This window comes from Trachurus japonicus, chromosome 3 (assembly GCF_045865225.1).
Source record: "Trachurus japonicus isolate A0001 chromosome 3, Traja_1.0".
Lineage (NCBI taxonomy): Eukaryota > Metazoa > Chordata > Actinopteri > Carangiformes > Carangidae > Trachurus > Trachurus japonicus.
Window position 1 is genome coordinate 35,395,294 of NC_140909.1, and position 144,179 is coordinate 35,539,472.

General features: G+C 42.6%; 3 protein-coding genes across 7 annotated transcripts; 1 reads left to right on the forward strand and 2 right to left on the reverse strand.

Annotated features, from left to right (window-relative positions):
* Positions 1–4,213: 4,213 nt before the first annotated feature.
* On the forward strand, positions 4,214–23,510 carry lmnl3 (lamin L3). Of its 2 annotated transcripts, XM_085771418.1 has the most exons (12): positions 4,214–4,928; positions 7,680–7,836; positions 9,271–9,396; positions 9,491–9,661; positions 10,652–10,777; positions 12,317–12,537; positions 14,769–14,988; positions 16,413–16,520; positions 17,897–18,013; positions 20,906–21,016; positions 21,118–21,167; positions 23,170–23,510. In XM_085771418.1, the coding sequence occupies exons 1-11, from the start codon at positions 4,534–4,536 to the stop codon at positions 21,148–21,150; spliced, it is 1,785 nt and encodes a 594-aa protein (XP_085627544.1). In that variant the 5' UTR covers positions 4,214–4,533; the 3' UTR covers positions 21,151–21,167; positions 23,170–23,510. The 2 variants fall into 2 exon arrangements, with proteins under 2 accessions (XP_085627544.1, XP_085627534.1); XM_085771408.1 differs by lacking the exon at positions 21,118–21,167 and having other exon boundaries at positions 23,170–23,484.
* An 8,409-nt stretch (positions 23,511–31,919) lies between these two features.
* On the reverse strand, positions 31,920–57,810 carry sh3gl3a (SH3-domain GRB2-like 3a). Of its 3 annotated transcripts, XM_085771453.1 has the most exons (11): positions 57,622–57,810; positions 41,781–41,849; positions 40,455–40,527; positions 40,207–40,347; positions 38,373–38,506; positions 38,092–38,250; positions 36,827–36,930; positions 35,911–36,035; positions 35,743–35,775; positions 33,944–34,006; positions 31,920–32,364 (listed from the first exon to the last, which is right to left on the reverse strand). In XM_085771453.1, the coding sequence occupies exons 1-11, from the start codon at positions 57,664–57,666 to the stop codon at positions 32,162–32,164; spliced, it is 1,149 nt and encodes a 382-aa protein (XP_085627579.1). In that variant the 5' UTR covers positions 57,667–57,810; the 3' UTR covers positions 31,920–32,161. The 3 variants fall into 3 exon arrangements, with proteins under 3 accessions (XP_085627579.1, XP_085627558.1, XP_085627569.1); XM_085771432.1 differs by lacking the exon at positions 33,944–34,006 and having other exon boundaries at positions 31,924–32,364; XM_085771443.1 differs by lacking the exons at positions 33,944–34,006; positions 35,743–35,775 and having other exon boundaries at positions 31,925–32,364.
* A 14,075-nt stretch (positions 57,811–71,885) lies between these two features.
* Positions 71,886–90,483, reverse strand: bnc1 (basonuclin zinc finger protein 1). Of its 2 annotated transcripts, none has more exons than XM_085771466.1 (5): positions 90,298–90,483; positions 81,921–82,023; positions 78,975–79,210; positions 74,083–76,100; positions 71,886–72,743 (listed from the first exon to the last, which is right to left on the reverse strand). In XM_085771466.1, the coding sequence occupies exons 1-5, from the start codon at positions 90,310–90,312 to the stop codon at positions 71,942–71,944; spliced, it is 3,174 nt and encodes a 1,057-aa protein (XP_085627592.1). In that variant the 5' UTR covers positions 90,313–90,483; the 3' UTR covers positions 71,886–71,941. The 2 variants fall into 2 exon arrangements, with proteins under 2 accessions (XP_085627592.1, XP_085627601.1); XM_085771475.1 differs by lacking the exon at positions 90,298–90,483 and adding an exon at positions 87,721–87,838.
* Positions 90,484–144,179: the final 53,696 nt, after the last annotated feature.

The following is a 144,179-nucleotide window of genomic DNA, read 5'->3' on the forward strand; positions in this document are numbered from 1 at the left end:
TTTTAAAGGTTTTGACACAAAACGTTTTTTTTGCAACTTGTTTGGTAAATTGGGACAGTAGGTTTGGTAATTTGGGACACAGGCTTGTGCAATGGGATATTGCATGGAGCTGCAATTACATTAAAAAAGACAAGAATAGATTGCTTATTTATGTATATTAGGCCTATAGTCTATTATTTTTATGTTGTGTATTGTTTATAATCTCGTGATTTGTAACCAAATCAACCAAATATACGAGTCATTTCAACAAACAGCCGATTTAATAGCCTAAAACATATGTGAGCAGACTATTGACCTCGGGAGAAGCAAGCATGTTTTTAAAAATACATTTCTTTTTATATTTAGTTAAATATAAATATATAAAATAAAGATAACTCATGACATAATAAGAGATAAAACAATTTGACCTATTTTTGAACATCACTTCACATATTCCACATTAACCGCTGATTTGATAATGAAATGATGATGAAATGTACAAAGGTACCTGTTTTCCCTATATGTGTAAGAATTTCTCACTTTTAAGCATGTAAGATATGACTACACTATAGTAATATTTCAATATAAACCCAGAAACACTGTCCCAAATAACCTGAACATGCTGTCCCAAATTATCCTCACAAACCAATGTTTGTTTATTTTAGTACACCAATGCATCACACATCTTAATATAACTTCCATACCTACAGTAAATTAGTCATACAAATGTAATAGCCTTATATTAAATTCCAACAAAAGCACATGCCGTTTTGCTTACCTCCTGATATTTGGGGTCAGCGTCCTGTTTGATGCTGACCACACCCCCCTGTGTGATGTCACCCAAAACATTTAATGTGACTTTTAATGTAGACATCCAAAGGAATGTATAAGCACCTTTAACTTTGCCATAGCCCATTCAAGGCAAGTGGAAGCATTGTTTTTCCTTATCTGTCCCAAATTACCTGATGTCCCAATATACCTGAATTCACCCTATATTAGGAGTATGTTCATCACCTTTAATTATCAGTGCATGTTGTTATGAGATCCGCGGAGCAGCTATGCGAGCTGCTCAGTGAACGGTAGCCTACAGCCTGGTCCCCTGTCCCTCAAAACTTAGCTATCAAATAACAATCCAACAACTCTAAAACACTCTCATGGACAAGACCTGCACATTCACCACGCTATGAAATAATCATAATAATGGAACATTACAAGAGGGAATTGTTTTTGAGGCAAATGCAGCCGGAACTACATTCCAGGCTACGGCTGCTGGGTGGAGTGATTTTAAAAGCGCAAGTAGTTCTGAGTATTTGCTTCAAGTGTTGTAATGTTACATAATTATACATGATTATTTCATAACATGGTGAATGTGCAGGTCACAACTTGTGTATGAAAATGTTGAACTATCCCTTTTAGCTTTTGAGATACCTGATTGTAGTCAAGACCACCTAACCCAAGACTGAGTCAGGGCCAAATGCGAGACCATTTTCCAAGACCATTACTGTATTTAGTACCAGTCCTCATAATAGTGTGGCTTGATATTTACATTATTCCTCCTCAGCTAAAAGGAAAAGATGATTTGATATAAAATCTAATTCTAAACCTTATTTAATGTAAACAAAGTTTGGATTGAACAGTAGAACACAGCAAGTCTCTACTTTAGTACTTTAGTAGAACTATTTACATTTTTAATTAGCCTATCTTAGTTACTGAACCTACATCACATAAACCAAGTGAGCAAGTGACCTTTCAGAGAGACCTTTCTGGTTTAAAAAAAGAAAAAGAAAAAAGATGTCACTGCAGCTGTGGTCTTGACCTTGAGAAAAAATCCTGAGGCCAGCTCGACAGAGACTGAGACAAGACCAAGACCTTAAATATGTCTTGAGACCGGTCTCAAGTAGGAACACTGATAATGAATAGTTCTGATGCCTCTCTGAGTATGTTTTTAACGGCGAATGTTAGTTTAGTCGTCTTTAATGCTGCTCTAGAACTTTTCTTTAGAGCACTAGAGGTGACTGTGATTAACCACGTGTGCACCTACCAGTTGGATATTTGTCTGTTGGGAAAACAATGAGGTCCAATGCACAGGGAAAAACAAGACACAAGTGGACCAATCACACACTGTGAGACCCACGAGGAAATCACAGAAGGAAGTGCAGAAGACAAGGAATTTCAAAATAAAACAGGGCATTTAAATCAGAAACAAAAACTGTCAGCCATACATGTCATGTAGCCTATCACGCTATAAATATTTGAGAGGTTGGGATGTCTGCTAGAAGACCAACAACACTAACAAGGATGTAATTATGTAGTAGGTAATCATAATCATTATGTAATTTGTGAACACACAACTTTGTGGCACAGGCCAATTAACTGACACACAGGTCTTTTTAAGTTTAAAAAAAAAACAAAGACTATTTCTCTTCTCTCCTCATGCACATTTTTGAACCATCATTATTATAGCCTTGGTGTCTCACTCTCTCTCTGTTTCCACAGATCTCTCCAGAGCTCCATCCCTCTGCACCAACCACAGCCTGCATCACCCCCTCTCCCCTGCTGGTAAACCGACCTGCCCTCCCTGCTCATGAACCAGTCCGCCATCCACTACTCCCATTAAGATGGCCTGCTCTCTCTGCTATGGCCCAGCCTGCCCACCAGATTATTTCATATTCCATGTTGTAAACTGTTTTCTTGTCTGTAGCCTATCTCTTGCCCGTCCTGGGTGAGGGTTCCCTTCCCTCCTCTGTCTGTCACCCTGAGGTTTCTCCTGTTTTTTTTGTTTGAGGGTCTATAAGGACGATTATATTGATAGAATTGTCAGCGCATGGGACTATATGGAAATTAGCTCTTGAGCTAAATCTGGCATATTTACAGCAATGTATTATTTTTTGTATATTCATGAATGTGCAGAGTCCCATTATAAATAAAGTAAACAAATAAATGCAAAAAAAAAAAGAAGAAAGAAATGAAATAGGACAGTAGAACTGCAAAAACCAGTAGGCTACACAGACCACGCACTAACTGGTCTGGACCAGCGAGGTGGACATAGGCCTAAACCCTCTTTGGTACCATGCTGAGTGGACAAAGCACTTTCCACAGCGATCAGTGGCACAAACACTGCGTTATATTAACGTTCATTTTAATTTTCATTCCAGAGCATGCGCTTCAACTGGCTCAGCAAAGTCTGGTAGCTCTGAGTTTTTACTCTACCTTTGCTTTAGGCTATACCTTTATTTTTGTTGTGTGTTTGTCATATTTTGTCAACTACTGATGGATACTTCTGTGGGGAGAGGAGCTCCTTTCATTGAAAATGGAGCAGACCTGGAGGACACCACCCTGTTCCAGCTGAGATGAAGAGGTGCTTTTGTGGTTGCCGTCCTGCTGGTGGTGCAAAGGTGAAGGCTTGGAAGTGGAGATGTAGGGAAATGTCAAGTCTCTGCCCAACAAGACTGATGAAGAGATATTTGGTGAAGACAGGCCTACATCACACAATGGCTACTGCTGAAGTTCCATGTGAATTCTCCATGAAGTCGTTGCTAGGATACAGACTAAACATCCTGAGGAGACTTCAGTCATGTTTACTGATGGATTCACTGGGGGATGCTGACAGACAAATTAATTTCCCGTTGGGGACCTACCTAGGGTAATTCGTATTTTAACATTCTCACACACATTCACAGGCCTAGCCTACACATAACTAAAAGAAAAAAAAGAAAAAAAGAACATAACTAAATGTGCTAACATCGCGAATTGTGTGGTTGTGTTTATTGTCAGGGGTGAAAAGCTGCGTTCAGACTTGGAAAAACGACCAGTTGGAGTCTGGTTTAGTGACATCAGCTGTTCGCTTTTAACTCTTGGCTTTGGCTGGTCATGCCTCTCAGCTGATGTCCCAGGAATTTCACTCAAGTCAAAACACAGTCAGTTGCGCATAAATTAACGGAAGTCCCGCATTTATTCGTTCAAAAATAAAATGGCAAGATATTGTTTAGTTTCGTTTTGTTCCTTGTAGGCCTACAAATGACCTGGGCTACCTACTTTAGAGCTATTGCTATGCCTAGTTTCTCATTAAAACTTATTACCACTTAATTGCCATTCTACCCAGCTGGTTTTTCACAACAACAAAAAAAAATCACACGGCAATACAATTTTATTTTGAAAATACTACCCGGAACTACATCGCGTCATTCCGGGTGTGTTGGCGGCGCCGGTCTGGTCTATCACTGCTCTCCTCTCAGTGCGTCACCTCGTCAATTTGGATTTATTTCAGCTGTGGTTATCTTTCATGTATGATGCCGTCCACCAGCAGGTTCTCCGGCGGTCCAAACACAGGTTGCTCCATGTGCAGCGGTGCTCGGTGAACTGTACAGCGGTGGTTTTTAATTATTTAAAGTATACTGGCATCCAGTGGGCTACCGGTGTTGGTTCGGATGGGTGCAAGGTGCTGCGGCCCGTAGTTTAGTAACTGTCTCTCGGATCGACTCATCTCAGTGCATCAGCCTATCTGTGGACCCTGATTAGCAGTGTCCCCCCCCCCCCCCCCCCCCCGCCTGCATCATGGCCTCTGCCGCCTCGACCCCCGCCCCCAGCGGCCGCTCCAGCCGCTCCGCAGCGCGCCGCAGCGCAGCCGCCGGCTTGTCTTCTGCATCCAGCAGCACCAGCCCGTCCTGCCTGGCCCGCAACCAGGAGAAAGATGAGCTCCGAAACCTCAACGACCGCCTGGCCAACTACATCCAGCGGGTCCAGGAGCTGGAGAGCGAGCGGTCTTCCATACTGCTGCAGCTGGAGGAGAAAGGTGAATCCAGGAGTCGGGAGATGGGCAACGTGCGGCGGCTGTACGAGGAGGAGTTGGCCGACGTCAGGAAGTCCCTGGACGGCCTGGCCGGGGAGAGAGCCCGCCTGCAGATCGAGTACGGCAGCCTCCGCGATGAATACAGGAAACTTCAAGCCAGGTAGGAGCGTTAGCTGGAGGATACATGGGCCGTCCGAGAAGTTAATGCACCAGACTCAAACATCTATAGCACTCTGACAATGTGACATAGTGACAGAGGATGACAGTTGTAAAGAAATATCTAGCCTACTTTGCCCCTATTCTTGAGACTATATGGAAAAAAAGTTTTCAGATTGTGATGTTTCTGACATTAGCAAAAATAAATAAATATAAAAAAGTGTTGGGTGGTGAAAAACAAATTGCAAAAAAAGAAAGAAAAGAAACAAAACTGTAGGCTACGGTTTTGAAGCTGATCTAGGCTACATGGAAAAACTAGAATTATTCAGTAAAGTACAGTATTATGCAATGGTGTTTTCATTTCTTTCTTCTCTTTTTTTATTAACTACACTAGTTTCCTTCTGGGATTTCATTAGCTATTTGATCTGAGTTGGTAGGCTTGTTCTCCTCCCATTTACATTTTTCATTGATAAATCATTAATTCATTTCAAGAATAAAATCATGGGATCTGTTTTCTGTAGAGCCAATCATTTTGTACTTGTTAAAAACCTTAAACCCCTACTTGTTGGTTTCGGCCAGGCCGATGGCACCTCTCAGCCTGTCTTTATCCACCTCATCTGGCTCCTCCTCATCTGAACTTTTACACTCTGTCTTTCCTTTGGCTCTCATCCTCTGATAAATCTGGATCTGAACCTATGGCTGTCCCAGTCTGCAAGGATTAGGAAGCCATCACTGTGATTTAATATGTCATTAATGCCACAGTCTTTGTGATTTGAGAACCTCATACTCAACTCTATAGGGCTTTGATCCAATTTGACTTCATATTGGCCAGCCTCGTTTTTACTCTCACTCCAATACATATTTGGCCAAAGTGTTTCATACTTTCTGTGTTTGTTAAGAATCCAACCCAGAACACATTCTTATGCAAATAGTGTTTAAATGGTAGTCCCCCCCTCCCCTTTTGGAAACAGGCAATGTCATGTTTTACACTGAAGCACTGATGCATTGATTGACGCAATCCACTTCATCCTTGGTCACAAGATGCTGGTGATGAATCTCTATTATGATTTTCAGTTTTGTTTAACAGTGTAGCCTACCTCTTGTGGCCCAGTGAATATTTATCCTTCACCATGAAAAATCAACCTGCTATCACCTCCGGCAGGCATCATCCAGACTGCCTTTGGTGCCATTTTACAGTGACACTCCCACTTATCCTACAGATGTTACATTGTGGTTTTTCAGATAAGGGTGTGCCTTCTGTGGCACCTCAATTTAAAAAAGGAAGTAGCTGCACATCCCTCAGTCTGTTGAATATTCCTCAAATTTCATGTTCATCTCACAGCGCCACCTACTGAAAACACTAAGTGACTCTGAACTGACGATGCTCTCCATTCCATCCCAATCCATTTTTATTCTGTGGTCTGACACATAGCAGATGTGCACATTGGGTTGTCTGTGGCTTCACCTTGTGCATTTAAATGTTATCCTCTGCCACATGTTGCAGGATGCAGGTCATGTTAATGCATGACTGAGTCTCTGGAGGTCATTACAGTAGCCCCGTTTCCACTAAGGAAGTTCCTGGTAAGATTTAAGAGGCAGGAACTTTAGAGGAACATCCTCTCACTCTCAGCCTCTGTTTGTCCACTGCAGAGTAGGACCCACTTGACTCTTAAAGGGATAGTTCAACATTTTGGCAAATTGGCCCATTGCCATAATCACTATAGTCATAGCAGTAGGTTTGTTACTTTAATTGTTGGTGCAAGCTATTTTAAGAATGTCCGAGCAGAGCCGTGAGCTGCTCAGAGCTACGCTACGGAGGCTAATGGGATTTCTTGGTGTCCCTCATCAAACTCATCAAATACACAATCCAACAACTCCAAAACGCTCTGGTGGACAAGTTGTGACCTGCACATTCACCACGCTATGAGATAATAACGGAACGTTACGATACAGAGTCGTTTTCGAGGTAAATTCATGCGCGTTCCTGTCAGGGGCAGTTTTCTGGCAAGCAGTCTCTATAAAACAACTCTGTCTCGTAACGTTGTGTTATTATCTCATAGCGTGGTGAATGTGCAGCTCACAACTTGTCCACCAGAGCGTTTTGGAGTTGTTGGATTGTGTATTTGATGAGTTTGATGAGGGAAACCAAGAAATCCCATTAGCCTCCGTAGCGTAGCTCTGAGCAGCTTGCGGCTTCTAAAATACACCGACAAATAAAGGTAACAAACCTACTGCTATGACTATATAGGTTATTATGGCAATGGGCCGATTTGCCAAAATGTTGAACTATCCCTTTATTTCAACATTTTGGCAAATTGGCCTGTTACCATAATCCCTATTGTCTTTCTTGGGAGTAGGTTCGTTACCTTTAATTGTCAGTTGCTGCTGCAAGCTGTTTTTAGATCGGCGGGGCAGAGACGTGAGCTCTGCATGGCGCTAGGTATTTTTTGCCTTTCCCTAATCAAACTCATCAAATACACAATCCAACAACTCCAAAATACTCTTCATGGACAAGTTGTGACCTGCACATTCACAAAAGTTCTGCCAGATTGTCCTTCAGCGGCAGTTCCTGCTCTGGAGACACGTACCAACGCCCCCCCCCCCCCCCCCCCCCCGGTGAAATGAACCCAGACTTCCTGCAGTGGAAATGGGGCTAATATGCAGCCCCTTTTTGAATGGTGCACTGCAAGCCACCCACAGGTCCTGTTTCATCGCTGCTTGCAGCTTTAACCGTCATTATGTTCTCCCTTTTCAGGCACCAGAAGAAGGAGAGTGATCTGGCTAACGCGTTGACCCAGTGGAGGAAAGTTGAGGCAACTCTGAACACTAAAGATGCTGAATACACCAAGTTGCTGTCTCAGAACAGGCAGCTCAAGGAAGACTTCAATGACCTGCAGGGTCAGCTGGAAAATGTATGTTCTAAGCCTCACCGGAGATGTTAATGTTGTTCATATTCTAGTTAAAGGTCCAGTGTGTAAAAGGGGGGGGGGGGGGCTCACTCACTCGCACTCACCCCTCACCCCGCACAAAATTATAATTATTTAATCATTTTAAGAAGTCAACTCTGCTGACATCAGTCTTAGTTCAGGGATGGCAGATATAGGTTAAAACTACTCAGTGACCTTCTTAACATAGAAGAACAGCCCTGATGCCTGGGGTTGAAGTATTCAAAGTAATAAGAACATGATGTTCAATCTTCTCTGTCCAACTCAGAGGTTAAGGGTGTGAATAGCGCCCAGTGAAACTTACTATAGTATTTAACTAGTCCCTATCTTAGTTCAGGGATGGCAGATATAGACTTGAACTATTCAGTGACCTTCTTAACATAGAAGAAAGAACAGCTCTGACACCTGGGTTGAGATATTCAGAGGTTATAGAACGTAACTCAATAGTTAAAGAACACAATACTCAATCTTTTCTATTCCACTCAGAGGTTGTAAGTGTTCCAGTGAAACTTACCATATAATTAAAGACCTAATAGGTATCTGATAACACATCTTTAACTACTAGAATAAGAATCTCAACACAACACAACAATATTAGAAATTGAGTGGTTAACATCCCAGTTTATTGTGATGCACAAAGTGAACGAACTATAGCCAATAGTATCAATACTTAGGAAACAGATAATGCAACAGACTCAACGTGTGGGAGCTCTGGTAAGCAGATCAACTCAAAGTGAGGCTCTTGCTCTTTCCCTTAAATGTCCAACCAGAACAAAGACACTTTTAAATCGCATGTCAAATGGGAATGAGACAAAATTCACATCTGGAGAACTTTGATCATAGGGGGTCTTTTCACAAGACAATGAATGAACTACTTACCGGTAATTCTTTTTACTTTTCACACTGAGTCAAAGTCAAAAGTGTTTATTGTCATTTGTACAGTGGAAAGGTGAGTTTCCCTGACAATGAAATTCTTACTTTGCTGTCCACATCACAAAATGCCAGCAATTATAAAAACTAGGTATAAAAATAGACATTTAAAAAGCAACAATAATATAACAACAACAATGACAGCAACAATAGTAATAAAGAGATACAAGAAAAGAGAAGGAGGTATGATGTGTGTGTGCATGCAGCATTTGAAGGGGGAGTCAGGTAGACAGGAGGTATTAAGGAGACACTTTAGAGTGAGATACAGTCCCCAAATGGTGAGGTTTGAACCTAGGTGGTTGATTAATTTACAGATAATCAAAGGTATAATACACAAAGTGATTACATCCAGTCTGGGGGAAACCTCCCATTGTTTCAACATTTCAGGGTGGGGTCAGACTTTCTTACAATGGTCTGAGATGGGGGGCAATATACCCACATCCTGTTTGAAGAGTGTGTGTATGTCACCAGGTGGAGGGTGTCCTGTCAGACACCAAGAACCAGCTCAACGCTGAGATCCTGAGGAGAGTGGACATGGAGAACCAAGTGCAAACACTGGAAGAACAGCTGGAACTCCACAGAAATATCAGTGAGCAGGTAAAACACACACACACACACACACACACACAAACACACACTGTTTCTTTGTTAGCTCAGACTGATACTAAAGACCTGGCTCTGATCTTTGTAGGAGATCTTGGAGATTCGAAGTCGCCATGAGAGCCATCTAGTGGAGCTGGACTCAGGAAGACGGAGAGACTTTGACAGTAAACTGGCTGAGGCCATGCAGCGGCTCCGCGAGGACCATGAGTCTCAGGTGCAGCAGTACAAAGATGAAATTGACCGGACCTTCAGCTCAAAGGTGAAAACCTGGAACTTGAGATGAACTTAAAATGTCCAGAATCATTTCATGCTCAGTGTCTCGTGTTAAAGGACAATTCCAGGCGAATTCAACTCAGGGCTGTATTTTCATATCATTTTAGGTCTAAAAGAAGGAATCTGAAGATTTTCAGTTTAATGTCTCCTGTTTTGCGGTAGTTGCGTCTGTCCCTGCATCGCCACGGCAGCAATGAATGGGAGTGGATGTAAGTTCCGCTGTTTGCTGTTTACAGCCCTCAAAGCCGCAATTTTTTTCCACAGACAGCGTCAGATGGCTACTCAAACATGCACCGAGAAGTTTATTTTCTTCAAGCAAGCCGACATGTTTGTAAAACTAGATCTAATTCAAAGTCTCCCGGAGTCTCGCGCGAGCCCGAAGTTGCAGTGCTGGTGTATTCAGGCGCAGTGGGAGCTACCGCTTGTGTCATAAACACAGGAATATCAACTCTTTACTTGCTTGAAGTGTACATTTTTTTCCACAGACAGCGTCAGGTGGCTACTCAAAGATGCGCCGAGAAGTTTTTTTTACTTGAAGCAAGTAAAGAGTTGATATTCCTGTGTTTATGACACAAGCGGTAGCTTTTCCCACTGCATGTGAACACAACGCGCACGGCAACTGGGTCTCGCGCGAGACTCTGGGAGACTTTGAATTAGATCTAGTTTTACAAACATGTCGGCTTGCTTGAAGTAAATAAACTTCTCGGTGCATGTGTGAGTAGCCATCTGACGCTGTCTGTGGAAAAAAAATTGCGGCTTTGAGGGATGTAAACAGCCTAAACAGCGGAACTTACATCCACTCCCATTCATTGCTGCCGTGGCGATGCGGGGACAGACGCAACTACCGCAAAATAGGAGTGATTAAACTGAAAATCTTCAGATTCATTCTTTTAGACCTAAAATGATAGGAAAATACACCCCCGAGTTGAATTTGCCTGGAATTGTCCTTTAACATTAAACTGTCCTTGCTCCACAGCTACAGAATGCCCAGCAGGCTGTACTGGAAAAAAGTAACGCTGTGACCGCCACAAAAGACGAACTGGAAACCACCAAGTACAGAGTAGAGACCCTCGGCTCCCAGCTGCAGCAGTGCCAGAATGATGTAAGTTCTATGATGCATTCTGTATGTATGGTTCATAGATGGACAGAACTTCATGAACCTCCATTCAGTTTCTTTTTATTTTTTAAATATTTTATTTAGAGATTTTTCAATGTATAGGTACAAAGAGGAAAAAATAAATAAATATGAAAAGGTTCACAATGGAACAAAGGAGAGGTGCTGAAGAAGAATGAAAGCAAAATCAGACACAAAAAGCCTGCTCATGTACACAGTCAATACAACTGACATGATCAGCACCAGTCATTATGCAAATTCAAAAACAAAAGGTTGCAGAAGAATATAAGCAATGAATACTACTGTTAGGTCATTCTTGACAGAACCATAAGAATGGCTGCCGCAGCTCGTCAAAGGTTGCAGTTCTGAGAGAGACATTGTGTCGAACCCTCCATGTGCAATAAACCGGTGACTTCTGAAAGCCAGGTCTTAAAGGAAGGCATCTCATCATTCTTCCAGTGGGTTAAAATATTCCTTTTTGCAATGTTCATACTGTGTGGTGTTTTTTTTTCATACTGTCATTTCATATCGCTGAGTGTAGAAAGGTGTCGGGTGCCACCTAAAATTGCAGTGCAATGATCTGGAGGAATACTGTAGTTAGATTAACTGTCTATTGTTGACCATTTCCATGTCTTCCCATATTCTGTCTTGTATACAGACAGGAAAACAGTTTACAACATCTCTCCAAATGTTTCACTGTTAAAAGGGTTTTCCTGTGAGTTTTTCTTCAGTGGATGTGAGGGTCTAAGGACAGAGGATGTTGATGCCAACATCAGTCTCATTGACTGATACTGTCACTTGACCCAGACTGGTAGAAATATTCAGAGGGTTAATTAATTCTATAATTATATACTACTACTACTACTACAATAATGAGTATTATTATTAATATTGTGTTTGTTTTTTATAAGATTATGAAAACCAAACACAATATTAATAATAATACTCATTATTATTGAAGACACAATGTTATGTTGGTGTTGTAACATTGTGTCTTCTCAATGTGGTGATGTTGTCAATAGTTTTCTGTCTTTTAAAGCAGTACTTAAAGAACTTTCAATTTTGGTTGAGTTTGGCGGCGCCAGTGGCCCAAAGCGGTAGTGTTTTGCCTGAAGGAAGACTCCATTTCCCATGAGCACCAGCGCGTAGCGCCGTAAACATCCTGATCTCCCGGTGCATGGAAATTAACAGAAGACGTCCAAACTAAGTTTCTGTTACCACCGGATCATTTCACAGTAAACACACATACACAATCCGATGGAAAGGTGCCGCGTTGCTGCTCCCTCCTTGTCGTGACTCGTGAAAGTGAAAGTGAAACTTAAGTGAGAGCCGGGTTCCTACCATGCTCCTCAAAGCTGCTTAGTGCCAGAGAAAGAGATACAGACCCCCTCAGGCCATGACAAAGGTGTCATTCAACCTGTTGTAAGTTGATGTACCATCACAAAAGTTATGAAAATATTATATGAAGGTTGAAAAGTTCCTTAGTGTTGGTTTAACTTTTGTCTTCATGTTTCTTCTCTGGGTCAGAAAATGGTGCTGGAGAGCCGCTACCAGGACCTGGAGAGGACACTGGACCGGGAGCGGGACGTTTGGCAGCAGAAACTGACTCAGAAGGAGCAGGAGCTGCTGAGCATGAGGAGCCAGATGTACAGTCAGCTGGAGGACTATGAGAACCTGCTGGACGTGAAGCTGGCTCTGGACATGGAGATCAACGCCTACAGGAAGATGCTGGAGGTGGAGGAAGAGAGGTACAGTACAGCTGTGATCGACAGAGCATTCAGAAAGTCTTCAACCCAGCAGCCTTCATCAGATCAGATGAACATTCTCCTTTTGTTTTGTCATTATGAAGGTTTGGTTTAAAGGGATACGCCAACATTTTTTTTTTTTTGCGTCTTGCCTCACTCCCGAGTCCATGACAAGTAGATAGACACCATCCTTTCGACTGTGCGTGCAGTAACAAGTGAGATAGAGCCGTATCACCCGTAATTAGCTTAGCTCAAACGCTGGAAGTGTATGGGTAGTGTTAGCCTGCCTCCACTTAAAGTCATCAGAGAAACTCTTCAGCAACTCTAAACGGAAACCGGCGGGCCGATCTTCGTCTCAGAGCTGACAAAACTCTCCGGTAAGGCATCTTGAGCGGTCAAATGCCGCTAACGGGACGAGATCGGTCAAAACGGAGGGTTCAAGCAAAGATGGTTTATTTTGGTTCAAGCTAGCTACATCGAGGGTAGGTTAGCTTCCTATTTCAAAGTAAAAGCACAAATTCTATCGTCATGGTTTTCTGTATGTAAAGGGCAAGGGGTGTTTTATTTTGTGAAAGTAACAGGAAGTGTGTTGGTCACAACAGCTAGCTTGAGTAGCGCCAAATTCGTCCAAACAAAATTGTAAACAGCTGGTATTTAGACAAATTAAAGGGGAACTATGCAAGACCGCTCGCTTTTCCGCTGTTTTGGTTACGCTCCTCTCACCCATGTACATTTGTTTGCAACGAAGCTGGTGAAAAATCAATAAATGGAGCGGTGGATAATGTTATATAACATATACAATGTTACGACACGTGTGTTTGTGTAGTCTTGACCGTCATAAACAAAATATTACGGGTTACAGAGCGTATTTGTGTTGTGGTGCCGCAGAGACGAGAGCTGGGACACCAGGGCGGCGGCCAGGTAGCTACTACACTGATGTTGCAAGGTTGGTTTTCAGCCTTGAGACGCCAGGTGGAAGGCAGACAGCCTCTGGTCTCACTGTAACAAGTCATGTAGTTAACTATCACAATTACTCCAAGGTTTTTAATTAAGGTAAAAATGTAGCATAGCCATGGGAGAAATCCTGCTTAGTTCCTCTTTAACGACACACTGCTGATCTAAACGGCTACTTTCTCGCCTAAAAATGTTTGAGATGTTGATAAAGTGATATATTTACAGACTTTTACATTTAGGCCCAATTCCAATCCGACCCCTCACGGACTCACTGACTTAGAGGCGCGTTCACGGGAAGTCCGTGAGTGTGTGAGGGCTGTTCCATTGTCAGATCATCAAGTCAGTGAGTCAGTGAATGAGCCCTTACTGCCCCCTTACCGTAAGTCAGCACCGATGCTGACTTTGGGTAGGGGAATTACCCACAGTTCATAGCGTTGTGAAGTCAAACCATAACACATGGGATGCCGTCGGAACGCAAGTGTTAAAAAAAAAAAGAAATTAACACACGTAGTCAGAGAGAGCTCCGCTGTCTCTTTATTGTTAATGGACAGGAGCCAAAAAAAAGGAATAAATAAAAAGAAAAGAAGCAGTTTACTGTCAGTATTAACGTGCAGTTTGTGATTATTGATGATGATTTGAGCAGATCTGATCCAGGAATATTTTGTTTTGAGTCCGTCCCACTCACACACCTTGTGCGTATTGAAAGTACAGTAAATTTATCGGTCCAAGGGCGGAGTTAAAAACATTTTGTTGTCAAGGTAACGTGTCGTGAGAGTGGGTAAGTGCTGTTCCATTCATGTTTACAGCATCTGGACCCTCACACACTCTCACACTCTGTCACTTGAGCTGACGTCACTTTAGTCAGTGAGGGTTCAGGGCCTGAGTCTTTAGGGAACGGATTGGAATTGGGGGTTACTAAAATGAAATCAGCTTCTGACTGCTGATTTCGGCTCGGGAAGGAGGCAGGCTAACACTACCCATACACTTCCAGCGTTTGAGCTAAGCTAATTATGGGCCTCCCTTGTTACTATACGCACAGTCAAAAGGATGGTGTCTATCTGCTGGTCATGGACTCGGGAGTGAGGCAGGACACGGAAATTTTTTTTGGCGTATCCCATTAAATTGAAGAGGAAATAATTATTATCATAAGGTTGTAGCTGCATAGCAACATGTGATAAAGAGCTCTGACTAATTCTAAATGCTCTGTACACATCACATAACAGTTAGGGAAAACATGATCCATTTAGCTGTCTGGTGTGGTACCTGGATGTGTCTCTCAGGTTGCAGCTGTCACCCAGCCCCTCACCACGTACAACTACCCCTGGGACACACGAACACAGCAGCCGCAGAATCAGAGGGAAGAAACGCAAACACGAAGGAGCCCAAGGCAGCTCGCCTGCCTGTAAAATGTCTAGTCGTTCAACAGACAGTGGGACCGTGAGCGTGGCGGAGGTCGACATCGATGGAAAATATGTCAGACTGAAGAACCACTCTGAGACGGTAAGACTGCACTGTGGCTGGATAGTGGGTTTGTTTCAGTTTTGACTTCATTTATAGTTGGTATCATGAATTAGTTAGAATTAAAACAAATTGTACATTTTTACTCAAAGACTAACGTTAATGAGGTGTTGCTGCAAACCAACCAAGCAGCTTGGTTTTACCAACTCCAGCCGACGGTGATCAGGAGAAGAGAAGACCTGCGTCTGTGCTGTGTTGTGAGCAATGGCAAAGAGTGTATTCTCTGCTAGAGAAATGTTAGTTAAAGCACAGTGGAGAACCTTAGAGGCACAAAGCTGTAACATGCATTATACTCAAACCCCTCTTTACTTTACGAGCTTTGTTAGTGGATGATAACAGAAAAGGCTTGGCACAGCGAACTGATTCAAAAGCTGCAGGTATTCTGTCATAGACTCAGTACTGAGTCCTGACAGACAAACCTGCCTGTTGCTGAAGCTGACGTCCGACTCAGCGAAAAACCAGTCACAGGTTCTTTTTCTAAAGGCTGAGTTAAAACGATGACGACAGAGAAGCAACGTCTAACAGCGTTTGTCTATGTTCAACATGGCGACCGCCAAAGAGCAGCTTTTGTTCAAATCAGCTGTAACATCTTTTTCTAGAACTTTTTATTTGAACATTTTAGTCATTTTACAGAAGATTTCCTGACGTGGCTTCATATGATAAATGTGACAGGCCGTATAGCTATATAAGTTACAATAAAAAAAAAAAATTAAATAACAAAATAAAATAGAAGTAGTAGTAGTAGTAGTAGTAGTAGTAGTAGTAGTAGTAGTAGTAGTAGTAGTAGTAGTAGTAGTAATAATAATAATAATAATAATAATAATAATAATAATAATAATAATAATAATAATAATAATAATAATAATAATAATAATAATAATAATAATTTTAAAAAAATATAAATAGATAAATAAAATTTAAAGAACTGAAAAAATAAAGATAAATTAAATAAATGAATTGGTTAATTAAATAAGTAAAATAAAAAAAATAAATATAGGCAATAAAACACACATTCATCCATACATAAACATACACACATGTGCATACACATACCTTCATGCACATATACACACACATACAGTTTATGCATTAATCATATTTACCTCCTTATCTTAAAGATAAAGTAGCTGAGTGAAAAGGCAAAATCAGTCTCTCAAAAAAAGCTGCAAAGTGAACGAAAAATACAACAGCTACATTTGTTAACACGTTTTCCATCATCACTCTGCAGCAGTTATGACAAAATTTCACATGTATTCATATTTTGATTGACTGTGGATAAACAAGGATGTCACCATGAAGCAGCAATTCTGGTTTGTCTCATTTTGTTGAGTTATTTCGTAGCTGCTTCTCACTGCTCAGTTTTACATGCAACATCATGTCGGTGTGTTCCTCTCATGTCACACCAGGACCAGCCGCTGGGGGGCTGGGTCATTCGGAGGATGTTTCAGAACTCTGGAGACATCTCCTTCCACATCCCCTCCTCCTGTGTCCTGGCTGCTGGGCAGACACTCACAGTGAGTAACTGGCTTTATGGTTTCACTGCGTTTCCCTCGGTCTTTGTAAGGATATTAAACCAGCACTAAACCCCCACAGAGAAGGAAACATCTCACCTCATTATCACTGGGGGGGAAATTAGATTTGTTAAAGTTTAAAGGGAGGGTGTCAAGCATGTTGGGCCTGACAAGTTTAAAAAAGGTTGTCTGAGGATCAAAGTTTGGAAGCAATCAGATGGTCAAAGTGCAGGTCAGGGGCCAGGGATTGAATTTGAGTTTAATCAGAATTTATTTATTTAGCACAAGTTTAAAAAAAAACACTGCAAGGAGGGAACGAAGCCCAAAGGGCTTGTACAGAGTTCCACTCCATCATCTACTGTAGTGAAGTCAAAACACAAGATAAACAATAATACGGTAGGTACAAACAAAGAAAAAGTATAAACATAAAAGAAAAGATGGATACATAATATGGATAACATTAAAGAAAATGACATAGAAGGTTATGACATGATAAGATGTTTTTTCAATAACTTTCTGAAGGATGTGAAAGATAACGTTGACCTCAGACACGTCCATGTCATTTTGGACCTCTAAATGTGATGTTAGATTGATGACTAGATGTTCGCCAGAAGGGTAAATGAAGGTTGTTCCTGTGCCTAGATGAGAATGGATGAAAGTCAGATGAGAAGAAAAAAAAAATTGAAAAGTGTCAGGAAGATCTTATTACCTGTTGATAAACACTGTTTGTGGACGTAAGTTTGTGAATGGGTAATATTGATTGTTTTTCATAAAAAGAGGTGCAGATGGTTTGTGTCTACTAGACGGAGAGATCGTTCTTAAGAATCTTTTCTGGATTATCAGTAATTTGTTGAGGTAAATTGCAGAACAGACAATATTGCAGTATTCATATGTGGAAATAGAAAACTATAATACCAAGTCAAGTGAGCAGAGGGATTGATCAGGGGACAAACCTTTTTCAGTATTCCAAGCATCTTCAATGATCTTTTACAAACTATTAATATGATTATTCCAATTTAGACCTTCACCCAAAACAACACCCAGAAATGTGGTGTGTGGTACTTGAAGGATTTCAGTTCCATTAATTAATATTTTGGCTTCTTCTTTTGCATAAGATTTATTTTAGTTGCATGAAGTTACATTTTTTTCCATTGAGAGTTAGCTTACTGATCTGGAACCAATTAGAAACAGTTGATAATTCATCATTTACACATGCAATGAGAGACTTGAAGTCATCATGAACAGCTACAGTATAAGACTGGTGTCTTAAGGGAATAATAAGGGGAGAAGGTTACCGCAAGTCATGAATGTACATTTAAAATAATGAGGGATAATGCATGTTATACAGTTGAAGTATACAGTCTGTGTGTGTCTGTCAGATCTGGGCTGCAGGTGCAGAGGCAGAGGCCAATTCTGGGGACCTGGTTCTGCAGGGCCACATGAACTGGGGCCACAGCTATGATATAAGGGTAGTCCTCTTAAACTCCAACAATGAGGTAGGTGAAACAAACTGCATCTCCAAAAATGCACACATGCACACACACACACAACCTTCTGCAGTCAACATTGGTATATTATGTATTTGAATACATTTAGATTTGTTTTCTTCTAATTGACCTTTAAATGTCCAATTGTGATTAGTTTTTTTTTTGCCAGTGGACAATATCAGTGATCAATCAGTAGAACAATCACCAAGTCCTGGTGCCTTTGCAGATGTCAAAATGATGTTTGACTTGTTTTCCCATGATTGTAGTAACTTATGATTTGTAATATTAAATTAACATGAATATGTCTGCCACTGGTCTAATAACCATGGTTAGTAGATGTGCACACATGAGCATGCAGCTGGGATTTATAGATGAGATGAAAAGACAGAACACATCATTTATCTGATTTTCTCCTGGTGGTAAATAGACCTTCTGGGCAGTCTGAGCAGAATAGGACACATTGGCTTTTTGGTCTCTTACCTTCATCAATACAATACAATAAGTATAATGGTGTAGGAGCACACCTTCTCTCTAGGAGATGATTAAAATATATACAGTTCAGATGACATGGATAATCAACTCTGCCTGTGACTACAAGATTTTGTAAAAAAGAAAATTCCAGCAGATCCATCAGAGCAAGCTCTAGGGGTTACTGTAAAGTACCATTCAGGAAAAGCGCAACATTCTCCTATTGTCCCTCTAAAACCTGGAGCCATATACCAATACAAGCACAATACGTGTACTACCAAACCATCACATCATTTTCCAAACATCTTAAAGGGACAACGAGGAGTTTCTATTTGGTTATAAAAAAGTCTCACGTTAATGTGGATGAATCTCCGCTACCCACACTTGTTAATGGGCCCATTTTCGATAAATATATCGTTTTGTCTCTATCATTATTTTGTTATTATTAGTGGTGGTGGAAATGCTGGGCGAGCCGACCAGCGTTTCTTTACTTTCGGTTTCGTGGCGAGTCATGAGAATAACGCTGCTGAATCTCCGTTTATGGTTGGAACTACGACGGTATCTGATCGTCTTCCAACCTGTGACTTTAATTCTTGATGAATGAAAACATGAGTCTGTCTTGCGCCGGTCGAAGAATTTCTCGGTGCGCGGAGGCTCATAAATGTAGTGTGAAAACACTTCGCTTTTCCAAAACTCCTTGTTGTCCCTTTAAAGCATGGCAATTGGAGAACCAGATATGTCAACACGATCATGTCTACATTCGTGACTTTAAAATCTTGTTTGTTTGTTGTATGCTTGTTGCTCTTCACACAATCTGCACTTATTAGCACTTTATCACGGGCAATATAATCCAGCACTGTACTGTACAATTTCAACATGTTGCTAATTGATTTTATGTGGTCTACAACTCAGGCCTTGTCCACACGAGCCCGGGTATTTTTGAAACCGGAGTTTTGCTCCGCGTCCACACCAGTGGTGTAATAAAAACACTCCATACACACGCAACCGTGGAATCCGCTACCAAGTGACGCAATGCACATGTGGAAGGCTGTTTTAACCAATCAAAATACAGTGGAAACCGCTTATGGATCAAAAGGCTTGGGACGGAATCATTTCTATACAAATGCTGTTTAAATAATTCGTTATCAAGAAATCCGCTTATAGTGTTCATTTTTGGTCATTTTATGGATGAAAACATGCGCAAAAACTATTTCAAAACTACGTGTAGCCTATTTATTTTATTTTCGGCGGTGTCCCTTTGACGTGCACTGCTGCAGCAGCCTGCACATGTTGCTGCGCTGTGTCTTGACTCTTGTGCTGTGTGTTGTTGTGTGCTGTGTTGTTGTGCTGTGTGCGTCACCTGGCTGCTGAGCTGTTGGTGTGGCGCAACTCTTTATCACTGGCTGTTGTGTTGTCTGTCAAAACATGGATGAATGAAACATATCCACTTTATATCGACCGCGGACGTCACGTATACATTTTCGGCTTTTGGCTCGTTCCTCATCTCCGCATAGGCTCTTTTTATCAGTGCGACCCCCCCCCCTCCCGTCGTACCCGGTCTGACAGTGACATAGGCTATTGCCTGTTCATTCATGAAAATCATCCCGAAAAACTACATAAAACAAGGTGGGGAATAAGAAACTGCGGCGCTACTGTAGTAGTTCTGTCATTTTAAAAACAGCTGATCTGTAGCGTCACTTGTTACTGTAAATGATGCTGTGTGGAAAACCAGCTGTGGTCTGTGATTGAGGGTGAGTTTGGAGCTGACAAGAGGATCGCCCTGACGACCGTTTCGTTATATTTTTCTCATCGAAAAACTATACAAATAGCATTTAGATGATGTAAAAAAAGAAAAGAAAAAAAAGTGAAATAATAAAAATCCACTTTGTCACCTCCATTTTTGCAAGCTCACGTCAACTTCTGCAAACATCTGCGAGCTGGCAGTGTTTACATCAGCACGTGTGCAGCTATGACGTAAACGAGAAAAACAATCACGGTTGCAGTGTCCACACGCACCCGGTGAAACCAACCCCGGCCGAAAACCCCACCCTGGACTCCGGTTTCAAAAAACCACGGTTTCAGGCTTCTAAAAGCACGGTTGTGTGTGGACAGGACATACAACTGGGAACATACGTTCAAGGTTTCAAAAATACCCGGGCTCGTGTGGACAAGGTCTCAGTCTGTGGTGTTGTGCTTTTCTATTTGTTGTTGTTCCCTTTCCTTCTCTTATTGGTAAAGCTTTGTAAGTCTTTAACACCTACCTAGAGATGGAAATTATGCATCTGGCTATAATCTCATTCATATTATTAATATGTACTGTCCCATTTCTTAGGTAAATACATAAATTCAAATGAAGACAACATGAGTGTATGAGCAGGACTTGTTGGCTCCACCTACAGTAGATGTAACTGTAGTTGCATTGATCCCTTCCAGGAGGTGGCTGAGCGCAGGGTGTATAAGCAGAGCAGAGGAGAGGAGGACGCTGAGCTGGAGTTTGATGAAGACTTTGTTGCAGGCAGCGACATCCACCACTTTCAGAGACAGGTACTCACACTGACGGCTAATCTTTGTTTTCTTTTTGTGTTTTATATGAAAAGTTGTACGTTTGAAACATGACTCCACTTTTCTTTCTAATGATATTGAAGCCAAAGAGGAAGAAGTGTTGTTCAGTGTCTTGATGGTTGCTGCACAGCAGGTGAGGAGAGTGATGCTGCCCCGCTCCGGCTTCCCTCCCCTGCTTGTGCTTTGTACCCAGTGGGTGTTGCTCTGCATCAGCCACTAAATGCACGGCTTGTTTAATGCATTTTGGATTTGCTGCATTGTTAAAGGGACATTGTGTAACTTCTCCTGTTATCTATTCACGAAAATCGATTATTTCGTTCAAAAGTCTGTTTTTCATTAATCAGTAATCACCCCCATCAACAAAGTGAAGTGTTCCTTTCAGCTCTGAATGAGCCGTTCATATCATTCATATCTCCATGGAGCGGGTAAGCTCGGTGCTGCTGCCATGTGGTGTCTCCATGTTTTTACCTTCAGTGGCAGCGTGACGGTAGGAAACCACGGAAACTCAGCGGAGACACCGGAGCTGTCGGCTCAGGTGGAGGTGGCGTCTGTGAAAAGTCACCGTGGTAACGCAGTGAGGAGGAATGGAGCGTTACACTGATGCTGCATTCACCTGCAGTCGGGCAGACGGCCGTCGCTAACAAACCAGATGTCATTTTAGTCACAGAAGTCCAGAGAAAGCCGGTAAAACGTGGGTCAGGTAAACAATACGACATCGTCATGACAACATACAGTATTGTCACGTGTATTGTTTTGCCTCGTGCTGACGGACCACTTGTTTACATAGAGGCTTGTTTATGCCGTTACGTGCAGCGGCTGTCGTCCGTCTGCTGTCTGCCCAATTTCACGTGAATGCAGCATGAAAAATACGAGTTGCTTGCGATATACTGTACAACCGCAACGCTAGATGGGAGTAATTCCTACACAATGTCCCTTTAATGTGTTATCTGTTCATGTTATGAGAAGCAGCAAGGAACAGAGTCCTCTGCTGCTGCTGCTGCTGTACCCACTTGAATGATCCAATTTCTAATCTTTGCAATTAATGCCTCCAGTAAAAACTTTCCTTTGGGACATTCTTAAAGGGATATTCCGGCGTAAGTTTAACCCATGGTCTAACACACCGTGACACCAAGTAAGACCCGCCCTCCAGACATCAAGTTTTCTGACCGCTAGCTTCTCTAGTTGTAGCAACTTGAGCAAAGACTGCACGATACCAATACACTGCTGTCAATTCCTCCACCAGCAAACCGCCATCCAAAAAGCCACTCATAGCCACAAATAATGCGTGTTAGACCATAGTTTAAACGTACGCCAAAATATCCCTTTAAGCCCAACTTTCCTGTAAATTGTTGGTCCTGGATGATTGATATCATGAAGCTGCCTATTTATTTAACTTGGGGGTTATTAGCAAAACCTTCCCCTCTCTGCATGTTCAGGTCTAACCAGACATTGTTGGTATTGTGAGATAGGAGTGTACTATCTGACAATCTTACCTTGGCACATAATCTACTTTTCAGATGAATCATGAACCGTACATATCACTTTAGTTGCATTTTATAGTTTTTTTCATTTGGAAAAATGAACTTGCTACTAACCCAGACCATGACCAGCTGTTCAAAACTGCTACCTGGCTGCTGCTAGTGTTGCTCTTCCATGTTCTGCTCTGCAGTGTGTGTGAGAGCTTGGTTTAGAGGAACATACACATGTCCACTCCACTGCAGCAGAACAACAACAGTGTGTGATCAGACGGTGGAGTTAGAGACCTGCCTACAGGTTAGCTGAGGCCAAGCAGTCAGCAGCAACTGGACCTTCAAATCAAACATTTCATGAACAAATCCCTGCACTGTCCAAAAGAAATCCTCCATATGAAATTGGCTGAAGTTGAGATTAGCTGTGACACAGTTTGTAAACATGAGACAGCTATCAGACGAGACTCAAAAGCAGCGTTCAAGCTGCATTAAGATATGAATCTTAACTTCTGGTTAGAGAAGAAACAAAATTTAGATTTAGATTAAAATCATGAATTGCAATGTGAGCCCTGCCATAGAGATTGTTTCATGATCTTGTTGCTAGATGGTCCTCGACTAAATGACCAGCATGTGTCCATTGATAATCACACTGCTCTCTCTCTCCAGGAACTGTCCAAAGAAGCAAACTGTGCCATCATGTGATTGTGTCCATCTCCTCCTGTCCTACACCAAGACTGGCTGTGGCCTCTTAACACAAACGTCTGCTGTCTGGTTCCAGTGTCTTCTCCTGTACTCTGATAAACTAGAGTATGACACTGACATGTCAGTTGGACTGTAGAACTTGGACGCCTTAAAGCAACATTATTAATCTCATTGTTTCCTTTTGCACTGCACAAGACGAGATCTGAGCTTCACCTGAATTTGATCTAATTTAAATGTATATGTGTGAAATAAATTTGTTGATATAATAAAGTTTTCAAAAACAAATAAACAAAGCAGTCATGTTTAAATGTACCAGTTGTCTGAAATGAGGAGGTGGCTGAGCTGGGAACAGACAAGTTGAAGGTGAAATGTGGTTGTTCTAACTGAACTGATTCTTGGTCAAAGCCAAGATGAGCCCACAATTTTAAATAGACAAGCAACATATCAAATAAAACTATATATGTCTAATTTCTCAAATAACGCAGGGTTCCCACGCATCCTGGAAAACCTAGTTGACCAATTATCCAGTCATGGAAAACACATGGAAATTGAGAAAAAGGGTAAAATGTCTTGGTAAAGCTTGAGTTGTCCTGGAAAATGATTTATCACATGGTGACATCAGCTACCAGAGCTCTATTTGACTTCTTCAGACACCACTAAGGATTTATTTTCCAAAGATGTGCCCAGTAAGAAAAGACAGCTGTTTTAGGTGTGGTTTAAAAACAAAAACATGTTTTTGCGTTCTATGATAAATTTGTCTTAATTTCTGAGCACGTAATTTATTTCATAAATAAGTTGGAGCCACAGGTTGCACATCTTTTAATCAAACTTCTGCGGGTGAGAGAAATGAAATAAATATAGAAACAAACTGGTTGAATGTAGAAAATAAAGTACAACTATCGAACTACAACTTCTCCAAAGCATGAATGGGACGGGGCGATGTGTAAGGCCTAATAACATGTCTGTCAGACTGTAGCAACTGAAAATGTCCTGGAAAATGATTTCAAGAAAAGAGTGTGAACACTGTAACGTTTGGAAAAACCAAATGTCAAAAAATGAATGAAATAGGAATTGTCGCCCCAAGTGAAGGAGTTCATCTTGGATTATACAGAGTAAATTGTGTGGATCATTTCATTTCATTTATTTGTAATGGGACTCTAATCCAAAACATCCTGGACCAACACCTGCTATGACAGCCTGGCCACATGGCAGCTACACCCACAGCTCCTGGATTGATGTTCCACCTGGAGAGCCACATGGGGGAGTCGTTTCCCACTACCTCTTTTTGCTCTTCATGACCACTTGGTATGCTGTGTTCAAAGACACGCTGGAAGTGGGAGATGCAGATGACATAGGGTTATCAAGAGCAATCCCTCTATCCTCTGTCCTTTCTAGTTTGCTCTGCTGTCTTCAAACAGCCAAAAAACAATGAATATTCAGGCTATGATTATAAAAGAAGAGCAACAATTTGACAGTGCAGTATAAAATTTCCATCCTGGTTATAGTAAATCATCTTATTTATTTTAAAACTAAGTTCTAGTGACTTTTATTATATTTATATTTTTTAGTAACCCTCTCCTCCTTAAGTCCACCTAGATTAATGTGGTAGATGACTGGCAGTGAGAGGAGTGTGGGATTGGACAGAGGGGAAAGTTAGGGCCAGGCCAGACAAATGGAAGTAACACGTAGCAGGAGCACCGCCTCACCACATCCTCTCTTCATCATGTCAGGAGGCTACTGAGCACTGAGCAGGCAGTGGATCAGCTGTTTCTATACTAGTGTGGGCTGGTTCGATCTGGAGCTGCATTTGTGGCAGCGAGGGAACTCAAGAAAATATTACAGTTATACTCACCTCTCAGGCGCTGTCATAGGCAGACAAAAAAAAATAGCTTGAATTTGCCACAGAAGGATGATGTGCGATTGTGCATCAACAACCCAGTGTAACTAAACACCGTTTTCCTCCCGTTTCACTGTTTTCCTCCAGATGATTAGTTTCTCCACACAGAAATACAAGGGACATATGTGTGTTTTCAAGTGATGCAGCATTACATTGTAGCCATGTCTTGGCTGTAAATGTAAAATATGGGTTGTTTTAGCTTTGGTGTTACCTCCTTAATTCGCTATTGAATTTGAGGCTGCTGTTGAAATTCATGGACATTTCATGGCTGAAATCAATGGAACCCTAAAGAAAACCTACAGTAGGGGGATAAAATCTTTGAGTTTCTGTTGAGCATGTGAAAGTTTCACTTGCTCACTTGTGCATGTTCAATTTTTGCAAGAAAAGTTGCTGGCCTGGTGCATATACATGAGGCCTTCACATGCACACTCAGATTAGCTGACACAGCATGTCTAGTTCTGTATGAAAATGTCTGCATGCACTCAGCATTTACAAAAGACAGTCATAAATCTATCACTCAAAATCTGGAATTGTGAATTTAACATAGGCTAGAAAAGATGGCTATGATTTAAATTTTTATGATTTTACTCATAAATGAACATAAATTGTCTCATCCTGTGGAGCCACTAGCTCTGTTGTAATCACTGAATGGAATATTCTTGATGTGGTTTTTTCCACATGGATGCAATCCAGAAAACTCAGGGCTACATGGTGAGGTGAGGTGAGTATTTGTATCTGGAGCAGAGGAAACCAGTTTAGAAAAGAAAACGGCATCTGACTCATTGTGTGATAAAACATGAAGTATGTGGAATAATAGGGACATGCTGTGGTTTTGAAATAACATGAACACATTACTCCTGAAGTACAGGCATAAACCTGCATCAGCCTCACATTACATGTATGTGAACAGGAGTGTCCACATTATTTTGGCTATAAAGTGAAATTTGCACCAAGACACACACACAAACTACACATGTAAACATGTCAATATTTGCTTATCATTTATTTACGCAATATATTTATTAATATATTCATTTACAACATCTATAAAACACCTTTTGCATAAATTATGCTACTGAAAAAATAAAGCACAGGACTACACAGCAGCTTTCCTGCCAAGAATGAATACTGAGGAGAGACTGCAAAGGCAAACAGAGGTACAGTGTTGACACATCTATGTTTTAAGTGTAGAAGTCATTCATATAGAGGCGGTTGTAAATAAACTTGAAAGAGGACAAACTTGCTTTGTGTCTGAAATCTCCTCACAAAATCACTTTGGAACATTTTTTTAGAGAGAGTTGCAGTCTTGTAAAGAACTTGTATCTGTGGTGGTTCTTCCTCCAGTGGTGGACTGGATATGGCCGTTTATCCATTTGAAAAAGTTGGGTTCATAAGGAAGCTGTATATAGCAGGGCTATATAGGTGGTCCTTCACTGTGGTCAGGACGCATTCAATTTGACACTCCAAAAGACAAGTGGACACATGGACCCTGACCACCTGAATTGGCTGAGTTGACACCTTTACTTAAAGCTGTCCACTTGCATCGGATCTCCAGAGACAGACAGACAGACAGACACCAGGTCAGAACAGGGCCAGTGTTGTGGTGAGACCAATCTTTAAAATAAAAATAAATATCATGCAACTTGTTAAAGGGATAGTTCGTTACCTTCGTTCGTTACCTTTATTTGTCGGTGCAAGCTATTTTTAGAATGGCGGAGCAGAGCCGCTAGCTGCTCAGAGCTATGCTACGGAGGCTAATGGGATTTCTCGGTTTCCCTCATCAAACTCATCAAATACACAATCCAACAACTCCACAACGCTCTGGTGGACAAGTTGTGACCTGCACATTCACCACGCTATGAGATAATGATGGCACGTTACGAGACAGAGTTGTTTCAGAGGCGAATTCATGTAAAACCGCTGATGCGTGTTGCCTTCAGGGACAGTTTTTCAGCAAGCAATCTCCTTATTTACCTCTAAAACAACTCTGTCTCGTAACGTTCCATTATTATCTCATAGCGTGGTGAATGTGCAGGTCACAACTTGTCCATGAGAGCGTTTTGGAGTTGTTGGATTGTGTATTTGATGAGTTTGATGAGGGAAACCAAGAAATCCCATTAGCCTCCGTAGCGTCCCATGGCTGCGCTCGGCCGTTCTAAAAACAGCTTGCACCGACAAATAAAGGTGACAAACTTGGGCCAATTTGCCAAAATGTTGAACTATCCCTTTAAACACTGAAGCAGCTGCAAGCTAACAGTAAGTATCCGGTACAATTGATTCATTTTCTCTCTAATGACTATCCAGTTGGTCCACTTATAATAGAAGATGAAACTATGATGTAGAATAACCTTTACTCTAACCAGGATCCAAACCTGAGTGCTGATCTTAGATCAGGTCTTTTCACATTGTAGGTAAATCTTTGTTGATAAAGCAAATCCAATATTCTAGAGCTTTAAATTATACATTAAAAGCTGCTATTAATTATTATGTCCACACAGGGACAAATCAGTAGAACAACAGAGAGATGTCAATCTCGACACTCAACACGGTTTTCATTCACTAATTAACCTCAGTCTCTTCTGACTCAGACTTTTGGGAACATGAGCCTTTCTTCAAACCTCTCAACCCCAAATCCTACCAGGAACATTATTATTACTGCAGATGGACAGGTGTGAGTGGATGGCACCATGCATCATGTACTATTGTTTTATACCCCCAATGGAAGAAAAATCATTTGAATGTTTTTTTTCCACATCTCTGTTCCTGAAAATCTGAAAACAAGTATTTTCATTAGAGAAAGGAGAGTGAAATTGTTCAACTCTGTGCTGTGATGTGGCTCGTCCAACTTTGAGTTTGTATTGACAGCAAACTAAAACGGGAGCAGGAAAGAAGAAAGCTTCTTACTGAAACATGACATTAGAAATAAACACATCTATATAAACCTGGGCCAGGCCTTTCTCCTCTTTTTACCTGATCACTGTGGCCCTGAGTGCTTAACAGTAACAGAACACAAACACATTCAGAAAACATTATTGAGTCCACAACACAACACGTGCTGCTGGTACTCACACTGACAACAAATACATGAACGGCACAATGTTTCCAGTCAAACAAAACAGGAATGGACCTGAAAGCTAACGGCACATTTCTGACATGACTAACATACTGATGTTCTAATAAAACACACAGCCTTGAACTCATCGTCCAACATCACTGATGACAGAGACAAGCTGTGTTGAAAAGACAGGGAGTCATTGAACAAAGTGTGTCTGAGCCAGGTCCGTCACTTGTTTGTGTCCCCTGGTAACGCGTCTGTTGTGTTGCGTGTATTAGCACCACAGTTGTTCATTTGTTTTTTCTTGTCATCACTTTAGAATTGATCTGTTTGCTTGTGTTTCCTTAGTTTGCAGTGCATCAGACTGTCATCAACTGCCATAGTGGGACTTCCTAAATAAATGGCTTTGCAGGCCTTCACATCATCTATAAGACATTTGGAATTTAGCCACTTTACAGCAGCGAGCCAGTGGAGTGACTATCTACCGCTCCGATTTCAAAACAATCTGATACAGTAGTGATTCTAACCCGCTACGAGCAACACAAAGTGCAACAAAACATCAACAACAAAAAAGGTGCATGTCCATAAACATTATGTGGTAGGAAGATTCTCAAGCTTCAGTGCAATACAGACGGCATATTAAAAAGCACTTTTATATGGTTTCATTGTGACGAGGCATCGGTCACAATCTGACGCAGTCCTCGCGTCGTCTCACATGAAGTCATTGCGTAAACAGAGAGAGAGGGACATTCAGAGAGATGGAGTTCACCTCAGTTCCTCACAGAACAAACATGTTGTGGTGACTCTTAAGAGCACAGCAGGCAAACAGGCAGAGTCCGTTTAGTTAGGAGAAATGATGAAAACAGAGGCCGACCTGAAGGAGCGATATGAAACATCACATACTGTGATCACTCACTGACAACTATGGCTTGTAATGTTCATAAAATCATGAAAGTGAGGAATATCCATTGTGCTACAGCCAACGTCTATCAAATGTTTCATTTCACATTTTCTTTTCCATCCTTTTACGCTATTGTCACCTAACTAACTGCTGAGGTGTGGGAATGTGGAAACGAGGAAACAGCTGCTGTAAGCGAGCAGACAGGACGTCCTGCTTATTTGAAGGTAAAACTGAAAGTGTGGTACAAAAAAATGATGCAAGTGGCTACAGCAAGAAAGTGTGATGGATGTTTACAACTGACAATTTGTCTTCATTTTCTCCTTCAAATATAACACTGAAGCAGAAAGTGCTGCTGATCCTGTAAAACCAAATCCACTGAGTTGAAATATGCTACAACACTTTATAGCGCTGGAGGAGAGCGCAGATGGTACTGTATATCTATGGGTGCACCACCACACACTAGTTATTTGAGTTGGACTTTGGCTTCCTGTTTTCTTTTAAAGGGATACGGCAACATTTTTTTTTTCGTGTCTTGCCTCACTCCCGAGTTCATGACAAGCAGATAGACATCATCCTTTCGACTGTGCGTGCAGTAACAAGGGAGATACGGGCAGAGCTGGCGCACCGCTAATTAGCTTAGCTCAAACGCTGGAAGTGTATAGGAAGGGATAGCTTGCCTCCTACCCGAGCCGAAATCAGCGGTCAGAAGCTCTAAACTCTGTAAATATATCACTTTATCAACATTTCAAACATTTAACCGTTTAGATCAGCAGTGTGTCGTTAATTTGTCTAAATACCAGCTGTTTACAATGTTGTTCGGACAAATTCGACGCTACTCAAGCTAACCGTTGTGACCAATGCACTTCCGGTTACTTTCACAAAATAAAACACCCCTTGCCCTTTACATACAGAAAACCATGACGATAGAATTTGTGCTTTTACTTTGAAATAGGAAGCTAACCTACCCTCGATGTAGCTAGCTTGAACCAAAATAAAGCGTCTTTGCTTGAACCCTCCGTTTTGACCGATCTCGTCCCGTTACCGGCATTTGACCGCTCAAGATGCCTTACCGGAGAGTTTTGTCAGCTCTGAGACGAAGATCGGCCCGCCGGTTTCCATTTAGAGTTGCTGAAAAGTTTCTCTGATGACTTTAGGTGGAGGCAGGCTAACACTACCTATACACTTCCAGCGTTTGAGCTAAGCTAATTAGTAGTGCGCCAGCTCTCCCTTGTTACTGCACGCACAGTCGAAAGGATGGTGTCTATCTGCTTGTCATGGACTCGGGAGTGAGGCAAGACACGAAAAAAAAAATGTTGGCGTATCCCTTTAAGTGAGGGCACCATGTTCCTGAGTTTAGCAGTGAACTTAGTGATAATCATTTAGTTAGCAAGTTAGAGGTTGTAAGATTGCTGGACCACTCTGAGACTCTTCTTCTTGGCCAGTGGATGAGTAATTGTGTTTGTTTTCTATAACAAACTGACTTCAACCCAGTCTGCTTCACTCAAATTAAAATAATCCTGTCGTCCTGGTCACTTGTGGCATTTCTATAATTGTCTTTGTTCAACGTTTTCAGCACCACGAATGGAATTCATTTGGGTGAACCAGCCCTGTAGACACCAGCACAATCATTCTTGATTGATTCATGTTGGTGAGATAATCTGTGCTCAGTGTAATGTGTAACAACTAATTGTGAAGCACACCTTCTTCAACATTGTGGTTAACTATAAGACAATTTAAGGCGATTAAACAGATCCTAGAATGCATAATGTTCCCTATGTGACTAGAATGCATATAAAAGCACGTCATTTGATTGTTGCGATCTAGCAATGCAGTCGAGATGTTCAGTGTTACACTTCTAACAAAGGTTGGAGCCTCAGTTGAAGAGGAAGAAGCCTCATCTGACTGACCAGAGGACACCGACGGTCCGACAAGGCAAGAGTCACACTTAATGGGCTCTAATTTCGTGGCGCAGTGGTAATTTCGTCCGGCGCAGATCGAGGGAGGGAGAGGAGTCGACAGATTCATCTTGGCGCAGTGACAGTTTCGTGCCAAAAGGCTGTGCCGAAGGAGCACTGAAAGTTCACCAGCTCCGACCTGGTCTACTTTCAGCGCAGCCGGTCTAGTGGTAGTTTGGCTGACCGGCGCAGTGTGCACACGTCACCAAAACCTCACAGACAGGTTTCCAGAATGACAGGCACATTTCAATGCAATAAATAATCACAACAACCACTATTCAATGCAACTATCTGAATCACCACATAGATTTATATCTATATAGATTGTCCCATCACATCTGATGGCAGTTGGCATGTGTAATGGAAACCCAACCTGACTGAATTACAGTAACACAGATGAAACTGTGATGCAAACTAATGAAAAACTAAAAACAAACTATCATCTCTCTCAGCCAACCACACACAGCCAGATTTGTTAGACGGGGTTTAAATATAGGTACTAAATGTGAGTTGGGTTTTTTTTACACTGGGCACCAGTTCTCAGTGTATCAGGGCAAACCTGATTAACGATATCAGTGACCTCCTCCCAGACTTCTGCTTCATCAGTCTGTGGAGGTGTGTTTGTGTTACCATATATTCGGCCACTGTGAGCTTGAACCTCCTGGACCAGAACATCAGTTTCCTCACTAGAAAATGTTTGGCTGTCTCCTTCGTCCATGTTGGAATATAAAATGACCAAATTGCAGTGCACCTCACTGCAGCGCATTTAAAGGTGAGGAGAGGAGCTCATTTGATTGGTGTGTTAAACCCACTCATACCTTCTCTCCTCCCTCTTTCCCACTTGTGCCGGTGGGAGGGACAGAGGAGTACTTGCCCCAGGATGCGCCGTGCACGAAACTTGCAAAATGTGCCTGGACACACCCCGTTGGCGCGGGGTCTACGAAATTAGAGCCCAATGGCTTGACATCTGCTCTTATGTCAGTATGGGGGCAATTCTACCTCTCTGGCTCGCTTTTAAAATCACAAGACAGAAGATTTGTTTCAGCTGCAGTCTGATCTGGCCCTGTGAACGTTCAGGCCCGCGAGGGGCCGAGGACACGGGCGGAATGTGATGAGGCAGGAGGGAGTCAGCGGTGGACCCGAGGTCTTCATTGAGGCAGGGGAACCATCACCTCTACGTAGTTGATGGGAAAGAAGCCAGATTCACCGTTGATCATGCCCTCGTACCAGTTCTCGTCTATCTGGTTGGTGAGGATGATGATGTCGCCCTCCTTAAAGCCCAGCTCGCCCTCGTTCTCGGGCTCAAAGTCGTAGAGGGAGCGGCAGCACGGCTGGTCCAACAGCTCCAGTTCTGCACCAAAAACACCGGGACATCATGGAGTCATTTCTGAGACATGGCATCTGCATCATGTTGCATGTTACTGATGGAAGCTGCTATTCTCTTCAGTGATGTGGTTCTTTTGAGCAGCTAGCATTAACAGCATGATGACATTAATAAGAGGACCTTGATGGATGGACTTTCACCAGTTGTGAGTACTCAATACAAATGATGTGAAATCACCATAACCATAAGGTCCTTGTAATAAGCATTAGTTAATAGATAATAAGGCCCTTATAAGTGATTACAAGATGCTTATTAACATTATTATGCGTTTATAAGACTATATATGTATTAATAGTGTCATTATAATATAGTTAATAGCAGACTATAAGAGATTTATAATAACTTATAATAAACTTAGTAACTGTTTGTTGATGCTTAAGAACATTAATAAAATCCTCATGAGTATCTTATAATTGTTCATAATAACATTACAAACACATATATTGAGTCAACTAGCCCAACGATGATGTCTTTGTCATGCCTTAATTCATCTTTTTTTGTTTGATTTATAAACATTAATATATACTTTATTGCTCATCTATTATAAGTTAACTATGCACTTGTTTACAGTTAACTGTGCTTTTTGCAGGTACCGGATCTAAAGCGAGAACAATGTCTTATTAAGCATCTTGTAATCAGTCAGTACGTTTACATGCAGAGCTTAATCGAGCTATGCTCAAAATTCGATTTTGGCGTCAAGTCGGACTTCTGTCCTTGTCTCAATATACATACAACTGAGAAAACCGAATAACTGACGGGGTCCGCCCCCTCATGCGGCGTCACCCGTTGTTTCAGCAGGTTAATACGCCTCCTGTCCTGTTGACTTTTCTGTCACCTCGTAAAAAACTGAATATAAACAAATTAGTAAGCTTAATAATAAATTCTCAACTGCAGTACCCGACTAGACGCGCCAGTCTGGGCTGGATGCGCGAAGAATAGGATACGGGCTTCCTTTTTCCTCCCTCTCTCTCTCCCTCTCTCTCTCTCTCACTTTTTTTTTTAATAAAACACTGGTGGCGCTGTGTGAAATGCATTGAATCGGCGTTGGGTTTTTTTTCTTTACTTTGCGGGATTCAGGCGGCTTCAGGCGGCTTCTCTGCTCCACAACCGTAGAGACGTTGGTGCCGTCTTTACTGTTGTGGAGCATGTGCACATGCATTGTCCAGCTTCAGTCCGACTAAGGTGTATACATGACGGAGAAAATCGAATTCCAATCGCATTATCTGGGTGTCTTAATCGGAGTTCTCAACTCCGATTTCAGTCGGACTAAGGTGTTTACATGCACTTCAGTTGTCCAGTTATAGTCAGATTAAGGCAATAATTTGGTTTTTTCAAGTGTCATGTAAACGTACTGACTTATAAGGGCCTTATTACCTATTAATTAACGCTTATTACAAGGACCTTAACATAAAGCGTTACCAATACATCCACTGATGAAGAATCTGAAAATTTGTCGGAATGACAGTAAGTTCACATCAAATCAAACTCAATCACACTCACACACACACATACACACACACACGGCATAGCCAGGATTGTTACTCACGGTGATTGCCATTGGTAGTGGGGCTCTCTGGCCATGACAGTGGGACGGGGGTGATATGATCAGCTAGGTGAGATGGAGGGACACATGGAGATGGAGTTGAGCACATGACAACAACACAAAAGTATAAACTCAGCACACAATGAAGAAATGATGCCTGATGTGATTGACAGCACTCCCCACCATTCTGCATGTTTGGCTGATATACATATCTGATTGATACCAGCAGAGGGAGGCAACATTTCCTGAGATACCGGACGGAGTGCATGTGATTCATGCTACAATGACTACAGTGGTCAAACAGCTACTTTATAATACAGGAGAGGCAGGCCTATGAAAGCCCAACAAAACTATTTAAGAGACCTGAACAAATAATGAATCCTAATCAGTGGGAGTGAAGGAGAGATTGAAAGAGGGGAACAGGTTTTCATAGTTAAAGGTAGAGTCTGGAGGTTTGTTCGTTGCAGTTTGCAAAACATTCAAACTGGGCCCCTCCTCTCGATACCCGGCCCTCACCGAACAGGAGCCTCGAGAATTTTGCTGCAACGAGTAGGAGGGCCGCTGTGGTGAGTTGGGAAGCGGACGCTAGCGGCAGATGCTAGTCGCCACCGCTAGGGGAAGTTAGCGTTGAGCTAGCGGGTGTTAGCGGTGGCTGATAGCATCCGCCGCTAGCACTTACTAGCATCTGGGACAGCTAGCAGCCCTGAGCCCTCCTACTCTGCTGCACGGAGCTTCAGCTGAGCTCTGTCATTGGCTGGAGAGAAAACACGACTCTCCACCTAGAAACTTCCCTGTGCACAACAAAACAAAGCAAAAGAACAAAATACGGGCGAGGGGAGGGGGCGCTGCAGACACAGCCACCACCACACAGGATCAGAAGCCCAGGTGATGATTAAGACGATTTCATTTGTATAAGTCTAATGTTTATTTTTGAGCAAAAACCTCCAGACTCTACCTTTATAGGAACAGACCTAGTTCCTCTAGTGCCACACACTACACCACATATCAGGTGTTTGAGTCAAGGTTACTTGGAGAGCGGTCAAATGGACCAGGAACAAACAACTACAGCTGTCCACACAGTTACAAGCGATCCAATGATAATGCAAGGATTTTTGATGACACTGAAGAAACGAGAACTTAAAGTAAATTATGAAATTAAATGGATGAAAATATAAAACTTGTAAGAGCTACATTACTTACCTTCTTACTAACTTACTTAGGCTACTCACTTACTGTATTATAAATAATTATTTTTTTTTAATTATTCTCGGAAATGATGATCATCAGCCTGATTGCAGTATTTTCAGTTATTAAAGAAATACAATACAATACGAAATTTACTTTTTAATCCCCAAAGGGAAATTCATTTTGAAGATTTATCAGGAGAATTCTTGTCTGAAGATTGGACTGAATTCCAGACTCACACACACTACTGTGCTCACACAGTATGTTAAAGGTTGAATATGGAGAATGAGCAGAATACCACCGTCTATTGATCAGAGATAAGAATTGCAACGACAGAAAAATTATTCCTACTAATACTTGTATTCTGCACCCTGTGGATGTATTATTTTTGATAAAATATAGCTTTTAATACGCCTTCTCCATATCCAACCTTTAAGTACACATTCTCAAGTCTTTACCTATACACTGACAACTCAAGTTTGATTTCTGCTCACTGAACAGGCATTGGTGCTGAGCTTACACATGACCCAGAATCATTACATCTGGAGACATCAATGCCAGTTGAGGAGGAGAAAACAAAAGCCTCAGACCTGACCCCTCTACAGAGGAATACCTACTTTTTGCAGTAATTGTGTCGTTGCTCTGGAAATCTGTGAGGGACAACAGAAAAAAAAAGTGTACATGCCAACTCAAAGCAAACAGTGAAGATGGTGCTGACAGGGAACATCACAGAAAAGAAGAGAGAACACAGATACGGGGGGGGGACAGATGTGTGGCAGCTGTACCGGTGGATTTGACTGAGGAGCTGTAGGACAGGCCGTTCTGCTGACTGTTGTCCAGAGTCTCCATGCTGCTTCTGATCGACTTTGGTTTGAACTCTCTCCTGGGTTGGCTGCTGGCTGTGGATATCCTGGGATGGAAAGAGCAGGTTGGCATCATGATTTAGACGAGGTGTTTCTTTAAATATACCAGGTTTTTCCAGTCGTTCACGAGGGCTTTCAACAGGATCAAAAAACTGCCTACTCCACTCAGAATAGTTTCAGGGCTTCAAGGTTATCCAGAAAATTAATCTTTTGTATGACATTTTGTCATAATTGTTTTGTGAGGTCACCCTGACCTTGACATACAAAAATGTGGAAATATTGGACACAAGGCCAAAACTCATCATAATCCTGCTCCTTAGACCTGTTTGGTTTCAAAAAATAATTTCTATGATTGTCTTGTTTCGACATGCCCGATCACTCCCGCTACGGCCTGGCCTACGCATTCTTAAAAATAAGATTTAATTTTAAAAAGTTAAATGAAATGACATGTGGAAATTGCCAATTTTAATAAAATTGAATTATGCTTAGAGGGAATATTTTCACCAGACATTTTGACCTGAAGGGTAAAAAGTACCGGACTTCGGCAGATTTTACCGGTCAAAGTCCGGTAATTACCAGATAACAGAAACCCAACTCCACATGAATGGTATGAATGCACACTCATATGTATACAGTATATACGTATACACCTCAAGACAACAATTGATACTTTGATGCTGTCATTATTAGGCACAGTTGTGAAATGGTGGACAGAACAAAGATTTGTGACGAGTCACATGCTGTGTTATTCACACAACACATTCAGCATGTAGACATACAGTACTGTGTTTACTGTTCTACCTTCTCCACATGAGCTGAACCCTGCACAGGGACTCACCGACTCTGCAGCCTCTGACTCAGCTCTTCCAGGATCTCACTCGACTGCCGGTGGTATTCTAAGGCTGCCTCGATCAGTGCTGACAGCTGGCTCACCTGCTCCACCTGTTGCCCATGTCCCCACACACACACACACACAATCCAAAGGTTGAGGTATCAACGTCTGTGGATCGTTTCTCATATTTCCCTAAAACAACAAAAAGCTAAGAAATGACCACTATGTTCTTATATATCAATAAATAATAATAATAAAATCTATTTTTTATGATTACAAAGGAATTAGTGTTAGCAGTGGGCCAGGCAATTTTGGACAAATTTAGGCAATAACACAAGACAAAATAGGAAGACAATAAGAACATCAGCATTACAATGTCCATTCAGCCTTGGCTAAGTCTTGAACTCACAACTTCTGACACCAAGAACCATCCTCTTAACTCATTAAGCTAAAGTCTGGAAGTGAGACCTGGTGTGTAGCTTCACGAATGGAGTCAGCGACCAGGCATCGGTTGTCAAAAATTGTTAATGTGTCAAAAAATTGTTAATATGTCAAAAATTCAGTTATCAAGACAAAAATCTGATAATACATATATTGCACATTGACAGCATGGAAATGTTGGTGATTTGTTTTTTAACGATACTTAGTTTTTGCTTCATAAGAGAAAATCGAATGTTTAAAAATGCCACTCTTCCATTGACTGCAGTTGAGAGCAGAATTCAAAATGTTGTAGAAAATCAGTTTTTTTTTAGATAAAATTCTGATATTTGCCAAACTTCATCAACCACGACTCCAGACAGTTTTTGAAAAAAAAAAAAAAACAGTGAGGGACTTCATAATTTGCACTCAGTTTAAGTGGACAAAAGTATTGGGGCTACATTTTGGTGAAAGCTGCAAAACTGTACAGTAGCACATACGGTTGTTTGGTGGGGATTTTCAAAGTTTTTAGATTTAAACACTTATTGTGCCTCCCACCCACATGAGGAATACTGACAGTTGAGTAAATCTGGCATTAGAATGGAGCATTGTTCAAAGTTTGGTGATTTTTCATGTATCGGAAATAGGATTTAAGAAGAAGAAGAAAATACAATAGCTTCCCGGCAGCTTACGCTGTCTGGCCCCTAATTAACAAATGAAATCTCATAACATATAATATATAACAAGATAAAAGAATAAATGAATGAATATATTCAACCTTCAGGTCAAACTATTTTGTTTCATTTGTCTGCTCTTGTAATAAGATGGTGTTTGTTTGGATCCTCGTCTCTTACATCGTTCTCCAGGAAGTTGAACATGCTCCTCTCAGCCAGCTCTTTGCTCTCCTCAAACTTCTCCACAGCCTGACGAATCTCCTCATCGGGGATTTTCCCCTGACGCTTCTTCTTGTAGTCAAAGTCTAACCGCCGGCCCTCCAGCTTCTTCAGGTGGTGCTGCAAACAGACACACACACACATCTATCTCACACACTGTCTGACATGCCCATCAGTCCAGAGGCGTCCTGCTCGGCTCACCATATCTTTTTGGTTACAGGGAACATGCTGCTATAAAGTACCATGATCTCTTTGAGGTCCTTATCCTGTAGAGTCTGCAGGGGGTCGATAAAGTTCTGTTTGACATTTATGTCCAAGGCGTCCTTCACATTTGCCATCTGCCTCATAGCCTCACCCATATCCACGAGAGCGCAGCCTGAGGGACAGAGACAAACCACTTGTGTTAAACTATGACAAATTGGGACATAGCATAGCTCACTGGGTAGAGCAGGTGATCTATAAACAGAGGCTGTAGTCCTCGCTGCAGTGGCCCGGGGTTCGATTACACCTGGCGGCCTTTTGCTGCGTGTCATTCCCCCCTCTCTCTCTTTCCATCTGTCCTGTAAATAAAGGCTTTAAAGACTTTAAAAAACTATGAGAGATTGTTTGACCATCACCATCTTTTCTAGGTTTTTCTGCTGCTGTTTATCTGTGGACCTTTTCAGACCTGGAGCAGCTAGAAGTATATCTATTCAGGGCCGTTGCTAGGAATTCTGGGCCCCCTGACAGAATACTAAAGTGGGCCCCTGACTTTTCCACTTTTTTCTTAGACTACTGTACGTATGTATTATCATTTTTTATTTAGCCTCTTAAAAGTTGGTTTGAACCAAGTATTGTAATGAATAAAGTCTGGGTTGCATTGTTTTACGATATTTGTCTGTTGGAAAACTCTACAGCCCAAGTTCATGGTGCAAAACTTGAGACATTAGCTATTTGGTCTCATGCTATTGCCTATATTACTGGGCTATTCTAATATATGGTTTATGTAAAATATTGTTTGGAGGTGTATATTTGTTCAGAATTATGCTTTTCTTTTTGCTGGCATTTGTTTGGGTGACCTTTACTTAATCACATACCCTGTTGGTCAATGACAATAGCCTAGCTGAATATTCTTTCGTTTTTTTTTGTTTTAGGGTGGAGTGTTGTTTTGTTGTTGTTGTTTTTGCGCCTAAACATGAATAAGTAGCCTATTTTAATTTTTTATTTATTTATTCTTCTTTAATGTATTTATCTATTTTTGGTTGTTGTTTGTCCATACCTCTGTTAAGGAGTTGTATGTCACATTTCTTCTTTTGCTTTCAAGGCAAAAGAAAAAAGAAGTATTTAGCCTACTTTGTTCTGATGCTAATGCAGCATTACTATGAGTATTAGTCAGGGTCTAAGCAGAATAATTCAGTCATACAAAGATTAGACTACTGGGTTTTTTGTGGGCCCTACTGGGCGCTGGGCCCCCTTTCACCTTTCTCCCCTATACAACGGCCCTGTATCTATTCACACCTGGCTTTAAAATGCATTTCCAGTGACACTGGAGAGAGAAAGAGAGAGGAGCTTTGAGGGGATGAGTGAATCAATGAGTGAATGGCTGCACTATGTAAAGCCTTCCATGATACTGAATTCAACACTGAATTAAATCTATTTATAAACAGCAGAGGATAAGATGCTGATAGGAGACTCTGCTTAGTGATTTTCCTCTCTCAGGTGTGAATCTAGGCCCACTGAGTGTCAGCTCTCAGTTACACAGTGAAACTTTACACCAAAGCGCTTGTCATCAGCAAGTGCTGGTAATGAGACAACACATTTAATATGAAACATCTGGAAATAAATACTTTGGTAATGTTGAATATGACAAGATTTGCTGTTATATGCAACGTGTTTCATGTGTTTTGTGGAGATGCACAGATCAGATCAGAAAAGTGGAGAACAAAGGCTTGTTTCTGGGATAAGCCTGCTCCAAAGGGACAGGTTCACAAGCAGCAGCATCAGTAAGACCGTAAGAGTTAAAGTCATCATAAGGAATTGTGTATAAAAGCCCCTTTCTGAGATTTCTGAGAGTCAGTGGTTTCTAAGAACAGGTACCAAAGACAGAGTCTCCCAGCTCTTGACCGTAGCGCAGCATGCAGTCTCCCAGCAGGCCTTCAGGCTGTGGATAGCCAGTGGCCTTCACCTGCCCTCGGATCTTTGACATTGTGTTCAGCATGTTGAGTTTAGCTCGAGAGGCTGTGGAGGAAAACCATGAATATAACACAATATTACTGATTCACATTATTGGATTCCTTTTGCAAACGGTGTAGTAACAAAGTATCATCAGATGTATGTTATCTCACCTGGATTAGGCTGGAGGTACTCTGTTGTTTTGGACATAAGGTCAAATACTGACTTATTGGTCACCTCAATTTTCTGTGGGAAGCAGGGCAAGAATGAAAAAACAGTGAAGAGGAGATGTTGCAGTTATGTTTGAAAAACAAAAGACATTTAAAACATTAAATTCAGTTTATAGTTCTGTGACTTGACAACATACAAACTCCAGCTCTGCATTGACACCAGAATTTTCCAATATGACTCTATATCAATTTAGGCTCAGTATAACACCTTTAACAGCCCCTCCTGATGTTTCCTGTGATGACACCTCTGATTTGAAGAAAAAAAAAAAAGTCATGTGGTCCTTGGTTATTACTCTGGATGGATGGATATAGTCACAAATTACATCATGATTAGAGAGAGGATAAAGACAGAAATGATCCAAAGAGAATGAGAAAACTGTAAGCTAAATTTGATTTGATTTGATGAGTGTCCAATGCTGAACGCAGGGAAGCAGCAGATGCTGTTTGGATGGTACTCAATTCACATCAGCTCTCATCAGTGACCTTAAAGGATCCATCACCAGGTGCGGGACGGTTCATTGTAAAACATGTATTTATTGATGTAAATGTGGTGATTTCTACAGAGCCACGAGGCAGCGCCGCTCCTCTGTCCAATACACACATGAAGCTTCTCTTTTCATTCAAACAAACTAATGCGACTGCCACAATTGTTAGATTTCATCAATGAGACCAACATTTATCTCCTAAAAAGAATTTAACCCGCCCGCGGTAAACCTCTAAAAACCTGCGGGTAAGTTAATTAACGATCGTTTTGTCCCCCAGGGTGACGACGGAGGTTGGCCGGCCGAGCAGCTCTGCAGCTCTGTGATGTTCCGGTCGCTTCTCCACAGGTGGAGCTTCACTTCTCCGAAAAACATCGGAGCAAACTTCTAAACAGCCGTCATTTGGATAAACCGACTGCACATTGGGGATCTAAACAATTACTTTCTCGCATGAAAAAATATTAAATTAAAATTTAATAAAGTGACGTAATAACAGCGCTACAGCAGGAAATAAAACAGCTGTTTGCCTGTTTCACAGCTACCAATGCCGGCTGCCGCGTACGCCGTGGGGGTGTTTTTCCCCCATGGCCCCTCCTCGGCTTCTTACTGACGTCTATGAGAAGCCCAATCAGAAATCGCGTTTTTTTCCTCTCCTGATGAATTCATGGGGGAGGAGGCGAGAGTGAAGTTCTTTGCCCGGAAAACATGTCAGCTAATTGTCAGTGACAGAGAAGATTGAGTTATACATGCAATAACCTGGAAAAAGTGTCAGTAGTCCTGGACTCACCCTCTCCATCTCCATGAAGTCTTCATCCAGCTTTGTCCCCTCAGCCCCACTGATCTTCTCACTGAGGAGCTGCACAAAGAGCAGAGAGGAGATCATGGAGGGATGTAGAGGGGCTACAGAGGGACAGCATTTGGTGAACGATGTTTTGTGGATAATTATTAAAGGCTAATATAATGTTAGACAGCGTTATGAGATTTATAGAGGGCAGTTACAGTGTATGTTGTGCAACCCTGCCACATGGCTGGAAGAGAGGGTGTTGTAGTTTTCTTAGTTTAGCTACTAACACTCGGACTCAGGGACGACATGAACAAGACAGCATTCAGCAGACAAGATGTCCAAACGGCGAACCACTTGACCCTTTAAAGCGATAGTTCACCCAAAATTCAAATTTCACTCATTATCTACTCACCCTCATGTCGACTAAGAGCTGTGAGAATTTTCAGAGTCCTCCGTTCCTTCTCTGAGTTACGGGGGGGTCCGCGCAGCAGTATTTGTCCATATAATGGTTGTCAACTTTCTTCGTCCAAAAAGACACACCAAAAAACATCCAAATACCTCCATACTGCTCGTATGTAATGTCCCTCTTGTATTGAAGCCCCGACATGAGAAATTGTTCCGAAAAAAATGAAATAAGTCTGTATTTTAAACTTGTTTGTAGCGGAAGCTCCCAGTATCTCGGTTCACTGCTCTTCCTGTGTCAGTGCAAATCATTTGCACTGACCGGCGGAACAATTATATGGACAAATACTGCTGCGCGGACGCCACCGTAACTCAGAGAAGGGATGGAGGACTCTGAAAATTCTCACAGCCCTTAGTCGACATGAGGGTGAGTAGATAATGAGTGAAATTTGAATTTTGGGTGAACTATCCCTTTAAAATCTCACCCACAGTAACTTATGTCCATATCAGAATGTTAAGAAATTCACACAACTAGAATTACCACCGGCTGAATAATGGAGGAGAGTTGGATCATTCAACTTTGAAGGTATTAGAAATATTAAAACCACTGTGTGTAAATGTTGGATTGTACCATTGTGAGGGAGGTTTAAAGATTGTAGCCTGGATTCTCTGTTTTGTAATGGCAGTGTGAGTCTGTTAGAACGCAGTCTCTAAAGTTCTCCCAAGACTTGAATAAAGAATGAAGCAGGAAACAGTCGACCCTTTTATGGCACTTTAATCCAGTGTAATCAGTGTACACTAACAGAGTAGTGTGTGTGTGTGTGTGTGTGAACCACAAACGGCGGATCAACCGGTCTTTTTCTCTCTCACAATCAGCAGGACTCTGAGTGGGCGCAGCAGTGCCCCTAGTGGATGGATCCACCCAATCACCTGCTCTCTGCAGAACAACCATCTTCTAAATGATTCTGACTTTTGGATGTTTTTATTGAGTAGACAGTAAGTGAGAATGGTGCAGCCTGTGAGTTTTTCAACCCATTCATAGGACTCATGAAGGAGAGGAGCGTTAAAAACAAACAAACAGTGCAGTTATAACAGTTTAGACAGAAAAAATCAAAAGTGGAGTGATCTGCACTTGTTTGTCCAAAAATGCATGTACCCAATCACAAAGTACAGGTGGATCTTAAGGAGTGCAATTATCCGGAGCAGTGAACTGAGAGTGAATAAAAAGTTCAGAGAGTAAAACAGACTCTCCAGAGAGCTTCAGTCTTCACAGACAGGATGTTAGCTTTTGTTTCAAGCCCCAGATGAAAGAAGCCAACAGGATTGTGCGTTCATTTACAGTTTGGATTGTGCAACTGTGTTGACAGATATGCAAGTTCCTTGTTCCTGCACTTTTAACACAAGTCTTTATAGTGCAAGTGTTTGTTTCCTTCTTTGTGAAGACACACACACACACACACACAGAGGAAAAGTAGGGATCAGCAAAAAATGCATTAGAGACAAATGTCTTAATCAGTAACTGAGTTAGGGAATGTGACAGGGAGCCTTTATGATACAATGACAAATGATGTTGGATGGATTTACTGTCTCCTCTCAGATTTAAATGCATCAGAGACAGGACACGTGCCTGGTAACATCACTGCAAGAAAGAGGTGTTTCCTCATTTTCATGCTTTTGCTTCCATCCATCCATCCATCCATCCATCCATCCATCCATCCATCCATCCATCCATCCATCCATCCATCCATCCATCCATCCATCCGCTATGCTGCTTATCCATGAAGGCTCATGGGGGGCTGGAGCCAGGCTTGGCAGGTTTGTGAGGCAAACCAACCCTGCTCAGCTGGGTTGGTTATGTGCTGTGGTGACATCATACAGCATTGGCATATTATTTGTGTGTCTGTGGGGCATGCAGGTAATGTATGTGGGTATATGCTGATCTGGCAGTTTGGCGAGATTTGGGTATAGACATTTGTCATTCAAAATATGAATCTTTGTTCATAAGCATTATTCACATCATCTGTATGCAATAGGTCTGCCCAAGTACAACGGAGTATTAGTGCCACATTGAGGGGAAAAAACATCCAGAAAGTCATAATATTACGAGAATAAAGTCATAATATTTTAACCTGTTGTTTTAGAGGAGGAAAGTTGTTAAAATGAGGGCGGTGGAGCATTTCGTTAAGTTGTACTTCAGTATAGGTTTCACAAACAAGGAGAGCATAGGGCTTCGACCTTAAAATAATGTTTCTTGAAGTGGTTCATCGCAGCTCCGCTAAGCTCCAGAGCCCGAGCTCAAGCCCTGTGTTGGGCCCATAGAGGTTGGGCCGCACGGCCGACAAGATTCCCCCCAGAGCTCAAGCTCTGGAGCTTTGCTTGGCACCACTACCGACAGTATCAGCACGGTACTGGCAACAGCAACAAATTAACGTAGGCTACTGTGCTCTGTGAGAACAAGGCAAACAGTTGCTCTTCTCAACCGGAGTACTACCAGTACCACAAATCCTACATACCGAAGCTTGGCACACCAGCACCACATTGTCATCAGTATCAGGACTTGGAAAAGAATATGCAAGAAAATGCATCTGTTCTGCAGAAAGAACCAGGCGGACTTGGAGGAAGTCGCGGCTTTTTTCTCATAAATTTGCCACTCAATTCCCATAATATTATGACTTTATTCTCGAAGTCTGTGATTTTTTTTTTCTCTAAATGTGGCCCTGATACTCCGTCGTAGCCCAAGCCCACTCTGTGGACAACATTGTCATTTAGCCCGAAGTAGCCCAACCCAAGAACTCTAGTGTGGGGCAACAGTGTAAACCACTGACCCACCACTGTGTATATTAAAGTGTCTAAAACATCGATTCAGTTTGATAATAAAAAATACAATCCTACTTTTGCCTGGAATCAAGGACCAATTGTTTCAAATATGAAGAGTCTCCTGGGTTAAATCTGCCACTGTTGCCATTGTAAACAGTATTGTGTGCAAAAAAATGGTCCCAGTACTAAAACAATAGCAGTCAGATGATCAGCCAGGTTGATAAAACCCCCCAATCCCCCAAACCCCCACCCAGGCCCCAGGTGAGTCAGACAAAGGAAAACAGATGGTGAAAGCTTGACTCAAACTGACAACATCTGTTGCCATGTAAAGCCCTTTGAGACAAACTGTTTGTAAAAACGGGCTATACAAATAAAATTGCCTTGCCTTGCCATACTGCTGTGGGTCTAAACAGAAAGGCTGTCCAAATGAGCAAAGAGTACATGAAAAGAGGTGAGAGATTGAACGTATGTTGAGCAGGCTGTTTGGCTGAAGCTACTGTATTACTGAGGCTGTTTGTTCTTCTTTAGGAGAAAATGTACTTTTCAGTTTGTTTAATACTGCAACGGCTAATTCTACAGACCTCTCCACATCGTCATCTTCTACACACAGTAAAGCCTAGTAATGTAGCGCTGTTCCTTCTCTGCCTGTCACTTTGAACAGTTGTTAGTAGACTTGGGCTGTGTTCGAAATCACCCACTCACTCACTCACTCCCTATCCACTACATCATGTATATGATATAGTGCACTACATCATGTACATGATGTAGGGAATGACGGGAGGAGAATTCGGACACTAGACGGTAATTTTCTGGACGTGGTTGCGTCAGCTGATGCGCCAGGTGTTGCTGTGACGGAAGCAGACGCGTTGAGAATCATGTAAACAAACCATGGATGTATGAAACAAACCGGACACATAAAAATATAATAAAAACCAGACCCTTGCGGGAACATTTTAGGATGTAATTCTGTGTGGTTGTGTTACTCGGACAATAAACTGTTGAAATGTCGGAAGTTTGGTTTGGTAAACTACTGTTGTGTGTCCCGGACGCAAAATTTTTTTTCCTGCTATGGCCAGGCAACTAGGCCTCTGATTGGCTTATCACGATGCCCTCGACTCTGACGGTTAGGTTTAGGCAAAGACGGTTGGTTTAGGCGTGTGAAGGGAGTGGTTAAGGTTAGGGTAAGATGCAGGGATAGGCTTAGCCTTGCAGAGGCAGCCAATCAGAGGCAGAGTAAGGCGGGTCTTGGCGCGGCCATAGGTGGCCATAGTAGGAAAAAAAATATCGCGTCCCGGACCGTGAGCCGTTAGCGGCTCTGTGGCTATTAGCTTAGCTCGTCAGATCGTATTTAAAGTGAAATTCCGGCGTAAGTGTAAACCATGGTCTAACACACCGTAACACCGAGTTAGACCCCCCCTCGAGAGATCAATTTGCCCGACCGCTACATTCACGAGATCCACCAACTTCAGCAAATACCGCAATATCGCCACACACGGCGCTGTCCGGATCCACTGTCTGACCGCAACCAAAACGCCACCATTTGCCCAAAATAATGCTCAGAACTGCACCAAATGTCATCAATAGTACACACAGGGTCCCAGCACGTAGTACGAGTTGTCAAACATCTGCTAGCTTTGCCTGTTTTCTTTAGCAAGGAGATGCAACTCAACTCACCTACTTCTCCTCCGGGAGCCGCTCGTTCGTGAGGAAGCCCTGACGAGTCGATCACCGAGTGCACCGGAGTTCCGCAGCTCTTAAAAATGCTCATTTGCGCCTATATCGTGGCCAGCACTCGATAATAATAGTTATAAAGTGATATGCAAGATATAAAAAAAACAAACTCTGATTGTATTTCCATGAGGTAATTGTTGATTGAGCTGCGGAACTCCGGTGCACTCTGTGATCGACTCGTCAGGGCTTCCTCACCAACAAGCGGCTCCCGGAGGAGAAGTAGGTGAGTTGAGTTGCATCTCCTTGCTAAAGAAAACAGGCAAAGCTAGCAGATGTTTGACAACTCGTACTACGTGCTGGGACCCTGTGTGTACTATTGATGACATTTGGTGCAGTTCTGAGCATTATTTTGGGCAAATGGTGGCGTTTTGGTTGCGGTCAGACAGTGGATCCGGACAGCGCCGTGTGTGGCGATATTGCGGTATTTGCTGAAGTTGGTGGATCTCGTGAATGTAGCGGTCGGGCAAATTGATCTCTCGAGGGGGGGTCTAACTCGGTGTTACGGTGTGTTTGACCATGGTTTACACTTACGCCGGAATTTCACTTTAATACATATTCTACTACAGTTTCTTTATTAGATTGATTTAATGCTGCCTGTTAATGTTGGGATGCTGCTGCCCAACTCCTGCTCCTCGGGCGAGGCAAACGGAGCGAAGGCAAATACGTCTGAGGAGTTTTTTTGGTAAATTGCCTGAATAAATCGTAGCTAACATGCTAATTAGCTTCCTCTTCTTCTCTGGCAAAACACGACCGCATTGCATTGTGGGATACGGAGTAGAAAGTAGTGTACATCGCTTGTTCACTCAATTTCGCGGTGCATTGTGGGTGTTTTGTCATCCACTACATAGTGGATGAAATTAATCGCGGAGAATTCGAACAACCCTACAAAATGGCGAAGACACTATATAGTGCACTACATCCGTGATAGGGGGTGATTTCGAACACAGCCTTGGAGTATTTGCAGACCAAGCCAGAAGGAGAGGACAACCTGCTGGGAAAGTAAATGATGTTTCCTTTTGACTGAAGGTGGCGCTGTGGCTGTATGTATAAGTGTGTATCCTGTTCCTAGTTAGCTGCAGTGTGACAATCAAGAATTCATCAAATCACAAAAATGTTCCTATTAAAGGCATAGTTCAACATTTGGCAAATATGCCTATTGCCATAATCGTTATAGTCTTAGGGTAGATTCATTAGCTACCTTTGATTGTCGGTGCAAGCTGTTTTTAGATCGGCGGAGCAGAGAAGTGAGTTGCTCACAAAACGGTTCTTTTGCCTATCCCTCAAAACTCATCAAATACACAATCCGTCAAAATGCTCTCGTGGACAAGTTAGGACCTGCACATTCACCACACTATGGAATAAAAACTACTTGCGTTTTTTAAATCAATCCGCCCGGAATGTAGTTCTGGCTACACATTTGCCTCGAAAACAACTCCATCTCGTAACATTACATTATTATTTCATAGCATGGTGAATGTGCAGGTCACAACTTGTCCATGAGAGGATTGTGTATTTGATGAGTTTGATGAAGGACAGCCAAACATTCTGCGTGCCTCCGTTGCGTTAGCTGAGCAGCTCGCATCTCTGCCCCGCAGATCTAAAAACAGCTTGCACCGACAGTAATTAACCTACCACTATGACTATAGGGATTATGGCAATAGGCCAGTTTGCCAAAATGTTGAACTATCCCTTTAAGAGGATATTTAATTGAACGCTGAGATAAAGTCAGTACAGAGACACTCATTAAACAGTTTGACTCGTACTGGACAAAGTTAAACCCTCATGGAGGAGATCTGACTTTAGATGTGAAGGTTAATAAGAAGGGTGTGGGCTTAACAGCAGTAGCCTAAGACTCTGGTTTTACTGTGTGTTAATATTGGTTCACACTAATTAATGTGATGCAGAGAAAAGTCTGAGGCTCTTTGCAAAGAGGGAATTCAGTCTGAACAAGTAATGAAACATTTCAGGTAGCAGACAGTGTGTCTGCAGGGAGCAGATGGAGGAGGATGAAGGACTTCACTGCAGACAGTTTTTATAAAGTGTGATGTGCCTGTTCACTCTGTCACAGGTCACACTCACAATCACTGTCGGTACGAGGGAAAATCTCATGAAGCACAACCACATAGGAACCACATGTTCATAGAGTTTAAAGTGGCTTCCCTTCAAAACAATGTGGTGGGCTTTTCAAAGAGCTGAATCACTGGGCTACAGGAAATCAGTTGTTTTTATAAACCTTACTGTTCTACTGTGCATTGTCTAGAGGGGGCGGGGCAGCACTGACTCCACTAATGCAATAACTACAAACATTTTAGGTAACACTTTACTTGAATAGGTATTCATAAGATCGACATAACACTGTCATAACCATGACATAACAGCCGTCATAAACATCAATGAATACTTATGACAACTGTCGTTAAGTGTCATTCGGTAAGTTATGTCACTTTTGATGCAAAGTTGACATTGTTTGAGATGTTTTTGTTCTGACATCCCTGACTAACCTTCTCCAACGTCACTCCCTTAGGGCCGCGATATACTTGCTGCTTGATCGAACGTACGAGTGTCTGTGCCGGTCTGTGCATATACTTGTTGTAGCACCACACAGCCAAAACGCACAATACTGGCGGTCTCCACTTGGGGCAGACAACAGAAATATAACCCGGAAATTGTGAAATGCTCCACCAATCTGTCACCATATCACAGCCCTTACCAGCCACCTCAGACCATCAGACCCCAGGACCAGGACCAGGACCAGGCAGCGCACCCTGGGGGACAGAGCACAACCCTCTGGAACTCCCTCCCTCCTAACGGGGTGTTCCCACCAAACGCGATGAACGCGATTGAATCGCGCGTCAAATGAAATCGCGTCGCGCTAGACGCTCCAGTTTTGACGCTGGTTCAATATGCAAAAAACGCCTCGTCGCGGCATCGCGTCGCGCGACGAGCCCGCCCAAACAACAACATTTCTCCCACTATTTCATTCTCTGGCAGAGATAACCACTATTGCTGCACTGTTCCTGTCCCTGTAGATGGGACAGGAACAGCGGTGTGGGTCTCTGGCTGCAGGAGGAGGAGGAGGAGACAGCTCCGTGAACTACTGTGTGACTGACCGCCTGTTGAGTGCTTTGGGACGGGGCGGCCGGCTCGCAGCGCCCGCTGGTTGAAAACAGCAGTGATAACGGGCTTTCAGGTCCGAATCTCCAAATCAGAAACGTTTGTAACAGCACCGGAAAAGCAACAGTGAAGAGCTGTGGCTTTGCAGCAGCTAATGGGGATCTGAATAATAAACTAAACTAAACCAGAAAACTTCTAATATTGTCAATAGACTCGCTCTGACTAAACTGCCAAGGGAACACCAGTACGTCCGTACGTCAGCACGTCGGTGACGATCTCAAAGCTGATTGGCTGTCGCGGCGCGTCTTCACGCGAATTCGCCGCAAAAGTTCAATTATTTCAACTCGAGCGATGAAGCGTCATCGCGCCGGGCGACGCGATGGAGGCGATTTTTCGCGGCCAACGCGTCCATCGCGCCGCGCTATCGCGTCCATCGCATCGCCCGGCGCGATGACGCGACTAATCGCGTGTTTGCATTGACTTTACATGTAATCTCGACGCGCGATGAAGCGTCATCGCGTTTGGTGGGAACACCCCGTAATATCCACAACTCAGACTCACTACACTCATTTAAAAATCAGCTCAAACCCACCTCTTCTGGAAACCATACGAGTCCTAACACTCACTCCATCTCAGTTTGATTTTTTTTATTTATTTGAGTACCTTTGACAATTGTTATACAAATCTAATTTTTTAAAAACATTTTTTAAGAGTTCAACACCATTATTGTTCACGTTCAATGTGATTACTCCTCAGTGTTTGTGCATTAAATAATTCAACTGAATGATCATGCAGCTGATGTGTTTTCATTGTCATTTCCAGAGGACAAAGGTGTTTTAGAGGTAAAGTCTGCCCTCAGTCCTATAGATGAACAGCTTCTTCCAGAGCTGCACTACAACCAAAGATATTCAATAAATGGAAAGATACTCCATGAGCGGCTGCTCCAATGATATGAAATGGTATACACTTCCTGTCTCTCTAAGTGGGCGTGGCCAACCGTCACCACCTCGTCTGTGATCGTGTGTGTGTGGATTTATACAATTTGTAGGTAGATGAAAGTGAGATATTTATATTTTCTTATGATAACATTAAATATTTACACTACTAACAGTAATATTTAGCATGCCAAAAATAATTTAAATCATTTTCACGGGAGTTCGCGGCCGTTTGTTTGACGTTGCCTAGGAGATCTGTGCCAAATCTCGCGAGAGTGTGTCGTAGAGACAGAGACAGGTCTTGAACAAAGTGGATTTTCTCCGGATCTCTCCGTCTGAAAATTACCATTTTGGTGTCAAACTGTTCAGAAGAGATGTGGCTTGTGAAAAATGAGTCCAAAATTTGCTTCAGTGACCGTGGGGAGAAAGGCCCGACCATAATCGGTGTTCACATTAAATTGTCCCATAGGAATCAATACACTCCAAGCTGCCTCTGGTCTCTCTACAGGGGCGTGGCCGTGCAGAAGCCCACGTGACATGCATACAGGAAGCTAACTCGTCATGAAAGGTCTTGGTTTATAAACCGTCTTTGCTACAACAGTTCCTGACTAGCATCACAGTTGGCTCTACAGTTGAAGGTATTAGTGCAATTCATGACACTATAACTGTAGTGTAGTGTTATTAGGACAGTTCAGCTTCAAGCTGAGCTGGTACAGACACACCTGTCCTAGGCTCAGAGTAGCAATCGAATCAAAAATGGTACCCATAAAAATGATTTAATTTCAGTTCTGCTTATCAGTTCATAGTCAGGCTACTGTTCATTCACACTACACATCAACACAGAGGAGAGAAAAGCCGTGAAAGGGGAAAGTGCAATACATGTGGGAAGCCAATCCGCTGCAGAGACAGGTTGTCCATCTAATCTGACCAAACACTGAAGACAACATGGCATGGATGTGTTGCTGTCACAGACACCAATCGTACCATCGTAACATATCCCTACCTTGTCCCATCCAACACAAATAGCAGAGTGGACAGACCAAGGGGGCAGTTGTCGGTCTGAGAAGTGAAGCTCACTTCCGCGTTCAAAAAATTGCAATCCCCTCGGATTCCTCTGGGGGCTGGTGTCAGAAGGGAGCATTCTCCATAGACCCCCATGTTAAAATCGCCGACTTTACATCCTCAATAAACATGTTAAAAGCCTGGTGTCAGAGCGTTTTTTCATCTCAATCGATAGTTTCTACCCCCGCACACACTCTGAGGGGGGTGATTTTTTTTTAACTCTACCGTTTTACTGTTATTAGGTTAAAACTCTGGCCAATAAGGGCGCGGAAACGTTGAGTGACAGGTCCGAGCAGCTCCGTGGACAGCTGCTTCGAGGCCAGTGGGCGGGTTCTCGGCCGGCCAATCCAACATGGCGCTGTTCAGGCCGCCATATTTGAGTCACAAAAACGACTCCCCAAAACCAATGGGTGACCTCGCGGACGCTACGTCCATTCTTTTTACAGTCTATGGGACAGACACAGGGTCCAGGTAGGAAAACTCAATCATTACCAGACAGAAGGACTGAAGACGAAACTGGAGCCACTATCAGTATAACACATCTGTACACATCTTTACTGCTGTTTCATAATAATTCATATTCAAATGATCATACCACTTGCAGTATTTTTCATTTCATTGTATTTTTTACATTTTACATTTTAGAGGAAGCAGAGATTCCCTTGCAGTCTTAGAGCAGTCACCAAGTCAGATATCACCTGCAGTCTGAACACGGCCTTAGTTTCCGATAAACTGCTTTTTTCCCCAAACAGTCCATGTACCATAAAAAGTTTGTATTTAGCGTACATGTAAGCTGGTGTATAATTTTGAGATGGGACTTGTTGTATGCAGAGAAAATACTCTGTTAGTTTGGGTCCATTCACAGCTGTTTATCTCCTGTGTCTCTGTCCAGCACTATGAGCTGGTATGGCTAACTGGGGGAGAGCAGAGAGCTGTCTACTTCATACAACCCCACTTAAAAATAAATAAATAACTGAACTATCCCTTTAATAACCACAATGTCTTCTGACATTACCACTAACTACATCAGTTAAAGACAGAGTGAGCTAGGACTGTAACATGATCGCAGGAGGTTAGAAGAGACGTGATCTTTTCTCATTGCACCTCTCAGCCTCTCTCCTCCGTGTGGGGAGAAAACCTCCTGCCACTCGCTGAGCACACAGATACAGAGAGAGGGCAGTGCTGGTGGTTGTTGCTAGATTTACCATTCATTTGACAACACACAGCTGTTAAAGCCTTATAACAGAAACTCTACAGCTTTTACAGTGTCAAGATACATTTCCAGTCCACTCAGGTGGATCAACGCTGATCCAATATAATTATATAATATTCCTCTGAAGATGACAGAAAACAGGATGCACCAGGATTCCAGGGAAATTACTAATTCATTATTGACATATTTTCTCTTAGATGAATGGAACACAGAGATTTTCTACTATCAAGACAAGTTGAATAGACATCAGCTAGCACCGCTGACCTGACCCACACAATAGTAGAAGCATCAGAGAGATTGATTTGGATTATAATGAATAAATTTAACCAGGTGACAATTTGCTCTGAACTACAACTTGTATCTGGTGTTTCAAGTGTCACTGACATGATCTGATGACACATTAAAGGGACATTGTGTAACTTCTCCTTCATGAAAATTGATTATTTCGTTCAAAGGTCTGTTTTTCATTAATCAGTAATCCCCCCCCATCAACAAAGTTAAGTGTTCCTTTCAGCTCTGAATTAACCGTTCATATCATTCATATCTCCATGGAGCGGGTAAGCTCGGTGCTGCTGCCATGTGGTGTCTCCATGTTTTTACGTTCAGTGGCAGCGTGACGGTAGGAAACCACGGAAACTCAGCGGAGACACCGGAGCTGTCGGCTCAGGTGGAGGTGGCGTCTGTGAAAAGTCACCGCGGTAACGCAGTGAGGAGGAACGGAGCGTTACACTGATGCTGCATTCACCTGCAGTCGGGCAGACGGCCGTCGGTAACAAACCAGGTGTCATTTTAGTCACAGAAGTGGAGAGAAAGCCAGTAAAACGTGGTTTTGCCTCGTGCTGACGGACCACTTGTTTACATAGAGGCTTGTTTATCGTGCAGCGGCTGTCGTCCGTCTGCCGTCTGCCCAATTTCACGTGAATGCAGCATGAAAAATACCATTGAGTTGCTTGCAATATACAGCCGCAACGCTAGATGGGAGTAATTCCTTCACAATGTCCCTTTAAGCACTGATTGGCCAGAGCGTCGTCACTGGAAGAGTCGCGAACACGACATCCCACACATGAATCAAATCTGCTCATTTCAAAAACACACCGACAGCAGCGGCCACTGATCTGTACTGTCTGAGACTGTTGTTGTTCTTTCACTTGAGTTAAATGACTGCTGAGTGGGAAACCACGCTGTGGTCCGTAATCGAGGTGCAGACGAGTGAGTTTGGAGCTGACGAGAGGAGAGAAAAAAGAGAGCGAGACTGTGATATGACAACCCTGCCCTGCCCACATACAAGAGGAACTATGAAGAACTCAGCTGTGATGGAAAAGGACCTGAACCGAGTCGAGCCGAGTAGAGCTGTAACTGTGTAGTGAAAAGGGCCATAAGATAAAACTGTCTGTCCCCAACTTGCTCAGAGTTGTTCTCAGCACCTTCCTGAATCTGTCCTAGCTAAGAGTTTTAAAGCTAAGTTAGGAGCTCTTGATATGAGAATGTTAGTGAATACAGTATGACCTGACCTCCATGTTATCTGATGGAACCGGCTGTGAAGAGCAGCACACATCAATCAGAGCAGAGAGGGGAGTGTGGGGCAGACAGACGCACAAACAGGAAGTGGCACGTTGACATTTACTGTAGCTCATGAGCATGGGAAACATTTCACAAGTAATCAGGTTGGATTAGATCCCTGCAGGAGGCAGCTGCACCACATGAGACGTGCCCTGCTGTGAGGACACAAGAGCATCATCCTCTCTATTACATATTGTTATGTGTGGATTTGTGATTCAGATTCTAGTCTAAGGTAAACACAGAGTCTAGTGTGAGGATTTCACCACATCAGGTACAAATGATTTAACGTTGTAGCAGAGCATTTTGAAGCAGCCTGTACCCTCCTGGTATGTTGATTTATTTTATTCCTCTACATAGCCAAGACAGGTATTCACTGCATTTTGCCATACTTGTCAGTGTGAACACGTAGGCTAAGTATTTGAATTGAGACACAGCATTGACACACAGCATAGGACTTTTTTGGAACAATGAATGTGCCTTGGACAGATGAGTCTAACAATGAATTATTTGGACACAGTAACAGAGGATTCAAACCAAAGACAGCATTTGTGCAAATAGAACCCCATAAACCCCAACTTCACCTACTATAATGAAGCATGGGGTGGGCTGCTTTGCTGCACCACAGCCTGGCCAGCCCACCATCACAGAATCCACTACCAAGTCTCCATTGGATCAGCAGGTGCTTGAGGACAATGTGAGACCATCTGTCCACAAACTGACACAAACGCTCCACACATTCTTCTGAATCAATTCACCATGGAACGGCCAAGTCAAAGCCCAGATCTGAATTCCACTGAGATGCTACGGGGGCTGTGCATGGCAGGGGATGCAAACATGATTACAAGTTGTTTTATTACTTTATGAACTTTTTCAGTGCATTTTGACAGTATCATGGCAAAAACCGGTACCCAGGCCCACCATGGTCTGTGATGCTATATCTGCACTGTGTCGTGTCTACTTCACAGTTACTCACACACAGCCACCCACCATGGTGCGTTTCAGGCCAATCATTACCCAGTGGTGTTTATAAGCTGCAGTGCTGTACTGACCTGCACTGGGTGCTCAGTAAGTAGGCTACAACCCCTCTGATTCAAAATGTTACAGTATTTATGGTCCAACATGTCTGGTGCATTTGAGACACTTGACTATACAGTAGGCCAGTGGTTCTCAACTGGTGGGCCGGGACCCAAAAGTGGGACGCGGACCCGTTCTGGATGGGTCGCAGACAGCTGGTCAAAAAAGTAAATAATATTTAATGCACATCTGATGTTGGACATGTCTTTTATTTTGAAAAACAACTTATGTGAACACATGCAGTTGTAATAGAGTGCCGAAGCGGAAGCAGGAAGTAACGGCCCCATGGGTCCTCAATTCGAAAAAAGGCTCCATAGAAATGAACGAGACTCCAAGATTTATTTCGTGATCCGTTTGAATTGCGCCATGACAAAGAAATATGACCTCTACCTGTTTAAAACATCACGTTTCATGCCGAGAAATCAGCAGTTTATCGTAAGACGGCAACAGAAGAATGTATTGTGTGTGACGACGCATACGGACTACAGATCTGTGTCCCACAAAAAATACGTCACCAACTGACACGGGAAAGGGCGGCATCTGGTGTGTGACGTCACCTACGCGACTTGTAGTCTTTCTGGTTACGGACTCTTCGGAATTTTATTTTACAATAGGTTTACAACAAACTGCTGATTTCTCGGCATGAAACGTGATGTTTTAAACAGGTAGAGGACATATTTTTTTGTCATGGCACAATTCAAACGGATCACAAAATAAATCTTGGAGTCTCGTTCATGGAGCCTTTTTTCGGGTTGAGGACCCATGGGGCCGTTACTTCCTGCTTCCGCTTCGGCACTCTATGGTCCTCCTCAGTTTCTTATTAATGTGGCCTGAATGCAGTGAATCTTGTTTTGTTTTGTGGGTCTTTATTTTGTGCAATTTGACATTTATTCACTTTTATGAATATGCTCTGAATGCAGAGATGCATTAGAAGTCAAATATATTGTTTTGTTGGTCTCCATTTTGTGCAGTTTGATATTTTTTTATTCACTTCCGTACATGCAGTTGTCATGGTCCCCCTCAGTTTCATTCATGTGCTCTGAAATGCACTTTGCTCAATAAAGAGCAAAATGAGTTTTTAAAGGCTTAAAAAAAAATCTTGGTTTGAATTCTATAAAAGTGGGTCGTGACTTAATGACCATGGGAAGATGTGTGTCCCAGAGTGAGACTAGTTGAGAACCCCTGCAGTAGGCTACACAGAGGACAGCTCCTCCCTCAACAAGCCAAGAAATATAGCGAGACCATCAGAGACGTTGGATGACGTCTGGACAGACCATGATCAGCTGTGTTCACTAGCTAATGAGTCCTACCTACGTGCCAGTAAAACAACGTGGTGTCAGATGGAGACTCAGAAACGGACATCATCTCTCCTTCAGAGATCACGATCCGTTAAACAACAATAAAACCTCCTGCCATGAAGCCTCTGGCCTGCAGCTCGGTCAAATTGCTGCTATTACTACTGTATTAAACAAACACCGTTATAATGCGATCACAGTTATTTCCCACCGATTCAAGCTTGGGAACAGGAACCAAGTAGAACATCTGAAACGGTATTAAAGCGGTGCGCTTTTATTTAAACAACTATAACAGCTCGATCACGGAACCGAATCAGCTTTTTTCGTAAATTACGTCAGATTACAAATGCGTGTTTCCCTGTTGAGTTTCTTTCATTTCGAACATTTTTCAGCGGAGCTCGGTGCGACGTTGTCCCCGCAGCGCAGCAACTTCTCTGGGTGAGAAAGTAGCGGTTCACGGAGACACAACACAACACAACACAACCTCGCAGTGTGTGAGCCACAGCTTCAAAGTTGGTTTACTCTGAATATTTTAACAACCACCTGAAACCTGGTTCGGTTCACCGTTATTAGCTGCGAACATGGTCCACCACATCACATCCAGTCAATTGTTGTTATGAGCGCTAATAGCAGGCGTCTACCTGACTGGCTTTGTGGAACTGCTTCTTCAGCCCGGCCACAGACATCCTGCCGCTGCCGCTTCTCCTCCCGGTGGACCGGTCCGTACAGCACCGAATAACCCGCTGATACGTGGAGACGAAGCACCGAGCGAGCGGGTCCACAACGCTCCGCTTATCAATCACTAACTACCGTTCAAGACAGCAGCAAGACCCGAGGCAGGTGGTTCACTCACACTGCGAAGGCTGGCAATACCGGAAATAGTTTGGTCACTTTCAAAATAAAAGCACCTCAACCCCAACACTGAAAATGTAAGTGCCTTTTAAATGTAATTGTTTTTCATACCATAAAACGACCATTGACAGTGGGTTAGTAAGGGTGTCATGTTATTGCAAAGTTTCACTATTAGGTAGGCTAAAGGCTACCTTAGTTCTTTATGTCAACCAGGGCCGGCCCCTGGCATAAACACTCTATGCGGTTGTTTAGGGCCACAGCCGTTAGGTGGGGGGCCACATGATCAGAAAGGTACCGGGGTTCATCAAGTCATTTAAACATCCTGAGGTCTGCACGTGCACGCTATGAGCTTTATATGTAATGTGAAGTCAATATTCAGCTTCTTGTATCTCACATTTGAGACATTTTGTGAAAATGGAACGGCAGAATGACAACATTTGTGCTCAAAAAGCAATCTTACAAAATTTCATTTTAGACTTGTTTTCTACACTTATCTACTGTATTCATATCCTATTTCAAGCACCAAAACAGTTCATTCTCATGACTGAAGGAGTGTTTTCACAAGGGATTTGAAATTTTTCAAAAAGCAGACCTCAAATTTCCAGCATTTGGCCTAAATTATTTCTTTATACAGTGTTCTAGGACAAATTGGCCTCAGTGTGCTTACAGCAGAGGTTCTAATATTTAGACATGAAACACTTGAGTATTGTTACATCTGCAAGTATCTTAAAAAGATACATTTAAGAAAATATGTAAAAGTCGAGAAAATGGCCTCAATAAAACATGTCTGTATTCAGTTTTAACCAGTGATTTGGTGTTTGCGCTTAGAGTGCAGGGCCACAAACAAAAATCTTGTTTAGGGCCGCCAAAATCCTAGGGCCGGCCCTGATGTCAACACCACTTTTGCTGTTATCAAAACGAGGTTGGGATCCCCCCCCCCCTATCTTCCCCACAACGTGACCAATAGTTTGCGCATATTTAGGCTAATATTGTTGTTTATAAATTTCATATAAAATCCGTGACATATAGCCTATTTACAGGCTACTAACGGAAGGGAATTTATCAAAAGCAATTCAAATTATAGGGTCTCATACACAATAATGGTGCAGAGTCCTACACATCCTAATTAAATATATTTGTGTAATTTACACAGGATGTTTTAAAAACTGAATAAATGAAGAAAAAAAGAAAAGAAAAAACACTAGCCCGTTTTAATTTTATTGTGAAACTAAAGACCGGAAATGTGATGTACGTAGTCTCGCTTGGTTTATCGAGTGGCGGAGGAGGAGAGGGTTTCCTGAATCGCAGAGATGTCGCCACTTCTTAAAGCCCATTGGCTGACAGCTGCTCGTGCGGAGGAAACCGCGGTGGAGAGAAAAGATGACTTCAAGAGCGTCGAAAGTATCTTGAGCAACAACATAATAAAAGTTACTGTTGTTAACATAAATAAATACAGTCTACTTGTCAGTTAATTTGGAGATTGGAGACATAAAACTTAACAAATTTAAAACTAGGCTATTTGTAGGTAGGAGTATAGATTAAGTCTTTCACAAGTTAATGACAGGCAATTTAAGAACTCCTGTCAGATGGAACAGCACAGCTTCAGAGTTATGCTGCAGACAACATAGCCTCAACATCCTCTGTACAATTTACTGTAGACCTATGTTGACCGTCATTCCTTGTCTATGGCAGGCCATTTTATCCTGTTATAGGCTACACGGTAAATAGAAAATGGATTTGCATTTACAAGGCACTGGATCTACCGTCAATCTTGTAGACAAGACCCCCTCTAATTCCTGCACCAGCTATCGTCCGGATGTGTTTCAGATTCATAATTCAGTTCTCGCAACTCAAAATGAACATTTCAGATATCCACAGTGACATTCTTCTAATTATCAACTGTCATCTCAGATATCCAAAGCTACATATTGTCAGCTTCCTTTCTCATGTGGGAATGCAAATACAAAGCAAATGAAACACTGTATGTAAATCATCTGCTCTTTGTGAAACAGATATAAACTGTATTTACTTTGCATAAAATTGACATTTCAACATGATTGTGTGGAACACGACAGGATGAGCACAAAACACATGACAAAAATAAAACCAATTAATTAGGTAAATAAATATGTAAAAAAATAATATAACCACTCAAACATGTTAAACTTGAAAACAGATTAGAGAAATTCAAAGACCAAGGTCAAAGGTCATTGTCAGAGCAAACTCACAAATTGTGGGTGTGGCCTTATGAATGCAAATTCTCCTCAGGATTTATTGTGCTGTTTGAACCTGCGTATTTTGTTCTCTTTATGTGAAAGTGTATTTAGAATGACAACACATGGACCTTGGACCTTGAAGACATGTGTGTTATAAGTACATTATCATTGCAGTTATCATCATCACTATTGTTTTGGTCATTTGTGACATAGAGAATAATTAATACTTCCAATGTGAGCGTGAAGAAAGTCCAGGTAACTTTTGAATGTAAGCACAATTTAAATTCTTTGAACCAATTATAAGTCAAGAAAAGGAATTTCCATTAAAGCACAAGTAAGCAGAATGTTTGTGTTAATATAAGTCTTAAATAGTTATATCTTCCGACGGCAACCACTTCTATAGAGTGTTTGGTCTGAAACACGGGTCTGTCAGTCACTCTGCTCTGCTGTAAGCCGAGGAGAAAACTTTCCTTGTATCCTACAACCTTTATCCAATGAGGAGAGAGAACGGCATAAAGGGGCGGTCCTCTCTGTGTGTGCAGCCAAGGGATGCGCGTGAATGTGGTGACGTAGGGACGAGGGCGGGGACTGCTAACTCCATCTGCTGACAGGAAGTTTTTTTATTTTTATTTATTTAGCACAAACAATATCATATAAATAAACAACATGAACAATCGACATTACTGGGATGTGCAAAGGGGAGGTATGAAACCCAAGAGGGCTTATATGAAAACCTCACCCAACATATTCAAAGATCAAATTTGGAACGGTTTAAAAACAAATAACATAGGAAAATAATTGAACAATAATGAAAAATAAGTAGAAAAGTAAGAGATTAAACAGTAAAATATAAGGAAATAAGGAAAAAAAAAAAAAAAAGTTAGCCAAAACAACCGGATCGCTTACTTCTGCTTTAAGGTCTTTGTGTAATAAAATGTAATGCTACCATCTAGTGTCATCAGTAAGAACATACAGTAGATGTTAATAGAATAGAATAGAATAGAACTTTATTGATCACCCGAGGGGGAAATTCACAGTGTCACAGCAACAACAGATACAAAAACAAGACACACAAAAAAGGTAACACATCAATGTTCCTGTGTATACAACATTCGCAATAATGCAGGCAGGGAACTGATGTCAGAAATGAGGATCATCAGTAAGCCTTTTTCACAGAAAACTACAAGCCACAGATGTAGCCTAAATAGTAGATGAATTGGAGAGGACCTCAGTCCTCAGAGAAGAGGACAGCTTGTCCACTGGTTTTTACTCATACATAGTAGCATGTTGACATATGGTTAGTGTGGTGTCTGTTAGCTGTGAGAACCACAGTGGAGGATACCTGCTCTCAAGGGTTATCTATCAGAATGAATATTGTCAGGTAATTGAGTTCACTACAAACAGCACAACACTACTCAACCTTACGAATACAATCAAGTCTCTGCAAGTCACTAAACATCTTTGTCTCTGCAGTGACAGTAACTGATATGAGCAGGTAGTTAGCTTAGCTTAGCAGAGAGACAGGGGGACACATTTTGCCTGGCTCTGTCCATCTGTAAAAAATGTAAATATGTTTCCAGTCTCAGTCAGTATCTTAAAATCAAGGAAGAAGCAGCACTAAACACTAACATTGCCTTCTAGACCAAATTCAGGGTAAAAACAAAAGGAAAAAAGATACAGTGCACATTCAGCTTTACTACCACAGAACTAAATAGCAGTTCCTGGCACTTACCCACTGTTGCATGTAAAGTGTTTATCCCTTTAGCTAAATGTTTCAGACATAGATAACATAAAGTTCCACTGGCATCTTATGGAAAGAAATGCTTACTTTGACCTTTGACCTCTAGGTTTAATTCAGCCAAAAGGGACAAGGACTTCATCTGTCATGAGACTCTGGCCTCATGTAGCCTGGCCTCCATGTAGCCTCTTCAGGCTACTCTTCAGGCTGTACCTGACCAGGCACCATGAGCCCCCTGTCCAGGCCTGGACCTCCTCCAGACAGGGAGACCTCTTCTGCTTTTCTCATGAGGTTTTCTTGAACCATTCTCAGTCTGGCCCCTCACCTGAGAACCAGTTGCCATGGGAGACCCTGCAGGAGCACATTGCTCCAGACAACACAGGCCTCAGGTTCACAGGGACACGCAAACCTCTCCACCATGATAAGGTGATGGTTCCTGGAGAGGTAAAAATATATAGTTGCTCTATAGTTTTTGTTTTTTTTTAGTTTTTAAAAAAATATATATATATATATATTTTTAAATAATTCCAAACATCAATACATCAGTGCTCTTATTTTGAAATTACAGATTAAAGCTCTTATTTTGAAAGTTCCTGAAATTACAGTTTTCAATTTTGAAATAAATCATCTAAAAATTAAAAAACCTCCAAGAGATCCTGAACACGCGGCCTGCAGCTAACAACTGCCAATATTTTTTTCAATCATTTTGTCTTAAGAGTAAATGTGTCAGTGTTCTGGTTTCTGCACTGACAAAATGGTCACTGACTGTTGAGATTCATTATATTCTGTTTTTATTTTTTGGTATACTGTGTGTGGGACATGTGCCAGATAGGTGTCAGAGAGGGCAGTAGTGGGTGTTCACTTTCAGAGAGTGAGAAGCACCAGGGTGATAAGGCTTGGGTGAACACCTGGGCAGCCTTCTGTCTGCCCTGGGTGCGGTTTGGATAGAAGAAGCACAGAGAAGCTATGGGTATGTAGCTAGCAAGGAAATACAGAAGAGGGAACTCTGTATGAAAATGCCAGTGTCTTATTGAAGAATTAAAGAAACATGTGGAAATAGGGAACTGGTTGAATTTTTAACCGGTGTGTATGTGAAACTGTCATAGCTCAGTTTCAAATGTCCCAGGCACATTAAAAAAAGTCACTTGAATGTGGCATCAAAAGCTCCACTTTCAAATTGTTGGTTTTTTGTTGTTGTTGTTGTTTTTACGTGAGGCACTGTCAAGGTGGAAACCTCAACAGAACTCTGTGAGTGGTGTTCTGCACCAGCAGGGGGCAGCATGAACCTGCAAAGGGGCAGATACCAGAGCCAGTGTTGTTCAGGTTCCCAGCAGCAGAGGGCAGACTGGCAGCAGGTCCCACTGCGGTGGAGCCGAACCATTAGTAGTTTTCATTAGTGTACAAAGCTGAGTTACGCTGCCTTGAGATGCAGGCCATCAGACTGGTGCTGTACCATCAGTTGGCTCAGATTTAGGAAATGTGTATTCTGTACATTTCATGTTTTTAGTGTATAAAACTTCACTTCCCAATAATGCCTTAGAAGATATAGTGCTATTTGTCAAGGCAGGACATGGTGGGGTAGAGTGGAGGGAGGGGGGAGGGGGGTGGGGGGTGGGTGGGTAAACCCTCCACCTTTAGCTCCTCTTCTTCCCTCAGCCTGCAGAGTATTTGGAAGAACAAAAGTCATCTGCTGTCCATCTGGCTGCTGAGCTGGATGGTAATACCCCCTCATATTCTCCAGCTTCCCAAGCCCAACCACACACACTCATACACACACACATACTAACACACACTCCCCCCTTAACGGCCCTCATCCCCATCCCAGGACTGAGAGGTATGGGATCCAGTGTCAGTGCCCCAGAAAGACCCCTCTCCCTGGAACATGTGGCAGGATACGTCTGAGTGTTGTTCACAGGGCTCGGTTTCACTGTTCGGGCTTCTCACAGTGATGTGCACATATCCGCTCCTCCCAGGTGCTGCTTTGCTTTCAAACTTTTAAAGAGAGCGAATGTGTTCTCATGGAGAACATGAGAAACACCGATTTGTTGTTACACTAAGCTGAAGAAGTTTGAATCTTCCCCTGCTTTTTACTTTTGCCCCAGAAAACCTGTTGTGGTGGCCCCCGAGAGCTCAACACCACTTTAGAAACCACATGCTGCAAGGTCAGTCCTGTTTCCAAGTGTCTGATGGACCTACACTATACATGCTGGTCATTTGTCAACCTTTAGCTTTACTGTTAACTAAAAGAAGCATTTCTATAGAGGTGACCAAACTCTGGCTCCCATTGTGAAAGCGCTCTGAGTGATCCATAATGATTCATAATGACAATCCTTAAATCAGGTGATGGTGGTTATTCACCAAGGAAGTAGTTTAAAGGTGGCAGGATCAGTACTGGGATCGTGGACACACACATACACACACACACACACACACTGCTGTGCTGTGAGAAAGTATTGGCCCCCTTCCTGAATTCTTTTTCTTTTTTTTCTATCTTTCTTTTTTTTTTTTTACTTTATAAACTTTTTTTTTGCATATTTGCAAAAAAAAAAAAAAAAGATTTAAGGAAGAGAGAAAATACATTTTTACAACACACCAAACTTGGACTCAAGGATGAAAGTATGAACTGATTAGATTTAGATGGATAAGGTCATAGTGACATAATGAACACAATATATCAGAGACACCCAGAGGGAATTTCAGTCTGTGACCTCACGTTTTCATACATTATTACTATAATTTCCAAAAATGTCTTTGAGGATTCAATAATTGATGACTTTAAATTTCTAAAAGGTCAAAGATTAACTTGACCGTATCATCAAAATGTTCTGTAAAAACCTTACTGTCCTAATCCAATGCTGTAGCTCAGTAAGGAGGGACTTTGACCATGTTTCCTGTATATGGCTGGTAGGTGTAAAAATGAATATCAAAAATCACACTTAACAGCACATTCATTTACTCCAGTCTGTAAAGGTATTGGTACAGGACTATGTGAGTTTAGTGTAGTGCAGGTGGTATAAACAAACAGCTAATTAATGTGACACCTATAAATGTAGCTAATGTTACACAGCAGCTAAAAAACATATTGTTAGCATTAGCCTTTCTTGGGAAGATGTTTGCTCTTTTCACTTTTCCAGCAGTTGGAGGAACAACATACTGTTCTGGGTCAGCTCCGCTGCATTCACCGCTCCGTTTCTGCCGCTGGCTTGTTAGGAGAGGATCCAGGAGGATTTCATGCACAGGTCGGCTGGTGTTGCTCTCATGCAGCGTGCAACAGAAAACCATTAGTTGCCTGTTGATATTAATGATCATGTGAAATCTTAACGTGCTAATACAGAGCCTTCACCTCAGTTTGCTGCACCCATGTTCATACCTCTGTTCTTGCTTTGACTCATGGTCTGATCTGAAAACAGCATTAGGACACAAGACCAAGATAAGGAAATGACCAAATTCAGGCTTCAGTGTTACTGTGTATCCTCTAAAAACAAGTAAGTTTCAAATGTTTGCTTTGGTGTGTGGTAAAAATCAATCCTCATGTTCCTAAACACTGCAGGTTTATTTCAACAAACTGTTGCAACGAAGGATCCATGCTTCTTAAAAATAGCCCTAAAGATGCAAGTCGTTCCAGATACAGATACGGCTCTGTGGAGGAAGTTGAGCAAGTGCACCACCTCTACAGATGAGCCAGGTTCTCTGCTGAATATTGTCGCCTACATACAACACACAGGAGGGACTAAAATAACCCATTGTGCCCTTTCTGAGTGGTACTAGATTTCTGCAACGTGCCAGAGAAAAAGGATGGGGGGCACTTGTCAGAACTGGGTTTTTCAGCTCCTAAGTGATGAGGAACAGCTCTGCAAGCTCGCAAATGTACAGTAAATGTGACGGGTGGGTTGAATTGTTGAGTTATGCAAGGCTTTCAGCACTCTGTAATAGTGCCATACTTTGGCATGTTGCGTAACAGATTTGTCCTCCTCGCTTTTTCAATGTGGGCCCAACGATACTTCCACTGTCCCTGGTCCATTTCCATCTGTGCCCTTTAACTTTTGTATAGCAGCATTGCAGCGATTTAATCAGCTCTTCAATAACTGTGAGAGCTTTTTTCAGGGTCATGTAGTGAGATGCCATTTTGAGGCAATGCACATTTTACTCTGCTGAATGTGACTACAGTGACTCTTCCATTTACCTGAGCCAAAAGAAAAGATCAGCAAATCAAAACACTATTAATCCAGTTCCAACAAATAAACACCATCCTGCTGGAAGTTTCTCACCCCTGTGAAACACTTCCTCTGCGTTTTGTGTGGGTCTGTGTTTAACCTTCCTCTTAGAAACAGATGTTCAAAACAAATAAGTGCGTTTATAAGGGCACAAGCGCACTGGAGGGTGTGAGGACCCTAAAGAAAGTGCACTGTTTATTATTATTCCCTGAAGTAAATTGCCTTTTTGAGGCAATTCTCGAAAACTATGCAGGTCTGCCCTGCTAAAAATGTACACTCTGAAGGTTAATTGCAACTCTAACCTTTCCCTCCTCTCCCCTCCTTATTTCCTTATTATCTGACAGGGGTTTTGCTCATGAGCGGTGCAAAATGCAAAACTAATTTGTCTCTGGGATTTCACCATGAGAAAACATCACACTCCAAGATGGCAAATAACAACTGATCATAAACATACAAACAGAAAACCGTAAATATGGACAAATCTCTCTTGCTTTCTAAAATTATCTCAGTGATCTAAGACAGCGCCATGTTTTTAGTTGACACACAACAGCACACCTCAAGCTCTAACAAATGTGAAGATGTTCATCTGTTCAATCAGTCATGTTTAAAGCAGAAGTAAGCGATCCGGTGGTTTTGGCTAACTTCCTGTCAGCAGATGGAGTTAGCAGTCCCCGCCCTCGTCCCTACGTCACCACATTCACGCGCATCCCTTGGCTGCACACACAGAGAGGACCGCCCCTTTGTGCCGTTCTCTCTCCTCATTGGATAAAGGTTGTAGGATACAAGGAAAGTTTTCTCCTTGGCTTACAGCAGAGCAAAGTGACTGACAGACCCGTGTTTCAGACCAAACACTCTATAGAAGTGATTGCTGTCGGAAGATACAACTATTTAAGACTTATATTAACACAAACATTCACCTTACTTCTGCTTTAAGGTCATAATTATACTCCTCTGCGCGGGTTAGACTTTATTTTTCGATGACTAAAGATGAGCTTCTTTGTCTCTGTACCCAGCAGTGGCGGCTATAGCCAATAGAGGCGCTATAGGGCTATGGTGTGTTTCCGACTTTCATGTTTTTCAACTCAGAGGTGACGTTGTTCCTAGCTTCGAGTCCCGACTTCCAATGTGATGGAACGCACCATGACATACCGCTACCACCCACCTGTCATCATGACAGTGTCAGCAGCAGCTGACCAAGAAACGCTGCACACTGGGCCCAGGTGATCTTCAGAGGGGAGATGAGATAGAAGCTAAATGTGTGGTGTTGGTCTTTTACAATGTTGTTAATTGTAGTTGTGCTGTATTGTGATGAAAGTGGGGAACACGCCTTAGAATATTTTTAATAGTCTAGTTTTATTTTGGAGAAAACTACACCACAGAGGTTTCCTTAGGTCTCTTGTTTGGACCATGATTAGATTAGATTAGATTTTAAATGGAAAATCAGTTAAATTGACCACGCTGCTATTGACACGACCTTTGAGAAAAGCTCAAGGTTTGAGCAAAATGTTAGCTGAATTGAAGATGAGATTGGCCCAATATGAAGTCCATTGTATCAAATTCCTAAAATGGCCATCTTCCTGTTTGTCTTGGACTATGGCTGCTGGAGGCTTTCTCTGTACCTACTGATTGTTGTCCACTCAATACAAAGTAGCCTTAATGCTGAGTAGTGGTTTTAGAAATTCCAAGGTGGCGTTATGGAGCCACCCTTACAATATAATACATTTTCTGCAGGTCTGATGTTTGTGCGAAGCTTCAAGAGATTTTGAGCATGTTAGCCATCAAAAATGCTGCGGCTATGCCACAAAGGAGATGCTGCCCCGGGCAACGCCCTTCAGGACAATAGTCACAATGTTCGCGAAAAAACATCAGAGACGAGGGTCAGAACAATCTGCTTGGAGGAATAAATTCAGAGGTAAACCATGGTCTTTCATTTTGCCATTAGGTGGAGCGTACACAATTATTGGCCTGTAGATGTGTTCAATATGTTCAACACCTGTAGAACAGGTATAAAGTAGCTAAAAGAGCCCCAAATATAATAAAGGTGACGCTATTAAACCCTTAAAGGGATAGTTCAACATTTTGGCAAATTGGCCCATTGCCATAATCGCTATAGTCATAGCAGTAGGTTCATTACCTTTAATTGTAGGTGTAAGCTATTTTCAGTACGGCGGAGCGCAGCAGCTGGCTGCTCAGAGCTACGCTATGGAGGCTAACGGAATTTCTTGGTTTCCCTCATTAAACTCATCAAATTCAACATCCCAAAACTCCACAGCGCTTTTGTAGACAAGTTGTGACCTGCACAACCACCACGCTATGAGATAATGACGGAACGATACGAAACGGAGCCGTTTTCGAGGTAAATACAGGGTAAATACGGAGACTGCTTGCTGAAAAACTGTCCCTGAACGCAACGCGCATCAGCGGTTTTGTATGAATTTACCTCGAAAACGGCTCCGTTTCGTATCGTTCCGTCATTATCTCATAGCGTGGTGGTTGTGCAGGTCACAACTTGTCTACAAAAGCGCTGTGGAGTTTTGGGATGTTGAATTTGATGAGTTTAATGAGGGAAACCAAGAAATTCCGTTAGCCTCCATAGTGTAGCTCTGAGCAGCCAGCTGCTGCGCTCCGCCGGTACTGAAAATAGCTTACACCTACAATTAAAGGAACCTACTGCTATGACTATAGCGATTATGGCAATGGGCCAATTTGCCAAAATGTTGAACTATCCCTTTAAACAGTACATCCAACTGTCGCATGAATAATCATAGTCCTTGTAGAACAAACATTAAAACCCTGTCCGTTCAGGCTAAGAGTGTGTGTGTGTGTGTTCATGTCTGCGGCACCACATCCACCCCCCGTTTACCTGCCACCAGCTCATGTTGAAACTGTGTTTGTTCCCTTGTGTGAAACTGCTGAAATATTCTCTATTTATTATTATGTTTTGCTACCTCATTATCAAGACGTATGATCTCTCTTTTACAGAAGTTATTTTGAATTTGTATAGCCCATTTTTACAAACAGTTTGTCCAAAATGGTTTTTAAACGTCATTCATTGCTACAACAGTACTCCTGTGCCTCAGCCTGGGTTTGTGTGTTAGGCTATGTGTTTTCTTGACTTAGCTATAGCTCTGTAGAGGTGAAACTGGTTGACCTTAGCTCAGGATATCTGTGGACCTCTCCCTTCCTCTGCCCATCAACAGAGCCTGGTATCTATTGACAACAAGTGCAGCTTAATGAGCCATTTTTCTCTCCTCAGATATAAATCCTATTTTTTCTTGAAATTGATCAAGCTTTCTTGCATCTGTGTTTTCACAGTGACACACTGACTGAGTTTTCTCCAAACAAGCTGAATGAAGTCATTCATTATTATTACAAGGATCAAATCACAACAAAGTAGACTTTTTTGGCACACCTTATCATCAGAATGGTTTGCCTGGTGAATCATCCACAGCAACAGGGGCAGCGTCTCTGCAGACAGATGTTTTGATTCTTGTTTGTCTCTTTATCTTGGACCAAATATCTGAACATAAAACCAGAACTATCGCATGGCTTGATCCTGCAAGAGGTAAGAAACATAATCGTCTAATAGGTGAACTTATCCTTCAAGAACAATGACCTCTTCTCTGTTTTAACTCACTTGTGAAGAAGGAAATCTCTTGTAGTGGCGTCTATGCCCCCGTGTGTGTGTGTTTGTGTGTGTTATTTAATGGGCAGAAGATTGAATAAAATGAAACTTTCAAACATATGGCTTTTTATTTAATTGGAATGAATATTGTAACAATAAATCAAAGGAAACACCATCATGGGTTGGTTTTCACTCATTTTTAAAAAACAAAACAAAGTCCAAACAAATAGACAAATGAGATTTTCCGTCTGGGTCCACTGCATTTAAATACAGATGTCAAAAATATTCAGAATACAGATCAAATCTAGAATAGTAAACCATGGTGAAATAATCAGACATGTACAACACAATGTTTTTATTCATTCATTTTTGAAAAAAAAAGAAAAGAAAAATATGTAACGTTAGCAGTGAACTTTACCTATTTTATATTTTTTGGTTTCTGTCAAATAACAAATTACTCTATTCACAGAATATACAGCTCAATAAACATTTTGTTTACCAGGTCTTTTTCAGGGTGTGATCACATACGGGGCGTTTATTATTATTTTTTTCCTATTTTCATTTCTCAGTGTCTGACTCATTCAAAGTATTATACAACTATAGTCTTTTCTTCTGCTGCTGGTCCATTCAGGAGAGAAAATCAGTTCAGGGGCCATGAGCAGATTTTTATATCAAAACACAGCAGAAATGACCTTTTCACCCATTTCAGTCAAAAGTTGTTGTTTTGTGGATTTAATTGCATTGACACCAGAGCCCAAGTCTGAATACTGCTGTGAATCATCAAGTGGATGAGAGAAGACTGGGCCGGCCCTCTTAATACTGCAGCCCCTCACAGTGTGTAGGGGTTTCTGAACACACCTGTGGCCTGAAGAAATCTTTGGTAAACATTGGCAGATTCAACAACCAGAACAGTAAAGACAAATGGGACAGATCAACACCACACAATAACTTATTGGTCAAGCGCACAACACAATAGTTTTCTAACACAGACTCTTTTTGAACTGTCCAAATGATAAGATGATGAACAGATGTTTTCTTCACTTAATGCCTAATGCACAGCTTCACAGGCGAGATCTGATCGCATTTGATGTAAAACATCAGGAACTAAACCAGGTTCATGACACAATCCTCACTTGGACAACAAACGGAAAAAAAAAACAGTTCATATATTATTTTTTCTTTAAGGTCCAACCTGGGCTGTCAGGGGGCGGCACATTGGTACAGTGGTTAGCACTATTACCTCTAAGCAAGGAGGTTATGCTGTTTGATTTCCTGGCCCCTTTCTTGGTGCAGTTTGCATGAGTTCTCCCTGGGTAGCTACTCCAGAGACATGCACACTGGCTTGATTGGTGACTCTAAATTGCCTGTAGGTGTGAATGTGAGTGTTTGAGGTCCTCTCTATATGTGAGCACTGTGATAGATGGGTGACATGTCCAGGGTGTACCCCACCCCCACCCTGTGTTGGTTGGAATTTGAAATTGTCTGCAGCCCCTCTGCAGCCCAACATGGTGAAGTAGTACATATATGGATGGATGGATGGAAGGATGGATGGATGGACTATAAGGCAAACCAATACAGAGATGAGTTTCACAACAAAAAGTGGAGACTGATCATGACTCGACTGTTCAGGCCTGAAAATAAATATTACTGTTCTTTACACATTATGTTGGTTGATGTCATTTGCAGAAAAAGCCATACACTGCAAAAACTCAAAATCTTTCCAAGAATATTTGTCTTATTTCTTGTCAAAATGTCTTGTTTCTAGTCAAAACTAATCTCTTTCCATTTAAAATGAGACCCATCACCTACAAATCTACTTGTTTTTAGATTTTCACTTGTTTCAACCAATTTTTTTTACTTAAATAAGTACAAGAATCTGCCAGTGAAAGCAAGTTTTTTGTGCTTGTAATAAGCAAGAAAAACTTGCCCCACTATCAGATTAAAGTGTCTAAAAACAAGCTACTTTTTAATGTGATGAGTCTTATTTTAAGTATAATGAGATTTGTTTTGACTAGAAATGACATTTTGGCTAGAAATAAGACAAATCTTCTTGGAAAGATTTCGAGTTTTATACAGTTTATGTTCCAAAAGGAGATGACAAATGAATTGAATCCTGATTGTACCTTTTTTTTTTTCTTCCATTTCACAAAACATGACAACGAGGATGGACCAGAGATCAGACCTTAAAAAGTGCTATTTGGTGAGCCTGTTTTAGGTGCCCTCCCCCCGCCCCCCCTAAAAAAAAAAAAGGAAAATGACAACACCACCAACAACGACATAAAAATACAGTAAGAATGGGGGAAATCACTCAGATCCCTACTCTTGGTCCATTGTGGCCCCTGAGTTGAGAGCCAGGTTCCTGTGGAGGTTGGGGTTCTGGCTGTGCCTGTTTCTGCTTCGGACTGAGGAGAAGGACGTATCGCAGCCGGGGACTTTACACTTGTGAAGCAGTCTCAGATGGACAGTCTTGTAATGGGCTCTGAACGTGCCCTTGTTGCTGTAGACCTTTTGGCAGATGTGGCAGGTTATCGGAGATCCACCCCCACCTCCCTGAAGCCCGCCCTGTTCTCCTCCGAAGCTGCCGAGGGTCTTCTCTCCCCCGAGTGCCGACTCCTCGCCCCCGGGCCGTCCCATGGCGATCCCGTCGCAACTTTCATCGCTGTCCTCCATGGGGAGCGCCTCCTCACCCTCTTCCATCCCCTCCCCTTCGTCGCTGCCCGCTCCATCTGAGTCCCAGGAAGACCGCGCGCTGCCGCTGCCTCGAGGGGGGGCAGAGGAGGAGGTGCTCAGGTCCAGGACCGCGCCATCTTCCCCCGCACCACCACCTCCTCCCAAGCCCTCCATTTCTCCTGAGGGCGATGCCTCGGCGCTATCCTGTGTGCTGGACATTTTGCTCATAGGAAAGACCAGGCCCATGCGGTTGTGTCCTCGGAAGATGACTGACGTGTGGCTGGTGGGGTCTCGATGGTGCAGGTCTCTGTCCCGCTGGTCCTGGCAGTAGTCCAGACCGACGGAGTCTCTGTCTCTGCAGTGGGAGGAGGACGGGTAGAGGGTGCTGGCTGGGCTGAGGGATTCTTTGGTCAGAAGCTTGTGATGCAGATTCAGATTTGCACTGTGTCTGCAAATGAAAACAAATGTTGCATTAAACGTTTGGCAGGTGCTAAGAGCAGAAGTGTTGTGAATCCATCCAGTGTTCTTGAAAATCTGTATTTCTAAGTTTGAGTAATGATACAGAAAGTCGGATGTAAAAAAAAAAATGGACAGACATATCATGTTTGGACTTTGTACATTTGTTGTGACTCTTGTGTTTGGACATCTGTTTCAATTCTTGTTCTAGTTTGTTCTTACTTCTCTACTGTGTCTTTGTTTTTGTGTGTTTGCCTCCTTGTTGATTATCTGCCCTGATCTAATGTGTTTCACCTGTGTTCAAGCGCTGCTGGTTCCCTTGTGTATTTACTTCTATATCTTTCGTCTTTCTCATTTGTGCTAGTGTTATGTTCCTTCTTGCTTCAGGTGAGTTTCCCCGGTGCTGTACCTGCTCATATTAGTTCTTTTCACTCAGCTCAGGATCTTGTTTAAGATTTTTGTGTTTTTCATATTCCTCATCTGTGTCTTTAAAACACCACTCAAATTCTCCTAAAAAAAAACCCCTCTTTTTTTTTGCTTTCATGTTGTGACTCCATGTATCAGGGCCCAACCACCAGTTGAGAGCACATGCTACATCCAGTGTGCTCCTGGCCTTACACCATCATACAGGAAGTATAATTTGACCTTAGTGATCCAAACGTCTTCTGTTTCTATCTTAAACAGAGTAGTTGATTTTAGCCCAACTCCCTAAGTAATTAGTTATAGTTACTAGTTACTTTCCCAAAACCGTAACTGAGTTAGTAACAGAGTTACTAAGTGATAAAAGTAATTAATTATACAAGGGAAGTAACGATTGCTTTACTTTTTTTTTAAATAAAATGCTCAAATACAGTATGTCAAATGATGGACTTCCCTCCCTAACCCCCGTTTACCTAACTATTGCCTGCACTAACCAAATCACTCAGTATTCCTCCACACAGGCCTGCTCCGCGACGCGCTGTATCACTCCGCCTATCAGCTGTTTAGATCAGCAGCATGTGGAAGAGGCGGAGTGATACAGCGCGTCACAGGCCTGCCTGTGAGGAGCAATACTGAGGTTAGTTGTGTTGGTTTGGTCCAGATAAACGGCTTTTTCTGACCAGTTGATGACCTGAAAATAATGTGTTGCTATAAAACATCCTATACTTAAACGGTGTGTTATTTTCTGATGGGCGCAACGGCGCATTTTATTGTCATAAAGGCGCGAAACAGGAACTTTTTTCATTACTCGTTACTGAAAAAAGTAGTGCCTTTAGTAATGCAGTTATTTTAAATGGGTTATTTTAAACACTGTTATTCCCATCACTGGTTACAGTCAGTCAGCCTCTCACCTGTCTCGGCTCCTGCGGGAGGGGAAGGCAGCGTTGCAGCCGTCCACCGTGCACATGTGCATCTCCTTGAGGTGGACGTTTTGGTAGTGCATCTTGAAGCTGTAGGAGTTTTTAAAGGTCTTACTGCAGATTTCACAGTGGTGCGGCAGGTCGGCACCAGAGTCAAAATGAGACAGCCCTGAGTCGCTGTAGTCTTCCACGCAGCCGTCAGATCCCTCCCTGTCGCGGTCTATAAGCTGGAGAGCGCCCCCGTTGGTCAGCCTGTGCTCGCCCTCGTCCCATTTATCATCCGCAATCAGCGAGTTTGTGTGCTCCCTGTCTTCGTTGCCGTTGAGTTGTTGACAGAGTAAGTTGTTGTCACAGTGGTTCTCCATCAATCTGTTCTCAAAGGGGGAGGAAGCGCAGGTGATGACCCCCGCTTCGGGTTGCCTCGGCACCTCGTCTTTGTCGTTCCTCTCTGTCATATCTCTGTCCAGAGCTTGGTCGTTTTCCTTCTCCTCACCAGTGTAAGACCCTCTCCTCTCCTTCTCCCCAGCTGCTCCACAGTCCTCCTGGTCCCTGTCCTGTAGAGGAGCCTCGTCCTCGGAGCTGCTTCCGTTATCCATCTGCTCGTCTCGCTCCACCGCCTCCTTCTCTATCTTTATCGGCATGCTCGACTTCCGCGACTTCTTCTTTGGTATCGGGTCTGTCATGCAGGGTTCGTGGCCTGTGATGGGTTTGACGGGCACGGAGGAGGACAGCAGAGGGAGGGAAGGGAGCGCTCCTGGGGTGTTGGCGAGCTCTGCGGGAGTCACCAGGCTGCGGTAGAAAGGCAGGACCGGCTGGACTGTTTTTAAGTTGGGGAAGAGGATGCCGCTCTGGCCCATGCTGGGGAAGGAGCTGCTGTGGAGCTTGGCACCAGTGTCCACATGGCTCACCATGTAGCTGGGCACTGATTTATGGCTTTCTGCTGAACAGACAGGAATAGGCGTCCCATACTTCTCTCCTTCGGAGTTCTCATCAGACATGTTACCACGCAGGTCTTTGTCCCGGTTATTGCGGTTCATGGGCATGTGTAGTCGCGGGTTTGGGTTGGCGCTGTGTCGATTGCGACTGCGCAGCGAGCTGAACACCATGTTGCAGCCTTCGATGGTGCACTTGTGCTTAATCTTCAGGTGCACTGCGTTGTAGTGGATCTTTAGCGTGCCTTTGTCGTAGAATGTTTTTTCGCAGGCGTTGCAATACACACGGCCCTTCTTCAGAGAGCCCCCGCCCCCACCTCCTCCCGATACCCCCCCACCACCACCACCACCGCTCCCGTTCCTGTCCAGGGAGCGCAGCTTCCCGTCAGGCGACATCTGCGTGACATCAGAGCTCATGGACGGCGTGCATGGCGTAGAGGGCCCATCTGAATAGTTGTCGCTAGTGGAGAAGTCCTCGGCCTCTATCTTCGGTGTGGTGGACAGACTGTCCATGTGCTTGTCTCCGCTTCGGTCCAGGTCAGAGAATGAGACGGAGCTAGAACCGATCAGGTTGCTCTCTGGAGGTCGTGACAGAGGGAGGGGGTTGTCTCTCCCTAGGCCGTCCTGCCCCTGATCGTCTCGTCTCTGACTCTGCTGCTCCGCTGACACGCAGCATGGCTGCTGGTGCTGCTGGTGCTGCTGGTGCTGCTGGTGCAGCGCCCCGGTTGGCGAGCCCAGGAACGGGGTGGGGACAGAGCCCAACAGCTGGAATGGCAGCATGAAAGCCATGCTGTTGATGAAGTTCTCAAAGTGGTGCATGCTGCTGCCACTTAACTTCTCCACTTTGGATGTGGAGAGGTTGGCGGTGGTGCGTGGGGTGTTGCGTTCAATAAAAGTGCGGATGTCTGAGTTGGTGCGGGTGCTGGGGACCAACACCGCCTGGCCCTCCTTATCCTGCAGAGCCATCAGCTCCACTATGGACTTGGTCTCACCGAAACGCAGGAACTGCTGCAGTGTGGCAATCTCCTCCTCGAATGTCATGATGGCCCACCGGTCCAGCACCTTCCCTGCCACGTCCTACAGACAAAAGCAGGATAACAGGGAGAGGCAGCGCGGTGCATAAGAGGGGAGAGGGAGGGATGAAGTAGATTGAAAAGGAGAGGGAAAGTGACAAAAAAGGGGAAGGGGAGAGAGCATTTTCATCATTAGCATTACAAGTGTCTGTTGGGTTGCTCATACATATTCACAGAGTGGGTTAGATGACACACCCTATAAAGGAGAATGGCAGGGCAGCTAAATAAAGGAATCAGATGGAGTGTTAATATGAGCAGGCAGCCCAGAACTCGGAGAACCCTCATTACACACAGACACAGAGCGTTTCATCTTGCAGGTCATTTCTCTTCATTTAAATCATGTAGGTTTTTTACCCACTGCATCAGAGGCAGCGCACGTCTCAGAGAGAACATGCATACAAGCATGCCAGCAGACACGTACACTGATGTACACAGTCCCAACGGCAAGGAAAAGTAAATATGTGCACTAACATACCACACACACATACACAGCAGTAAGGGAGAGGTGATCATAAGCAGCCTGACATTGATCAAGCGGCTCCTCTCCCCCTTAAACCAGCAGTAATCACATGTGAGTTCAGGCGTCTTTGAAAGCGAGGCGCGGCTCCCTGCCATAACCGTGATTAATATTTCATCACAGAGCATTCATTGGGCGTCTGTCGAGGATTCTGACTCTACGTTTGCCATTAGAAGAGCTAACATGAATTAAACGCAGCCCAACTTGAATACTTGATGATGTACTAATCGAAGTGAGAGCTCGCACTGACGTGACGCCCGCAGCCTGGGCCCCGGTTGCCTTGGCGCTGGCTTGAGACAAAATCTAGAGCACAAGAAGACATCATATTTACAAATGTGCCCGGGCACGGGCTGAAGACCTCCCCTGGCAGCCGCTACCACGACAACAAGAGGCCACATCAGCACCACACCAGGAGAGCTAAGGCCCTGGGTCTCTGCGTCGCATCTCCACTCTCTCCACATTCTCCTCCCTTATCTCCCTTTCTTTCTTTCTTTCTTTCTTTCTTTCTTTCTTTCTTTCTTTCTTTCCTTCCTTCCTTCCTGGTCTCTGCATCACATCACCACTCTCTCCACATTCTCCTCCCTTATCTCCCTCACACATTTTCTTTCTTTCTTTCTTTCTTTCTTTCTTTCTTTCTTTCTTTCTTTCTTTCTTTCCTTCCTTCCTTCCTGGTCTCTGCATCACATCACCACTCTCTCCACATTCTCCTCCCTTATCTCCCTCACACATTCCCTTTCTTTCTTTCTTTCTTTCTTTCTTTCTTTCTTTCTTTCTTTCTTTCTTTCTTTCTTTCTTTCTTTCTTTCTTTCTTTCTTTCTTTCCTTCCTTCCTTCCTTCCTGGTCTCTGCATCACATCACCACTTTCTCCACATTCTCCTCCCTTATCTCCCTCACGGGGTGTTCCCACCAAACGCGATGACGCTTCATCGCGCGTCGAGATTACATGTAAAGTCAATGCAAACACGCGATTAGTCGCGTCATCGCGCCGGGCGATGCGATGGACGCGATAGCGCGGCGCGATGGACGCGTTGGCCGCGAAAAATCGCCTCCATCGCGTCGCCCGGCGCGATGACGCTTCATCGCTCGAGTTGAAATAATTGAACTTTTGCGGCGAATTCGCGTGAAGACGCGCCGCGACAGCCAATCAGCTTTGAGATCGTCACCGACGTGCTGACGTACGGACGTACTGGTGTTCCCTTGGCAGCTTAGTCAGAGCGAGTCTATTGACAATATTAGAAGTTTTCTGGTTTAGTTTAGTTTATTATTCAGATCCCCATTAGCTGCTGCAAAGCCACAGCTCTTCACTGTTGCTTTTCCGGTGCTGTTACAAACGTTTCTGATTTGGAGATTCGGACCTGAAAGCCCGTTATCACTGCTGTTTTCAACCAGCGGGCGCTGCGAGCCGGCCGCCCCGTCCCAAAGCACTCAACAGGCGGTCAGTCACACAGTAGTTCACGGAGCCGTCTCCTCCTCCTCCTCCTGCAGCCAGAGACCCACACCGCTGTTCCTCTCCCATCTACAGGGACAGGAACAGTGCAGCAATAGTGGTTATCTCTGCCAGAGAATGAAATAGTGGGAGAAATGTTGTTGTTTGGGCGGGCTCGTCGCGCGACGCGATGCCGCGACGAGGCGTTTTTTGCATATTGGACCAGCGTCAAAACTGGAGCGTCTAGCGCGACGCGATTTCATTTGACGCGCGATTCAATCGCGTTCATCGCGTTTGGTGGGAACACCCCGTCACACATTCCCTTTCTTTCTTTCTTTCTTTCTTTCTTTCTTTCTTTCTTTCTTTCTTTCTTTCTTTCTTTCTTTCTTTCTTTCTTTCTTTCCTTCCTTCCTTCCTTCCTGGTCTCTGCATCACATCACCACTTTCTCCACATTCTCCTCCCTTATCTCCCTCACACATTCCCTTTCTTTCTTTCTTTCTTTCTTTCTTTCTTTCTTTCTTTCTTTCTTTCTTTCTTTCTTTCTTTCTTTCTTTCCTTCCTTCCTTCCTTCCTGGTCTCTGCATCACATCACCACTTTCTCCACATTCTCCTCCCTTATCTCCCTCACACATTCCCTTTCTTTCTTTCTTTCTTTCTTTCTTTCTTTCTTTCTTTCTTTCTTTCTTTCTTTCTTTCTTTCTTTCTTTCCTTCCTTCCTTCCTTCCTGGTCTCTGCATCACATCACCACTTTCTCCACATTCTCCTCCCTTATCTCCCTCACACATTCCCTTTCTTTCTTTCTTTCTTTCTTTCTTTCTTTCTTTCTTTCTTTCTTTCTTTCTTTCTTTCTTTCTTTCTTTCTTTCTTTCTTTCTTTCTTTCTTTCCTTCCTTCCTTCCTTCCTTTCCTAGTAGTATTCAAAAGGTGTTGCTCACCTGCAGCACATATCCTCGAATGTAGTCTTGCAGAGTCCAGTCCAGGGCATTGAGGATCTGGATGACCTCCTCCTGCTTCAGGACGGAGAACAGGCGGTCCAGGAGGATCTTGAGGCGAATGGGGATGGCTTGTGTGCCGTACAGCATCAGGCTGCAGATGTCAAACACCACATTCGAGTGCACAATCTCCACCTGGCTGCTCTGGTACATGTGGTGCACCCTCAGTTTGCTCAGTGCTGAAATACACACATCAGCATTTAGTGGATTAGATGACACGAGTCTGTTCTGATCTCTGCTTTCACACAGAAGGAAACAACACATTTATAAATGTAAAAAAAAAGATGTTGCACAGAAGGAAATGTATCCATCACTGTCATGCTGTGATTTACACAAACATAAGGTACATTTTGCAGGGCTGTATGAGCAATTAATAATACATAAGAGAACATCATCTGAAAAAATAAATGACACTATAGATGTGCATACTATAAAATGTCAGCACTGCCTACATTCACTGAATGTCTTAATGCTGCTTCATTTAAAGGTTTGTTCTGCAGAGCATTGCTGCTAATTATCAGTGGATATTTGAAAAACAGAATTAAGGTAATGATGAGTCATGCAGCCTCTTCACTTACGACAAATTACAGTAAATGTTGTAGTCATTATTGTAATTACTGTAAACAAGTCAACCTATCACAGCAGCTGTTTAATTAGAATAAATAAAATTAATACTAATGTTAACTTTTTTTTTGTCTGTTTAAATCTCCAGAAAATGATTCTAATTACATAATAATAATAATAATAATAATAATAATAATAATAATAATAATAATAATAATAATAATAATAATAATAATAATAATATGTTTCAGGTAGGCTATTTCATGTTTCTTTATTGCTTGTTTTAGAATACCTATCATGTGACTATGGTACACTGTGCATATCAACATAAAATAAAACAGGTTTACTAAATTTGAAGAGAGGTATTTTTGTGTTTTAAAGGACTTTAAAACTCAAATAATTTACAGAACAAATAGTACAAATTTCTGTTATTTATATGATTTTTTTCTATCATCAAGGATATACCTGAGAGTGTCGATTTTCCAATGGCTTGCTATTTCTACACCTTTTACTTGTAAACTCCCTCCAAAATTAGAAATGTAAGTCTTTCCATGTGTCCCCCATGCATGCACTTGCCCACTGTATATCCTTCTTAGCAGATGCAACAATCACTGTACAAGTGTGTAACATGTCTGCTGAGACAACAGGAGGATCAGCTCAAAGAGTCTCATTCTCATCTGAGGAGGGGGCCTTATACTGTAGGCTCCTCCTTAATATAAATCCCTCGCAGACACATTCTCCTCCTTTGTCACACAGCTGTGACAAAACTTCACTAAGCCTTTCTTAGAAGTTAGAAAATAATGTTATAATATGCTTGATATCACCCTAAACTATCAAAACAAATGGGTAAAATATAGATTCAAAAATGAGTGGGTAAAATATTGATAGTTTTATACGGCCAAAACAGCCTGGTGTCAAACTGACCCCAAAGAACGTGAATGCGTACAAAATGTGTACAGGATATTGAAAACATATAATCATATTGCTTTTATGTTTACCCCAGCTGTCACATTAAAAAGTGACACTTTTAGCACAAATTAACTTTTATTAACTTTCATGTTTAATTTGTTCAGATTTTGAGAGACAGAAAGTGAAACACATCAGAGGTGAACCAAGCATCAACCTCCAGGGAGACTCATGTGTGCAGGTCGCACAAATGGCCACTTGTGTCCTTCTCCAACACCAGTTCAGCCGTCCTAACTACAGTGGCTGCATTTCTACTGGCAACACAACAGCTCTGAAATGTCCAACTTTACAGCAGAATTAACAGCCTGCTACAAAACTACTTTGGTTCCTACAGCCGATGACAACTTAAAAGGGGTGAATCTTTATAACTCACCTGTTTTCATTTTATAAAAGCTTAACGTTCTGCATCAATAAAGGTGTGCTGCTTTAAGTGACAAGCAGGGAAGCAGCCAGAAGCCGTCATTCACAGCTCCACACACAACTCTACTCATTTTAGATTAAAGGGGACATCAGAAACCTGTGATGTCACAGACAATCCCTGATCCAGTGTGGAAAAATGAATCTGAATCTTTAAACCTCTGTCTTCCAACTTAAGTTTGTTTGTGTCACCAACAGCCTGACTTGGACAGCCTTTTGATAATGAAATAAAATGATCAGTGGGTCACATCTGAACTCTGCACAGAGGACGCCGTGTGAATCAGTCAAACTGCAGCCAATCAGTTTGCAGGAACTGAAGGTAAAAGTGTCAGAGCAGGCAGATGACAGATGAGACCTCAGACTGTGAAGTGAAGATAAAGATGGAAATGACAATGATTGTGTTACAGCAGTAACACACGGAGACTCAGTCTGCCACTCTGATTTTCAATCTTATTAAATCTATTTGAAGGAAATAAAATGCATGTCTGAAGCCGCATTCATCATTTATGTATATATCTATTATTAACTCTTGCTGTGTTTAAAATTTTAAAATAGTGTTAAATTGATAAATGAAACCTTTAAGAAGAGATTTACCAGAGGAGACAAAGTTTTCCTCTGTGACACTGAGTCCACAGCAGAGAGGACGTCTATTGATTGCTTCACAAAGGTTAATTGCAGCTGAAATCAAATGAGGGATGTATCAATTCCTGGGTATAAATTCTAATGTTTATTGCTTTTGTTTAACTGCTTATTCTTAGCTAATTGTAGAATATCACCAATTGTGTTGTTTTTACTGTTGATGGTTAGGCTGACACCACACACAATGATTGACCATAGTCAATTAATCAAATTAACTTGAAAAAATAACTTCTAAGTGTTTCTAACACCCTACTACATTGTGACTTGTAGTGACATGTTGCTTTCCTAACAGTGAACGCTTACCATGTGCCACCCAGCCATGTTTGCAGTTCTCACACTGTCTTCTCTTCAGCTTCCCAGGCTTGAAGCTGTCACAGTTACAGTTCACCAATGTGCAGCAGATAGCCTGTGAACACAACGCATGCATCAGTCAGTCGGAGAAGAAAACACAGAACCACCACAGAGCTCCTCAGCAAATGTTTGTTTGAATTAGAAAATTGAATTAGCTGCTTCTAAGATTGAAAAATTCAGAGCCAGGACATTGTCTTTTTGTTCAATGGCTGCACCACCACCCTAACTCATCCATTAACTCAAGCTTATCTTTGAGAGTTGGTGGGCTTTGTAGGGGGAGGGAGCCAATCCAAGCTGACATCAAGCAAAGGCAGGTCACAGGGTGTCACAGGCTGACATATAGAGACAAACAACACACCAAACCCACAGGTGATCGCCGATTAACCTGAACCCAAACCTGCAGGACCCCAACTCAAACCCACCACCCAAACCTGAAGCTGTTTTTAATGTCTTGTGTCATTGTATCCAAATCTGAGAAAAGCCACAGAGACATGTTGGAAACAATGTGAGATGTTGACAGTGTGAGCCGTGAGGTGATGTTCAGCCTGTTTTCACATTTGTTCAGATTCAAAGGTTTAAAGTTAAATGTCTGTACAGAAGGAGAGTAACACACTCATCACCCTGCGACTGTGTCAGTGGTACTTCAGGGCAAGTCCTCTCTACGGTAATGAGAGGTCTCAGACACACCTGGACCAGTAAAACTATCTCAATCAATCAATGCCTAAGGCACATATACACACACAGAGAGAGAGAGAGACACACACACACAGAGACACACACACACACATTAGCTAATGGACTTTATCTTTGGAGGACAAACATACAGAGTAGAAGAGTGGACCTCAGACGAAGGAGTGACATGTAATGAGTTAAGTTTTGTGTGGAGCTGCTGACTCGGCAGCGCCCATGTGAAGACGACTCCTGTGCACTGATATAGTGAACATGACCCACCCTGCCCCTCTGCCAGAGACAAAAAAAAAAAACATTTACACACCAGGAACAGAGGGAGAAGCGCCATCAGAGCCGTGATCAAAGCTAGGTTGTTAGCACCACATGCTGAAAACCTTGGAGTGGCTGCGCTGTGGCAGCGCTCTCCCTCTGCATCTATAATGCATGATCAGTGGGGTTTTAGTATACATGAGCGCTACGCTTAGCTCCTCATTGGAGCTCACTCCCTCTCCACAGGCGGAGAAGGAGCAAAAGTGTGGGTGGGTGGACGGGTAAGGGGCCTCCTCCTCCTCATTTAGTCGTTTGCTGCGGTTCTGCGCTTGAGGCTGAACTTGCCCTTGAAATCTAGAATTGCATTATTTCACCTCACAATAACCTCGCATCGTTAGGACAGTTAAACTGGCCGGAGATGAAGGTGACAGCCAGCTGGCCTTGAAGTGCAGTACCTACAGCTCTGGTCTGCAGCTCTGGTCTGCATGGGCCCGCCATGACATCCCATCTCTCAACTGGGCGGCTCGGCCTCCTCTGGACAGTAGCAAGGTGTAAAAACCCTTTTGTTCATCTCTCGTCTCATCACAGAGCACCGACAACCAGCACATCCCAATCAGGCTAATCCAATCCACTGTAGCCACATACACAACCTCCTGATGCTGCTGCCTCTAATCTGGGTCCTAGTCAGATCACACACACACACAATCCTGCACTGCAAAAACTCAAAATCCTACCAAGAATATTTGTCTTAAGTCAAACTGTCTAATTTCTAGTCAAAACAAATCTAATTATACTAAAAATAAGACTCATGACATTGAAAATTAACTTGTTTTTAGACAGTTTTCACTTGTTTCAAACAAATTTGCACTTGAAATAAGTAGAAAAATCTGATAGTGGAGCAGGTTTTCTTTCTTATTACAAGCACACAAAAAAAACGTGCAGATTTTTTTTTTTAATTACAATTGAAAATTTGTTTGAAACAAGTGAAATCTGTCTAAAAACAAGGACATTTTTAGGCGATGAGTCTTATTTTAAGTGGAAAGAGATTCGTTTTTTTGACTAAAAATGAGGCATTTTCACAAGGAATAAGACAAATATTCTTTAGATTTTGAGTTTTTGCAGTGTAGAAGTCAGAAGTAGAAGAGGAAGAAGAAGAGGATGGCATCCTCTCTTCCTCTCCCTTCAGATGGTTGTCACTGAAGCTGCAGCTGTTCATATGCATCAGTGAAGTCAAAGACACAAAGTTTAATTGCAGAGAACGACGCTGCCTTGTGTGTGTAATGTGTATCTGAAGCCAGAGCTGACACAGTGTCACCTCCTTCATGTCTTTGATGTACAAATTACCTCTACACTGACCTTGACTATATTACACATGCCTCTCTTTCATTTTTGTCATAGTGGACCTAATGACAAATGGTGCAGGTTTGTTCAAAATTCCAAATGATATTTAAATGGCTGATTAATGCATTAGTATTGTTCATACACTGGAAAAACTCATTTAGTCAAAACTAATTTAATTATACTCAAAATAAGACTCATCACATTAAAAAGTCGCTTTTTTTTAAAGACACTTTTTACTTCATTCAAGCATATTTTCACATGAGATAAGTATAAAAATCTGACAGTGGAGCAATTTTTTCTTTCTTATTACAAGCACAAAAACTTGAAATCTGTCTAAAAACAAGTTAATTTTTAGGTGATGAGTCTTATTTTAAGTGGAAAGAGAGTAGTTTTGACTAACATTGAGGCATTTTGACAAGAAATAAGACAAATATTCTTGGAAAGATGTTGAGTTTTTGCAGTGTATAGCTTCCCATATGTTTGACAAATACAGACACAGACAGGTGTGTCGTATGGGACTCTCCAGGGGAGTTGGTGCAGCTTTAACGTGACACCTGAAAGGCACAACCCAGGGTAAAAAAAGATGTTTTTCCCTCGCTGGTGCACGTTAAGTTTATTCCGACGACAGTGCGGTGATAATTAAAGGTGGTCTGATGAGTATGGATGTTTTTTTAACCTCAGAGCTGCTCTCACATACAGTATATGAGGTCAAAAAAAGCAGCTGAATAAAATGCAAGCAAAAACAGGATTTAGAAGTGCAAGGAGCACGTAAATGCTATGTCCATCAATATCATAGAATACAAAGACATTTTTAAAGTAACTGCATCTATGACTGATTGCTATGAACCTACAGTACAGCCTCAGTTTGTCTGGCTCTTGTGTCTGTGTGAATTAGTTTGGTACTAGCAGCTCCACTTTGAGAATTCACATATTCAGTGAATATGAATTCTTTTGTGTTGTGTTGTGTGTTTGTTGCCATGGAGTGTCCAGAGGTCAGGCTGTGTGGGATGGATGGAGGTTAAAGAGGGAGAGGCTGAGGTGAAGTGAAGGTAGGGGGCTACATGAAAACAGCGTCTCTATATCATAACATCCAACAACACAACCACAGCCACACACACACACACATACACATACACACACTGATGGTGATTGGGTTGGATTTGACTTTTTCCATACAGTATATTTAACAACACTTGATACTATACTGCGTTCAGCTATTTCCTGAGTTTCATGATCATGATCAAATTTGCTGTCGGTGCTGTCTGACTCTATCTGACAATGCTGAGATCACATTAACACAATGTAAGTGTAGTGTGTGTGGAGCGACTTGTAGATGCAGAAATAGTTTACAGCCTGAGCTGCGTTAGACAGAAAGAAAAAGAAAACAGCTATGTTCCCCATCCCACTGGGACACACACACACACACACACACACACACACACACACACACACACACACACACACACACACACACACAGACAAGCAATAGAATGATTTCTTTTTTTTTCTGGCTCTTAAAATAAAATCCTGCCATATGTTGTGAGCAGCCACAGAGCTTTAGAGACGAGGCAGAAGTGAACAGCTGCCTGGACAGAGACGATTCAGGGATGGACAGGAACTTGTTGGCCTAATGCGGTGGAAAACTAATCAATTAGCAGCAGCCCTGCACTAACTGATACTCAGTGGGGAAATGAGCGGTACTAGTGCCAAAGAGTGAATAACAGCCGCGCTCTCAGCAGCTCTGAGGACAAGCGAGGCTGATGGCCGACTGAGACGGGATCAGATTTTTACTATCAGCCATTAATCAGTTAACAAGACAATTATGGCTCATGGGAAAATAAAACAAGTAAGAATTTTCCTGACAGGAAATAGAAATGGATCATATGATTGTCATTCACCTACGACTAAAAATGTGTTTTGTTTAGAACGGGTCAACAGCAGGATTTTGATACTGTTATTATCATCACTAATTATTTAACACATAATTAACACATAGGCTACATATATATCAAAAGCACCATTTTAGTTACACATAACAAATAATTTTTAGAACTCATTTTTCAAAAATAAAGTCAAATACATTAATAAGAAAAAAAAAGCTTTATGACTGGGAAATCAGAAGATTATTTCTAAACTATGAATAAAATAATTATAAATGATATTAGTAGTGCAGCATGTGTAGTCATTTTGTTTGGTTGTTGAATGGACAAAAAAAAAAATTAAAACTTAAAAAAGTCACCATGGAAACGTGTGACAATTGAAACAGACATTTCAAGTTTTCTGGCTTTTTAATGATGTTACAAATAGACTTGTTTAACTGAAAAATAATTACCAGAATAATTTATAATAGAAGTTACCATCGTGTAAAATATAACTGCTATTAAACTGTCAGGAAATATTAATTTAAAACGTGTTTTATTACCCATTTCACCTATTTCACTTATTATCCAACTAAAGAGTTATAAAGAGACACATGAGCAGTTGACAGAAAATCATAATTCTACCGATGGAGAAGGAAGAAACAGCAACTACAGAGCGTTTGATTGGAAGTATAGTTTTGCTCTTCAATATTAAAAGGGCGGCTTATATATTTAAATGGTCTATAACGGAATGAAAACAAAAAGGAAAGAATGAAAACGGATCCATCAGCTGGACATTTACACACACACACAGCAGAAGTAAATGTTGTCTCCGGCCTGAGCACAGACCCACTCAGGAATGTGGAGGGAGGACGGTGCTGCTGGTATCATTCTGTTTTCCTACTAATAACACAGACATCCACCAGCAGAACCTTCCTCTGGCTGCACTGACCGCTGCACCTCGTCCCATCGCCACTCTGCCTCTGTCTGTGTCTGTGTGTCTGTGTCTGTGTCTGTGTCTGTGTGTCTGTGTCTGTGTCTGTGTTTCTGTGTCTGCGCCGCGTGTGTCTGTGTGTGCGAGCGGTACAAGCAAAGAACACAGTCTCATGAATAAATCACGCCTTGGAATAAGTTGTGTGCGCGACAGCGAGGTAGTAAAATGTTAATTGATGACAAGTGTTAGTTAAGGGGGAGGTTAGAAAACATGAGCAGCTCAGCAGGCAGCATTATCCTGCCTCAGCTGATGATTTAACACGGCTGCACTTTCACTTCTGGGATTCTCTCGGAAACCATTCCATCAAGTTTCACATGAAACATTTAGCTTTTTTATATATAGACCCACTCAGCCGTGAAGCCCGTATAGTTTTGATCATTCAGTTCAATTAAAAACAACTAAAAGCGACAGGGTTCTTTCAACATGGCACTGAGACTGAAAGGGAAAAACCTGGGAGAGTGCAAGTAGTGACAAGCTGCGTTTGAGCCTATTTAGAGTCCATACAGCCCAAAGACAGCGTGAAAAACTCATTATTTCACACTGATCCAGCAGTCAACCAACACACACACACACACAGACACACACACAGAGCTGTGCAGACAATGTAGCAGATCTTTACCTGAGTGTCCATGAGAGAGTGGTTGTCTTCTTTAAAGGAAAAAAAAAACCCTTATAAGACAAAAAAGAGATGAGCTTGTGGGATGGAGGTGTGGGTGTGGGGGTGGGGTGGAGAAGCAAGCCAACGCTTGGTTGGTTGGCTTCCTGGTGTCTGTGGCTCCCCGCGTTAGGAACTTGGAGGGAGTGTTTGGCTCAGAGAAGGAGTAAATGAGGGGAACATGTTAGTACACTGAGTCTGAGAGAGTTTGGCTCCCAGCTACGCTCTGATTAATATCTGATCTCCCTTTCTGCTCGCTATCCTCCTGACAATGTTGTCACATCTGGCTGACAAATCCTCACAAGCCTTTTGGTGGCAACGCAAGAGCAGCTGTACAGGGAGGCTTTTGCGTGTGTGTGTGTATGTGTATGTGTGTGTGTGTTGAGATTTGGGGGTGTTAAGAGGGTTGGTTGGGGCCAGAAGGGTGGATCACAGCCCACGGGGATGCTGAGAGGGGTAAAAGGCTGGAGAAGACACACACACACACACACACACACACACACACACACACACTGACTCTATCCTCTCACGGATGGACCATCATGAAGCTAATGAAGCTGACGAGGCTGGCAGGCTATACCGTCGCTTCCACTGACACACAAACATGCACACACATAAAGTGAAGTGTAACTCTGTAAAGATGAGCAGGGGCCCAAGCTCCTTTTCTCTCTCTGTGTGAGTGTGTGTGTGTAGTGTGTAGTGTGTGTGTAGTGTGTGTGCGTCCTGGGGGCCCTGCAGCACTAAAGAAGAGCAGTGAGACGCCCACAGAGAGAGATGGAGGTAGAAAGAAGAAACAAAAGACATGCAGAGCTGCAGGACTGGAGATGGGACATGAGTATGTGAGGGTGAAAGCTGCACAAGCCCATTCAACTTACACACACACACACACACACACACACACACGCTCTCTCTTTTAAAAATTGAAAAGGCGATTTGTTAAAGTAAGAAAATTATTATTATTATAATAAAAACCTTAACCTATGACAGAACTCAATCGTAATTCAATACAATTTTTCTGAACTTTTTAGCACTGATGAAATCTATTGAGCCCTTGAGGTGTGTGAATGCAGCATTATGATTACACAGTTAAAGTCATAACTATCTTTAAAATGTCATATTTATATTAATCAACCACAGCAAATGTGTTAAAACAATTAAGTAATATATTGCATTGTTAAATAAGTACAGTAATTACATTGGGCTAAACATGAATAGTGTCTACACTGCAAGAAAAAAAAAATCTGCTGCAACTTGATGAATCTCATCCCCTCTGATCACAGCTTCACTCACTACATTTATTTCCACATGCTGTGGTGAAGTGTGGCCTGTTCACATGCAGCCATACAACAGGGAACAAACATCAACAGTGTCTTCCACCTCTTTAGCACCCAGACCCACACAGACACAGACACATACAGAGAGGGATGATTGTTTTGCTGCCACCACTACACTGACTGTTGCTGTCTAATTGTTCCATTTATGGATACAACAAATATAATCTGCTGTAAAAATGACATTCCAATAGGCTGCATGTGGCCAGAGGCTACAGGAAGTTGTAGGTTACAAACCGCTCTGATCGCAAACTAACTGACAGACAGACGGACAGACGGACAGGCCCAGGTATAAGACCTGTGTGCGCTGGCTCTGTGTCCAATAACTGCACCTTTCATTTTCAGTTAATTTTCTTCAGGACACAGGTCAAACGAATAAGTTAAGTTAACTGAATGGACCAGTCAAAAGAAAGAAAAAAATATAGAGACAATAATTTAAGAAAAAAGGATGAGACAGAACAGAGGAGAGTGAAAGAGGAAAGTGGAGGAAGCCTTCAGTGTTTATTGGACATTGTCTGCGCTGGATTGGTGGAAGGCATACGAGGACAATGTCTGTGCTCACAGACGGCGGCAAACTGTTTCATTCTGACCTCTTCATTAGTCACATAAGACAGACACATTTCAAGAGTCTGAGAGCGACTCAGCGCACAGACAAGTCGCTGTCTCTGGATCAGTTTTCAAGACTTTCAAACACTCCCATTCCCCCAAAACGCTGGATTTGTGTTTGTTGTTAAAATTCTAATTCACATTTAGAGACTATTAGTTTACATAGCCTAGTATACAACATTTCACATTTGAACTAGAGAACTTTAAAATGTTTTGCCGAATGAATACAAAAAGTTCGAAGGGAAAAATTTCAAAAACAAACAAAAAAAAACTCATTCAAGGCCTGAATTTTGCCACAAACATGACAATGAACGTGAAGCCGACAGGTAACTAATCCTACATCAAATACAAATTACTCAAACAAAAGTACACCAGCATGTTTCTACAAGTAGAAAATCATAAAATATAAAAAAAAAACATCAGCACATCTAAACAGTCAAGTCTGGTCCTGTCACCGCCGTCCACATGAACTCCCTCTAGTTGTTTTTTTTGTTAAAGCCAATCCTGTTCATGTGGAGGCAGCGTGAGAGAGAGAAGAGAGGGAAGAGAAGAGCTGAGCAGACACACAGAAGAAGAAGAGCGGGGGAAAAGCCGTCTCTCTTACCTCGGCCATTGTCATTTAGTCGGATGTTTCCAAGGATACCGTGGAGTTTGCCATTCCCTGTGAGTCCCACAAAACAACTGCCTCCCAACTCTCCTGCCCGCACAAGTACTAACGCAAAAGAGCCATCATCACACCCAGCAGCGTCTCCTCCAACTACACAGACACACATGTACTCTGCTGCTCTCTCTCTCTCACACACACACACACACACACAGACACACACACACACTCAGCCACCAACACTCACTAAAGAGAGAAGTCACTGTGCTTTTACTCTCGCTGCACACACACACACACGCACACACTTAAACACACACCTCCTCTGCTTTCTCTCCTCTCATGCTGTTGTGGACTGGCTCTAAACTACTCAAGATGTTGAGTGTGTGTGTGTGTGTGTGTGTGTGTGTGTGTGTGTGTGTGTGTGTGTGTGTGTTGAAACTGGGCACAGGGGGCTGGAATGAGATCCTCCCACTCGGCATTCTCACCTCAGGAGCTGCCTGCTCCCTCCCTATCCTGCATGTGCACACACACACACACACACTTGCATGCATGCACACGTAGAGGTGTGCACATACGCACACTCGTACATGCACACACACACACACACACACACACACACACACACACACACACACACACACACACACACACACACACACACACACGTGTCTACCCCCTCAGAGTCACAGGGCAGTCCCCTCACAGCTGGCTGGAAGAGGGCATGACACTCATCTTTCACAGAGATTTGATCAAAAGGAATCACAAAGGCTGGAGGCTCTCCTAATGCAGTCAGGGGAGACTCTCCCTCTTCTCCCCTCTATCTCTCTCTCCGTCTGAGTAATGCCCTAAATCAACGCTGCCCCTCTCGCTGCACACAGCTCACCGTGTGTGTGTGTGTGTGTGTGTGTGTGTGTCTGGATTCACCTTAACACAGTCCTGTGAACAGCCTCCATAACAAGTTATGCCTTGTGCCGTCAGGAATGTGTCAGTGTCTGTGCTGAGTGTTTCTCTGGAAGAAGTGTGTGTGTGTGGGGGGGGGGGGGGACTTCACACATGACAAAAATGAAATCTGTGTTATCTTTAATGTGCTCTGTGGGACGGGTTCTCTCTTCAACACGGTCCAGGATGAACATTAAACACTTTTAAGTTTTTGTACAGCAGCATGAAAGTAAGGAATGATGAAATAAAAGGACGGTTCCGCCAGCTTTCACAGATACATACGTGTGCTGGAACAAATGTGGCATGTGTCTGGAGCTTTACAGAAATCTACGGTGAGTAGAGCAAATATAAAAGTGATGTGACTGTGATTGTATTCTTTAATGCTAGAGGTTCACATCATGTTTGTGTGATCGGACCAATGCACTGCAAAAACTCAAAATCTCACCAAGAACATTTGTCTTATTTTAAGTCAAAATGTCTAATTTCTAGTCAAAACTAATCTCATTATACTTAAAATAAGACTCATCACATTAAAATTAGCTTGTTTATATACACTTTTTTTTATTTTATTTTTTTTACTTCTTTCAAGCATCTTTTTGCTTGAAATAAGTAGAAGAATCTGATAGTGGAGCAAGTTTATCTTTCTTATTACAAGCACAAAAAAAACTTGCTTTCACTGGCAGATTTTTCTACTTATTTCAAATGAAAATTTGTTTGAAACAAGTGAAATTATCTACAAACAAGTTAATTTTTAACGTGATGAGTCTCATTTTAAGTAGAAAGAGATTAGTTTTGACTAGAAATGAGACATTTTGACAAGAAATAAGAGTTGAGTTTTTGCAGTGTGGGGGTGAAAAACAATGATCTTCTTTAGTGAAACTCCAGTTCATGATAACAGGTTGACTCTAAATAGAATTTCACATTAAAAACTCCTCATTTACAGAAAAGCTGAGTTTTGTTTTACTGTTACCCTTCCTTCATCTGTCTTCCCTGTGTAAAAGCTCTGATGATTTTAGCCATTAGAGGAATCTGCTAATCCACAAATTACACAGCAAGTTTAAACATGGCCTATACTCTACCTGTGGCAGCTTAAGAGAGGGAGGGGTGGTGGGGGTGTATTTTGTGTATGTGTGTGTAAGGGGTGGGGGGGTGGGGGGTTAACTCAACAAAGCTAAAGTGTCGCAGCGAAGGAAGAGTGCTCCCCACCCAAATTCTCCCGGTGCAGAGCTCAATCTGACAGCCGTCCAATCACAAAGCGGCCTCTCTAGCAACATCCCCCTGACTTGACATTCAGAAATCTGCAGAGCAGTCTCGCTAACAGATAAAAATGTGCTTAATGGCCCTTGAAGTTGGACATTAAAACTGCATTACTTTCCACTGGAGATCAAAGCTGTTCTTATTTGTCAAAAGCTCCAAATGTTATGAGGTTACATATATGGATAAGAGACATCCCGTCAAAGCATGTAACGCCCTCTGCTCTCCTGCAGTTTTCAGGGGAGGCAGATCTGCTTAGCGGCCTTGTATTTATTCCACACCTAAGGGATGCATACCAAACACTGCCCCAGACCTGGCCTGGATTAGGTCTGTGCCGCTTGTCAGATTGCTGCTCCCTGGGCTGGAGAGCTGCAGACGTGTTTGTGCCCCCAGCAAATAAACTCCATGTGCAGCAGAACAGGTCATGCTGCCTACTTACATGTCTGTCATTAGCCTTCCTGCAGGGAAGAGGGAAAGGGGCTTGAGTGGTAGAGCAGATGAGCAGCTTTGGGAGAACATTACACACTCTCTTACACTATCTCTATTTGATGAAGCCAAGTAACCGCTGATGTGTGTACCCGCACTTTGGTTTATTAGATATTATTAGACGTTTGTCTGCGAGCGTCTTTGTGTAACAGCGGTTGTGTCTCCAAGAAAATTGCTTTTAACCTGAATATACTTCTATCGGGAAACATGATTGTGAGTGGAAACATTCAAATCCTATTGAAGAAATGTTTATATGCAAACAGAGAGGGAACCATAGATGCTGATGGTGAATGCACAAATAAAATGTTCACAGATGTGTTTGTGTTAGTTTGTTTTTGATGTGTTACTAATTCCACCAGGAAAACCTCTTCTAATTTAAGACATAAACTTTTTTTTATTTTATTTTTATTTATTTTTTACATACAACCTGTTTTTGTCCTGGCTATATCTAACCACATACACATTTACAAAACCTGGTTTCTGAGGCAACACTCTCATATGTCCACCCAACCAAAAGATGCAACACTTATACACTCATAAATATATTACCTCTGAACATAATCCACAACAGAAATTAATGAATACGAGATGACATTTCCTACAAAGTGTATTTGCTGTTGCACTTCTGCACTGGAGAAGCTTGAGCATTCTTTAGGTTATCTAAAGACATCAAGTGAAAGTGGATTTTTAAAGGCTGATCTGAAAAAAAGACACTAGCCGATTAATCAGCCAATAGGCCACAAAACAATGACATTGTTCTAAATGAATAATCTGATTGAACAACTGTGTCCATTTATGAATAAAAAAACACTGATGGGACATTTTATAAACAATCATGATGACTGTGCAGCTACATCATATAACTGTACTACCACATCTACACACAGAGGTACAGTAAAGCCAGTGTTTCTTCATTCATAAACAACAAGCATGATAAGGTACCTGGTACCTGGTTTTAGCCACCTGCAATGGTCCGAGTGAATGTGTAAAAAAACCCCAAAGCAAGTAAAAAAAAAAAAAAAAAAAGCCTAAACTTCATCAACACACTTGATGAGCCTGCAGAACCACAAGCATGTAGAGAGAGGTGTCTGTCTGTGCACAGTCACAGCTGCTGCACACACACACACACAGAGTGGGATACACAGCAGAGATCCTCTCCTCTAAAACACAAACCAACCTGATTAAAACGATAAAATACAAAAATGATGTTTCACGTTAAAAATCAGCATTTCTCCAACAGGCACAGGAAGTTAGGAGGGAGAGAGGAACCTCTGGAGATGCTTTAAATGGATAGTTCAACATTTTGGCAAATTGGCCCATTGCCATAATCCCTATAGTCATACCAGTAGGTTTGTTACCTTTATTTGTCGGTGCAAGCTTTTTTTAGAACGGCTGAGCAGAGCCATGACCTGATGAGTTTGATGAGGGAAACAAAGAAATACCATCAGCCTCCGTAGCGTAGCTCTGCAGGTCGCGGCTCTGCTCCACCGTTCTAAAAATAGCTTGCACCGACAAATAAAGGCAAAAAACCTACTACTGTGACTATAGGGATTATGGCAATGGGCCAATTTGCCAAAATGTTGAACTATCCCTTTAATGTTCAGCCGATCGGCTGCTGGCCGGCACTAAATCCCTGGTCCTGGTCTAAGTAACAGATGTGTTAGGTCTTACCTCTGTAGATCTGGTGCAATAACATGATGTAGCTGATTGCATAACTTCTGCATTACCAATATAAAATGTCCTGTCAGCTCTGATTAATTGGCCAACCTCTAATCTAAAGTATTACAGATTTGTTCTTTTGTCATTTGACTCACTTTGTGATCATGGATGTCATATCTGACTTCATTACAGAAACATGTGGTGTTGAGCTGGGTTGAGGAGTTTGAAATCTTGAAATCAACATGAGAAATTAATAATTACCCACAATTAAGGCTATAAGAAAAATGTACACCCTATTTAAAAAAAACAAACATATAAGTACATCTTATTAATATCAAATCAATAGTTCAGCTTTGGTCAGCACGGATTTCAGCTGTACAGAGCCTGTTCCACAATAGCACCAAACTGTTGTGTGTATGCGTGTATGCGTGTGTATGTGTGTGTGTGTGTGTTGTCCAAGTGTCGGTCTGCCTTTCCTCACTTTAGCTGACAGTTAAAAAGGCCAAAAGGGGAGCTATTACCTTCCTGCTCCACGCAAACTGTCCGTACCAGCCTCCATTCAGCACCCCGATTGGCCCGAGGTTTACCTGTCACTCCCTGCCATCTTTCAACGCAGTCACTGAACACTAAATCACAGAACAACCTAGAGCAGAGGGAGCTGAGCTGGTGAAAGTTGTGTTATGACATTACAGGACTCATCTGTTTACTCCTGCCTGTGTGGCTATGCAGTGTGTGATGCAGTCATGCAGCAGTGTGTATTCGGTTCTCTGTGAAGAAGATGGAAAACGATATAACAAATAGAAAAAAAAAAGAAAAAAAATTGAGGAGAGCGCTTTCACCATGTAGCGAGAGGGGAGGTCAGGACTGTTCACGTGTGTGGGAGGTGCAGGGCTTTCATAGAGATTGGTTTTATATAAAACAGCATTAGTGAAAGCAGAGCTAGCCACTGAGTGCACTTCAAATTTAACACAAGACCACAGGATATTAGTGCTTACTATGAATATAATCTTCTCTCTTTCGTTAGTGAGGAAAGTGTAGAGGACATAGAAGTAAATGTAAATGCGAGCCACGGTGATGGTACCATGTGCTGAGCACAAATGGCAGCTACACAAAGATGCAAAATAAGGTTTGTGGATGTCAGTTTTAAAAATGATGCCTATTTTTGCTGCCAGGATTCACTGCCAACGTGTTCCTGCACAAAAACTCCTCAATAGTGGATGTTCACCTTCCATGTGTTTGGTTCCTGTATGTGGCATTTTGCTTAGAGGATATGAGAACATGAATATAGCTTAGTGTAGACTAGATCAGTGGTTCTCAAACTTTTTTTTTTTTCTTTTTTTTTACATCAAGGACCCCTAAATTGATACAAATTAGACCATACCAAATTAGAACTGTCCAGCACTGCACAGAAGAGGTGGGTTTCAATATTCAGAGGAGATAGGTTAGGTATCAGGCAAACTGGCAGAACCCCTGGATGTTCAAGACAGTGCAGGACAATAGTCCACTGTATCAAAGGTAGAAGTAAGGTCTACTAAAAATTAGTATTTACCAAGAGAAAGTAGTAGGTCTCTGGAAAACTTTAAACAACGCTGGCTCTGTGATGTGATGTGTCCTGAGCCCTGACTGAAATCTCTCCTGGAGATTGTTTCCATCTTGGAAGGACAAGAGCTGAGAGTGGACAGTCCTTTTTCAAGACTTTGGAAAGCAGTGGCAGCTGAGAGACGGCCCAGAAATGATTTAAAGCAGAGTCATCAAGGTTAGGTTTATAGATGGTAAGATGAACCACTGCTTAAGGCAAGATGGAGCAGAGCCACTAGTTATCCACAGTCAAGTCAAACACTTCCCTCAACAGGCAAGTGAGTACAACGTCCAGGGGGCAAGTTGTTGGCTTGGTGGTTAGAACTATGTCTTTAATAAGAGTAAGGGTCACAATAATATAGTATTGATAGTGTATAAAGAACTTGAGAATGTGATTGCTTCAAATGATTTCTGATACTTTGCAAGGCAGATTCACATTACAGTATGTATATGGTACTTCAGAGGTTCAGATCCTCACAGACTGACGGGGCCATCAGACCAGGAGTAAAGACTGAAGCTCACACCAGGGCTGAAGTAGCAGGTGATGTTTTATATGTAGTGGCCACTGGATTGGGGGAAGTGGAGCAGCTTTCTAGAGGAAACACTGCAGTGGGTGAGTGGCAGTGACGGCTGGTATCAATGGGCTAGTGGGGCTAAGCCCTCCCTGCATTACACAACAAAAGATGAGGAAAAAATATTATATATAGCCTATATTATATTCTCTAAATAACATACAAAACATTGTTCTAAGTCTTAGTAAAATCGGAACTGGCAACAATATTAAATAGTTTCAAGAAAAACACAGGATATCTCTAAATGGGCTAATTTCAATCAGCCCCAGCTCACCGAGTCTGCTCCAGGTCTGCTCTCATTCATTTTCCCACTGTGGATGATTGACAGGTGCCAGGTCCCGCCCTCGCCATTGACCGACTGTTGGGGCTAATTTCATTCAGCCCACAGGCCGAGCGGTTCTGACCAATCAGCAGGGGGCTGACGCAGGGTCAGTGATTGACAGGCATCATGACCCGCCCCCTTGGTTTACTTGTCATTGGGGCTAATTTCATTTAGCCCAACACCGCTGTTTTCAAACCAATGACAGGAACCAGAGGAAAAGTTGTGTTGTTTTGGGAGGGAGAAGACAGAAACAGCGGCGCTAGGCGCTAGCATCACAGGTAGCTACTTTACTGCTATAAACTGTCTTTGCTAACATGAACGAAGTGGAGAATCTAGTTTCTAAACTCATGACATGGCGATAACAGACCAGAAAGGCCGTCGATATGAGCTGCATATATCGTCTTTTTTTTTCTTTTTTTTAAATTGAGCAATATCGTCGGGTGTGTGTGTGTGTGTGTGTGTGTGTGTGTGTGTGCGTGCGTGCGTGCGTACGTGTGTGTGTGTGTGTGTGTGTGTGCGTGCGTGCGTGAGAGAGAGAGAGAGAGAGAGAGACTGTGTGTGTATGTGTGAGATAACCAGGTGAAGTTTTTTTTTTGGACTAGACCCTTCTACTTAATGCAGTGTGTAGGCCTATGCTATACTTTTGTGAGATGGGATAACCCTAACTTTTAGCTGTGTTAACCATTTAATAATTTATTTATTAGCCCACCTAACTAATTTGACCACCAGCCGCCACTGGTGAGTGGTTGTCCTGAACAGAGCCAACTAATATTAGATTTTTTAAAAACTGTTCAAAGCCAGTTTAGGCTACAAGTCCTGGGCTGCAAATGTAATCTGTTCATAGATATGGTCCTACAAAGATAAACACTAGTTTATATAAATCCAGCTGTAGCAATGAGACAGTGCAGTGTTGACAGGTGTAGTGTGGATAGATAAGGTGAGGTAAAACTCAGACAGGGATTGCTGATCCATTGGAAGCTCAATAGGAAAAACTTGTAATCTTGTTGCACAGGTACTAACAGTGTTGGAAACCATTGTCATTTACTAGTTACATTCACTGTCTATGTAGCCGTTAAACATGAGTAACCATTAAATGTTCGGTAACACTTTATTTGATGCCTATCTCACGCATTATAACCATACTTATAATGAGTTATAATGCAGTTATAGCCCTGTATAACTATAGTTATAAACACTCATAAATCATCATAATGCTTTATAACAATAATCATGGCGCTCTATAAAGCATTTTATCATGACTTATAAGGTCAGGTATTATAATACATTGTAATTGTTAGTAACTCGCTGACAATGCCCACATCGATAATACATTATAAATATAGTTAGAATGTGTCATAATTGGCTTATAAACGTGTATAACTATCATTATAAACACTCATAAATTAGCATAAGGCTTTATAACAATAAGCATAACACGTTATAGAGCATTTTAAAATGGCTTATAAGGTCAAGTATTATAATAGAGTTATAATGCTCTATAATGTGTTATGCTTATTGTTATAAAGTCTTGTGATAATTTATGAGTGTTTAGAATGATAGTTATACACGTTTATAAGCCAATTATAACACATTATAACTATATTTATAATGCATTATCGATGTGAGCATTGTCAGCGAGTTACCTGATCTTATAAGTCATGATAAAATGCTTTATAGTGTGTTATGATTATTGTTATAAAGCATTATGATCATTTATGAGTGTTTATAACTATAGTTATACAGTGCTATAACTGCATTATAACTCATTATAAATATGGTTATAATGCGTTATACAGATAGGCATCATAAAGTGTTACCAAATGTTCATTTCCAAACAGTTGTGAAAATCACATATAGACTCCTTAGATGGGGACGTTGTCCAGGATTGCTCAGTCCAGTTTGAGGGTCTGAATCAGAGCTGTCAAAGGGAAGAGAAGTGTGTGGGGGGAGGGGTTTGTTCTGGAAAGATGTCTGGCCAATATGAGAAAAACTGATGGGAACCAGCTGCCTGTTCAAACTGCCCCTGACACGGTATGAGAACATCTTTCCAAAGGACATGTGAGACGCACCTGTAGGTAAGGGCATTAACACAAACTCCACACAGACACACACACCCTTGCTTTACTATATTAATGGGGACCATTAACATAATTTGTAGCTTCTAACCCTACCTAAACCCTAAATGCCAAACATAAACCTACATTCAATTCTTAGGGCCTGAGCATCTAAACACACAAGCACCCCATTGTATAAAAATAAAAATAATAATTTCTATTATTATTATTGTTGTTATTATTATTATGACAATGCATTGCTGTTTTGAGGTTTCCCATGCTTGAAAACTCACAAAATTAGGCACACCACACCTGATGACAATGCATGTATTTTAGTGGTGGGCGAGGCAAAAAGCCTCAGTAGCGCCCCAGGGCTATTTTACAACCCCTCCACATTGGGTTTTTTTGTAGTAGATGGATGACATCTGGGAATCACATACAACATGATACACAAAAACCCTCTGGCAGCCATGATTCAAAACAAACAGGAGGTCAGAAACAATGTGAAGTGAGTTGAATGTTGCAATTTAGGAACTTCATACTTTAACCAACTCCACCTCAGGACTTTGTCCAAATTGACTTCAGATTTGGTCAACCTCATCTTAGAACTTTGTCATTCAAATCTTTTTAAAACTTGAGTTTCTGACAATTCTACATAGCACACCACCTTCTTCACCTCATTCTTGGTCAAAACAATGCTTTACAAGTTGATGGCGCTCCATAATGGCATTTGTGAGCTTTTGGGTAACAGTCTCCAATACAAGTAAGTTAGTCAAAATAAGTGAAACTACTGAAGTATTTGCTTAAAAAAGTACAAGCACCAATTTCATCATCACAAGTGCAACTAAGAATACACTGATGGAGATTCTGCTACATCATGTTTAGTTATAAAACAATCTGTATGGTAGCTCAAAAATAACTGGATAGAAATGTGAAACCATGTTTAAACAGTCATTTCAATTGGACTCTGCAGCTGTGCACAATATTCATATTTTCTGCAGAAGCCACAACACCGCTATATCGCATGTGAACCTTGAAGATTAAGTTGGTTTTCACTTGCTCAAGCACAGAGAAGCATGATGTAATACAGGTGCGGCAATGTGGCAAAGACAAACCACACGCCAATCAGCAGAAACAGTTTAATATCACTGGTATCAGAACTTCTGATGCAAGGGCAAACGTAGTGAGTAACGAGAGCATCAAGAGAGATGTAGTTGAGAGAAAGTACAGTATTTGTCCTTCAAATGTAGTAGAGAGAAAGTAATAAGTATATCCTCCAAAAATAATACTCAAGTAAAGTACAGATACTCAAGTAAATTCACTTTATCACTCTCCACCACTGGCTGGTTTACAATTGCCTGTCACATATGCACACAAATGCACATACACCTATAATTTAAAAACATACATGAAAAAAATTGAGAATTGAGAATGACTTTTATTGAATATTGCAACATTGAAGTGAGCGCTGTAAAAACAGGTATACTGTTAGAGGAGCTGCGTACCAATTCAAGGGCATTCTCCAGATGCTACATGTGAAGACCAATTGTGTCACAGTCCTTAGATTTCCTGTGCAATGAAGGATTCAACAGGTGGGTCATTTGTGGCCTTTGTGTGTATGAACATTAGATTTCAACAAAGCTCAAAAACTCTGAGTTTGTTGTTTTGGTTGCCAAGTGACAGAATCCATCCTTGCAATGCAAAAATAAGGGCAGACACAGCGAGACAGGGCGAAAATTCTCTGTAGACCACACTGTCATTTTGGTTCAGATTTCACAATCCCTGAATTGGGACACGACTTTTGTCCTTTAAGCTGATGTTGCCATGGGAGACAACCACATCTGTAACCACAGGGATTGAGGGAGACATACAAATTAAAGTTGTAAAGTAAAATTACTTTCCCTGATAAACTAGCCAAAAACTAAAACTGATGCATTTTCTTCATATTGTTTAATACTTTTTTCCTTTGGAGTCTGTTTGGTAACATGTTTAAACGCATGTCATCCCATGACTGCGATATTATTGCCTCAGATAAAATGGTGTCATCCCACCACTCCTTAAGTCTGGTAACCTCTGTGTGCCCACTGCTGCCCATGGTGTGGTAACAGAGCATTCATTTGGTGGATAGTTTAATAATGCTGCTCCTCTTCCTACCATCCTTCATCCATCCATGCCTCCATCCCCTCCCAGGAGTCTGGTATTGATCAGACATGTCCACATTAGGGGGAGGGGAGATGCTTTTATGATAATACACCCAACCTCCCCGCCACTCGTAATGGCTGCATTAGATGCTCATCCCATCCGCAACTGACACCTGGCCCTTGCTCTCCTTTGGACTTACTGTTTGCATTACAACACTGTTTAATGGGCTCTTTAAAGGGGCTGAGGGGGCTTGGGGCAAGGGGGAGGGCAGGAAACTTTTCAGTTTCCAGTACATGAGGACCCAGGCAGCAAGGAACCAGTGGGAAGGTCCAGTGCTAAAGTGATAGATGGCACCAAGTTGAAGCAGAGGGTGGAGGGAGGGAGAGTGGGGGTCTATTACCTATTACTGAATGCCCTCTCTGTCTAGCCACACCACTCAGCTGGCTGTCTGATAGCTAACAAACTCTGGGAAGTGGAGTTTTGGATGAGTGTGTTCTTTGACTGGTCCCAGACAGAGGGCCAATCAATAGCTCTCTGGCTCATTACTTATCCAGTCAAGACAATCCAGCTACTTTCTAATACAAATGTATAGGCAAAGCAAAGCAAAGAGGGTAAAGAGTCATGAATGTGTCAAAGCTGAAAAGAAAGGTGGACATTTGGCACTAAGGATTAGTGCATGATGGGATCTGTATTTTTCACTGGGATGGCTGCAGAAGGAAGGTGGGGCTTTTTAGACCAAAAAAAAAAATACAAGGTCAAAAAAGTAAGGAGAAAAAAAGAGAGAGGAAGAGCCACCTGGATACCATCAGTCTCTGCAAAGGTAAACATCTCAGACATTCCTCCTGGCACACTGGCCTACAGGGGTCAAAGGTCATGATGACAAACGAGTGACCCAAGAGCCCTGAGAGGCCAAGGGAGAAGCCTCTGGAATCTCTCAGCAGGGGGACGGGGGACACAGAGACACATTCACCAGCCCAGGAGCCATATATAAAAGGATCACAGGCTGCAAGGTCTCAAAGCCACTATGCAAGACTCAACCTGTGGCTCTTCCAGGGGAAAAAAAAACACAAGACACTATGAGCGCACATGCACAAACAGAACTGCTCCCCAGATCTCCCTCTCAGTCCTCACTATTTTCCTTTTCTACCCCATATGGATGTTCATGCTAAACTATGTTATTCATCAAGGGCCTGCACTTACATCAGGTACAATAGTGGCCCATTACCAATGTCAGACTGGACCAAAGAAAAACCTGTTTACAAGATAAATCACCTAAGATCAGAGGAAAGGGTTGGAAATGGGTGGAAATCCCTAAGACAAACTGTTGCCTAAGCTTTTAGTTGCAGCAGGACATCAGTTGTAACTGAGGAATGTGTAATGACGATATTTCATGTGTAAGGAATGAAGGATATGTGTGTGTGTGGGGGGGGGTCTTTGGGTGCTGATGATGACACATAACTGTATTCCTCCTAGGTGTCAGCCATCAGAACTACAAAGATGAATGTTTGTATTATGCTGGGTCTTTGTGAGGTTATATAGACTTACACATATTCATAATGTTCCAGCATTTGCCCCTCACACATAGAGGCAGCTGTATTCAGCCAGTTCTGACTATGTGGCTGGACTACTTTCCATACAGACTTGAATGTGTAAACACAGGTAAAGTGTTAATTCATTTACTGCAGGTAAAATAGGAGAAGAGAGACGTTTTTTATAATCAGAATCAGAGTCATGTTTATTTGCCAAGTATGTGTAAACACACAAGGAATTTGACTGCAGGTTTTTGTCACTCAGAGGATATGGCAGTGACAGTATGAAATGAGTCAATGATGAGGAAGTGGGTGGTTTGATGTCAGATGGGTTTTGACAGTGTAGGACAGATTCAGGTGCTCAACAGAGAGATGGTCTGTGGGAAGAAACAGCAGTTTTCTATGAAGGGATTTTCGCGCCTCAATATTTTTTCTCAAACTCTGGTCTTCATCACGAGTCCTTTCACACCGGAACGTTACGAAACTGAGTTGTTTTCAAGGCAAATGCAGAGACTGCTTGCAGAAAAACTGCCCTAAATGTTAAAAATTAATCGCAAAAATTAACACGTTAACGTTGACAGCACTAAAAAATAAATTAAAAAAATTCTAACATATGGAACTGTAAAGGTTGAGGTGTGTGACCATGGGTTTTTGCAGTCCTCATTCCTGCCCCACATTAACTGTCTGTGCAGAAGCTGCATGTAAGGAAAGAAGAGAGAAAAGGCGGCAGATGTCCTGCTGTGAGTCATTGTGCCTATGGGATACCAGGCATACCTGTGTGTACCCTTCCTAAAAATAAATCTACAGTAAGGGTCCAGAATTTGGTGAAATCACAGCTATGGGTGGATTTTGTTGTTGAGGAAAAGGAGTAAATCTGCATGGGGCTTTTCCAAGTCACTGACTTGTGTTGAGTTAGGGTTAAGTGATAGAGGTATGGATGGTCCAAGATCAGCTGTTAGCTGTTTTTATGTCTTGTTTGTTGGTGGTGCTATCACAAGTTCATACGGAAAAATCCAAACACTTAGGCTACAAGTGGATCTGCTTTTCAAAATAGAGATGGAAGCTTCTGATAGGGAACCATTATGTTCATGTCTGTTGCCATGTGATCTAAGTGAAAATCAAAGTAGAAGACATACACTGTGGCAACAAAGCAAAGCACATAAAACAACTGACAAAGATATTCATTTAAAGGGATAGTTCAACACTTTGGCAAACTGGCCCATTGCCATAATCGCTATAGTCATAGCAGTAGGTTTGTTACCTTTAATTGTCGGTGTAAGCTATTTTTAGAACGGCGGAGCAGAGCGGCGAGCTGCTCAGAGCTACGCTACAGAGGCTATTGGAATTTCTTGGTTTCCCTCATCAAACTCATCAAATACACAATCCAACAACTCCAAAACGCTCTGTTGGACAAGTTGTGACCTGCACATTCACCACGTTATGAGATAATAACAGAACATTACGAGACAGAGTTGTTTTAGAGGTAAATCCAGAGACTGCTTGCTGAAAAACTGTCTCTGAAGGCAACGCACATCAGTGGTTTTGCATGAATTTACCTCTAAAACAACTCTGTCTCGTAACGTTCCGTTATTATCTCATAGCGTGGTGAATGTGCAGGTCACAACTTGTCCACCAGAGTGTTTTGGAGTTTTTGGATTGTGTATTTGATGAGTTTGATGAGGGAAACCAAGAAATCCCATTAGCCTCAAAGCTCAGAGCAGCTCGCGGCTGCGCTCCGTCGTTCTAAAAATAGCTTGCACGGACAAATAAAAAACCAAAGCAAGTAAAAAAAAATAAATTAAAAAAAGCCCAAACTTCATCAACACACTTGATGAGCCTGCAGAACCACAAGCATGTAGAGAGAGGTATCTGTCTGTGCACAGTCACAGCTGCTGCAAACACACACAGAGTGGGACACACAGCAGAGATCCTCTCCTCTAAAACAAAAACCAACCTGATTAAAACGATAAAATACAAAAATGATGTTTCACGTTAAAAATCAGCATTTCTCCAACAGGCACAGGAAGTTAGGAGGGAGAGAGGAACCTCTGGAGATGCTTTAAATGGATAGTTCGACATTTTGGCAAATTGGCCCATTGCTGTAATCCCTATAGTCATAGCAGTAGGTTTGTTACCTTTATTTGTCGGTGCAAGCTATTTTAAGAACGGCGGAGCAGAGCCGTGACCTGATGAGTTTGATGAGGTAAACAAAGAAATACCATCAGCCTCCGTAGCTCTGCAGGTCGCGGCTCTACTCCACCGTTCTAAAAATACCTTGCACCGACAAATAAAGGCAGAAAACCTACTACTGTGACTATAGGGATTATGGCAGTGGGCCAATTTGCCAAAATGTTGAACTATCCCTTTAAACTATGAGCAGCACCCTCAGAAGCTGTGACCTGCTGGTGTTGTACTAGCATCCAACTCAGGCATGGTTGTCACCAGAGGGGACAGAGGCTGAGTGAATAAAGCAAATAAACACAACTGGTTTTGAATGATAAAAAGAAAAAACTTAATTTACTTTCCGTCAGAACACACTTACAGTTTGTTCAGTCTTGACCTTGAAAATAGGAGAGCCTGAGTTCAAGGCCTCCTCTTACTCACTTCCTCCATGCTTTCAAACCTATCACGTCTTTATCAGTGTTTGCATTTATTATTTCTACCATCATGTGTGGCGGTTATTTAACTCATTAGTAATTTTCCTGACCAGTTTAAACTCTGAAAACTGGACAAAAGTGTCAGCAACCAAAAGCTTCGTGCTGTGGAGACAAAAACAGAATGTGTGATGTAATACCTATTTCCACTATGTTTTATGTACAACTGAGGATCATAACACCAACAACTGTAGCAGCACACGGGCAAAAGTAAAGAACAGGGAGGACTTGTTGAGGATACACAACACAGTCAGAAGAGGGAAACTAATCTGATCTATTTTGTTCCCCTGGGGACACGCAGTGACAACTGAACCCCCTTTAGTCTGTTTGTACGGTGTGTGTGTGTGTGTGTGTGTGTCCTAGATTCTGAGGATTGCCTCTCAGAAACAGTGAATATAAACTTAAGTGTTAATTTGCTGCTTCAAGCTCAACAAAAATCACAATGAATGCACCATCTGCAAAACGATCCTTCTATCCATCCTGCAAATGTGGGCAGTAAGTCAGAGGTCTGGAACAAAGCTAACTGTTTGTTACGCAAAGCAGAAGCCAGATTCATCAATTCAAATTAATTTTTTATTCTTCTTGATAGAAGACTATAAAGTTAGGCTGCAGATATATCTTTTGCTGTGCTTATCTTAGAAGAGGAACTCTCTCTATTGTTTCTCCTCCTGAGATCTCATGTTATTTTTATTTTATTTTATTTTTTGGGGGGGGGGTTCTGGATGGATGATAAAAGGAGAGAGGGTGTCTTGTACATTTGTTAGTGGTGATATAGGCCATAAAAATAAAACTTTCTTGACTTAAACACACAGATAGGAAACAGGAAACTGAAATACAATGAGGATGCAGTGTGAATCACACCATTACAGAAACAGAAATAAAAATATTAAACCCTCAGTGTCTTCACTGTTGCTAAGAGATACGGCGAGGGAGAAAAGGTGCTGCTTCTTTTCCCTGAGAGTAATATATTATACAGTGTGTACAATGTGTTTACAGAATGATTAATAAATCCTGTTGTCAGGAAACTCTCGGTACACTATAGTATCCTTTTTCTCTAAACAGCCCGGTTATGAGTTGTCATGACTCCCACTATCTGTGTCCTGTGTGAACATGGCCTGAGGCTCTCCCATACTGTAGAGGAAACAGAAATAACATTGTATCTATGATAATAAAGGTGGAGGTCATGGGTGGGATTATTATGTTACAAATCAACCTGACTTTCAGCAGAGTAACCCCGGTTTGACACATAGGTAATGATACAAGACAAAGATAAGACACACCATCAGGTGTTTAGACAGCACCGCTTTCTTTTCAGCCTGTTTATCAATACACAATTAAAAACAAACAAGTCAAAGATGAACTCAAAGGCATAAAAAAAGAGAACCTCATTTAATGATCTTCAACACCTCAGTTCATGCAAGCCTCGGGGGAATTTTTTCAGAGGTAGGAGGTGGTGGTGGGGGGGGGGGGGGGGGGGTTGGCTATGGGGAGAGAGGAGGGGGCTTACCAACAGGTTCATCTGGAGGCCTGTGCTGCTGTGACACATTATGACCTCCCCTGGGCTTTGGGCACAGCAAGAGATTGAATGGTGGGGGGAGAGGGGTGGCCAGAGAGGAAAGGAGAGTCAGAGAGGAAAAGAGGAGAAGAAGGTCTGTGCGTGTCTTCATAGTGTTTAGTTGTGATTAGATTGAACGCTGTCTCTGTGGTGGCTGTACATCCATCTGCCGCTCAGGGCCGAGCGCTGTGTTCCTGTTGCCACCCTCATGACCTCAGACCTAAAAACACCTATTAACCACCACTGGACTTTCCACTTTTCCTCAAACTCTGGTTCAAACAAACCCACCACTACATCTAACCCCCCCGCCTCTGTTCATCTTTGATCTGCTGCCTCTCACTCTGACCCACATCAGACAGCATCGCCCTCTTTTAGCCACAAGCAGCCAGTGGCCAGGAAGCACACTTACTCGAAAAAAACTATTTCTGAGATAAAGCAAAAGAAAAAGAACATGTATTCAAGAGATCTGATAAACTGATGTATTTGTTTGATTACATTTTGGCATTTATGATCAACAAATAATGTTCACAGCTTCTGCAACGTACAGAAGATGTAAGAGTGGAAGAAAGGTAATTGGCAAGGAAAGAGCATTTAGCCCAGATAATGGTGCACCTCAGTGTGCACCACAATGTCCAAACTCTAAAACGCTCTTCCACCAAAGAGAACCTGGTGCTGGTGCCAGTGCTTAGCTGGTTCAACTTGCGTTCCTCCAAAGAACCAGTTTACTTTTCCACTAGCAAGTAGCCAAGTCAGAGTCCTGCCATTACAGTACTTCAGTGTAAAACATCAGCAACGTTCGGAAGCACAACATCAACGATGAAGGAGCTCATCATCCCCATGCAGCTGCCGCTCCTGTCTTTGCAAGCCTACATTGCGATCCAGAGCTGGACAATACATCTATTAATGGCTACCCATCTTTGCCTTAATTGCAGCAACTTCATTGTAAGCCACAGCCCGTAGTTCAGCTACTTAGCTTCAACTGTGCTTGCATCGATTACATGGCAATAACGTAATAAGATATTAATAACGTCTATCTTTGCGGTGGTCCTGTTGGTCAGGTAACCCTTCCCCCCAGCATATGACGTGATCGGTTCTTGGTCCTTGTCTGGAACCAGCTTTGAGAGCCAGGAGTTGGTGCTTAGGGCGTTGAAAAGCAAAGAACCAGCGCTAAGTCAGACTCTGGCTCCAAACTAGCAGTAGAACCAGCTGGGTGAAAAAGAGGAAGGAGATGAGTTGTCATAAAATTAACATTCCTTTTCTCCAGAGGGCGCAATGGCTTTGATGATCTCTGACTTTGTTTCTGTAGCACCACAAGCAGGTAAATGCTTTGCTTACCTTAACACAGTGGTTCCCAACCGTTTTTGGCTCGTGACCCCATTTTGACATTACAAATTTATGGCGACCCCGTGATGATCGTGATCGCAGCCATCAATCAAGATGCGCCAGCTCAGATATTTTTATATGCTGCATTTTATTTGGACTCGATTTATATTCGAGAAAGTGAAAGTATAGAATACAGTTGTTGAAGATTGTGTATGGTGTTTTTAATCATAATTTCAAAGAGAAAAATAATTAGTTAAGAAAATATTTTTATCAGTCATTTTTTAAAAATCAATTACTAGACATTTCGGGCGACCCCATTTGAATTCCAGGCAACCCCATATGGGGTCCCGACCCCAAGGTTGAAAAACACTGCCTTAACATGTTACAAAGAGATTGGTGCAGAATTTAGTACAGATTCATGGTTCCCAGAGGATTGAAGGGATAGGTTAGGTTTTTTTTTAAGTGGAGTTGTATGAGGTACAAATCGCCCCTAAGTATAATATCTGCAGTAGACATCTTCCTGCTCTCCCCCAGTTAGCCAAACCAGTGCATAGTGCTGGACAGATACAGGAGATAAACGGCTGTGAACTTAAAAAACTGAACTATCCCTTCAAGTCTATAAGTGATCTGTAAATCTGTATAAGATTCACATTAGATTTACTGAAGTTTTTGGTTCAGAGTGACACACTTGTGTCACCATTAAATGTTATACATAGATACATATCCCACTCAGAATAAACTGTAAAGTGTTTGGCAAACCTGATCTTTCATCAGATCAAACTCTATTTATGAATGAATGGATATTTATTTATTTATTTTTACACAGTATTGGGTAAATATAAGTTTGTTAAAACTGTCAATGCAGGTGTTTTAGCATGCTGACACTAGCTCAAATCACAGTTGCACGTATTGTACCGAACAAGTTTATAGACCTGCAGACCTGACTGACTAACTTATCAATCTGGTTTGTTAGTGAGAGGATTAGTAGTCTTATTCAGATGGACTTCATTACTGTTTTACTCAATACACAGCAGGGTCTACACCACACTATATATTTCTTGGTCTATACTGAGCAAAAACCTGAACATAAAATTTAACAAATTAATGTGAACTTGAAGTTGTGCAAATGCAATGGACCATGAACCCCCCAGTCAGGAGAGGCTGAGCGAGCCTGTGTGGATGCTCTCAGTCAGTAATAAATATGACAGCCTCCCTCTGCAAACAGCATGTGGTCTGGAGTAATAGACTGAGACACTTCATATAGAATATATTAGATTAAATAAACACAATTTTCTCTCAATTAAACATCACAGACTTTAGACTCAGATACTTTCAATGAAATAAAATGGCGGCAGTGTTGCTGAATTTGCACTTGAAGAGTGTTCTTTCTCTTCTCCATGATCCATTTCTTGTCCACCTTCCTGCCAGGGGGATGATGATTCAAGTGAAAGCTTTAGAAGTGTGAGTGTGCATGTGGATGCACAGAGACAGAGAGACAGATTACCTGAGGGCCTGAGTTGTGGCATGGCTGTGTCAGGGCTGTGTTGGGACTTGTACCAGTTGAGTCTTGACAGAGAGCCCAGCAGCACCCAAGGGCCCCTAAGCATGCAATGGTGGCCTGTGTCAGAGCTGGCACGATAAGATGACAGTGCCACTCATCACTTTATTTGCAGGGGCAGAGGAGGAATAGTTTCTCTTGGAGTTCCTAAAATGTGATTTGGTACAAAGGTAAATATTGAACTAAGAATTTAGAGGGAAAAAAGAGAAGAGTTTGCACTGAGCAACTATCCATCTATTTCTAAGGTTTGTGCCTTCCTCCTGACACAAAGGAGTGCAGTGAAGTTTTGTTCGTGGTACTCACCACAATGAAATCCATAAAACACACTCACCAGTTTTTAACAGTGACTACTTCTTTAGGAGAATGTAGTTCCAAGGAAAACTATGATGTGTGGAATCATTGATGATTAATTGCTGAAGCGCAATCAAAAAGGAAAAACTTTTCACATTAAAGTATTTAATCAGATACAGAATTTACAGAGACAATTATGTTGAAAAAATAAATGCATCATTGTCAGTTTTTCCTCTTACAGTGCTGCAAACAGGACAAAATGGGACACAGATAGACCTTGCATAGATGTGAAGAATAAGCTACATCCACATAAGTGTGTGGTCCAGGTCCACCAATTTCTAATAATGTTTTTTTCTGAATTTGCTTGTGTTTTCTTTGTTTGCAATGTAGTTTCCTTTGAATCTTTTAACCATTTTGTGACAGCATACAGTCTTTATGATAATCATAATAATAAAAAAGTAGGGTGGGATTGGCTCTATGCTGGTAAAAGATAATAACACATTGTTAACCTTTTTGACTCCATTCACAGTAGTATGTTAACCCTGGCCTGGAAGTTCTTCTGTAGAGCAGTAGGAGGCTTGCTCTGCCCCACTCCACACTGTTTCCACGGTTTTCAACATTTGTATAAATTGGAGGTTAGTTTCCTGCCCATACTGAAAAAAATACAGAAATTCTCCATCCACACACTGATGAGTCATGATGGTGTCGACAATTAGTCAGCAGGAGCAGCGAGAACTAAAACATTCGAAAAGACAAAACAAAATCCACAGAAACTCCATGGACCAAGCTGTTAGCTTTGTTTCACAGGTGCTTGCTTTTCTTCCAGCTGAGCTTGACCCCAAGATGAAATCAGTGAGGTGATTTAAAATGAATAGAGCAAGGTAGAAAATTGGATAGTGGAAGCTGTTTTACAAGTCTGGGCTGATCAATGCTCACATGGTGCGCACACAGAAAATCTTCTCTGAGGCTATCATTTCAACATAAGAGAGAAGAGGTGCCTCATTAGGAAGGCTGGCGTTGCAGAGCTGAAGACTTCAGATAAACTTATCAGTAAACAAGACCCATTTTAAGGGGTTGTTCACAGCGCTCAATACAGCCAATTCTGATCTTGTTTTTCTCACTAAAAGTCAAGGCAAATGTGTTGCAGGCCGTCGACATGAGCAGACAAAGAGACAGTGGTAATCCCAGGAGAGTGTGCTGGATTGTTTACGACACTGCCAGTCTCTCTATTTGACACTGACACTCTCATCAGGCCCAGAAAGTGAGTCACCCCCAAGACAGCCAAGGCAATGAAGAAGACACACACACACACACACACACACACACACACACACATACATGCGTACACACACCAATCAAGTCTCACCACTGAATGTCAGTGAATTAAAGAGCTGACCTAATTATTCATCCAGATGTTTGTCCCATAATTGCATTCAGCAGCATGTGCACTGCAACATTTACATTTTTAAAGGGATAGTTCAACATTTTGGCAAATTGGCCCATTGCCATAGTCATAGCAGTAGGTTCATTAGGCTACCTTTATTTTTCGGTGTAAGCTATTTTTAGAACGGTGGAGCAGAGCCGCGAGCTGCTCAGAGCTACGCTACGGAGGCTAATGGGATTTCTTGGTTTCCCTCATCAAACTCATCAAATAGCCTGCACAATCCAACAACTCCAAAACGCTCTGGTCAACAAGTTGTGACCTGCACATTCACCACGCTATGAAATAGTGACGGAAGAGAGACGGAGTTGTTTTCGAGGTAAATTCATGCAAAACCGCTGATGCGCGTTGCCTTTAGGGACAGTTTTTCAGCAAGCAGTCTCTGTATTTACCCCAAAAACAACTCTGTCTTATTATCTCATAGCGTGGTGAATGTGCAGGTCACAACTTGTCCACCAGAGCGTTTTGGAGTTGTTGGATTGTGTATTTGATGAGTTTGATGAGGGAAACCAAGAAATCCCATTAGCCTCCATAGCGTAGCTCTGAGCAGCTCACGGCTCTGCTCCGCCGTTCTAAAAATAGCTTGCACCAACAAATAAAGTTAACGAACCTTCTGTTATGACTATATGGCAATGGGCCAATTTGTCAAAATGTTGAACTATCCCTTTAATACAATGTTCATATAATACACACATTCACATGAACACACACATGGACTTTGTGGACTGCACTTGATCTTTTTTCCCTTTTTCCTCAATTTCACTGCTTGCTCACTCGCTCCCCTTTTTTCTGCTACCTTAGTGAAATGTGAGACTCCAGCATGCAGCATTCCTGTCTAAATAGCCTCTGAAAGAGTGAAGCTGTGAGAGTGTGTTTACCATAAAAACAGCACACTTTCTTTTATTTGGTCCTCCTATTAGATGCCAAAAAAAGAAGAGGAAAACATAGGAGCTCTCACACACTTTGAATACATGTTACAGCTGCAGTACGGCTCATCAGTGTTTAAATAAGACACGTTTATGTAAAACCAAAATCTGTACACACATGTGTAGGCCTCGGAGTGGCATGTCAGCAGCACCTCTGACATGTCCGCTGGGACCGCTGACGTTAATCAGAGCAAGATGTTTATTTTCATCTACTTAATGATCAGGATAGACCCGTTTCACATGGACATCAGCATGTTTTCCACCAACATACATCTGTTTGTGTCATGATCAATCCACTGTGACACATGCAACTCCCATCAGTCTACCCCCAACACACACACACACACACACACACACACACACACAGACACACAGCTGGGCCTCCCCAGCAGCCATCAGGCTAAGGGACGTAATTACCCAGGCTGCTTGTGACATTCCTGTTTAAGGGTCAATGGGGAGAACCCCCCCCCACACACACACACACTACCACCACCACGTCTTCCTCCCTCTTATACATGTACATATGCACACAAATTATCTACACAGAAGACATCAGGAACAGAAATAACAAAAATGAAGGAAAAGTATCAGTGCACATCACCATCACAAACATCACGAGGCGCCACAGGTATACACTGCATACTGTGATAAGCCTGTGAATATTCTCATTTGTCCAGGTCATAGTTATCTAAAGGAAAATTAAATCGAACGCAACTGGACTTGGTTATTTGTCTAGGAAGACGTTTCACCTCTTATCCAAGAGGCTTCATCAGTTCATGTTCGCATCTGACCAGGCTGACACTGGTCCAATGCATACTGTGATGTTTTCACAAATTTTAATAAGTTTAATGTGCAGGATCATCATCATTCATTCATCAGAACAGTGTGATATAGTCCATGCTATGTCACGGTGTGTTCAGTTGGGTTCTGCAGGCCTATCCTTTTAGTCCCACTTCCTGGTTTATGTAGTGTTTCATTGGCCTTGGTGGAGCTCTGCTCTCATTCACAAGTGTTTTTATGTCTGCAACATATTAACATAAAGGAAATGTCTGACAAGCTGAATGTGACTCCCCTCCCTTCTTAGGAGTGATGAAGTAGCACATGCTCTGATTTCCTCAATATGTCACTGTTATGTCACTGTAGTAAACTCTCACAATTGTTATTAATCCTATTATTGTTATTTTATTATTAGTTGTATTATTCATCTTAAAGGTACATTGTGTAGGAATTACTCCCATCTAGCGTTGCAGTTGTATATCGCAATTGTATTTTTCATGCTGCATTCACATGAAATTTGGCAGACGGCAGACGGACGACAGCCGCTGCATGTAACGGCATAAACAAGCCTCTATGTAAACAAGTGGTCCGTTAGCACGAGGCAAAACAATACACGTGACAATATGTTGTCATGGCGATGTCATATTGTTTACCTGACCCACGTTTTACCGGCTTTCTCTGGACTTCTGTGACTAAAATGACGTCTGGTTTGTTACCGACGGCCGTCTGCCCGACTGCAGGTGAATGCAGCATCAGTGTAACGCTCCATTCCTCCTCACTGCGTTACCGCGGTGACTTTTCTCAGACGCCACCTCGACCTGAGCCGACAGCTCCGGTGTCTCCGCTGAGTTTCCGTGGTTTCCTACCGTCACGCTGCCACTGAACATAAAAACATGGCGACACCTGGCAGCCAGCACCGAGCTTACCCGCTCCATGTAGATATGAATGATATGAACGGCTCATTCAGAGCTGAAAGGAACACTTCAGTTTGTTGATGGGGGGGATTACTGGTTAATGAAAAACAGACTTTTGAACCAAATAATCGATTTTCGTGAATCGATAACAGGAGAAGTTACACAATATTCCTTTAAGACCTGTCCTATAATTATCTTTTAATTATTATGAGTGGTATTATTATTAATATAAAACCATTCTTAATATTGTTGATCCTGTATCGTCACTGTCATCAGTGGGCAGAATTCTCCTTTAAATGTTCTCATCCTAAAAAGAAATGAAAATTCATGCAAACTGACCCCACACCCTTCTATCCTTTCTGGTCATTTGTCTTGCAAAAAGATATCACATGGGAGTGTATGATGGGGGGGTGGCAGTGTTGGGTAGGTGGGGTAGGTGGGGGTGGGGGGGCAGTCAGGGCACAGCGGGGGTCAGCAAGGGGTTGGGGGCTGCAGAGGTGGTGGTGGTGGGGGTGATGAAATTGGAAAAACATGTGGAGATAGATGTGAGTGTGAGACAGATCCAGACACTTCCAGATGCCCGGGTACTGAGGGACCGAGGACCGCAGCAGAGCCACCCTCCCGGGGGACGTGACTCACCTGGAACGAGGGCCAAGCACTACCAGATGTGGAGAAATACGCCTGGGTCCCTCACACCAAGCCTGTCTAACACTGTCTCAATTGTGCTGCAGCATATGCTTCCAGTCAAGGGTGAAAAATGCAGGCACCAGCACATGCCAGAAGTCTTTCAAGCATAGCCCAGCAGTCAGCCTCCAGCCTTACACCCACTGTGACCCCCCCCCCCACACACCCCCCGCCTCCTACCCCGCACACACACGCACATAGGGGGGGGCAGATCCTCCCAGTCATCCAGTCAGTGCAGTGCAGACATGTCACCACACAGCAAGTCAAGGCTGGTTAAACTGTAAAGCAGCTAAAGGGACCCAGTCCAGACACCCAACCCTGAGGATAGGACTAATACACCAGCAGTCAGACAGACACACACAACATGGTCCAGGAGAAATGCAGCAGTGGGGGGGTGGGGGGGGTTGTGACTTTACATGTGCTGTGTGTCAGTGTGACTACACAGAGGCTGAAGTGTCAGCCAGGATACAAACACAGATGCCACTAAATGAGCAACCTGAGTCACATCAGATGACTTCATCGCCGTAGTAATCTCCATATTGTACTAATGGATCCCAGGGTATACACCCTGGGACAGCCTTTACTGTTCCTGACATACACGAGTGACAAGGTCGGAAAAATCCAGCCAGCCACACTTAACCTGACGCCCACTCTCTCACACAAGACGCTGATTTTGCAAAACTGGAGAATCGTCACTTGGCCAGCTTGTGTGTCTTTGTGTGTCTGAGCCTTGGAGGTGTTTCTGAGAGTGTGTAGGGACATGCAGCTGGTGAGCACACATCTCTTTCATAGAGCAAATCTCATCCAAATCCCCCTCACCTGGAGCAACACACACACACACACACACACACACACACACACACACACACACACACATACACGCACACACATGCACACACACAGATGGCTACCTCCAGCCTGTAAAAGTCCGAGGGCCCTGTGCAGGAATGTGTGTGTTGCACAATGACCTCATTGTGCTGTGATATGGCTTGTCTGAGCCGCACTCTGTGGCAGAGTCACACCTGTTCCACCTATGCCAAAGGGCTGACAAAGCCAGAGAAACATCAATCAGTATTTAGAGCACATACACACACACGCAGATGAGCAGTGCATGCATACACATGCAGAGACACACACAGAGCTGATGTGGCACTGGCTGTGTCTGCAGCAGGGTGGCTCCCTAGAACATAATATTAGATGAGCTGGGATGTGATATGTAAGCTTTGACATATTTCTAAATCCTTCTTTTGCTTTGACTTGTTGGTTGTTTAAATGGGTTCACAAAAGACAACACAACAGGGAACATTTGTTATTCTTCAAGGATATTTGGCGTCATATCAGTCTCACAACTTAACATTGAACATTGCAGTTGTTCAAACAACCAGTGTCTGTTGTCTGGGACAGCTTCTTGTAACAAGAAATGATGCTCCAGTGTCTTTGTTTTCACAGTAGGTCACAGAACTGAGTGGGGCTAGGACTCAGTCAAGATGGTGGACACGACATGTTCCTTTATTCCACCGACTTAAATTACTCTCTTAACTTCTCATAACTGGGGACAACCTTCCCCCAGGGAACTTACTGGTCAGCGAATGTTGGTCACTGTTGGACATCTTATCCTCAAGGCCAGGGGTTAGCCAACAAAGTCAGCTACCCTTCACGGGATTGTCCCTATGTTCCCCGGGTCCTATGTTCCCAACTTTGTATTGGAACGCTTTTCCCCAAAAGGACCCGGGGAACATGCAATCTTTGTTCCCATACCTGGAAGTTGAGTTGTGACTTTGATTGAGAAGTGTAATTGTCCTATTGGTTAGGTTCAGGTAATGAAGAAAGGAGTTGGTTAAGTTTAGTAAAAAGACCAGGTAGAGGCTAGACAGGCCTGATAGATAGAGAGAGTCCAGATAAGTAGAGAGAGTCCATCGACCAACAACAGCGGGGAACATAGGACTCTTTTTTCTTTTTTTAAAGGTCTTATGTTCCCCGGTCCTATGTTCCCCAGTAACAGCGGAGATAGGACCCTTTTTCAGAAAAAGGGTCCATATGTTCCCCACTATGTATTGCTACCGGAGAACATAGGAACCTTTTTGGGAAAAATGGGGAACACAGGACCCTTTTTCAAAAAAAGGGCCCTATATTCCCCGATCGGGGAACATATAGGACCCGGGGAACATAGGTACGCTCCTAGTCCTCTCTCTCTCTCTTCGCCTTCCCCTCTGTCTTGCTGAGGAGCAGTAGCCCCTCTCTTCTCACCTCAGCTCTTAGTAGGGAGGAAACAGCGTTCCCAGGTCAAGAACAGCTCGCCTACAGGCCTACTCACAGGAGATTCCAACACTAATCTGCTGAGTGAATCATGTTTCTTGAAAATCAGCAGCTACAACATGTTAGCCAGCTGATCCTTTAGCAACAGGTGCCACTGCAGAGTTAGCAGCAACCAGCAGCCTCCTCAGCAACATGGAGGCCTCACAGCCGACCATGGGGCCTCAACTTACTGGACTTTACAAGAACACTGGAAGAAACCTGTCTCTTGTGCTCCAAGGATTTGATAGTGTTAACTGACTGGCCATAACTCAACTTGGTACAGCATAGCACAGCATGACTAAGCAAAAGTACTGGTAAGCTTTGCTAATGTTTAGTTCATATTAAGGTTGTCAATACATACAAACATTTACTGCCGATTAATCGCATGCTTTCCATAGTTAACATTTTTTATCTGTTCTTAACATACCTTAAGAGAGATATAGTGGACAAATGTGTTTTCTTGATGCAAATGTATGTTTATTATTATTGAAAAAATGATAAATACTGTCAAGAATATTCTCCAGAATAACATCTGAGGTGGACTGGTTGTACAGTTTTCCATGTGTCTCCACTGCACTGAATCACTAGAATCAGTTCATTAAAAAAAGATTCATTCAAAAAAATCTGTTCACTGAATTGTTCAGTGCTTGGCAGGAACCCTGACTGCACGGTGCATAGTCTGACTCCCTGAACTGATACAAAGCCGAACCATTCATGTTTCAGTTCATGGCTCAGATTCACATTCACTGTGTAGTACATCAGATGTTCGCGAGCGACATAACTGCATCACACTACTTTCACTCTTTTCATTGAGTGGTACATCCAGTGAATGTGAGCCCTCAGCCTTGAGTGACAGTACAATCAGTGAACGCATCTGTGAATATGCACCGTTCCTTAGCAATGAGAGTCACTGCCGCCAGATTTCGGTCATTCAGTGATTCACATCACACAGCAGTTCCACTGCTAGCCTGCACGCTCACTGCTGAGCTCAACTGAACTGAGAAAAGAACAAATCAGGTCAGGAAGTGATTCCATTCAGTTCATTCACTCAAACAATTTGTTCTTTTGAACAAAACATTTGCGAATGAACACTGGTCTGTTTTTGGTGAGGTGGAGGAGGGCTCTCTGCATCAGCTATGTACTTGGCCAGCATGTGGTGTTAGTACTGGGTGTTTTAGGTAACTGGGTGTTTTCACACTGCTGCAGACCAAGGCTGTGCACCAGTATGTGAAAATCATACATTGTTTACGGCTATGAGAGCCATTTCAGCTCAAACTTGTGGTGGCGTACACCAGGAAGTTGGAGCGGATTGAGGTCCGGACGCGCTCACATAACAAACGGACCCCACCAGGGTTCGACTGTAGCCATTTTGGTGCGTACCTGGATGCAACTGTTGATTTCTTGCTTACCCAATGTGGATCCAGAGTTCAACTGCTTGTCTGAAAACATGCATCGACAGTAAATGCAAAAAAAAAAGATCCAGGCTCTTTATCAGTCTCTGGAGTTTGTTTCTACTTGCCATCTGCCATATGCGTTAATCGCTTGTCACAAAAATATGTTGCATTAAATATCATTTGTGTTAACTAACTTGTCATCACATGGATTTTGGCAGACGTAGTTGATCCAGTTTAACATAGCTTACTGTAGATGTTTTAATGTCCTTTAGGTCGTGTTCACACCAGCCTTGTTTAGTCCGGTTGAACCGAGTGTTTACCCCCTTGATAGAGTTTGTTTGGTCGGTGTGAGCACTGGCCTTGAACTCTGGTGCGGACCAAACAACCTGGTCTGCCTCATAGGGGTGGTCTCGGTCCGCTATCAAGTGAACTATAGAGCGGTTTATTTCTGATTTCTTTTACACATCTTTTCGTTCATTGACTCAAGGAGATGCATGGACTCTGTAAGCAAGAGCTGCTGTTATGATGAGCCAACTATTTTATTTTACATATCATTACTGTCTGTACATTCTGCAGTCTCAGAGGTCGAAGATACTGCAATGGGCCAACGCCTCCAAATTCTCCTGCCATACAGGTTCCCATGAACTCAAGACATCCTCATTTAATGCTTCTGGTGGCCCACGCTGGAGGGGGACACTCACAACTTTGTCAAGGACTGCACTGTCAGCAACCAGCACAAAGTTTCAGCCAAGTCCTATATCAGTCCAACCTTCTGCTGCTGTGCCTGGGCCCAGGCTTGTTATGCGCTTCAGTGCTCCGTGGGTTACTACACTGCTTCAACTGACTGGCGACGGCCTACCAAGTGGGCGGGTGAGGCTCTCAATTTGGGACCTTCTTGGAATCCAGAAAGCTTGGAGTGCGTCGGCCCATTCCCCATCCAGAGGGTTGTCCTTCATCATATCCAAGATTTAGTCTGTCCATGAGAGTTCTGTTGCCTAGCTCTGCTTCCTCCTCTTCCACACCTTGATGATGGGAGTCTATAGCCTTCTTTATTTAGTGGCAGGTATGTTCCTGTCATCATGTTAAGGATATTTGCCACATCCTTGACCCTGACCATTGGTAACTTCCACTGTTGTCACCCTGACCAGCCCTTCATTAGCTCCCCTGCCTGTCCCCACTAACGTGGACTTCCCTGCAGAGGTAAGGGGCCATCTGACAATGAGGGTTCCCTTTACCCTAAACCAGCTGCGGAGATGGACTGGTTCGACTCCCAGGAGTTCACCTGCCTGTGGCTGTGTGTTGTTTCCCTACTTAAGTGACAACAGGAGTGTCCTGAGTCTCCTGTCAAGAGAAACACCTCACCTCCATGAGTTCTACTAGCCTTGCCTTACCTGCTGGGTCCACGATCCTCCATCTGTCCATGACCTTTGGTTGGCCTTCTCCCTCTTGGTCTGTCTGCCTTATTTCCTGCTGCCAACTCTGCTTCATCCTCCACCCCAAGCCCAGCCTTCCCTCCAATAGTTCAGTTCCTCTTCCCCAAACCCTCAGTTAGCTCTCACAGATTCCCCACAAACTGTTTCCCTGGTGTTGTGCTGCTCTTGGGTCTAGCAGCTACCCTTTCCAGTCTGATGTAAAGTAAAGTTAGGCTACTTTTTACTTTAATGCTGGCTTTTAACAATGGATGTCCATATGTGTGATATCCATTGTTAAAAGCTGGCGTGATGATCCATGCGTTTTACAGATTTTCAATGAAAAAAAAAAACATGCATTTGCTGCAACTACTGAAATCATGAAAACCTAATAATTAAATTGCGCTGGAAGAACAAAACCGGCTTACATTTTTGACATTCAGAAAAAGGTGGATAGCACAGACACATGATTATAGAGGATATGACGTCATTGCTGGCAACCAAATTCTAAAGCATTATCATGATTAAAATAAAAAATCTCTTTGGTGTGAGATTAGAAAATATTTGAGATAATATAAGAATGCAACTCAACAACTAATAGAACGAAGGTACAGTAAGTTTTAGTCATTGTAAACCATAATCTCCTCTACTGCTGTTTGCCACTGTTAGTAATCCTGTGGCCATGACAGAGTCATTAAGACAGTTGCCACAGTGTCATTTGATCTACTGGCTCATTGCTCTGACAGGTCCCCAGTGCCAGAAGAGAGCTTCCAGTAAGCCTCTGATACTCCTTGTGATAAAGGCTTCACTAGTGGACCAAAGTGATGTTTCAGTGGGAAATGACTGCTGTTTGTCACATTATCACCACCACTTTGAGAGGAATCAATCAATACCCATCTTGTGAAGGTCCATCTGGGAGAGCTGCTGCTGATGATGATGCTTGGTGGGGGTGGGGAGGGTCTGACCTCACATTAAAACCTATTACAAATGACACACAATTTTGTACAATAAGCAGATTCCTTTGCGAAAGTAATGTGTCCTTTATATAACAAAGTAGAGAGTGAGGGTGGTGGAGGTCAGGATGGAAGGATAAGAAATGGAGGTCCAACTTTTATATAGAAACCATTTCATTTTTTACAGCAATCCCATCACATACCTGCTGTTAAAGAGGAAATATGCAAGATTTTTAGTTAAACTATGTACATTTTTACCTCAATGAAATAGCTTTAGAGTAAATAAATGACTCATAACTTGTTCCAAGGGAGAATTTGAGACTGTCTGCCTTCCACTAATGTCTCTTGGTTTAAAACCTTGCAAGATGCATGGACCCACTGTCTCAGCAGCACTGCGACATAAACACGCCCATGACCAGTAATCTCTTGTTAATGACAGATGAGACTACACAAATATACACGCCGTAACACGTATATGATAAATAACTTTAACTTTTTACCTACAAGTTCCGTTATATGTAGTTCCCCTTTAATGTTTGTATTTTTCTTCACCCCAAAATAACAGTGTCATATATTCCATGGTCAACACCCAAAGCCCAGCCACTAGCTCTGTCTTCTACAGTGAGTTAGACTACCATGTTAAAATGTACAACTTTACAGCATGTTTACAGCCTGGTGCAAAAACACTTTTGGTCTCTTCTTCCAATTTCCTCTTCCATTACAACTGTATGGTGGGTGAGTTTTTCATATAACTCACTTTTTAGTGGGCTCGGAGTTGGGACAAAGTCAGACACTGCCCCAATGTGGTGGAGCAGCTCACTCTGAGTTTCAAAACCACTCTTTAGAAATTTATGGGTGACCTTACAGATGCTACATTCATGTTTATTTACAATACATGGATACAGACAATCCAGAGGGTCAACAATCAGTGAAATATTCTAACTTAAGAGCAATACCTTTTGCTGTTGGTGGGGGTTTCAACATGGTAATGCTAAGTGGTTGGTCTACTATTTCAGTCATCATGAAACAGTTATAATTCTAAGATGCTTCAAGAAGAATTGTCATGAAGAGTAGATTGAAAAAGTTAATTATCCAGAATTTGTTTCTGCAGACACTCATTTTTATCCAATTTTATTCAATTTCGTTTTTGATTGCCTGCGATGTGTGAGAGCTGTGGTTTAGGAGTTAGAGGGGGCTCTCCACTAGCCAGGAAGGTGGTGGTTCGATCACCAGCTCCTCCATTTCCGAGGTTAAAGTGTCTTTGCATACTGAACCAACAATTGTTCCTGATCTGTCATCGGTGAATGTGTTAGACACCATTTGCAGTGTGTGTTAATGGGTAAATGTTACTGTAGTGTGCTTTGAGTGGTCGTACAGACTGAAAAAGTAGGCTAGTGTATAAATGCAAGACAATTTACCATTTGGACCCAGAAATAAAATCTTGACTTCTGTCTTCACTGTCCCGGGATGGAGGCTGAAATCGCAGAGATGTCTCAACCAAACCTATCTGCAGTGAAATGTCAAATTAAATTGAAATGATTAGAAAAGAAACAACCTTTTTAACAAATGGTTAGGGTCATTGTGGAAGTGAGTTGTGTCTGATTAACAGGGTCTGGCAACCAGGACATTGTGAATATGGTGTTGCTGTAACAAACAAGTAAAAGTACAGCTCAGTTCAGTGTGCTAGAGTACCACTTCAGATGCTGACAGTGGCCAGATCCTGGTATGCTGAAACAGTGATCTGGGTGGGTATGAGAGCATGGTGGGTTAGCGCTGGTGCTGTGGAGGCTGCAGCTGAGAGCTCAGAGCTGTGGGATTGTGTCAGGCTGAAAGGGGATCCAGCACAGGGCAGAAAAACACAGCAGCTCCCCCTCACTGCTGGAGCACTCCACTGACTCGCTGCCAAGTTCTCAGGGCTGCACAGAGCGTGCACACACACACACACACATATGCACGCGCACACACACACACACACACACATATGCACGTGCGCACTAACACACACAGACATATGCACGCGCACACACATACAGTTTTCGCAAAAGTGCAAGCACAAGAGCAAAAAGAAGTGGTGCACACAGTCACATGGAATTTCATGCACACACAATATTACACACACACACATTTATGGTTGCATGCATTCGGATACAAATACAAATGTACTTATAGTATTCACAAGTACACAGGCACACCAATGCAGCCTAGAACACAGACACAGACACACACACACACACATTAGAACATGCACACAAAATATCATGCACAGATATCCAAAACTACACACTAAAGTACAGGCTGACACTTCAAAATGCTATATCCTATAATGTGTTCCTCTGCGACATACTCTCTCTCTCTTTTTTCCACTACAGAGAGATGGAGAGATGGGAGGGAGGATCAAGGAAAGCTACAGAACATTTTACCAGTAAAATGGATTTCTTTTGTCTCTGATTCAACTCAGTATTGCAGCTAGTGTCATGCTAATTCAATATAAGAACAAATTCTGATTTTGAATAGCATTAACAGGAGTATTAAAAAAGAAAATGACTTAATTCGGTTTTTAGCAATAGTTTAACATTTTAGAAAAAGTCTTTAGTAATTAAGTCTTTATGTAGCCTAACCTTTCTTCTATCTATTTACTTTCTTTTTTCTTTTTTACTTTTGCCTTAGCCTCAGTTCTCATTAATATAGTAGAGGTAACCCTAACTTGGTCAAGGTTTTACAGTAATACCGTGAAAGTATCAAAACCTCACTCCCCAAAAAAGCACATAGCCTGTATTCAGAACCTGAACCTTTAGACCAGCCATCAGGACTTCTGCAACTTTGTGATGTCACAACAAAGCAGTCACAGCCCAACCAACCTTGCAGCACTTGGGTCCTCTGAGCATTTACCTAAAATCTGCTATGTTTCTATTTGATCGTTCAGAAAACAGACAGCCAATCATAACAAATGAAGCCAAAGCCTCCTCTCCTCTGATTGGCTCACCAACCTGCTGTCAACTCCAGAGAGAAGGAAATTTGAAAGTGAATGGGCTCTATGCACAGCTCCACCACTTCCTGAATTTAAGGCAGGTCCTTCATTTCCTGTCTTACATTATTGGACAAACTGATTAATCCAGGTGTGTCTGACCATTGTGACTACTTAGACACATCTGGATTAATCAGTGTGTCCAATAATGTAAGGCAGGAAATGAAGGACCTGCCTTAAATTCAGGAAGTGGTGGAGCTGTGCATAGAGCCCATTGCGATTGATTTTGGTTATTCAAAAAAACAACAACAATATCTTCATTTTGATCAATACTTCATATAAAACAGGAGAAGTGTAAAATGTGCACCTATGAATATAAATTTCTGGGTTAGTTCCTTTTTTTATACAGTCTATGGTTAATTCATCAATCAATGACAGAGACAGATCTTATTCGTTGAATCTTCAATGTAGATAAGAGGCAGAGAGAGAGAGACAGAGAGATCAGTGCGGTGTAGAGCATGAATAGGACAAATATATAGTGGCATGCAAACGTTTAGGCACCCCTAGTCAAAATTATTATTATTGCAATGAGTTAAGCAAGTGGAAGATGAAATGAACACAGATACAAGGGGCAGATACACTGTCTGTATGAAACATTACAACGTTCATTATAAATACGATTTTTTTTAATATATATATTTGTAATTGAGTTAGATGTTATTGCATATAATCTTATACAATTATAATAATAAAATTTGATTATAGAAATGATAAGGTATAGTGTGATGACATAATTTAAAGCTGAGTCTGTAGGTTTGTTTGTTGCAGTACTCGTCTTTGTTACATGGCGGCGACCGTCACCAGCAGTATGAGCCTCCAGGGCTCATACTGCTGGTGACAGCCAGTTAGTATGGGCCTAATGCACCAGCACCTCACCCAGACTGTATTTCCTTTTTGCTGGTATTGTTGTGTACCCACCATTTCTCCCAACTTGACGGCATCCAGTTGCTGTTTTATGCAAGCCCACGGCACCACACACCCAAGTTCACCTGTGCTCTGTCATTGGCTGGGGAAAACAGACTGACTCCCGTCCAGAAACATCCTGACTACACCAAAACATCAAAATATAAGGCAGAGGGGGGGCAGCTCTGCAGACACCCACAGGGGATGATTAAGCAGGATTAATTTTGTATATGTAAAAATTACCCTGTTTGGCAAAATTATTAGAATGTCTTATAAGTGATCGAATTAGCTCTTTTCATCAGAACATGACATTTTAAATATTTCCCATTCTGGCTTTAGACATGGACATAGTACTTTGTCAGTAATCTCTAAGGTTGAGAATGATATTGCTCATGCTTTGGATGACAAACTTGATTGTGTTGCCCTTTTTATTGACCTTTCTAAGGCCTTTGACATGGTTGACCATGCTGTATTACTGGAGCAATAACAATGGGTTTGATAACAAGTCCTGTAAATGGATTGAGAATTATTTATCTGTCAGGTAAACAATACGACATCGCCATGACAACATATTGTCACGTGTATTGTTTTGCCTCGTGCTGACGGACCACTTGTTTACATAGAGGCTTGTTTATGCAGTTACGTGCAGCGGCTGTCGTCCGTCTGCCGTCTGCCCAATTTCACGTGAATGCAGCATGAAAAATACAACTGACTCCCTGTTGGAGCCACACTCTAGTGGTCATTAAAGGAACTGCACTTCTTTGGCACTAGCGTTAGCTTTACTGTTCAGCCTCAGAGGTTGGTGTATGTGAAAACCATGGTTGTTTCCCTGCCTGTACCAAAGAGTCTTGATAAGTAAACATAGTTTAAAAGACGTAGAATCCAACTCTTGGATGTGGATTGTAATGGCTCAAACTTGACAACAGACAAGAGATGAACACGTAGACAACATCAATAATGAGCTTTGCGTTTGGGGATGGGTTCGAGCGTGACTAATTAGAGCTATCAGGGTGTAGCATCAACCAGCCGTCCAGTCGCTCCAGTTTGTGCTCTGAGATTCAGACTGGTTTTTGCTTTTCCATCCCCCCACCAAAAGTCTGCCTCTGGACTCCCTTCATCCCTTGCTCCCTCAGTCTTCTCCCTTGCGTCCCACACATCATCAATACCCCTCAACTGCTCTGTCACACACACACACACACACATTCTTCACCCCTTCAGCACCCCTCTGGAAACCCTCACTTCAAAAGCCTGCCAGCTTAACATGTCATTGATTAGAGCAGGAGGGGCCCTGCAGGGGGAGGAGGTAGGAGCTGGAGTAGGAGTAGGGGGGGTAGGAGGGCTTCCCTCCAGTTATCTATCACTACTGGTAATCACTGACACTATCAGCCAGTCAGTCAAAAAAATAGGCTTTCTGGTCCCAAACACATCCATTATGGCCTGCTATGGACCAACATCCAGCGAACAACATCTCACTTATTCAATTACCAATCCCAGAAACAGATGAAGCACAAACTGATAGCTAATAGCACAAATGACAGTGAGTCATCACATTCTGCCAGGCATAGTCCATCACGGGATACTTCCTCTGGTGCTCTGGAAGCTGTTGCTCCTCTCTGCCAGTCTGAGGCGGGTTAAATGGATGGGGTGGTGGCCCGGGTGAATAACACCATGAGGTGGTCTGCTAAACTTTAGAGCCTCCCTGAACACCTGCACTCACTAACACTGTACTAGACAAAGACACACACACACACACACACACGCATTCCCAAGCCGGACATGTGGTGGGCCATGCCAGTGCTCCTGTTCCTCTTCCATTAAAACACATCTGGTAGCTCCATTAACAAAGCACAGAAGAGAGTTACTCTCCCCGTCCTGGCTTCCCCTCTTCATCCACACCGCCTTACACTGACGAAGAGGATAATTGGCCAAATGAGATGTTTGCACACAGCTACATATGTCAACAACCTATTTAACAGTAATTATGCCTTGAGCAATGACTTTTTAACGCAGAGTTTCCCCTGCTGCATTCTGTCCTCCACAACTCTTCCTCTCACACACACAGAAACACTCTTTTCTCTTATCAGGCTCATGATCAGTTTTCTCATTTTCTAGAACAAATTCTGCCCGCTCCGAACAGGTAGAGTTGTTTTAGTCATGTAGAGCTCTCAGCAGAGTGTGGATCATGTTCATGAGGCAAGTTACAGTTACTTTAACACGCCTACACACAGTCTGCTTCTATAAGAGACGCTAGCAGCCAGACAAATCCACAGGACTTTCTTCTAGTTATGGTCCAGTCACTGTCATGAGGCACAAACTGTGTTCAGGTTCAGGTGGCTCATCTTGTAGCTGCCTGGACCTGTTCTATACTGGGAAAGACGTGGCTGAACCGAGTTAAAAGACTCTCCTGCAAACTGTTTCACCGTGATATACTGACACCACACTGGTTTATCTTTTTGATGCGACAGTGCAACTTAAACTTAAACTGCAACTTATGTGTCACTGTAACTCTTGATATTTGATTTCACTGAATTATCAAGATTTATATTTCACCTCAGAGTAAAATTGTCTTTAAAGGTATAATATGTAGGAATTCCCCCCATCTAGTGGTGCGGTTGCATATCTGAACGTATTCTTGATGTTGCATTCACGTGAAATCGGGCAGACGTCAGACAGACAACAGACGCTGCATGTAACAGGATAAACAAGCATCTATGTGAACAAGACAGTGGTCCACCAGCACGAGGCAAAACAATACAGGCGTGACAATATGTTGTCATGGTGATGTCGTATTGTTTACCTGACCCACGTTTTACCGTCTTTCTCTCGTCGAGTAAAATGACATCCGGTTGGTTTGCCGACGGCCGTCTGCCTGACTGCACCTGAATGCAACATCAGTGCCTCCGTCCTTCCTCACACTACACAGTGGTGACAGTTTTAACAGGCGCTACCTGGAAAACTTTCTCCCCGAGCCGACAGCTCCGCTGAGTTTCCATGCGGTTACCTACGGTCACGCTGCCACTGAACGTAAAAAATGGCGATGCAACATGGCCGCCTCGGTTCGGTGCGTCGCCCGCTTGTGTATTTGTAACGACTTGTAACAACTCATTCTAAGGTACGAGAAAGCTTTCATTTGTATGCGGGTGTGATTCCACTTCAGTGAAATACGTATTTATGAAAGCAATATTTGATTTTTGCTAATAAAAAGCCAAACAAGTCACATACCGTGGCTTTAAACTGTAACTCATGATGTCACTGTAACTCTTGATATTTGATTTCATCGAAATATCAAGATTTATGTTTCACCTCAGAGTAAAATTCTCTTTAAATACTTAAAGTTATACTGAACGCACAGTGATTTCAATATTTCCAAATGCACTGATGTCTGTTGCCATGATGCAGATCAGTCTGAGAAAGTCTGCTTCTTTTTATGTTGTCTGAAAAATGTCCTAAAGCTAACCAAACTGTGACCATTCCTCAATCTTCACTGTGTTTATTATTCAAACTTTGACAATGAAGGTGCCCGTTGCCATAGGGATGCTATTTCTGGAAACACTCCAGTCTACACATTTATTCAATTCAGTAGATTCAAAGAGCATGGCCAAAGCAATGTATGTTCAACTGGGAAAAAAAAAAGTTTCTGCCTCTTCTCACTTTTCCAAAAAGAAAGAAGTTCAACAAGGTTCTAGTTTACATTCACAATGCATCTTATTTGCCAGGGAACGCCAGCCAAGTTCCCTTATCAACAGCGAGGAGCTATACGAGTGTATGGATAGACCATGTCTCTGGGCTAAGCCATCAGAGATGTTCATCCCCCCCCTTTACTTGAGGCGCTCCAGGTCAGAGGAACCAGAGGGGAGAGGGAGAGTCCAGCTGACCAGACCCTGAAAAACTTTCATCTCTGATTACACAGCTCCTCTCTCTGGAGTGTACACTTCTCCACCCCAGCATACTGATCAGGCTGATTCAGCCCTCCGTGATCACTACAGCTCACACAGACTGACTCACCCCCTCTCTATCCCATCTCCATCCCCCAGCCCTCTCAGCCCCCTCCTGAAGCACCTAGGGTTATCGTCAGAGGCCTATAGCCCTTCCAAATTCTCAGTAGAAATCATCAGGGCTGGATCAGTGAGGAGGCCTGGCCAGAGGAGGCCTCTGAGAGGAGAAGAGTTGCTCTGGCTCTTAAGAGACTCCCCTCCCGGCTTTTCTGAAGGGGGAGGGCAAAACAGAAGGAAAATCAATAGGCAAGGATCAGGAGGCCTGTGATGGCATGGCTAATCGGGTTTCTGCATTAATGTTTCAGATGCTGGGAGAACTCGCTGCCTGGCGTGCTGTACTCATGGCCTCAGCCGAGCCTTGCACAATAAGAAGCAAACACGTACACACCTTCGCACACTCAACAACACAAAAGAAAATGGTTTAATCAGTAAGAAGCTCCGTTCTGTGTTTCCTCTTATAGGCTATTTGACCAAATATAAACTCAAACCTGGTTCAGCAAGAATGTCAAACTTTGTGCTTAACGCTGATGCTGAGCCACACACAAAACACACCACTTCCAGGTAGTGACATCGGCATGATATATGCAATGTTTAATTCCGAGAGGATAACAAGAGCTGATAGCACCAGGGGTCTGGAACAATTACCTGAACCAGGCAGGAGAAGGGTGGGGAACAGTGGTGAAAAATGCAAGCCGTAGGTCATTGTTGAGATATTGCTGGTGTGTGTGCATGAGGCAGAAAGAGGCAGAAGGCGGGAGGAGCAGTCCTCCCAGACACTGAATCATAATCTTTAAACTCTGCTGGTATTTGGTGATGTTGCCACAGTTCCCCCTATTGCTTTCCTCCGACATTAGCTGTGTATAAATCAGCCTGCAACAGACAGGCAGCTCCCTTCTAGTGGCTGGTACGGGAAGGGGAGATGCCACAGGCTGCACCCTGGGCCCCCACCCACCGCCACCCCTCCTCATCAGCAGATGTGCTCTGCTCTGCTATCAGCCACCAACCCCCCCACATATGCACACACACACACACACACACACACACACATTGCATTCGTATACTCACACACACACACATACACCTTCATCCACCACTCATAATGACACCACTAATGCCTCCAACCATGCTGAAATATTAACTCTGTGCTCTCCTACGCTCTGGCTGCAGCTGTAACTACAACAACAGCATTGATAGTATAAGGTCAGCAGTGATGATGTATTCAAGTGCTCTTCAGCCAAACCAGGATGTTTTTTTCTCTGATATTTCAAAATGTTTGGAGAAATCTAAAAAATAAACATTTACTGGCACTGTAATGTATGTTTTAATTTACTGTATTGTGCCAAATCATAACTGCAACTATTGTAGACATCCAAAAGGGGTTTCTTGTGGGCTGTTTTTTCAACCACCAGTCAATTTTCCTGAAACATGGCCAACCTCTCCTCCTATTGCCTTCCAGAGACATTGCATTACCATGGCCAAAATCACATTTTGCCAAGTAACCATGACCTTTGACCTTTTTACATGTTTTATCAATTCGTCCTTGAGTCCAAATGATTTTTTTTTTTTACCTCAGAAAACATGTTGTTTCATCATGTAACTACTCTGCCCAGTCTCTCTCAGTCTAAGTTCACAGTAAAACAGCATTGTGTTCTTCTAATGTGGAATACAACCAGGACAGACCAAGCCTCCCTATCAGACACTCTAAATGTCTTTGACTTCACCTACTGTGCATGTGAAGTGAGAGGACTTCATTCATAAAAATGGAACATGACAATCAATGATAAAAATACAGAGAGCAGAGAAGCTGCAGAAAACTGTAAACATTACTTGTAAAGTACAAATCTGTCCTGGGGGGATATCCCATTAAAGTCACCTGTTAAAGCCAAGCTCACCTGAAAAAGCCAGGCAACTAGCACCATCTGCAAAGTAGGCAATTCCACTAGTGCAGTCCAGACTTATCTAATCAAGGCTGACTCCAGATGGACTTAGTCTTGCTTTGTGCAGAGCATCAGGGTTTATGAGAAGCCCAAATGAATGGATGAACAAAAAGTTAGTCACAGAGTCAAAGAGAGGGGAAAGTCTCACACCATTCTTTTCAGTGAGTGAACAGATGGAGCTGTACGAAGAATTTAAAGATATATCACTGTTGAAAACAGAACTTTTTAAGAACTAGTTTGCTTTTCTATACGGGCCATGACATGGCTTCATAAACACCCTTTTTTCCAGCAACACTCAAAGTGACTGTTAAGACTCCAAACGTGTCGTCAGATTATCCACAATTTACAACACATTTCGTCCAAGCTTATCCATGATGTCTGTTTGGGAATTTGCTCGGGTGTTTTCAGTGAGCACCGTCCTACAGGAACTTCCCCTCTGGCAGAGAATATTAGCAGCTGCTGCCCAGTTCTCACAATGTCCCACCGGTCAGAAAGCACGGCTCGGCTCGGTACAAAGTATTGAATTTGCAGCTTTTCTCTAATTTGCTGTTTGCTCAGTATCTGTAGAGTCTTAATGTCTGATACAAAATCCTTTTAGAAGATGAAATCTGGTCTCAGGTGAAATATATTTGTAGCTGCTCATTAGTCTGAGAAGATGAAGATGAATAAAGACGTGATTTACTGACCAGCTCTGTCTGTGAGCTTCTGTACAAACACACTGACACACTCAGCAGCAGCTTCATGTTGCATTTCATTCTATGAAGTGTGTATTTTTCTACAGTCTGTCAGTGTGGTTTTTCCATCAGTTAGTAGAGCTGTGAGTTTAGATGAATCAGTCTCAGTACAGTAGGTATACAGCCACTCACAGTCACCTTATTTTATGTTGTCACATGTCATTGTATTTGATGTGACTTTTGCAATATGATCTTTTTGAAGACAATTAAAATGGTGAGAGGTGAGTTTTGTGGTGTTTTTTATTTTTATTTTTTTACTAAGACCAACATGACATGAGAGCAGAATTTCACATGATGAAACAGTTTTTTCTTTGGTCAGTTTCTACCTGTTGGATTCTGTCTGTATGTTAATCCATCATTAACATACAGAAACCTTCTGAAGCTCACATTGTTTCAGAGATATCTACTAAAATTAGCACTCTCACTAGTCCCAGCTCGTCCAACTGTGGCACAAGGAGTGGGGGGCTGAATGCTGAATGGCCCTTGCTAAAAAATAAATCTATTCACAGATGATCAAACATACTGTACATCCCACACAGGGGGTCTATTATAAGGTCATCTGCAGGGCCGTTGTATAGGGGAGAAAGGTGATGATAATTCTAGGGGCCCAGCGCCCCGGAAGGGCCCGCAAAAACCCCCAGTAGTCTAATCTTTGTATGACTGAATTATTCTGCTTAGAGCCTGACTAATGCTGCATTAGCATCAAAACAATGTAGGCTAAATTATAAAAAAAATTATACATAAAGAAAAAAAAGTATAGAGGGGCCCACTTTAGTATTCTTTCAGGGGGCCCAGAATTCCTAGCAACGGCCCTGGTCATTTGTCCAAGTGGTATGTTTTCCTTCAAGGAACTGAGTTTAGTTCAGGTTTTATTTAACAGTTGTTCTTCTTGACTAAGAATTGTTACTTTCACCTGAATGTTACAGAGCATGACCTTATGCGTGCTGGGTACAGGGTCATGGTCGGGTCACAGCGTTGGCACATCCCCATTCAGACGAGGGGTGTGTTAATCCTCCTCAGGCCAGTAATGCCACCACTGGCCCAGCCGTGGTTAGGTCCTGCAGCCAGCCAGGAGTGGGGCCTCTGATGCTAATTGGAGGCTCTGAAACATAGGGAGGCATGCAAATATCTCCGGCTTTACTCAGATACCCTTCTGTTCCACTTCCAGTCCTCTCCAATCTCCTCATTCCACCTGACTGGAGGAGAGGAGGTGAACACAGCTGCTGGTTTGCTGCCCCCTTCCCATGGGCACTGACTGTGTCGAGGAAAGGGGGGGGGGCAGGGTTGGTGCTGGCACTGTAGCCGCTGCTGCCTTGATTAGGGGCTGGGCTTCCAGGCCGATGTCATATACTGTACATCAGAGGAGATCAGCAAGCCAGCCTGAAAGTCAGATGACACCGAGCACATGCACAGCGCTCCTTAAGCCGCCCACCTGCCCTCCCTCCCTCCTCCTTTTATCCCTCACCACCCCCATTATCTTTTCCTGGCGTTTCTCCTTGCACCTCCCTCTCTCACTCCCTATCCCCTGTCACCCCCTTCCATCCTCTTCCTAGTTTCAACTTACCTGTCTTTCTCACCTCCCCCAACACTTACAATCCCCGCTCTCCTGTGGGAGAGATCAGACAAGGTAACCTGCTGAATGCCGATGGTTATCAGGAGAGGCAAAGAGAGAGAAAGTTAAAAAAAAAAGAGAGATAGAGAGAGAGAGAGGTGTAGCCCGTTGGTGGGGGCTGTCTGGGTAAAGGACCAGAACAGACCAGGCACGAGGAAGATGTTTAGACTTGGGCAGAGAGCTTGTCAAGACAATCAGGCTTTAGCTGTTGATGAAGACCTTTTGGTTCAGGACTTGAGAGTCACTTGACATTCAGAGGGTGTTAGTAGAATAATTGTAAAAAAAAAAAAAAAAAAAAAGCTGTCTTCGTCTGTTGCAATGTCTTTGGTTCAGTGCTGGGCCGGTCTGTAAAACAGGAAAACCATCAGTGTTATGAGGTGTGGTGTAAAGTGCTGCATCATTATGCAAACACAACTGTTGTTCGTGGTGAAAGTTAACATACCATTCATTATGCAGGTGGAGGAGCCTTAAGAGTATCATTATTATAGATCAAACCGTAAAAATGCACAGTATGCAGTACACAGGGTGTGTATGTTGGATGTTTGAACTGTTTCCTTCTGCTCCTTTTGACCACTTGGTACCACAGCCCACCTGCAGGGAGAAAAACAAGATCCCATTACACCTCATGTGTTTTTTATTCATGTTGTGTGAAGTCACATCTATTACAGAACAATGTGCAAAACCACATAGTTTCCTTGGCAAATACAAATTTTCATTTAATAGAAAATGATTGATACGGTAAAAATATCGCAATAATTCATTCAAGCACTTTGCAGATATTTCACCAACAGCTGGTCATGCTGACAGTACTGTAGGTTTGACTTGTACTTAAGCCTTTGACCAATTGGAATTCCTTTGTTTAGAGGTCACAAAAAACTGTGTTACATTAGATGCAGCAGCGAGTATGTATAATAATATCACAAATTTCATTTCTTAATGTTTTTCTTATTCTTCCTATAAACATTTTTGAGTTTTTTCCCACTTGAGGCCAATTTTAATTCCTCTGTTCAGATTTCACAAAGTATACCATGATGTCAGAACCGGAAAATAAAAATGCTCTGAATGCATAAGAATAAACTTGTTTGTGTATAACGTTGCGTGCTGTTGGTTTGTATCTGAAAACAGCTGGCCTCTGTGACTGACAGCAGCACCGTACACAGTGAGCATGGAGCAAAACAACTAAACAGTAAGAATCCTTCATATGTTAAACAGAACAAGAGAGCTGTTCACACTGTTCACTAACACACTGACATTTACAGTTATACATTGTTAGAGTTAAATATTGCTTATAAAGCTGTCTGCCAAAATCTGTCTTTTTATCAGGAAGAGTTCAGGGAAGTCCTATACCTGCATACCTGCTGCCCAAATCCTCCCCTAACTGTAGTCTCTGTGGCTGCCATGGTTACATGACAAGCTGCAGAGCATGTTGATAAAGTTAAAACATCACCAGCTACTAAAGCAGGATCAGATGTTCATGGCCACGGAAGAGAAGAGATGCGGTCCACTCACAACAGGGATTGTGTTCAGAGCCGTTCACTGTGCGAACTGTGCAACCGCACAGGGCCTCGCACCACTAGGGGGCCTCGCGCCTGCAATCCTGCTGTCTTTTTGTTTTGTTTAAATAAATACGTTGGTGGCATCGGCCGAACGAAGATTTTCAAAGTTCAAACTAAATTAAAAACTATTTGCGCACTTCCATGTTACTACGTATGGTGAGTCCATCTCGTTTGTTAGAGTTACAGTGCAGTAAATAATGAGTTGTGTATAGTTGTAAGGAAAATGAATGTATATTATAAATGAAAATTGACCTAACCTACTTGTTTTAAATGTCAAGATGCCAAAAATAAAATGACTGAGCTGACTTGATGTAAAGCCACTGGTTACACAGTTGATTTTTTTTCCCATTCAAATGAATAGAAATAGTCATAGCTGAGACTATGTGCATGATTATGCTGTTACAGTACTATAAACGTACTGCTAGAATAGATGCATACGTGTGAGTGTTATTCATGTGCAATTGCACATCTATGTCAAAGAGCAGGGCCTCGCATTTCAAGTTCGCACAGGGCCTCACCCCCCCTCCCCACCCAGCTCGCAACGGCCCTGTTTGTGTTTATAATAGAAACGATATAAAATATGTTGTGTGTGTTCTGTCTGAGAACGACCTGATTCAGCTTCTCGTTACCACATTGCTACATAACAAAGAATATTCATCATGAACATTTCATAATAGAGATCTGGTGGATCAGTGGTGTAGCTGAGAGCAACATGGAACATGACCCTTTCCAACTTGTCCCAGCCCGTGTTTTCTCCCCCAGCCTCACCTCTGTTGTGTCTTCTCTGAACTCTGACCGACGCACATGTGACAACCATTGGGGGAATTTGATGAGTCCTTTGCTGCAACTTTTTGGCATACCGGGGCATAAATTAGCCTTCTCTTCTGTATGTCTCCATCCTCCCCCTCAGGTCCCCTATGGGATCCAGCAGCACACGCACATGGTCACTAAGAGAGAGAAGTGTTGAACAGCCCATCCTCACAGCGCTACCACACACTATGCTTCCTGCCCACATGATACCTTGCCACCACTCCTCTGCTCCTCTCTACTCTCAGAGGAAGTCCCCTTTTCCTGAAACCATCACTCTCACTCCCCTCAGGTCACGACTAAAATGTGACTTATTGGCTCAGACAGAGACAGGCTCTGCAGCTTGTGTTTGTGCAGCAGCTAAGAGCAACACATATGGCTGAGCAGTGTGAGGTACTGGTTTCTGGTGAATGGAGTTGTGGGCGGAAACCACCGTGTTTTCTCTGCCTCCCCTTTTATTGAAAGAAGCCCACATTTGTTTAGTTTTGATTTTATTTTTTTCTACATCCAGCTTCAGCCGTTTGACCTCTCCTCTTCCTCTGGCCTGTCTGGACTCACTGGAACTGCTTCTTACTGCATGAAATGTGATAAAATCTTACAAAGGCACAGCTCCTAGTTGCATGACTGTGACACAGTTTTAATGCAACTTTATGCACTCCATGCTCTGAATGCAGGAGGAGAAAGTGAAGGGGTAACTGTGCACGTTTGTAATGAAGAAATGCCTGCAGCAGTTCTAAGTTACTTCCATTGTGAAGCTACGAGGCTTCACTTCAGCTAGTTTATTATAGTATCACATGATACTGTATGTACTGCTAGCTTTCCCTATGGGTCCCTGCAGCACTTCTGCTATGATGTGTGTGTTTTCTTAAAGGTATAATATGTAGGAATTACCCCCATCTAGCGGTACGGCTGCATATTGGAACGTATTCTTGATGTTGCATTCACATGAAATCGGGCAGACGTCAGACAGACAACAGACGCTGCATGTAACAGGATAAACAAGCGTCTATGTAAACAAGTGGTCTGCCAGCACGAGGCGTGACAATACAGGCGTGACAATATGTTGTCATGGCGATGTCGTTTTACCTGACCACGTTTTACCGTCTTTCTCTCATTGAGTAAAATGACATCCGGTTGGTTTGCCGACGGCCGTCTGCCTGACTGCACCTGAATGCAACATCAGTGCCTCCTCTTCCTCACGCTACACAGTGGTGACAGTTTTAACAGGCCGAGCCCACAGCTCCGCTGAGTTTCTATGGTTACCTACGGTCACGCTGCCACTGAACGTAAAAAATGGCGATCCAACATGGCCGCCTCGGTTCGGTGCGTCGCCCACTTATGTCTTTGTAACGACTTGTAACAACTCATTCTAAGGTACAAGAAAGCTTTCATGCGGGTCTAATTCGACTATAGTGATATACGTATTTATGAAAGCAATATTTGATTTTTGCTAATAAAAAGCCACATAAGTTACATACTGGGGCTTTAAATTGTGGTGTGTTGGCCCTTTAGGGACACTAAATTGCCCCCCAAAATGTTCACCATAGATTCTGTCTACCAGGTTTGCATTGTTTTTGTTTCTTTGTTTTGCTTGTTTTTCTGACATCCATGTGTTTTGTGACTTCAATTCTTTGTTAGGTCTATTCTGAAGCAAAGTGGATGCCCACTGAACAACAGTCATGGCCATTTTTTTCATCTTTTTGTAAAAAGGTTATTTGTCAATATACCTTGAAAATTCATTAAGCTTTATGCACTCACTTTATGCACAGAAATTCTGGCTAAAGAACTACTGGACCCACACACTTACAGTAAGGAGCAGATATAAAGGCTGGCACACCTTTATGGTCCTAATACTTTAAGCTAGACTTTTGTGTGTTGGTACAGAGTGAATGTTGATGTCTTTCATCATTGATGGTGATGGCTAAAGAGTTTGTGCTTCTTTTGGGTGTCTTATTCACTCAACTAATAATAAGTTTTAATTACACTTTTTAATCAACGAGTCAAGTATTCAATTCATTAACAAGAGTAATGAGGTGAGTGTTATTAAATATTTTTAAGTTACAGTAATAATGAACAATAATAATGAATAAAATCCATTACACATCAACCATGTAAATTTAAAAAGACTTGTTTCCATTTATTTCTATTTCTATTTCATATAATTATTGGTGATCAGAGACAGGGGTTTCCTGATGTGTTAAGTCTAATGTGTGGTGTGACTTAATGACATATTGGGTCAGTGCACTGTCCTATCATGCCCCCTCCAGTCACAAATATCAATAGATTCAAATCCTGGTGTAATCATGTACAAAAGACTTTAATGAGTTTGGACAGGTAGTCCAGCTGCTCACCTCTCTAGATTTATCAATGCACCACCTGTAGGCAGCCTGGTCAATACAGAGGCCTGACACAACACATCTCCTCTCACTCCAGTGGCCACTTTAATGTTATACTGTAGGTGTTCTGGATGTTTAGATATGGAGCACAAAACAACACAAATACAGAACCAAGCTGCATGTAGCACAGACCACGGGACCAGCTGGAATTCTCTCAATGTTTACTGTTTTGTGACCTTCAAATTTAAAACCAAAACATGACTAGAGCTGCTAAATCTAACCTGGTAACATTTCCTTTCATAAATCATGTCGGTTCTGATTAAAATGCTGTGGCCGTAGCTTGGTTATCAAACGTCCTGATCTCTGGGGAGAAGCTCGTCATTACAGTGACTTGTGTTTTGTGGAAAATGTCTTTCCTGCTTTGGAAAAGATCAGCACTTCAATGTGGAGTGAGTGATTGTAGAGAAGCCTGAATACCAGCTGGGTGTGAGTGAGTCTATGCTTAGATAGATAGGAACAGTTACAGGTGGAACAGTGGAAATAATAAAATACTGCACACTAAGTAAATAAATCCAGCCACTGTTTAAAACTGAAACTGTGTTTTTCTTGACAGAGATAAAAAAAATTTAAAAAATCCTTGTTGCAACTTTGACAAATTCGGAGAGAGGTAAGCCTTGAGCTTTTTCATGTGCTGTGCTTAGACAGAGGAGCCCGAAGAGCCACAGAGCTCCACTACAGCTGTCAGAGAAGACTGGCTGTCCAAGGTCAGTTTCTCCAGGCGCAGGAAGGAGAGACAGTGAAGACTCAGAGAAGTGAGCTGGGCGGAGGAGGGATGGGTTGATAAGGATTAGAACTGGAGGAAGGAAGGGAAGATAGAGGAGTAGAATCTAAACTAATAGGCTTGTCTGCTGTGGTAACTAACTGGCTATAATGGCTGTGCCCTTTTTCATGTTTCATCACGGGGAAAGGAGCCTCAGAGATGTATTTGGACATCACCTTCAGGGAAGGGGGACCTGCAGGACATGCTGACAGGAGGACCCCTGACCTCTCCTCTTGCCAGAGCTGCTTGGGGTCTTATGAAATACCGGAGGGACCCCGAGACGAGCCAGTGTGTGTCAGAGCCCTCAGTGGTGTCAGGTAGCTTAAGGCATTTTTTAAATGTATTTTTCAAAAGGGGGGGGAATCAATAAGTGGGGTAGGGCAGAGGCGGCTGCAGAAACATGAGCCTGTGATATTTGCTGTGAGGCAGTGCATGTTCAGAGCACTTGTCAAAGATGGGCCTCCAAGAGCATGTTTGGACAAAACTGAGTCAATAAATGGACCTGAAGTCTCTTTTTCCTGCTTTTTAACGATCACCAGTGGCACACACTTTGTCTCTTATATACACAATATTCTGACAGCACGATTCTAAGAAACCCATTTCTGATGTGATATATTTATAGCATAACCCATACTGGATTTTCTTTTAGGCTGATGCTGCTTGACTGATTGATATTTAAGAGTTTTATTTTTTAATCTGAACACACAACATCAGCAAATATTTCGGACAAAGACCCATTCAATGTGGTTATCGACCAATTTGTGCCATGAACACATGTTAACAGAATATGGTCACAAACCACTGTGTAATGCTGAGACAGTTACTGAATCAGACTCTTTTTTTTCTGTGCTGACAAGACACATACAGCAAACATACTAAAAAATGCTCAGGTTTTAATAACCGAACAGCTGGGGACAGGCTTGGATTTAATGTTTTAAAATAACATTAGGACCAACAGTGTGACCTCACACAATGGGGTGGAAATGTTCCCAGAAATTGCAGGATGAGTAATTTTTCACAGTCATTTTATGCAGTTTATGCTAGAAAAAGAAAGACTAAGGGCCCTAGTTTGCTGGCGCAGCGCAGGTGGCGCAAGGTAGCGCAGCTGGTCTAATGCAAGTTTCGACCAGCGCAGCCTAGCGCAAAGTCAGATTGGAAGATTGGCAGATCGCGATGCGCTGAGATAGGCGTGGCCGCGCAGCAGGGGGAGGCGTCACAGATTCAGCTTGGTGCAGTGGAAGATTCGTGGGAAAATGTCCCGCCGAGGTTGCGCTGAAAGCTCGCCACCTCCAACCAGGTCTAGTCTCAGCGCAGCGCGAAGCGCAGCAGGTGCAGTGGAAGTTTGGCTGACTGACCTGCAGTGCACACACGTCACCAAGACCTCACAGGCAGATCTCCACAGTTCCAGACACATTTCAATGCAATAAATATCCACAATAACCACTATTTAATGCAACTAACGGAATCAACACGTGAATTTATATCTATATAGATTGTCCCGTCACATCTGACGTCAGATCAAAGCAGAGATCAAAGGCTGTCGGTGCGTAAAGGAAACTCCACCTGAATTAACACAGCAGGGACGAACTGGCACTGAAAAGCAGCTGTGGATGTCCCAAAAGCAGGACTGAGGGTGGATGACTGCATGTCGCTGCCGTGTTGAGATACCACTCTGCCCTTGTGATGATTGCTGTATTTATTTATTTATTTATTTATTCATAAGCGCGTGCGACCGCATCACGCAGCCGTAATGAAAAACAAAACACAAATCATTATCTCTCTTAGTCCACCACAACAGCCTCGGTATCAGATAGTCAGTATATAGCCTACTACAGTATACTCAGCATCTCTATCACAGAAAAAAAAGAGAAAAAAAGAGACGGACAGAGAGAGAGAGAGAGAGAGAGAGGAGGACAGAGAGAGAGAGAGAGGAGGACAGAGAGAGAGAGAGAGAGAGAGAGGGAGAGAGAGAGCGTCCTTTACGCTGATTTAATCCACATGGTCTGTGTTTATGTTGTGATTAGTGTAGCCTACACCTCTCATCTTGGTTACACAGAGTTTGAATAAATGTGAGTGTCTTTATTAGTTAATTAGTTGTTGTTTCTTAGATTGCGTAGGGGTTCTCAGTGTATCAGATTAATCCTGGTTAAGTATATTAGTAAACTCATTATTGGTCACTCTGAGCTCGGACCTCCGGACCAAAACAGCTGTTTCCTCCTGGGAGAGGTTCGGCCTCTGGCGTCGCTGTTTCCTCCGTCCATGTCCAAGTATAAAATGACAAACTTGCAGCGCGCATCACCCGCCGCGCAGTTAAAGGTGAGGAGAGGAGCTCCTTTGATTGGTGAAGATCTGACTCGGCTGTGTCAAACCCACTCCACGCCTTTCTCTCCTCCTCCTGTCTCCCTCCCGCCCTCTCTCCTCCCTCTTTGCCGTTTGCGCCGGTGGGAGGGACGAGGGGAGGGGCTGCGCTGGTCTAAGTCTGACTGCGCGGCCCACCAATCTTGCGAAATGGACCTGGGCCACACCCCGTTGGCGTGGCGAAGCTGCGCTGATGATAGACTTCACCTGGTCGACGAAACTAGGGCCCTAAGACAAAAATGAATTTGAAATTGATTTTGTGCATTTTATTTTAAATGTATGGGAACATATATATGGCCCAAGAAATGTATAATTGATATTTTTAGAATAAAACAGTGGCAAATAAACAGTGGGACATTACTGTGTGCTTGTTCAATTGTTTTATCATTTCTTAACAATATTAATTTGAGTTAACAAGTTCATGGATATAAATTAATTAATAATAAGATAAGATAATTAAATCCCCCTACAGATAATTAGCTTCAATTTGACTTGTCTCTCTTATTGGCTAGCCAAAATATTGGAATACTCGTTCGTACAGTACTGCATATACTGTTCTGTATTGGTTTTGATTTTGTAAATGTGTTAACGAGAACGATTTCTTTCCTGAATTCACTATGATCCTGCAGGTACAAGTTAAATACAGAACATCAACAAGCAAACATTGCTCACATGAATATAAATCAACCAAAACACTAACAGACCAACAGACACACTAACATGGTCCAAATTAAATCTCCCCTCCACAAAGTCACACCGAAGATAGAAAACAGTTTAAGATGGGTTGTGAAATTGCAGTGACAGCGGTGTTATTCTTCCTCACCCAGGGCTTCCCCACCATGCATCTTGGATTCCACTCTGGCCAGAGACAAAGCGGGTAATTGGATTCACATTGTGTCTGCGAGGGGAAGCAGGGAACAAACTCCTCCTCTCCCCAGGCTGGCCCATGGCGGCTAGTGTGATGGTGATATTGTACTGACCCTGCCTATCAGGGGTCACAATGGGGAATTATAGTGTCGGCTGTCAAGCTGAGACCCATATTCTGCCCATAGGTAAGACACATTCACAGCTCCAGAGGAGTAAACCCTCTCTCTGACACACATATGTGGAGACACACAAACACACACACACACACACACACACACACACACACTCAATCTCTTTTCTGACCATTCATTCTCTCTCACTGCACAGCCCAGTCTCATTGGGTTTATGGGCCTATTGGTGCCCTCCAGGAGCAGGAGAAGAGGGGAGAGAAATTACCAGCTACAGCAGACTTTAGCCACTGAGTCAGAGTGACAGACACTGAGGGCTGCTGGTACATCAGTTATTAAAACAAACACAACACAAAGCCAAGCAGTGGTTTTCAAAGAACCTGGTAGACACTGTCAGAGGCTGAACAAGCCACGATTAAAAACAAACTGTGTGTCCTGTTAAGAATGATCATGAACTGAGGATCGGATGCCAGATGAATCTCATTGAGCACAGTTTCACTAACAACAGTACAGTAATCCTCTGAGTCAGATGGATTTGGTCTCACGTTTGTTTTCAATCATAAACCAGTATAATATGTAGGAATTCCCCCCATCTAGCGGTCCGGTTGCATATCTGAATGTATTGTTGATGTTGCATTCACATGAAATTGGGCAGACGTCAGACAGACAACAGACGCTGCATGTAACAGGATAAACAAGCGTCTATGTAAACAAGTGGTCCGCCAGCACGAGGCAAAACAATACAGGCGTGACAATATGTTGTCATGGTGATGTCGTATTGTTTACCTGACCCACGTTTTACCGTCACCTGAATGCAACATCAGTGCCTCCGTCCTTCCTCACACTACACAGTGGTGACAGTTTTAACAGGCGCTACCTGGAAAACTTTCTCCCCGAGCCAACAGCTCTGGTGAGTTTCCGTGGTTACCTTACGGTCACGCTAGCCTCGTAAACCCGCCTCTCCCGGAACTGCATTTCATTTCATTCCGAGGGAGAGTCTGGCCTCATCCCCATTCTAAGCGTTTGGACTGAAACCCTCAGAAGGCCGAGCCAATCAGCGTCGCCGCTGTGATTGACACAGCACGTTGGCCAATCAGGGACCGACTGGTGCAAAGCCCCGTCACTACACCAACTTGCTGATTGGCTGAATGGGGTTGTCTGTCAACGCTACTACTCCCGCCCCGCTCCCGCCCACCCCAGACGCTTAGAGCGGGGATGTGGCCAGACTCTCCCTCAGAATGAAATGAAATGCAGTTCCGGGAGAGGCGGGTTTACGAGGCTACGGTCACGCTGCCACTGAACGTAAAAAATGGCGATGCAACATGGCCGCCTCGGTTCGGTGCGTTGCCCACTTATGTATTTGTAATGACTTGTAACAACTCATTCTAAGGTACGAAAAAGCTTTCATTTGTATGCGGGTGTGATTCGACTTTATGAAAGCAATATTTGATTTTTGCTAATAAAAAGCCAAATAAGTTACATACTGGGGCTTTAAGTGATGTCAGCAGAGGGGGTGTGGTTTTAGAAAATGCCCCTGCTGTAAAAAGGTAACCCATAACCTGTGCAGCAGGTGATTATATGAGCCATAGCTGTGTTTTGTTGCTAGGCAACATCAAGTGCTCATAGTGATTGTGACAAGAGTAAAGGGAAAAGTGCAGTCATTTAGTAAGCTCTAAAGAGACAAAGTCCACATCAGCAGGAGGTTGTAGTGGATGGTGAATATGACACAGAACAGAAGAGTGTGTTTGTCTCACGTGTGAAAGCAGCTCTTCATGTAGTTTCTATTATCCATCAGAACATGGATGGTCCAGTGTCAGGGAATTACTTATCTGAACCTAAATCACATATTTTCCTAAACCTGACCAAGCCATGAAGCCACTAGGCCTGCAACCATGACAATGACTGTATAGGTAGGCTACACTGCTGTTGGTACTGTACAGCTGCCATTGTAGGGGGGCTATAGTTTGGGACACATTCTTATGGTTTTGATCAGAGGGTTGTAGGTTGTAGGCCTGGGGCTGGTTCCCACTCAAGTCTTCATTCAGCTTATGGAACAGTCTGATGTCAGTCTGACTGTTGCTCAAAAATAAAGACT

What these genes read in the sequence shown, in the direction of transcription:
- lmnl3 (XM_085771408.1), top strand. Translation starts at nt 4,534, where the DNA reads ATGGCCTCTGCCGCCTCGACCCCCGCCCCCAGCGGCCGCTCCAGCCGC. An exon ending in TACAGGAAACTTCAAGCCAG is followed by an intron (nt 4,929 to 7,679) that starts GTAGGAGCGTTA and finishes CTCCCTTTTCAG; the next exon opens with GCACCAGAAGAAGGAGAGTG. An exon ending in TGCAGGGTCAGCTGGAAAAT is followed by an intron (nt 7,837 to 9,270) that starts GTATGTTCTAAG and finishes GTATGTCACCAG; the next exon opens with GTGGAGGGTGTCCTGTCAGA.
- sh3gl3a (XM_085771453.1), bottom strand. Translation starts at nt 57,666, where the DNA reads ATGTCTGTGGCCGGGCTGAAGAAGCAGTTCCACAAAGCCAGTCAG. An exon ending in GTACCTCCAGCCTAATCCAG is followed by an intron (nt 40,348 to 40,454) that starts GTGAGATAACAT and finishes TTTCCTCCACAG; the next exon opens with CCTCTCGAGCTAAACTCAAC. An exon ending in AGGACCTCAAAGAGATCATG is followed by an intron (nt 38,251 to 38,372) that starts GTACTTTATAGC and finishes GTCTGTTTGCAG; the next exon opens with CACCACCTGAAGAAGCTGGA.
- bnc1 (XM_085771466.1), bottom strand. An exon ending in ACATGGCTGGGTGGCACATG is followed by an intron (nt 79,211 to 81,920) that starts GTAAGCGTTCAC and finishes TGTGTATTTCAG; the next exon opens with CACTGAGCAAACTGAGGGTG. An exon ending in TTCGAGGATATGTGCTGCAG is followed by an intron (nt 76,101 to 78,974) that starts GTGAGCAACACC and finishes TTTTGTCTGTAG; the next exon opens with GACGTGGCAGGGAAGGTGCT.